At 37.7% G+C, this 144,179-nt stretch overlaps 2 protein-coding genes across 2 annotated transcripts; both read right to left on the reverse strand.

Moving 5' to 3' along the window:
• Nucleotides 1–1,049: 1,049 nt before the first annotated feature.
• UHRF2 (ubiquitin like with PHD and ring finger domains 2) lies at nt 1,050–71,103 on the reverse strand. Its single transcript, XM_033122865.1, has 16 exons — nt 70,605–71,103; nt 64,527–64,760; nt 54,872–55,131; nt 37,392–37,610; nt 28,596–28,705; nt 26,016–26,202; nt 21,846–21,969; nt 21,425–21,532; nt 19,008–19,112; nt 14,752–14,858; nt 11,252–11,414; nt 10,435–10,575; nt 7,951–8,050; nt 7,470–7,627; nt 3,095–3,193; nt 1,050–2,081 (listed from the first exon to the last, which is right to left on the reverse strand). The coding sequence occupies exons 1-16, from the start codon at nt 70,755–70,757 to the stop codon at nt 1,935–1,937; spliced, it is 2,415 nt and encodes an 804-aa protein (XP_032978756.1). The 5' UTR covers nt 70,758–71,103; the 3' UTR covers nt 1,050–1,934.
• A 37,082-nt stretch (nt 71,104–108,185) lies between these two features.
• TPD52L3 (TPD52 like 3) lies at nt 108,186–108,961 on the reverse strand. Its single transcript, XM_033122010.1, is given in 2 exon segments — nt 108,186–108,704; nt 108,707–108,961. Coding segments are annotated over 2 exon segments (774 nt in total).
• Nucleotides 108,962–144,179: the final 35,218 nt, after the last annotated feature.

Below are 144,179 nucleotides of genomic sequence, written 5' to 3' on the forward strand. Positions count from 1 at the left end.
AGTAAAGTTAAGACAATAGATAATGTAACTGTGGGAATCACTTATTTTACTTATAAAAGTGGTAGAACTAAACCAGTTCAAGTCGCTGAAACTGGGAAATATTCCCTATCCTTCATGCAGAGATACGGCCGATGTAGGAGGGAATTACAACACCAGATGACACAATTTAATGATTCATTGTCAATCTAAGAAGGTCCTATTTAAATCTGATTCTTCAAAATAAAAATGATTCCAACATTTATAACCCTAAGTGACATACAGCTCCAATCAGTATGCTGTAAATGTTTCCCTGAACATGATTTCTAATATAATTGAATACAGGAAAAGCAATGAAACTAGTCTGGCTTATATTCAAATGTGAGAGCCTATATAGCCCAGAAGTAAAATTTGGTCTGCACTCAGATTGCCTCAATTTATAGCACAGTTCTGCTATTTCCTTGGCATATGAACTCTGGCAAGTTTCTTAACCTTTCTATACCTTTGACAATCATCCATAAGATGAGGATAATAGCACCTCCCTCTTAGGATTGATGTAGTATTTAATGAATACATATAAAAACATACAAATGACTAGTACAAAGCAAATATTCAATAAAGATTGGCTATATATATGGCTCTGAATTCAGGGGTAGGAAAAATGGTTTGATCAAATTAAAACTTTTCTCTGGTGATAATATAACAATATAGTTTCAGAGACTAGAACTATGTTTTGGAATATTCTTGCGTCTGTGAAATAAAAAGTAGCACTGACTCTGCTAAAGCTGAAAGTAAGATTGAGGTTGTTATAGATGAAAGAACAGTCACTAGATTCTTCTATTGAAAAATTTTCCCATTTAGTGGGGTGGGGGGTGGGGCGTCAGACCCAGGGTGAAACCTGTCCTTAGAGCTTAAGATTTCATAGTAGTTCTCATTACCAAAAATCAAGAGTAAAACATTGTGCAAAATGTCTGTTTCAATAAAAATGTATAATGAAATACTCGGGAAATGATTGATTCTTAAAAATACATACTATAAGACAGACAAATATAAAACAGTGAAGCAAGATGAGCTATTTTGCTGGTCATAAAATATTTATTAAGGTATACTTTAGGGAGTATAGTGAATATAAAATTTAGGATCACAATATGAAGCAATTTCAGTCCTCTCAAAAGTCAGCCCAGTCCGCAATGCTCTGCAGATGTAAAACCACTGGAAGGATTCACTAAAAGCAGTTTGACGAGTACAGAAGAGGCTTTTCATAAACATTTACAAGGAGAGCATCTGAATACCTCTGTTTAAGTGCAAAACCACACCACATTACACTAATGCAACAACGCATTCATATTGTTCTCATTAGTCATTAGTAGTCAACTTGCATAAAACACCAGAAAAAAGCACAATGGAGCTCACAAAAATGGGCTAAAAAATGAACCTGTTCTTTGCAAAACACACATCGTAATGGAAGAAGACATTAAAAATGTATTATGCACACTACAGAAGCTGCGTTCATTCCAACGATCGCAAGTGTCACTTCCTTTTCTGTAAAATCAAATTACATGAACCAGGCACAACTAATATTTGGGAGGCAGTGTGTAGCTAAAATTTCATTTAACTAATTATTCAATGATTTAAAAAATCCCCATAAATCTTTTCTGTCCTGAGGTAGTTGCAAAATAAATCATAACTTGGATTATCAACTAGAGCTGTGGCTTTGACTTTTACTCATTACAACTAGTTGTTACTTACAGGAACTACCTTTTGATATTTAAAAGACAGCTGAGAAATGGGCCTCTTACCACACACACAAGATGATGGCTATGTAGGAAAGAGGATTAGCTGCTTCAGAACATGAGAATTATGGTCCACCGTTGCTTCCACCCCCACCCACCCCCAACCATTTTAGATTCTTTATTGTCCAAAAAATCACCAGGAGCAACACAGTAGAAGTAGACAGATCACCGTCCTTTGCTGTAGCCAGGGAAGAAAAGGTCAAGTAGAGTCTGCAGAGTCTCATTGGGAATCATGATGTAATTCTGGCCAAGATCATGCCGACAAGCAGGGCAGGAGAAAACTTGAGCCTTAAAAGAGCGCTGTAAGCAATCCTAAGGCAAAACACAACAAAACAAAAAACCCAGAAAACACACCCAACTTCATCTGAGGGTAAAGCAACACAGAAAAGCACTCAACGACTTATGCTTTCAAATAGGAACTAGAAACTCACTGTTTGGCAACAAGAAAAACATAAAAGATGAGTAACTGTAAAGGCCTGAATCTTGCTATGAAAACTAGTCTACAGACATGGCGTTAATGCCACGTCTAGCACATACTGTGAGACTTCAGGTAAACGACTTAACTTTTGTATGCTTTAATTTCCTCATCCAGTAAAATGAGGGTGTTAGATTATGTATGATTCCCACTAGCCTCATTTTCTAGGTAGGATTTTAATCCTGTGGTTTCCTGATAAAGCACTAAAGAAAAACAATTCAGGATTCCCCTGCTTAGAACTAAGTTATATATATTTTATTAAATCACTTAACATACAACGTGTCTTCAAAAAGTAAATAAAGAAGTACTAAATATATTACAGAGTTAACTAACACCTATGTGGAAGGTTTGATTCCATTTTACAAAAGAAACAAATTCAGAAGTTAGGTCAGGGCACATGATCACAAAACAGTAAAGCAAGATTCCAACCTTGTATTTACTAAAACTCAAATTTTCCTTTCACACCACACTGGTAACACATATTCAACAATGCTGGGCATACTGCCAGATAAAATCTGTTTTAGATTCCACTAAGTGCATGGAACTACTGCAGTTTGCATTATACTGCATGAAACATATAAAAACTAAAAGAGAAAACCTTACTTTCTCTTCTCCATTTCAACCCCTCCTCAACAATGCCAAACATGATAGAATACCTCAACTATATATATTTGAACTGCTATTACTATCGAATTAAAGTGTGCATTTAATTAAATGCTTCTAAACTGTCAAGATTCCATTAACTATTCTGTTTTAGGAAAAATTCTTCTTCACATGCTGAAAACAGGTTTAGAGGTTAGTGTGCCTTCTGGCCTAATAAGAGAAAATAACAAAAAAAAATTCTACTTACTTTACACACATTGTGGAGGCAATCTGTTGTCACAGGCTGGTAAACTAGCTCCTGGCAGCAGACACACATAAAAGACTGTTCCAATTTTTTCAGAAAATTCTAGATGGTACCCAAAAGGAAGGAAAAAAAGGTTAGCATTTCACATTTCATAATATATTAATAAAATTCAAAGTGATTTTAAAAAGTGTCTAAGTAATATTTAATATGTTTTCTATTAAGAAAAAAAATCAAGGAGTAATTGTAATGACTAACAAACATATAATAGAAATTGAAATAAAAACTAATTCTGTAAGATATACACATTAGTTTTTCTTTTTTTTTTTTTTTAAATGATTTCTTCCTCCTTTCCCTCCCTCCCTCCCTCTCTTCCTCCTTTCCTCCCTCCCTCCCTCCTTCCTTCTTTCTTTCTTTATATTTAAGAGGGTGCAACTCACACGGGCCCATGTGGGGAACATACCGGCAACCTTGGTGTTATCAGCACCACACTCTAACCAACTGAGCTAACCAGCCATCCCCATTACACAATAGTTTTTAATATGAGGATTGGGTTGAAAAGGTTGCAAAGTCAAAAATATATGGCATTAAAAAGTAAATGTCCCTTTAAACCTCACATTCTAGAGATTATTTTCCACTGCTAAAAAATCACAGACAGTTTATCTCAAGGTCTTTACATATATTTTTCAAAAAGCTGCACAGCATTCTAGTATATGAACATGCATTATTTATTCAATCTTTTGCTACAAAACATGAATATTTATTTTTTAAGCTTAAAAAAAAAAGCAATGGGCAATAATACTCTGTAGTACATAAGATCACAAAAACAAATCAATACATTTATTTTCCTAGGATTATCTTCTGTGATACTTTTGCCTCAATCCAAAAATCCCCTGTTTTCCTGATGCTAAATTTTACTCAAATTGGGACTAAATTATAAAAAGTAAAGCCATCTAAAGCAAACATGATCAAATGGGTAGTCTATACTCTTTAGAACCATTACTGATTCCATTTTACACAAGCTGTTTGTACTATTAAACTAGAAAGATAAGTAGATTTTTGAATAGTCACAAGGATAATCCTTCATTCATTTATTTTTGGTAGTAGGGGAGTGTATTTTGTGTTTTCTTTATATTAATATAAAAAGTAGAATTTATAAGAATTTCAAGTAAAAATAAAAAAAATTAAAGATCTCAAAGTGTAAGACAAACACAGTATGATCTCACTTATATGTGGAAACTAAACAGACCATCAAATAACCCATCCCAACCTCACAGATACAGAGAAGATATTGGTGGTTGATGTGGGTGGGGATGGAGGGGCAAAATGGATAAAGGGGAATCAAAAGTACAAACTTCCAGTTATAAAATAAGGAAATCCTGGTGATGTAATGTACAGCATGATGACTATAGTTACTACTGTATTGCATATTTGAAAGTTGCTAATAGAGTAAATCTTAAAAGTTCTCATCACAAAAAACAATATTTTTGTAGCTATGTATGGTGACGGATGTTAACTAGACTTATTGTAGTGATCATTTTGCAATATATACAAATATCGAATCATTATGTTGTACACCTAAAATGAATATAATGTAGTTTGTTAATTATACCTCAATTAGAGAAAAATCAAAGATCCCATTTCAAAGTTGTGTCTCGATACTAACTTATTTATAAACATGGATTATGAAAGTCGAGTATATTATCAATAAAGTATTAATTAAAAGCAACACATTAAAAAAATGTACTAGTTGGGGGGAGGGATGTGGAAAAAAACTATAAACTTAGTATCAGGTACCCTATTCCTGCAATTCCTTTGTCGATGACTGATATTTCCCTGGTACCTCCACAGTGCCTGTAATATGTGTATAGGTATTTTGAGTTGGTACAACATGCTAGGCACTCATCCACATAGTGGTGATAAAAAGGCAAAGTCTCTGCTCTCCTGAAACTTTATATTCCTTTAGGAGAGGAGACGGATAAAAAAATCAATTTCAGATAGTAATGACTGAGGAAACACAGTAAATTAAAGCAACAGAGCACAGAGTGGCTGTTTTAGGAAGCGTAGTCTGGGAAGGCCTCCCTGAGGAGTGTAATACTGTTGCAGAAACTTACAGGATATAGAGTGAGCCAAATGAAGATGCAGAGAAAAGAATTCCAGTGAGAGAAATAGTATGTGTAAAGGCCAGCAGTGGGAATGAGTTGAGTGTGTTAAATAACACAGAGATCACTGTAGCCAAAGCAGTTCTGGCCTGACAGTAGCAAGAGGAAACTACAGAGGCAGACAGGGATGACAGGTCAAGTAGAATCTTGAAGGGAAGGCATTTGGACATAAATGCAAATATTACATGTGTGTATATTTATTTAAAAGTCACCATTGGCCAATACCTGATTTTTCTGGCTTAATAAATGTGTTCCTGCTTTATGTGACGAGAATGGGCATGAAACCCGCCCAGAGCAGTAACAGTACATAAACATCCAGGGTAATCACTTGCAGCAACATCACGTCATCAGACCCAGGCACGTTCAGATCCTGCCACCAGCAGACAGGATTTTTTTTGGTCTTTTTTTTCCTGGTTTGATAATTGCCAATTGGTGACTTGATTTCATATGAAAATCGCATTGAAAGAAGAGGTTGAAAGGTAGAAAAGTCAAGTATAGGGATTTGTACATCCTTGCCAAATCTCACAGGATTCAACCATTTTGATAATTTTTTTATTGATAAACAGGATATACATATTAAAAGCCTCACGTGAAGCCCAGTACACATGTCCGATGCAGACAAGAGATGTGCAAAAGAACTTGTGTGTGTGCTCCGGTGGCCTTTTCTTCACCCCTATCTGCTACTTCATCCTCTGCCCACCCACAGCTACAACTCCCCCGAGTTATCACTAACCAGCTGTATCCTCTCCAACCAAATAATGTAAGACCATGATCAACAACTGCTTGCCGTGTGTTACTTGCTCTAATGAGTCTGACCTACCAGTCAGATTCTCCTTCTGCCTGGGCCTCATGGCTAAAAATCATGTAACACTTCTCACAGAGCTAAATCACTTTACTTCCATCTTTCAAACGTGTAAGCCTCATTCTACCAAGGATAACCCAACATATCACATTTGTAGGCAAAGGAACAAATGTGGTTTATCCAACATAAAACCAAAGGGTATTTGACAAACCTTACCCATTTCTAAAAGTTTAAAAATTGTATCAGGAAGGTTCTTCCTTAATATCATAATGATGACTAGTTCTCAAACAAGAAGCAACACAAAAACTCTATGAGAGTTCCCTTTAAATACAGATAGATAGAAAGCACATATAGATATTCACTAACCCCATTTCAAACACAAGAGAAGTTCCAGCTTATGTAGAGAAAAAGAAAAGGAACAGAAGAAATTACTAAAAGATGACAAGATGGAATTTCAAGAAAGAACACTACAGCTCACCCACAACAGCAGCACATCGTAATACTTTGGAGGCAAAGAAAACAGAAGAGTAACTATATTACACATGACAAGGGGTGAATGTCTAATAAAACAGAAGATTCAAATACATAAGCAAAATTTAAGACAATAAAAGCAAATGAGCAAGGAATGAACAGACAATCCATATTTGAAACCTTTAGCTTTGGGGATCTGATAAGAAAGCTTCGTTTGCCAAATACAGCTTAATACAAAATCCACACATCTGTTAACTTTGTGATTCTTTTCACTTTGAAATTTTACGATTACCAAAAAATGGGAAAAAATCCAAAACATATGAAATATTTAAATAAATCAATGCTGGTTTATTTACCCCTAGGTTGAACATGTAGACATTGAAAATTGTGCTAAATTGCTTAAGACTTATGCTATCAGGTAACTTTGAAGTATAACAACTTTCCTGATGAGTTTCTGATTAGGTTGTGTTCCACAACTTCTGATTAAGTGTGTTCCACAACTAAAAATTCCTCCCAAGAACAGTACCTCAACATAAATTACTAAATTTAGGCACAGAGAGATCAAAAACCAACATCTAAGAGGTCTAAAATAAATTTAAAAGCATTTAAAAACTGCCTCAGATTGTTTCTGAAAGCTGGCAGCATGGCATGAGATTAGATAAAAGGATAGTTTTGACTGACTTGTGAAAATGATACTTCATAGAGAAATTATTTTTCCTCATTTGTTAATATCAGAACATTATTTAAAAAAATCTTATAATAACTATGTATAGTGACACATACTTAGTAGATTTATCGTGGTGATCACTTCCATAAGGCATATAAATGTCTAATCACTATGTTGTACATACATCTGAAACTAATACAATAATTTAAAAATAAATTTAAAAAATAAATGAAAGAGCATGTAATTATTATAATAATAATAAAAAAAATCATTACATACTGGTCCTTCCACAAGAGATGCAAGCACTTCATCCCACAGCTTCTGGTTTTGATGATCTTCTCTGATTAGATGTTGTTGTTGAGGGGTTAGTTGGAAAGCCTCAACTGGTTCTGCTGAATCTGATGCTTTGAACACTTTGGAGGCACTTGGACAATCATCTAGATTTATTTAAAAATATATCAGCAGACTTACAAGTGGTTCTAAGCAGAACTATGAAACAAAAGAGTTAACTGGCACCAGTAATGTTTAACATGAAGATAACCTGCAGAAAGCAGCATCTCAAGTCCCTTGGAGTTATATTTGCTGCTGTTTGGGTTCCAACACTATGAAAATTCTAAAAAAAAAAAAAAGCTCCCCTCCCACCAAAACACCCCCTTCACTTTGCTTTTAATTTCTTATGAATTTCTCAATTTATTCTCTTAATTTTTCTCTTTATTAGAAACTACGTTATTAGGATTTCTTTTTTGTAATCATTACGTACCATCATCTGGAGTCGGCCTTTTTGAGGCCCCACTGGCCTGCTTCTTTGACTGTCCTTTAGTCTTCTTCCCTTCCTTATCTGAAGGGTAACCTACTGGATACTGATGGGGGGGAAAAAGTACAATGTACACTTAAGCTTCACAGAGAAGGGGAATTCTAGATCCTGGTGAGAAATTTTAAAAGGGGAGTGAGGAGGAGTCTATACTTTCCCTGAACTGAGTTTCTATAAAGGAAACAGACATTTAAAGAAACAAAATTCAAAGGACAGAAGGCTATTAAAATCCCAAATTCAGTGTAAAACCATGTAGTTTTGATTGTTAAGATATTCTGTTTTATAATACAATGACCTTAGTTTCAGACCTCAAACAGGAAAGATAAGTTTTCAGGAATTGTGACTAGGTGGCTTGAAAATTTTGAGGAAGGAAAGTGGAATTAGATACGAAGATAAGTGGACGTCAACCACAGAGCACAACAGATGGTACTCATGTAGATGGAATTACACTAAATTGTGGAGCCAATCTAAAAAAACAAAACAAAAAAACCACCAAAACATTAAGGGTCAAATTTATTATCTCTCAAAATTAGGGGGTAAAATAAAAGCTTTTGGAAGATGTAAAGCCACTAAATTACTGAATTCTTTATCAGCCAAAGGTTAGACTTTAAGGAATAAATTCTACCTATTATTCTTGTGTTTTACTTGTTGCCCTTTTTTTTTTGACATGCTCTGCAGTAACCCTCATGTTTTAAAGCTCAATATGTTTCAGGTCTCATCAGTGATACATTAACTTACTATAGTAGATGGGCTTACATGCTTCTGCTCAGTTTCATATCGAACTTATCTAGAACATGCTCTGATGAACAGATTTGGAAAAAAATCTTTCAAAAATGGGTTTAACAATGGGTTTTTTAAAAACATCAGTTACAAAAAGAATTATAGTTGATCCTTGAAAAACACGGGTTTGAACTATGTGGTCCACTTACATGTGAATTTTTTTCAATAAATATATTGAAAAAATTTTTGGAGATTTCCTTATTACTGCGAAGCAATATCTATTACACTAAGCTACCATAAGGCAATCATATTGCTGCTTCTTCGTTGTCAATGAATAAATCATTATACCTAAAAATATTTTTTCACATTATCTTTTCATTTTTCATGCCTAATGTTAGTACCACATATAACATCTACAGTGTTTTATATCATAAGACAATATTGATGCAGGTGTTGACAGATGATTCATCCTATAAACAGATTAACGTAAACTTACAGTATCAATACAGTACAGTACTGTAAATGTATTTACTCTTAGATTTTCTTAATATTTTCTTTTCTCTAGTTTACTTTATTGTAAGAATACAGTATATAATACATATAACATACAAAATATGTGCAATTGACTATTTATGTTATCAGTAAGGCTTCCGGTCAACAATAGGTTATTAGTTAAGTTTTTGCTGAGTCAAAAGTTATGTGTGGATTTTCTTTTTTCCTTTTTAAATGAAAGTTCATGGGGGGGGGGTGACAATACGTGGATTTTTTGACTGCATTGGGGTGAACATCCCTAAACCCCTGCATTGTTCAAGGGTCAACTGTATTTTGGCAGTTATTTCAGCAGCTGATGGGTCTCATTTAAACAATCAGTTCTTATGAGTTTAAAGAGAAAACAACAACAGAAACAGACTTGCACTAGAAGACACACACTCACCTGCCTGGGTGGTCAGACACTTGCCCACAGTTCAGCCCCTACACATGCAGTGTGGGCAGAGCCAGGGGAAATGACAAAGCTGGTAGTCTTTACAGGAAGCACAACAATGGGGAATGATGAAGGATAAACTCAAACCATGCTCTGAAGTCAGTGTCAGGGACAAAGTCCGGGGTGGACAGGAGTGGAGGGGGAATGCAGCCATACCATCCACCATGCACACAAAACCAGCAAAGTCTTTTATGGGTTAACAGCTAAGCATGGGCAAAAGGGGGAAAAAAAAAAGGCACAGCACTCAAGGTGGTGACAGGACAGGGAAGCAGCTTTGAGGGGGAAGAGAGAAAAGGGGTGAGGAAAAGTGAGAAGGGTAGGAAGCAGACCACTCTTATAAGCCACCTCCCCCCTTCCCCTACCAGAGACACACCCCCTATGCCCTCTAGGATAAACTTCCCTTCTCAAGGCCTCCTATACCTAAATTTTATGTATCCTTTCCCCTTCATACTTCAAGTAATTTCCAAATTGAATTGGAAATATTTTGCTTTTCACTGACAGCCTAACTTTTCCCAAGCCCAATTCTTGGTCTTAGGGCGGTTTGACACCTAGAATGCTATCATTTTACTTCTTTTCCTTCTGTATACGTGCATGATTTCATTCCTCACCCCTTACAGTCCACTCATCAATTGCTGTGGGTTATATCTAGTGTTAATAGTACAGTCATGTTGATAGTACAGAGGTGTATGTTTTTATGAATATACAAGTATCCTAGATAAATGTAATCTAACCTGTAAACGTAGGCATAATCTCCTTGACCGTTCTATTCCTTCTGAGGTCCAAGGAGCAGGTTCAACATCATCTCTTCTTAAAAGATAGCGCCAAACCAAGAATCCATGGCTTGATGAAATCTCTGGCCAGTATTTCACCACCTAAATCATAATATTTCAGTACTAGTTTGAGATTTAAAGTTTAAACTCAGTCATAATGCCATCATATTAGTGGTTTAAACTTGCCAAAACTAAGTGGTTTTTGTTTTGCTGTAACAGTAAATTAAGAATATTCACTAAAATATTATTTTGACCTTATTTCCTATTAAGATACTTCCCATATAAGTATAGATTGCTATAAATTTGAAATACCAACAAGATTATGCTCACTAATTAATAGAATTTTGCATAATGGTAGATAAAAAGTGGTGGCAGTAGATGCCTGTTTTTTAAACAAAGAATACAACCTATTTTAACAATTATAATGTGCTCTGCTTTGAAAATTGACTACAATTAAAATCACTTTGAAAGATATATAAGAATAGAAATCTACAATGGCCAAGTCATTTGAATGGTTTTATCACAGAGAACAAACATACTTATAAAAAGCTTAACTGAAAATATAACACTGCCCTTACAGACTTAAAATTAGCCTTAAAAGTATCAAAATTAAGAGCTCACTGTGTGCATCTGTTGTATTTCCAGAAAAAGTGGAAATATCAACTAAGATGGTCTAATGTTTCCTCCAGCCCACCCACAACAGAGTAGTTCCCTGTGGTAACCCTGTCCTGAAAGCCCAGGAAGAATGACTAACAAGAGGTCATGCCAGATAGAGCACCTTATAAATGCCATCATATCTGTTGCCTTCTTCGGGAGCATATTTGCTGATCTTCCTCCCTTTAAAACTGCGTATCACTCTGACTGGCTTACCAGCTCTCCAATTCCGAGACTCTGCTCCAATTTTATCATCCAATGGAGCATCACAGTTTAGGGCCAATGCCCTAAAAAAATAAAACAAAGTCTTTATACCAAGTAATCTTTCCTCCAATATATAATCGCATCATTAGCTCAATTAAAAGGTGAATTATGCCTTACCTGATGGTTAAGATTCTATGATTCTTTCCATATTATTCCAGATAATAGGATTATGCTTTCCCCCACCAGCAGAGAAGACAAATCAGTTTTCTGATGTCACCCCCAAGCCAGGGGATTGGTTCTCAGATAGCCTGTAGGGTTCTTCTGAAAGTAATAACATCTGTGCCACGTATAATAGAAAACAACTAGAAATACATGGAATTTTCTTTAAATAACGTTCGTTGAGGGAAGGGAGAAAGTTGGAAAACTAAAGCAAGTGATTGTTGTATAATAGTTAATTTTTTGATAAGGGAGCAAGGTAAATTGCTGGAATAATGTAGAAAGAAATCCAGAAAAATAAATTTGTCAGCAAGGTAGCAAGGTACAAAGGACCTTTCTAGGTCCGCTTTCCACATTCCAGACAACAGAGATTCCTTAATGTTTAGAAGACATAAAGAACAAGTTCAATATGAGAATATCCTTTAAAGGCCTCCAGTAAAAAGATAAGTTTAAATAAAACTGAAGCATTCAAATGTCTCTGCTAAATCATGACAATAAAGATTTTTGGCTGCTTGAGATCACTACATTTTACTGATGACACAGGAATAAGGAGGAACACTGAGCTGGAAGCAGCACCTGATTTAGCTGAAGCTTCCTTAATATGTGTACTCACTTAGTAGGAATTAATCAGTAAGGTTATTAGATGTTAGAAGACCTTTCTTGGGAGAACTTAGTCCTGCCAAAAAAAAAAAAACCAAACTAGAATCTATTTAAAATTAGTATTTTTCCTCTAAGTCACCTACTTCCTAACTTAAGTGAAAAGAAACCACTGAGAACATGTAAGGTCAAAAATACACACACACACACACACACGCCAACATACCCCCAATCTGGTGAAATCAGATAGGATATAAAATACTTGTTCAAGGTATAACTGTTTTTATAAGTAGGCTCAAATTAAAAAAATAGACCTTCAGAGTAAATGAATAATCTACTAAAATATCTTGATCATAGTTAGTTATATTGTTTAAGTAAGTAAATTTAAGAAAGTGTTTCTTAAAAAAAAAACTTGTATAAACGTGGTCAAAGAGTTAAAGCTTACCAAGTTATCTTTTTTTTTAATCTCAAAGGGAGATGCGCACAAATTCTGAGAGGTAGAAGGAAATATAGTCATCAACTCTAGGGCTAGTATTACATCTTATTTACAGAATACCAATTGAGCTATCCATGCCTCATCTTCTTAAAGAGAAAGAATAAGGGCAAATACTATCTTCATGTTAATGAGTGGAATGCTGTGGTGCTCACAGGTACCTTCAGTCACAATGTCTGCCACCACTAACTGGCATTAACTCACTTCTAGCTTCATATAAGTATTCAGGCTGTTCAAGCATGTGAACAGAGTCCAAGAGGATGAAACTAGCCAAAACAACAAGGCTCTTCCATAACTCCCCCCACAGTTCAGTCGGTTGCCTCGAACTACCCTGATACAGGAGTGCCAGGTTACCCTGCTGCCCTCTTCAGTTTCATAAAGTGGAAGAGCTGAGAAGAAATAAGAACAAACTTCTCAAAAGCAAGAAGCAGGTGTCAAACTACTTCTTAGCAGAGAAGCAAAAATGAATTGGACCATGTACTAGTCAGGAAAGAGTATACTGTAGGTCAGAGCTAAGGGCCTTTCACTTCAGTTTTCGTGTTTAGCAAACACAGAGGTAGGTACCTTTGCCCAAGAGTTCTTTATAATCAATCACAAGGCATACTCACAGCTTATTGTATAAATTACCTGAATGGATGTTAGAGTCTCTATGACACGTCAATCCTAAATTATTTTGAGTTAATATTTCATTGTCACTACCTTCCTTTTAATACATTCTTACTACTTGTCAATTATCTTCTAACGAGATTATAACATATAGTAAACAGGGTATACTTATTAGATTCTTCAAAAACTTGAAAAGAATCTATCATGTACAAGTGCAGGTAGTTATAAAAGAAGTTTCATTTAAGCAAAATAATCTATTATTATTAAAGGAAAAAATACAATTTTCAGATTTGACAACTTGAAAAAGCCTTTTGCAAATTCAGTATACATTTTCATTGACAAAAACACATCAAAATATTTCTAACTCCTTTTAAGAACATTTCTCCTAAAGAACTGCTATCTTGCTAGAAAAAGACTAGCTAGGGACTGGACTCCTGCCTCAGGAATGTTTTCACCAGCAAATCTGACCTGTCTCCTCTGCTGGTTCAGTAAAATAATCCTACTGTCAGAAATAATATAGAAGGAAGACATAAAAACAGATTCTGTATAACTTGGTATGCAACAAAATTTTGTAACCATACTGGCATATTCGTTACCTCACATGGCAATCAGAAATTAAGGGCACACTAATTAAAACCAAGTGATAATAGACTCAAGAAAGCGAAAAATATTGACTTTTCCTCAATAACCCACAAAACATCCTTATTAGAATAAAAAAATTTCAACTTTATGAAACGATAATAAAATTATCAGTATAACAAGTTATAAAGCGGTCATTGCTACCGATGGTTTGAGTTACTTAATTTATTATTGATATTAGAATGCATTTATGAAATAAAACATTTTGATCACATTTTCTGTTCCCAGGGAAGCTAGAATGCCATTAATACTTCTATGGAAAAAAGGTCAACACAAGGTGGCTCTTTTGTAATGCCTTATAAGCATTTAGTTAGAAAAGGTCACTTTTGTAACTAAATAAACATTCTCTAACATTTGAAGACATCTTGTTATAAATCCTAAAAATGCCTTGAGTGTACTTCTGTTTTAAGTTATCTGATGTTTCACTTATGCGCATAAATGTGGCTGCCAAACACAAGCCTATTTCACATTAATGAGTCTCCTCTAAAAAGAAGTTTGTCACTTTAAAAGATAAATCTATGCTGAGTAGAACATAACTTTGACCAATGGGGTAGTAGATAAGCCACCTTGTCCTCAATTTCACTTAAATTATATAGGCTTCTTTCTTTCAAAGGTTTCAACATGTTTTCAAATGCAAAGCACATGTATTAAAACTGGGAATTATGTCATTTTAAAAATAATAATTTGAAAAAATAAGTTAGGATGCTACAATTATATAATCAGGTAATGGGATTTTAATTTTAGATCTTTTACTTTCAATTTAAGATTCTCCTCTACAGTCTTAGTTATAAATTACAGTCCTCTAATCAAGCATTTATACAAAGCCCAAATTCGAAATAGTCTTTACAAACTCTAACAATAAAGAGTACCTGTTCATGTTTGTTAATGTTTGATCAGCCGATGGTGCACCAATTCTTTTATTACCAGCAAGGTTTTTACCACCACTCCCAGTGTATGTGAATTCATCACCTCGGTCCTGCAGGAGAAGATTTTTGTCATTAAGATACCTAAACCCAAGTATAATTTCATCAATTTTTGTTTTAGAGTCAGAACACTTGGTTAGGATGTTATGAATTGACATGTTCTCTTAAGGCATCTACCAAAATAAGACAAAATTCAAATGCAATCTTGTGTGTAATATACTTTCAAGTTATGTCACTTGATCTAAAGATTTCACTTTAAAATTATATAGCTTCCAACACCTCCAAAAGTGGCTATTCTCATGTGAACATATATAATCAATTAATCTATAGAATGTTACAAAATAAAATCTTATGATTTGGGAATGTTGCTTCATTTAATGTAGTGTTATTAAAATAAACATCAATACTATATTAGTAAATACTCCAAAACTGATTTCCCGACAGCAATCTATACCATAACCAAGTTTGCTGCTAAATTAAAAATTTTAAATCCTAACAGCATGGCAAGTTCCCCACATTTTACTCAAATTATATTCAGGTTAAATAATCACCTATCACTAATTGTATAAAGTGTCTACTAAATGTAAAAAATAAAAAAATGCCAAAAGACAGTACGTACACTAGCTTCACAAATATTTCTGTGGTAGCTATAAAATTATATTGGTATTAAGTCTCTACCTCAAAATAAATTGAGAATAGTTAACTATCAGTATACAAATTAATTCTACTAAAACTATCTAATAGTGGTTCTTTGATGCAAGATTCTTTTAATTAATTAGTTCAATTATTTTGCATCTTGTTTCTCCTTTGGCTTAAAAGTCATAGCTAAAAATCTCAGGTTTCAAAAGTCTGTCCAAAGACCTTGAATTCCCTTTTTGTTAATCTAATGTTGAGGTCTGCATTTTAAAGATTAGGCATTAAGGACTTTCATCTTTAGTGTATATTCCATTTGAAGAAATTCTAATAAATAAGTCCATCTAGAACACTCCAGAACACTTCTTAAATTGATCAGAAATAGTCTTCCAAATGGTATCTGGACTGACTTCACAATCTTCATATTCATAACCCTGTCAACTTTTAAAGTTATAATTGTGGTAGTGATAGAAAGGAAAAAGTAGTGGGAACTTGGACAGCCCAAGAGGGGCAACCTAAGCCAAAACAGTGTTTAAAACAGAAGAACAAAAACATTTCTAATTATTCTTCAAGCAGCAAATAATCAAGTAAAAATAGTTAAAATTCTATGTTATTAACTCATCTATACTTTAATCTTTACACCAACAAAATTATCATTGGGAGGAAAAATTGCCAGACTGTAAGAACTCAGTTAATATTATATCAGGCTATTTTTCCTAAGGAAAATAATCAGCCTAAACTTGTTGCATTTTCTAATCCAGGCTCTCCTAAATTGTACCCGTGAGGCAGGAGCTTAAACGAGATTGCTGCCTGGGAATAGTGTACATAAAGAAGTCATCAGTTGCTCCAGAGTGACTCAATTTCCCATGACTTTCCAATTTCTACTCTTCTTAGAGGCTGTAAAACAGCTGCCTAACACAATAAGCTGGGTGCTCCAGCTCCTGCCATCACCCTTATCAAGCAAAAGACCTTCATCCCAATCTTCTCACCCCAAAAAAGACTATCAGATACACATCGTAAAGCACAATTAAAATCATTCAACTTTTCCCAGACACCTTGAATGATTCCTTAATTCATGGCTGTCTAGAAAACAGGCTCCATTTTTGCCAGTTTCTCTCAGAACACCCCTTACATGCCCACAAAACTGGGTACTAGCACTACTACTGTGAATACCTAACACACACTTACTGTGTGTGTATGAAGGTTAGGCTAAGCATTTTACATATTTTAATTCATTTAACCCTCACATCAACCCTAGGACATAGGTATTGTAAGCCCTATTTTATAGATGAGGCAGAGGAGTTCAGTAACTTGCCTAAGGTCCACAGCTATAAGAGATGGCACCGGGACACAAACCCAAACAGCTTGGCTCCAGAGTCTGTTTCTGATCACTGAGCAAACTACTTCGCAGGACAACTGTAAGAGGCAGATCATCTTGGGGGGTCCTCATTTCTCAGGTGAGGTCACCAAACATGAGACACTAAACTAGCATTTGATTAATTCTGAAGTTACGAGACTAAAATGTTAACTACTTTATCAGCAGGTATTCAATAGTTTCATGTCCATTCATCCAAACAGAACAAAGATCATTGGCTCCATGAATGTTATACCAAATTAAAGGTTTCAGAACAATTTTTTTCTTGAATGTGAAAAGCTGATTATTCAGGTTTCCTCCACCTATTTCTGTAGATTTGACTTGCCTACAATAAAAGATCAAAAGATTGAAAATGCTTACAAAATATAACACATCCAGATACATCTTAGTTGGCAATCTAAGCCTATGTGTTTTAGTCCTAAAATATTCTTTACATTATTTAATACTTAGAATTAACTGCTTGACATACGTAATTAACAGCTCATCAGCACTTTTCTCCACAAACGGTTTTTTTCTTTCCCAATTAAAGCTTATTGGGGTGACAATTGTTAGTAAAGTTACGTAGATTTCAGGTGTACAATTCTGTAATACATCATCTATAAATCACATTGTGTGTTCACCACCCAGAGTCAGTCCTCCTTCCATCACCATATATTTGATCCCCTTTACCCTCATCTACCACCCCCTTCCCCCAACCACAAATGTTTAATGTTTAGCTAGTAACTATATTCAAAAGATGGGGAAAAAAAGGAAGCAACACCCATCCCACTTCAACTTGGTACTCATTGTTAGCTTTATAATTACATGTTTATATGTTTCATATACTAAGATCAGCTTTTGAGCCAGACCACAGAACTGTCTGAATCCTTGTTATATGCCCAGAACTACATAAATTACCTCATTTAATATCAATGACTTTCTGATATAAAATTATGATACTATTTTTTCTATTTTACACATGGGGAAACTGAGGTTTAGTGGAGTTAAATAATTTGACTAAGGTCTCACACAGAAATGTCAGAGCCCAGATCCAATACAACTGGTTGGTTGCTAAAAACAAGTTAGAGACTCCACTTTTAGTTTGTTTTGTTATAGACCTGTAAAAAAAGTTCTAAGTGCTGACTGTAACAAGTTATATAACATTCTTCATATTCCTGAAAAATACTTAAAGGTATAGTTTCAATATACACATGTCAACTACTATACAACCTAGCAATTGTACTTTTGGGCATTTATACCAGAGAAATGGAGACTTGTGTTTACAAAACCTTGTACACAAATGTTCATTGCAACTTTACGTATAATAGACAAAAATGGGAAATAACCCAGATGTTCTTCCATGGGTGAATAAACAAACTGCGGTACACCTATGTCATGGACTACTACTCAGCAATAAAAAGGAATAAACTACTGATACAAGCCATAATTTGAGAATTATGCTGAGTGAAAAAACTCAGTCCCAAAGGTTACATACCGTGTTTCCCCCAAAATAAGACTGGGTCTTATATTAAGTTTGGCTCCAAAAGATGCATTAGGTCTTATGTTCAGGGGATGTCATCCTGAAAAATCATGCTAGGGCTTATTTTCCTGTTAGGTCTTATTTTCGGGGAAACACAGTACTATATGATTCCACTTATAAAGAATGTTGAAGTGATAAAATTTTAGAAATGGAGAACAGATTAGTGGATGTCAGGGGTTAAGGAGGGGTTGGAGGAATAGATACAGGCCTGGCTATAAAAGGGTTACAGGAGGAGGGATCCTGGTAAGGGAAATGTTCAGTGTCCTAAATGTATCAATGTCAGTATCATGGCTGGGATACTATACCACAGTTTTGCAAAATATGACCATTGAGGGAAACTGGGTAAAGGGCACCAATATCTCTATAGTATTTCTAATGTTACGTCAATCTACAATTATCCCCAAAATAGTAAGTTTAATTTTTTAGAAATGAGCACTGTAGAGAATGTATTTTCATTGCAAAAATCAGTTACCACATGTATATATAAATCAAACCAATACACACAAAGATTAAAGACTGCCAACTGATTTACCTTGTAACTTGTATAGAATTGACCACTTCAACATAAAAGTCATGCTAAAAAGAGATAAGATTTGATACATCCTAGACAAAACTTCTGTATTTTACTGAATGATCAAGATGGATTCTAAAGAACGAGGTTGTATTATGACTTACTACTTCATCTGCAAATCCACCAGCCAGGACAAGAGAATAAGCCCCATCATTACTTCGACCATGAATTCCACCAACATGGGGCCTATGCACACCTGCTTCGCTCACCTATAAAACAGATAAAGTCTCAAAATACCTTTGAACGGTTAGCTAAGTTACAATTACAAAATACTTTCACATATATTGTCGGACCCTAAAAGCTTCCAACTAAGAACTGCATGTCACCCAGAGTTCTACCTTCGGCTCACTGACATTACTTCTCCCCAGCTATATAGCTCTTAGTTTTAAGCTGATGATGCTTAAAACTGTTCAGGCCCAACATTCTGGATTTCAAAATAACTTTTATGTAATCATCAAATTATGTCTATTGGTAATTCCAGCTCAACTCGGGTAAAAAAGAATTTACTATCAGCGTTCCAGATCTCCTCCCGTATTTCTCATCTTTGATTATGGCACTGTTCCCTAGCCAGCTCAGAAAGGCAAGAGTCATTGTAGCCTCAATCTTTTCCTTTATTCTTCAAACCCATTTGTTCATAAATACTGCTGATTTGATCTCCCAAATCTCTCAAATCCATCTTTTTCTCCTTCCACTGCAATAATCTAAGTTTGACTCATTAATGTTTAAAAGACCTTTCTTCACTGCCTCCAGTTTTGTTCCTTCAAATCCATTCTACCTATTACAAACAGAATGATCCTTCTAAGAACAAATCTGCTATTAATTTTCTACTGCTTAAAATATATTAAATGGACTTATATCAAGCCCAAGTTAAGTATTACACACTGTCCTCTCAATCTGGCTCCTACCTACTATCGCCTTATCTCCAGCTTCTCCCTCATGGAGTCTCTATGTTTGAACCCAAACTACTCAATGTTACCCAAACATGCTACCCATTTTCTTAGTTTACTCATGCTATTCTGCTACTTCAATGGCCTACTATTTTTCCCATATACCTTTCAATTTGAAATAAGTGTCACTTCTTTGTGTACATCAAACTCCTTGAGAGAAGTATTTTAATTCATCTGTTTAACATACAATTATTCTTAGCAGAGAAGAAGGAGCTGAAACCCAAGCCTGCATCTGGGCTAGAGAAAGGGGCACATGAGAAGCTGATAAGGGCAACAGAACCCGGATTTAGGCCTTAGAAGCACCAGGTACTTCAGAGGTTGATTCCCAATCTCACCAACCCTGATAAAAATAAATCTGTTCTAAATCTTCACGTTTTCTAAGTAGCAAATCCACTCTTCCAGTTGCTCAGGCCAACAACCTCAAAATCACCTTAGACTGTACTAACGGGGCTTTTACAGTTCGGGAATGAATTAGTGACAGGTATACAAAAAAAAAAAAAATGAGGCAAACAAAAAAAAAGAAGACAATTAAAAACAAAGTGTATTTTTTATTGTATTTATATTTTATTGTATTTGTTTATAATATTTTGCTTATTTATAGATCAAAAGTCATAACAAGACAAACATTGAGTACTGATTTAGCCAAAATTATTTATAACCATTGCAAGGAAGGGAGGACAGTGTGTCTTAAACTAAATCTTCATCTTCCATAGAAGAAAATAAAATATATAAAGACAAAAGCAGTATAATCATGTCTTTTAGAAATAAGGAGGTAAATCCAGAAGAAATTACTAAAATGTTAAAGTGGTGATCTCTGAGAAACAGAAAATGGGGACCAAAAAGGGTGGGTTTTTAAAATATAAATCACATATTAGTATTTAACTTTTCAAGCTATGTATATGGATTACACTATTTTAATTTTAAAATGTTATCAATGGTCTAAACACCAGGACCACTCTATTCTTTTTAAAGTAAAGTTCAAACTCCTGAGTGTCTCTAACTGGAAACGGCTCTACCTTTTTTTTTTCCCCTCATTAAGTTTTTCATAATGATACAATTACCCTTCCAAAGAAGAAATCAGGAATAAATACAATAGAGACTTCTTCAAGGGGAAAACAGAAGTAATTTTATTTTTGGATTATCTGGCAGTTTCTCTGACCAGTATCAAAACAATCATTCAGGAGGATAAGCCCCAAAGAAAACACCTTGAGCTTTCTTAGAGTTCAATGACATTAAGTGAGAACTTACCACATTACTTCAAGAAAAAAATTAAGTATTTCAAACATTAAATTCTTGGCAAGAAAAATTCTTTAGAAAGCTTAACAATAATGTTAACTACAATAACTGAAACAGAAGAGTAAAAGGCATAGCTGATACGTAATTCCATAATGCACAGTCCTTTGTTCATTAAGCTATGGGGAAGAATCTACCCATCCTACAGAAAATCTTTCATTCTTGCAACTGAATGCCACCTTATACTAGATAGTCCATTTACAATCAATACACAGTGATATTTGTTACAATTTGATCTATACTCAATTTTATTCTTTTAACTAAGCCAATTTAAAACATACCTGAACTCTAAATCTCCAAGTAGATCCAACAGGAATCCCAGGAATAGGTCCATAATGATTAGAAGGAACAATGGTACATTCTCTAGTTCGACCAACACAAGCCATTCCCTACAAGTCACAGAACAAGCTGTTTGAGAAATCAGTTATGTTAAAATTTTAATTCTCATAAAACGTGAATAGAAACCCGACTATTTAGATGATTAACAATATGTAACAATTTATACGATTAAACAATTATAACATAAATTAACAATTTATATCAATAATATAGTTACTGTATTATATAGTTACCATGTTAAATAGTTAATATTTCTGATACTTAAAGTATCATTTATACCATTACTACAATTGTTATTCAAACATTGCATTAGAGTTATTATGAACATTATAACTAAGAAGGAAAGGAGACTTTCTTCTTTACCCTGCCCCAGTCTCTCCGGCTTTCTGTACTAGCTGATGGCATCTTTGCTTTCTTTTTACTCATCTTCAGTCTTTCACCAGCCTTAACAACTTCATTGGAATCAGTTTTACAGGAAGGACAATACCTTTAAGAGAAAGAAAGAAGAACTTTGATAATACTATATTAAAGCCAATAACAGAATAATGGCCTTTCTAGGTTAGAACGAGTTTTAAGATGTTATAATTAGTATATATTATAGAGCTTCAGCTGGCATTTAAGTATTAAACTCTTCAAGTAGTTCCATGGCTAGGTTTGTCAAAACAAACAAAAAAAACTTGTCGTTCATTTAGAGAACTGGAAAGATTTTAGCATCGCAAATTCTCAAATTCAGTTCAAAAGCCAGACACATATAGCCATCCCAATCAAATGGCATCATGATTTCTGATCTCATCACTAATCCTGAGAATGGAAATTATGCATTTGAAGTTCTTATCATTGAAACAAAAGTAGCAAGAATAGATGATTTGAGACTGATGAGAATAGATGATGTATGCAACTGATACATCTCCCCATCTAAGTTGGTTATTAGAATTCTCAAAGTGAAAAATGTATAGTCTAAGTATTCAAATATGTTTTATTAGCCTTATCACTAGCTCAATTTTAATTCCCTATACTTGTTTGTCCTTTAGCCTATTTATAGTTGGTCACCTACTATAACTTACACAGTCATACCTTGGAGATATCTCAGGTATGCTTTCAGACCATCACAACAAAATGAGTGTCACAATGAAGTAAGTCATAACCTTTTTGCTGGTGGAGGGCCTTGCCTTCAATTTGTTAAAAAAAAAAAAAAATCTATGAAGTATAATAAAATGAGGTATGCCTGTACATCATTGTAAGCTGCCTTAAATAATTTCTAAAAAGCAAAGTATAAGCATGTTTATAGAATGAAATGGGCTATTATTGTGTCCCCAAGGAATGGAAACTCTGGGAATATCCCAACAAAGATCAGCTTGCCGTTCCCCCCACCTTAGTCTTAAATTCCTTTTGTCCGTATTTTCCATTTTACAGGCCCATTCCATATGGCCTATAGAGGAAAGAAGAAGACACCTATACCCAACTAGTTAATTTTAACTGTCTAATTAAGAGATGTTTTTTGTTTAGTGCTATGGGATAGAAAACTGTAAATAATTCAGTACCTGATTCTGAGAAAATTAGTTAGGCAGTGAAATACAGACACAAATTCAAGGTAAAATTATGTATAAGAAAGCAATAAATACTACCAAGTGAAACCTCTAATTAGGAAATCAGGAAGGCTTCCAAAAATTAATTGGTTAAGAATATATTTTACCTGATGTGCTAACCTTTAAAACTGAAATTTTATCAAAGAGCTTATGGTTGTTAAATAGGTACGATCTCTGTTTGATGAGAAAATAAGTTCAGAGGTTAAATATCCATACAACATGATTTATAGAAGTAGGAAAGATTTAAGGTCAAGGAATTCCAGGTGAAGGACCTCAGTATGAATGTAGACATATTCCATAGAGTAATCTGAGACAGTCTTCTAATTATATGATCCTAAAGTCATCCCTGGAATTCATTCCTTCATCAGGTTTGTTCAGAACCTCTTATGTGACAGGCACTATTTTGATGCTGGGAATAAAGGTTTGTGACCAAAATGTTTGTACACAGTAGTTAAGGAAAACTAGCACATATAAAGGAAATACATCAGACTTGTGGAGGTGGGAAGAGTGATCAGAAACGCTATGTGTTTTTAGATAGTTAAAGCTTCTGAAGTGGTATTCCAGGGGGAACAAGAGGAATCAGTCATACGAAGAAGTGAGGGAAGGCATTCCAGGCAGAGAGACACGAAGTGGAACGGTTCTGAGAAAAGGAAGAAGGGTATGCTATGAAGAACATAAAGATGGGCAGAGCTGAAGTTTAGTAAATAAAACGGACAGTGATAAGTGATGAGGTATGCGCAGGCCAGGTCATAGATAGCAAGGGCTGAGATTTTATTCTAAGTACAATAGCAAGACATTACGGGGTTTTCAACAGGTGAGTAACCTGATTCAGGACTTAGTAAGATCATTTTGCTGCTATGGGAGAAAGGAAGCTGGTAGACAATGTGAAAGAAAGGAGACTAATTAGGCATTTATTACAGCAATTCAGGGAAGAGATGGTGGTTTGGTCTGGGCAGGGGGCTAAGATGAGAGAAAGATTATGGAGAAGTGACAAACCCTGCTCATATATTACAGGATGGCGAGTATGTAAGGCAGGTGGTAAACAGGGAATCAAAGATGAAGGTATTATAGACTGAATATTGGGGAGGAGCAGGATTTTAGGGGGTGTTAGTAGAATCAAGACCACCTTTCAGACTAATTTTGTGATGCCATGCAAGTAAGTTGAATAAAGGTTAGGGGAGATTAGATCTGGAGGTGTAAGTTCAGAACCATTAGTTTGGTATTTAGTCTCATGATGAGATGAGGTCATCTAGAGAACACGCATGAAGACAGAAAACAAGTGAATAGTGCTTTGGGAAACTTTGAAATCTTGTAGGTGAAAGAAACCCAACAAGACACTAAGAAAGAAAGGCCAGTGAAGTAGGAGGAAATTAGATCATATGATATTGTGCAATTTATAAAAACAGAGTTAGCAGCTGAGCAGTACAGTAAGAAGAGGACTGAGAAGTCACCAGTGAGTTTGCAACATGGGATCCCGTCTGTGAGCCTGACGTAAGCAGACATAGCAGAGTAGTGGAAATGAAAGTCAGACTGGAGTGCTGAGGTATGAATGGGAGGAGAGGAAATGGAAATAGTCAGTAGAAATAGCTCTTGAGAAGCTTTGCCTTGAAGGGAGCAGAGAGATAGAATAGGCAACTGGTGGGAAAAATGGGATCAAGAGGGGTGTGTGTGTGTGTGTACACATACGTATGTATACACATGCTCATACACATTTTGAAAACAGAGATTCTAGAGTACTAATGAGAATGACCCAGTAATGGCACTTTGGGAGAGGAATTCACTGCAGGAGTGAAAAATGATAAGGAACTGTGAGAGCAGGTAGAAGGGCTTGCATTTTAGAGAAGTAGGAACATATCACTTCTAGAAATAAAAAAAAAAATTCAGGGAGTTACCATGGGGGGTAGTGATAGGGGATGAAAGGAAGAAGTTACATCCCTTCCTTTTTCTGTCACTCCTGCAGTGTTGTAATATAATAAAACCCTCCCAAGGTGTGTGTGTGTGTTGGGGCGGGAAAGGGGGGAAAGGCACACAAAGGAATGGAGAACAATCTATTGTTTACAATATCAGCTACCCCACTATGACGCTAGTGTTTCTGAGTATGTCATCCTTCCAACTTGAACACCCTCCACGCTACAATATGACCTATAGTTTAAAAAGAAAAAAAACTTAATATGTTAAAAAGTTCATTATAACTTCGCCTGGGCACATTTTCCCCAGTCTCCTTTCTAATCATTTCTTTTTGTAGCTAACACTACTCAATAGAGGAAATACAGATTCTGTTAAGTATATCTGACCTTAATGCCTGGTTCTAGAGAGCACTTAATAATTATTAAGTACTATTATCTAAAATAATAGGTGCATGTAAAATAACTGGGGTTAAAGGGAACCATCCACAAAGGCTTCCCAGATAGTCATATTTAAGTGAAAACCTAAAGAATAAATATCATCCTGAAGTCAAGCAAAGAGGACAATGTTTCCAAGAAGAAAATGTGTCAAGTGTAAAAGCCCAGAGAAGAGAAAGAACATGACTTACTCAAAGAGATGAAAGATACTTAATCTGGCTAGAGAATAGAAAATTTGTGGAAATGGAAGAGGAAAGGGATAACAAATATAGCTGGAGAAATCAACTAAAAAATATTGTGCAGGGTCCTGTAAGGCAACATAATGCCTCTAAAGCAAATGAGTAACACAATCAGATTTGCATTTTTGAAAGAACATAGACTCTGTGTGAGAAGCGACCAGAGGGATTAAATACGGAGCTAAAGACTGGTTCAGAAGCTGTTGTAAAGATCGAATAAAGGTATCAATGCTAAATAACTACTGGCTCTACAATGGTAAGCACTTCCATGTACATTACGTATCTTCAGAAATCTTTTTTCAGTGGTTCAAATACCTATTTCACATTCAGTTTTCAACACAGTAACAACAAAACCCTGGAAAATCATACCAGTACTCCTCTTCGGGGACCTTATCCAAAGGTGGATTCAGGCAGTAAATGTGATAGGCCATGTTACATTCATCACAGAGAAGCTGCATGCTGGGTTCCTGTTTTCCACCACACACACGACAGGAGCAAGAATGGCAGTTCTTATCTGGGTCTCCGCCACAAAAGTCACATTCAGGGTCATTTTTCCCTATTAAGAACAAAAGTATAGCAAGCCCAGTCTTAAAATCATATTTTATAGCTATGAATCGTATAAAGAAAAACTTACAAAAATGACATACAGATTTTTAAATGAAGGGAACCATAAGGAATAATCAAGTATGGGACTTTATGAATAAATACCAGAGCTTCATTCTAGGCTTATGAATGAAATGTCCAGGGAGGGGCCCAGGCATGTGCCAGCAATAAATCTAATTACCCTCAACCACGAGGATATTGTACTTCAGCCTTAGAAGTCTGCACTGACTAGACTCACAGTTCCCCATATCAGCACCAAGATACCCAAAGACAATGCAGTGAACTCACTGGGAATCCACATCTTAAAATTACGCAGGAAATGCAACACCCTATTGAATAAAGTTGTTTGGACCTATCTATTTAATAAATGGAACTATTAGGTACCATCTTTTCTACAGATCCGAACCTTTCCTTGGGTAGGCTGAACCAGGAGGGAGAGGGCTGTTAGGAGTTAGCAAGCCCATTTCAGTTCCCATACAAGCTATGCCCCCAACGTTCTCTTTATTAAAACAGAAGTGGCATTTCCAACTCAGTTGATTTTTATCTTACTTGTCAATTAGTTCAGGACTCTGGCAAATAAGAGGTACCATTTATTGCCCCCTCCTCATCTAAATCCAAACACCTTTTAACAAAGTGTTCCCTTTAAAATTTATGTATGTACAAAAAAAAGTCTTATAGTAATGTTCTAAACACCAAAAGTTAAACTTAAATGTCAATCAAAAGAGGAACAGTTGGATAAATTTTATGAAAAAACACAGAGGTAGCCAGGTATATTAAATTAAAAAATGAAATAGAATAACATTTTTAAACAAAATTGTTTAAATACACAAAGATAAATTATATAGCTACAGGAAGATGTCTAGAATGACATACATTGTTAGAGTGATTACCTCCTGGGAGTTCTATATTATTTGAATGTATATAGTTCTATACTATGAATGTCTTACAAATGTACACATTTGTGAGGAAATTTGCCATATCGTGGCTGATCTAGCAATATAAGAAAAATGGGGAAAAATTTGACAAATGAGAGGAGGAGGAAGGAAAAGGCTACCGATTTTAGTACTAACTTTCTGACTGATGATTGCCTATTCTTACTAAGGAAGATTACAATTTTGTTTCATTTCCACTAAGGTAGCTGTGACAACATGTAAGTAATGAAAATATAACATCTAAAATGTCACAGGCATGTTGTTGTTTTTTTAATTTTACTGTTTTATTTTAATTTTATTTTTTATTAGTTTCAAGGCATGTTTAGATTTTGGTTTGGATCAATGGAAATCTGGCTGTGGCTCTGAAATGGTTTCTTTACATACAAAGTCGTAACTATAATGTGATTAAGCATTAGAGAACAAAAAGATATATGCAGGTATACTGAGTAAGAGAAAACAGAAAAACACAGGAATAACCTAGAAAATCTTGGTTTTCTACTGTGTTTTACTGAGAAAGACTAAGTCACATTAAATAGGTTTACTCATCAAGTTATCTTTATTCCTAATACATAACCATACAAGTAGTCATACAGAATGTGCCTTAAGGTTCTTAATTCAAATCTAGCTATATTAACATTGCAGCCTCAAAAAACTGGAATGGCCTAGACTGGTAATGTGGAAGTCTATTTATCGATCTGTTCAGGTTCTTGTCTTGTAATCTTGCACAACTGTGGTAAGAAGAGGTTAGGCAGGACCCATTTCGTCTTGAGTATTTCTTTTCCAGCATATACCAGACATTGACATGTAGCCTAAACTTAATGGACTGCTCAACACAAAAACTTGAGAATTAAGAAAGTATGAGACACTATAAACTATTTGGAAAGACTGGAAGTGAATCATGAATGAAAAAACCCAGAATCTAGTGCCACCTCTGTGACCAAATAGCTGTATGATATTAAGCAACTAAAATATGTACAATCAAGAGGTAGGGCTATATTCTAAGGATTATATAAATCTCATTTACCACCTCCCAGAAGTTCAAGTATCTATCGGCACTATTATTCTCAGGCTCTACTAGTATAACAAAAAGTCTTATTATTAAAAATTAATTTTGTATGGCCACAAAAATACTGAAGTGGGATTTTTATATTATAGTGGGAAACTATAATAGAGGAAACAGCAAGAAAAATGGCAACAAAATGCCAACATGAGAAAATATTTCTTTGAAAACAAATTTTATCATCTGAGAAAAATCCATTAGACTAAAAAGGATCTTAGATCAAAACTGCTGTCTTGAAAATAAATTTGTATAGTCTATAGTTTTACATTTCCTCAAAAGTTATTCCCTGGCCCATTAAAATGACAATCACGTACAACATATGTAGACTAAGCCCACACACAAAAAAAATCATACTTAAAAACTTTCCATCTGCCAATGAAAGAGGATGGGCTCCAGGTTTCTCAATCTTGAAGATTTCATTTACGAATGTTATCTGGCAGTCATTTAATTTTCCTTCAGAACCCCTATTTAAAAAAAAAAAAAAAAAAGAAAGAAAGGAAGTAAGGTTAACTTCTGCCAGCAAAATCTTATGCAAATAATAACTAAAAGTCAATTTAGAAACTCACTGAACTTTGTTTACAAATTGTGATTTATACCGTGTTTCCCCGAAAATAAGACCTAGCCAATCAGCTCTAATGCGTCTTTTGGAGCAAAAATTAATATAAGATCCAGTCTTATTTTACTATAATATAAGACTGGGTCTTTAATATAATTATAGTATAATTATACTACGCTATAATAAATTATACTATACCATACTATACTAATAATATAATACCAGGTCTTATTTTGGTCCAAAAGACGCATTAGAGCTGACTGTCTGGCTAGGTATTATTTTCGGGGAAATACAGTAGTTATTCCAATTACTCTGAGTTATTGTTTCCAATAGGGAAAAAAAATACAATAGTAATTAGTTAATATTCGAAGTTCAGTGTAATTTAGTGTAGTATTAGGAAAAATATTTAAAGACATCACTTAGATTACGTGGTAAGAAGACAGCTACTTTGTAAATTTAAGTTAAAGACTAGAAAGAATGATACTTTCAATTAAAATAAAAAAATTAAACACATCTCCAATAAATATACTAAATTTCTAGGTAAAAAAATGAAATCATTAAAAAGAAAAACCTGTTTGCATATGCTTCTTCAAAGTCTCCTGCTATGACTATGGATATGTACATTTCTCCTTTTAATGTCAACTTTTGCTTTATATTTTTAAAGCTATGTTATTGGGTACATACAGATTTAGGATTCTTAAACCTTTTTATGAAATGTCTCTACTTCTACTAATGAGTTCTGTTTCAATAGTATACCTTGTTTTGGTCAGCATTTGCTTGATGGCTTCACATCCTTTCACCTTCTCTTTTAAAATTGTTAATGTCAAATATACACAAATGCAGAAAACTCCATAGACAAATATATAGTTTAACAAAATATAAGGTACATATCCTTGTAATCACCAACCATGACAGGAGATAGAACTGCCAACTACTTCAGTCCTTGACATGCTCCCTCCCAACAGTTACATTTACCTTAATTTTCTTCCATCTTAACACCTGTCTGCCTCCCTAAGCATATGATGTAGTTTTGCCCATGATTTTCAGGAACAAGACAGGGATGCCCACTCTCACCGCTGTTATTCAACATAGTATTGGAAGTCCTAGCCAGAGCAATCAGGCAAGAGAAAGATATAAAAGGCATCCAAATTGGGAATGAAGTCAAACTGTCACTTTTTGCAGATGACATAATTCTTTATGTAGAAAACCCTAAATACTCCACCAAAAAACTGTTAGAAACAATAAACAAATACAATACAAAGGCAGAATACAAAATCAATGTACAAAAATCCGTTGTAGTCTTATATACTAACAAGGAAATTTCAGAAAAAGAAATGAAAAAAAACAATTCCATTTGCAATTGCAACAAAAAGAATACCTAGGAATAAACTTAACAAAGGGTATAAAGGACCTTTACACTGAAAACTGAAGACATTATTACAAGAAATTGAAGACAAAACAAAGAAATGGAAAGATACTCTGAGTTCCTGATTGGAAGAATCAACATAACTGAAACGGCCATATTACCCAAAGCAATATACAAATCTAACGCAATCCTCATCAAAATTCCAATGGCATTTTTAAAATAAGTAAAACAAACAGAAATCATCAGATTTGTACGGAATCAAGAAGACCCCGACTAGCCAAAGCAATCCTAAGAAGAAAGAACAAGGCTCGATGTGTCACACTCCCCGACTTCAATTTATATTACAAAATGACAATAATCAAAACACTATGGTATTGGCAGAAAAACAGACAAACGGACAAATGGAATAGAAATTGAGAACACAGAAATAAACCCACATATATATAGGCAGGTAATTTTTGACAAAGGAGCCAAAAAACATACAATGGAGAAAAGAAAGCCTTTTTAATAAATGGTGCTGGAAAAACTGGAAAGCCACGTGGAAAAGAAATAAAACTAGAATTTTATCTGTCACCACCTACCAAAATTATCTCAAAATGGATCAGAGACCTCAATATAAGACTTGAAACAATAAAATACATAGAAGAAAACATAGGTACTAAACTTATGGACCTTGAGTTGAGAGAGGATTTTATAAATTTGACCTCAAAGACAAGGGAAATAAAAGCAAAAATAAATGAATGGGACTATATCAAACTAAAAAGCTTCTGTACAGCAAAAGAAACTGTCCACAAAACAGAGGCAACCAAGTAAATGGGAGAAGATATTTGCAAACGATGCCTCTGTTAAGGGGCTAATATCCAAAATATATAAAGAATTTGTATAACTCAACAACAACAAAACAAACAATCCAATTAAAAAATGGGCAGAGTACCTGAACAGATACTTCTCTCAAGAAGACATACAAATGGCCAATAGACATATGAAAAACTGTTCGACTTCACTAGCTATTAGGGAAATGCAAATTACAACCACAATGAGATACCACCTCACAGCTGTTAGAATGGCTATCATTAACAAGACAAGTAGTAACAAGTGCTGGAGAGGTTGTGGAGAAATAGGAACCCTCATACACTGTTGGTGGGAATGCAGACTGGTACAGTCACTATGGAAAACAGTATGGAGGTTCCTCAAAAAATTAATAGGTACCAAACAACCCAGCCATCCCTCTTCTGGGCATTTGCCCAAAAAATCTGAAAACATTTATCTGTAAAGCTCATTGCAGCATTAGTCACAGTGGCCAAGACATGGAAACAATCAAAGTGTCCTTCGATAGATGACTAGAGAAAGAAGATGTGGTACATGTATACAATGGAGTATTACTCAGCTACAAGAAAAGATGAAGCACTGCCATTTGTGACAACATGGATGGATCTTGAGATTATCATGCGAAGTGGAATAAGTCAGAAAGAAAAAGTCAAGAACCATGTGATTTCACTCACATGTGGGATATTAAACTGAAAGCAACAGAAGAACAAGACAAAAACTCATAGACACAGACAACAGTTTAGTGGTTACCAGAGAGTAAGGGGATAGAAGGGTGGTAGAAGAGTGTAAAGGGCGTCAAATGTATGGTGATGGAAGGAGAACTACCTGCCTCTGGGTGGTGAACAGACAATGCAATATATAAATGATGTATTGTAGATTTATACACTTGAAACCTATATAATTTTACCAACCAATGTCACCCCAATAAATACATAAAATATATAAAGAATAATCTATAAATTCCCATACTATAGCTTTCTTCATTGCACTTTGTTGAACTGCAAAAAAGTGTTTGCAATTCATTTGTCCTATAGAGTTCCCCACAGTCTTGATTTTGATATTTGCATTCCCAAAACATACTTTAAATAGTGTTTTCTGGTATTTGTATTTCCAGTAAATTGATAGTTGGATCCATAGTAGAAGTAAAAAATCCTTGGCCCACTGCCTGTTTTGTAAATAAAATTTTACTGGAACAAGCTATGCCTACTCGTTTATGTATTCTCTATGGCTGGCTTCCTGCTACAATGGCAGAGTTGAGTAGTTTTGACAGAGACCATCTGGCCACTGAAGGTTAAACTATTTACTATTCTGGCCTTTTACAAAAAAATTTTGTCAAACCTTGCTATAACTGCTTAATCAAATCCAAGTTCATTTTTTTGTAAAACAATTTATAGGTCTATTTCCATCAGGAAGCATCTAGTTATGTAGTGGTCTTTTCCTATGATGACAGCAGCCACAGATGCGCAATGCCTAGATTCACCGGGGATTAGAAAATGTTGATATTCCAGTTCTGTCATTTCCTTCTCATTTATTTACTGGAATAATTCCACAAAGAGAAACTTGACTTCATGAACTATTTGCTGATTCGGTGGTATAGCTCATTTAACAAATATAGATTAAATGCTTTCTTTAGCAGTTTTTAAGGGTAATAAATAGTTCCTCTAACATCCTATATAGGTGACCAATGATTTTCTATATTACTAGGAATTCACATATTTGAGGTGTTTCAATCCACTGTAGTTATTTATTTTCCTTATTAATGTTCAAATTGTCTCATCTTTGGCCGATGGGATCATCCAGTTGACTCCCAAATTTTTCTGACAAGACTTAGCACTTTGTGGGCTTCCTTGTTATCCATGAGACAAGATGTTCCAAGTTCACCTGGTACATTTTCTTCCCCCAGCCTGGAGTCCCATCTCCAAAGAAGCTTGGTTTCTTTTAGATGGACATGGTATTTCAAGACCACAACCTAGCACTAGAAAAGCTTATTGCAACTGGACTGATCACTGTTTCTAGGCTTTTCCAGTGGACAGTACTAGAATTGAAACATACACATTAACACATTGTAGCAAATACCTCATGAGTTCATATAAACACTTTCTGAAAATTCAGGACTACAAGGTAAACTTATTTTTTAAAAACAATTATGTATCTGTTTCTCCTTTTTTCCACAATCAGAAATTCCTTGTTCTCAAAGACACCAGTGATGCCTAAATTAGAAAGCTACAAATACTTCTTTGTTTTATCTCACATTACACACATTTCTCACCAGTTGTCATTATGATTGCTGAAAATGCTTCAAAATTTCTCCATATATTTCTCCCATATCTTAGTTATATTTACAGCATCAGGTCATATAACCATTACGTGTTATACTTTCTCCTTTACATATCTCCTTTAGTCTTAGTTCTAAAGGTAGCAATATTTTTAATGTTTACAATTACTCTTTGTCAAATTCTCTTCGATCTTCTCGATGGTCTGAATCTAGTTCTCTAAACAATCCCCCAGGCAAGGTTCAGGAGTCCAATGTCTCTCCCAGTTCTTCCAAGTTAATGAGTGTTGTCTCCAGCCTTTCTACTGAAGGCCAGTTGGGCTAGACCTCAAATCTTTGGCTCACCTTTGCTTGACTGATGCATGTCTTTCTGGGATGCTTTCCCTCTAAGGGTGTTATCCTAGTTCCTTCTTTTTTCTTTTTCTTCTAATTTTGTTTGGAATTTGACATCAATGCTTTTCTTTCTCTTGTTTTCATAAAATTGATTTTCTGAAAACTTTAGATGGTATAATTTTACTTAGCTTTGCTAGTTCTCACAGCCAGAGAGTTCCATAGGGCTCACTTTTTTGTTGCTTTCTGGAGAAGCATTCAATACTACGGCAATTAATCTGATTGGACAGAAATAATATCAGTAGTTGTCTGGGGCCAAAGCTGAGTGTGGTGGTGGTGGTCTCACCACCACCTATGTTCCTATGGGCCCCCCACACTTTAATGGGGGCCCATAGGAACTTTTGGGGATGATGAAAATACTCTATATCTGGACTTGTCAATATTCACTTGATATGTACTACATATTACTGGATTAAATTATGCTTCAAAAATTATTTTTTTTAAAAAAGACACTATGGAAGCTTACTTTCTGAAATCTCCTGTCTCTGTTCACCTTCCGTTTTTAACTGGACCCTTTTCCCCTTTCCTGTCCCTGTCCTACTTCATTTGGATTGCATTCACAGTAGTTTCTCTTAGCATGGGGCTTTGTCCTGAAATGGAGCTTTAGCTGACTAATTTTGAGAGTTCATAGGGTTCTAATCCCCTTAGACCTCACTGCAAACCGCTTGTACTCATCCAAACTGGGGGGCCTACCCCTTCTAGCTTCAGCTGTCGTGTGTATTACATAACAAATCACCCTAAAACTAGCAGCATTACAGTTTCTGTGGATCAGAAATTTAGAAGGAGCTTAGCTAGGTAATTCTGGCTAAAGATCTTTCACGAGACTTCAGTCAAGCTGCTGGCCAGTTACATTCTCATCTCAAGGTTCAACTGGGGAAAGACTGACATGACAGGCTGTCTGAATTCTTATAACACAGCAGCTGGCTTCCCCCAGAGGAAGTACTATCTGAGAGAGCCCCAAATGGAAGTGTCAGTGTTGTTAAAACCAAATCTCAGAAGTGGTATACAATCACTTCTGCCATATTCTGGTGGCCACACACAGCAACCCTCGTAAAATATGAGAGGGAACTATGCAAGGAACTATGAGTACCAAGAAGCAGGAATTACTGGGGATCATTCTGAAAGGTGGCCATCATAGCTGCTATTCTTAAAACAGCTTGCTGAGCTAATTGATTATTTTGGAGTTACTTGGTCCACCATATACCCTGTAGTACCCTCTCCTACCTCGTGCACAGACACCGACACCACAAAGGTCTTGTAGCTTTCAGTTGTTTATCCAACCAGCTATTTTGGTGTTTGTGGGGACCACCACGTCACTGTAAACAGTTGCAGATGTTGCCCAGGAGTTTTTGGATATTTTAGTTGCTCTAGATGTTTTCATAAGGACATCTAGGGAGATTAAAAATCTATGCTGTTGTCATCTACCTAGACTCCGTCCATTCTTGTATTTTCACCTTCTGTGACTTCATATTTAATTAAGGAGTCTTTCTTACAAGCAGTATATGGGTTTTTTGTTTCAATCTAGTCTGTTGATCTTTTATCTTTCATTGTAATATTTAGTTCAAATACAGTTAATATAATGACTGATATATTTGGGTTTCTATCATTTTACTATGTTTTCTATTTTTATCCTCCTTTTTTTTTGTGTGTTACTTTTAATTGCCTTCTTTTGGATTATTCTAATATTTATTATTCCATTTCTACTCTATTCACTTGCAAACAGTTTATTTTTAGTGGTACTTAGGGGTTGCATCATGCAAACTTGCAAATCAAACTATTTTAAGTTTTACTTTCTCTGCTTCACTGATAATGCCAGAATCTCACAGCTTCACTTACCAACCCCATGTTTCGCATGGTTGTCATGCATTTTATTCTACACATACTTTAAACTTCACTATTATTGTTTTGAATAATCTATTTGTACTTACTCATATAGTTATTCTTCCTCTGTTCTTAATTCCTTCCTGTATTTCCATGTTTTGATCTGAGATCTCCTTCCTTTTGTTTAAAGAACTCCCTTTAAGTATTTCTCTTAGTGCAGGTCTGTTGGTGTTGAATTCTCTCATATTTGCTTTAAGAATGTCTTTATTTTGGCTTCATTTTTGTACGATATTTTCATTAGAAATGTATTTTTAAGTTGAGAATTTTTTATCAGTGTTTTCAGATGCCATTCCATTGTCTTCTAGTTTACATTATGTCTGATGAAAACTCACTCATCTTCCCTTCGTTTTAATCTTGAGTTTTCAACAGCCTTATGCCACTGTGTTTTCTTTACATTTATCCTGCTTAGGGCTCACAAAATTTCTTCAATCTAGGCAGATATCTTTTATCAATTTGGAAAATTCTAGCTACTACATTTTCAAATATTGTTTTCATCATACTTTGTCTTTTTGGGAACTGTAAATAAATCCAACACATATCTTTTCACTAAGTCCCATATGTCTATGTCTATTCTGTGTTGTTTTAAATATTGCAGTTTAAAATATTTTCATTGACTTGCCTTTTAGTTCACTAATACTATCTTCCGCTGTATCTTATCTGCTATTAAGCCAATCTAATGAGGTGTTATTTTCAGATACTGTATTTTTTAGTTCTTGAATCTCCATATGATTATTTTAAAGATTCCAATTTTCAGTTGAAATTCTCCATCTTTTCATTATAACAAAGACTGTACACACTAAAAGATGAGGCTACCCAATAAACTATGACAGTAAATTAACATTTAGATAAAATAAACACTCCTAGGAAATCTGAATAGTCCTATGATCATTACAGAAATTCAATCAATCAAAAACTTTCCCACAAAGAAAACTCAGAGACAGAGGACTTTACTGACAAGTTCTACCAAACATTCAAGAAAAGGACACAAAACTACCATAAGCTAGAAAAATAATATTCCACCAAATTAATTTATAAAACCAGCATAATTTGTGAAGGACAGCTAGACAAGAAACTTTAACATGCAAATTTTGCTCAACACACATTGAAAAATCTTAATACAAAATATCATCAAATCAAACCCAGGAAAGCATATCCACAAAATACCTATATCAAACATTAACTGACTTTTTAAAAAATTAATTATTGACTATTCATACAATAAACTTTATTCAGAAGAATTGGACTAAAAAGATGGTGATAATATTTTCCCAAGTGTAAAAGGGTAGTTGTGAAACAATGCATACATAGTACTATATCACTTGAGGGAAGTATCTAAAAGTTTTTCTTAAAAGATTAATGATGAAAATACGTGAGTGATTTGGTATTTTGATGATTTTACCGTTTGAATTTTCTTCATTAAGCTTGTCAAATTCTGTAGCTTGAAGAAAATTACTATAAAGGAAAATTTCAGATAGTCTTGCGAGTCCAATAAATAGCTGGTTAAGTAGATATTCACAGCTATTACATCAACACAGATCCTCATAGCAACCTGGCCATTGCAATGCTCTTGTATATTATTTGGCTTAATCTATAAGAATCCTGTGAGGTAAGCAAGGACTTCTCTTAAAAAACACTCAGTTATCTCCAAGATCCTTTCAAATATACCTCCAGCATTAAAGTAGCTATGGAAATTTAAGGGCCATTCTTAATAAAAAATTCTCAAGAATGTAGAAAAAAAATTTTTCCATCTTTCATAGATTCCTCTGTTTTTAAACTAAGGAACGTGTGCTTAATACCTAAAAATTACATCCCTTGATTAATTCAGTAATTAAATGGCATCCATGAAGAAACTCTTACCCCAAGAAAATGTTTGCACGAAGTTCTTTTTTGGTCCTGGAGATTGTCTTCAATGCAGTAATTTCTGCATCAAACCAAAATCCTCTATTACTAGGACTTTCTACATTGTAGTTAACCATTACCACATCACCAATATTTAGTTCATTCCATTTCAAAGTGGTTCTAGCTCGTGGTCGAAGATCCTTCACATTTATTTCTACAGTACCACTTTCTGGATATCTGAGGAGAGAGAAAGAGAACAATCACAGAACACTGCTTAGGATAACTGCTAAAGAAGACTACAATTACATGTAACATATATAAAAACTTAATATTATTCTTAATGGCACTTATTTATTCATGACTTTAACTGCCAGAATAAATTATTCTTGATAAAATCTTAGTGAGACATTCTTTGCTAGCTTGGTGGGTGGGGGTGGGAGTACAATTAAGTAAAAGAAACACAAGTGTTTTTTTTCCCACATTGTCTTAACTCAAGTTTAAGAATTAGTTTTTAAAAATTATTTTTTACTATTCAATTACAGTTGACATTCAGTATTATTTTATATTAGTTTCAGGTGCACAGCATAGTGGTTATAGACATTTATATAATTTACGAAGCGACCCCCCTGACTAGTCTAGTACCCACCTGGCACTATACATAGTTATTACAATATTAAGAATTTCTTTAATAGGAGTAGATGCTAAGCTCTTCCTGAATTTGGAACCAGTTCCAGCTGCCATTTGCTTTATGAATACTAAGAACATGAACCCAGTACGTTTCAATAGACTCAGTTTTTCCAGGAAGAAAAATAAAAGTCTAGTTCTTACTTGTAGCCAGCAACGGCAAACAAAAACAGAAACAAAAAAACTCCAGAATTTTTTATCTATCAGAAAGTAGAACCATGTAAAAGAATTCTAGCAGAATCTTGATTTTGTGTTTCTAAAGGTAAACTTAAACCTACATCTGACCTGAACTTAAAGCTTCCAATTTTAGGCCTAATTTCTAGTATCAGCAGACAAAAGACTGCAGTGTAACAGTCCACAATGTTTTTTATAAGATTAAGACCTGTCACCTTTATGTATTGCTTGGTATTAGCAGGACAAAGAAATGAGTAACATCTGGTCTGTGCTCTTGGAAAGCTCAATCTATTGGGGCAGGCTAAACTACCACAGCAGAGGTTCTCAAAGTGTGGTCCCCAGACCAGCAAGCAGCATCATCTGGGAACATGTTAGAAATGCAAACTCATGGGCTCTACTTTGGATCTACTGAGTCAGAAACGCTGGGAATGAGGCCCGGCAATCTATCTTCACAAATCCTCTCAGAAATCCTAAAGCATGCTCAAGTTTGATAACCTATTATGCTATCGGAACACAATAATGAAATACCATAGCCCAGTGTGACAGCATTAACAAGGTAATAGAAACTAAGGGAAGAGACCACCAACCCTTAACCTACTTAGTGGCCTGCTCAAAATGTAAGTCGGCCTGAAGGTGGAAACAGCTCTAGCAACTAGCCTTGGTTCTTCCGAATCAAACAAGAACTACCGTGTTTCCCCGAAAATAAGACCTTACATTAATTCTTGCTCCAAAAGACGCATTAGAGCTGATGGTCCGGATAGGTCTTATTTTTGGGGAAACATGGTATGCAAGCCTAGAACTCACACAGAAATCTAATTCATTTAGAATAAATGGATATGAATCCTTGGTGGGATCTTTAGTTAATTAACTCATTAATCAAGTCACTTCAATTTTCAGTTAATTGAAAATCTCAGGATTAGCCAAGGGGTCCACGTTATCCTCTCAGTGCCCTAATTCCCTTCTACCATAAGCCTTTCAAATAACCACGCCACGACTTTTGCTCAGACAGCAAATGGTGAGGGGGCAGGTTTAACCCTAAAAAAAAGCCATTCTGTCTTCACATAGCTTTGACATAGGGAACAGAAGACACTTAATACTGGATCAAAACAAGCTTTGGAACTCATCCTATGCACTTCTTCATGGAAATGCAAGAAGAAAGAAACTTGTTTCTTCATTTCCATGAAGAAATTTATACGCTGTCTCAAACGAAAGACCTAATACTTGACCGTCTAAGTGTCCCTGCCATCCTCAATCTTCTCTCCCAAACAAAAACATTTTACATGACAAGATTTTGAATCTTATCATCCTGGTGTCTTCACTCAAAACATGTTCTATTTTTCAGCCTGCCTGGGTTTAAATTCTCTTTTTAGCTTGTTACTACTTACTGTGTATCCTTGGGAAAGTTACTAAACCTCTCTGTGACTGTCTCTCACATGTAAAATGTACCTAATGGTAAGTAACTGTATCTCATATGGTTGTTCTGTGAACTAAAATGAGTAGACTTGTAAAGTGCTTAAAACAGTAGATGATGGCTTGGTAAGTAAATGCCAGTTGTTGATATTTTGTTATCACAGAAATAAACCTAAAGAAAATCTGACAAGTACAAAGTCATGTCTATGGTTCTACTCTTTTCCCATTTCAATTCCATTTTTAATGGTCAAACCTAAATTTACAGGTCCTTTTCATGTTGTTTTACATTGGTCTGTCAGAAAATAACCTATACAACAAAAAATTTAATCTAGATCTTTCAGGGTTTTTCTAATTCTAAAGTTGTGAATTTGTTTCCTGCCTCAATATTCTTAAGGCCACATAGGACAGAAAGCTATTCTTTTAGATGAGATTCCTTCCTCAACTGTAACGTGAAAATTATATTTTGATGTCTATTATCATATATTTCTGTATACTTAATGCAGTGAAAAAACATATTTCAACGGCAAAATATTCTACATTTGCTTACGTTTGCCAAAATTAGACACCAAGAATGGAAATATTTTGAACAAAGTAGAAAACTTAAAAGTTTTAAAATTACATATAAAATCATGTTTATTGGAGATAAGGCAAAATAAATCATCCCATACATCAGAGCAAGGGAATGTAAGCTCTGTTTTCCCTGGAACAAAATTTTAGCACTTTAGAACACAATTATATTGTACGATTATATTTAGCAAGATTTCAGAATTATATTGTAGAGAATATGTACATATACTCTATATGTGTTTAGTAATTCTGTAAATGATAAGTCATGAAAATAAAACATTTTTCTCATGCTAGCCAAAGAGATGTTGAGTCAATTGCTATGTAAAACATGGAAGGGGCACATAAACCACACTTACTAAAGTCCAACTACATTTCTAACACAGATATCTCAGAGGACCTGAAATTCAAAGTATCCAAGATGGAATTCCCCCATCCCATAATCTGCTGATGCTCAATATTCTCTAGAGGAAACTTTGCATAGTCCCAGAAACTTAGGAGTTATCCCCAATTCCTCATAATATCCCCACCCAGTTACTAAGTCCTTTTTATGCTATACCTGTAACATTTCTTTAATGTAACTATACCCCGTTAAGTGAAGACTTGCATTTCTCTGATTTTACTGTTAAGGCCCAATACTTTTTAGGATCATACCTCACAGTACGTATCATACTTTTGCCAAAGATTCTACACCACAGATGTACCTAAAATATTTTGTGAAGTTCAATAATGGTATGTTCATAGGCTATGGGAAACAGGTATTCTCGTACATTACTGATGGGACTAAAAGTGGTACTGTACCCTTGTAGAGAGGAATTAGACAACAGCTAGAAAAATTGCGTATATATTTACCTTCTAATTCAGGAATTCCACTTCTAGCAATCCACCCCAATATTAATAACAAAATCCCCATAAAAAGACACTACACAAGGCTGTTCATAGCTGCACTATCTGTAATATAACTAGAAACAACCAAATGTCCACAACAGGAAACCACTTAAAATAACATGATACAATTATATAATGGAATATTATGCTTGTATAAAAAAGGAATATGCTTATCTGCTATGGAATGCTATATATGGATAGATACGTTAACTCAAAAAAAGCAATATGCAAACATTTACAGTGTGCTTTTTACCTAATGTGTACAGAAATACAAATATTGAGTATACTGTATTTTGCCCTATATAATGCACTCCCATGTGTAATACACACCACGTTTTTGGCCCAAACTTTCAGGGAAATGGAATTAATACTACCCATGTAGAATGCACACCCTTATTTTTCCCTAACAAATTTGGGTAAAAGTGTGCACATTATACACAGCAAAATACGGTACATATACACTTGCATATGTACACATACAAATATATGTGAGTATATATATAATTATACACACACCATTATATTTTGAAACAGAAAGGTAAACCAAAACTAATAAATATGGTTACTATTAACAAATAGGGTAGGAGGAACCAGGATGGACAGAGTTTCTTTTAATGTACCTTGATTTGGAGATTTATCTGTAGAATGGAGATTTACCTATAGAATCATGTAGTGTTTCATATAATTATAAAACATAATTAACAAAATGTGACAAATCCCAAAAAATTAAAAGCAAAATGAAACAAAAGTACACACCTGATGGCTTAACTATAGAGACAGGAAATATTACAAGTGACTTGAAAATACACTAAATTAACTATATATTCCCAATGGAGTTACTTCCTTAGGACATAAAGTAAACAAAACAAAAAACTCACTTTTCAGTAATCATATTGTTTGCAATATTAGCACTGCTCATCTAAAACCACCATGAGTAGGATAAAGCAAATCAATGGTATTAGGAACCATGATTTTCAAGATAAGGTAAAAAAAGTAAATAGAAGATTAAATTATAACCCTTTAACTCCATATTTAATTGGACATAACAACATACACCTATGGTGTATTTAAGTATTTCCTAGCTGTGTCCAATGAGAAGACCTAGAAACACGATCCAACAAGTATCAATGAGCAGCCCAGATTATGTGCTCTAAGTAGCGTCTCTAACTAAAAAGTACTAGGGCTCCTTGAAGAAATGGCTGAATCCAAACGTGGGTAGGAAGCAAAAAAATAGCTTGGGACATCCTTTTGCACCTGAATGCAAAGCAGCTCTTAAAAACCATTATGTCATGTTCAACTTGAAGGAGTTTTCACAGGCCAGAGATGGGACAATTTCTGAGTTAGATTACAAGTGTTAAAATCTAACAGTTCATAATGATATTTAAAAGTAAAAATCTCACTGGCCAACCTCTGAAGGATGCTAGGGAACTTATTCACTTTGAACACCGAAAAAGTTCAAGAATGAATCGTTTATCTGACTTTTCATATATGAACCAACTGGTTATTTATGAAAGAATAATAGTTAATCAATGAAGACAATGATGTATCACAATTTTTGCAACACTTAATGAAAACAGTGGACCTACGTAAAGATTAATGGCTGCTAAAACCATTAAAAGCTGGTAGCAAATTTCGTAATAGATGGATTGGTCCAACAACTCCTGAAATCTTACCACAAAAGAGAAGTAGGCAGTATGTGCCTCCCAGTGCCATACAATTGGTAAGTAAACACTATCTCTTAACTAGTCTTATTAAATAATATAATCTGAATCCAATCAAACCTCTAGATATAAGCTTTTAGGAAACTTAACATTAACAGAGGAACATTTTAATACCATTAAAGGAATGTAATCAGTGAAGTCCAGACGATGAGAAAACTGAATAAACTGTCACTTGCCTTGTACAAATAAATAGCAAGGGGGAAAAAAAAAGTAGGGGGAATCTGTAGGTTGCGACTTAACCTATCAACTAAATGTAATGGATGGATCTTGTTTTTGATCCTTACTTGAACCACCTAAGTATGTTTTTTAAAAAGACAATTAAGAAAGTCTGAACATTAACTGGCTATTTGATATTAAGGAATCATTATGAATTTCATGTTAGATTTTTTTTTTTTTTAATGTGTTAGTGTCCCCACGCCTATCCTCAGGTTCAGTGATTTGCCAGGAGAACTTACAGGACTCATTTTCACAGGACAGCATGTAGTTGGTCCAATGCCTACAATTTACTATAGTGACAGGATACAAAGCAAAATCAGCAAAGGAAAAAGACACACGAGATGAAGTCCAGAGGAAACTAGGTGCAAACTCAAAGAATCCTCCCAGTGGAGTCACACAAAACATGCTTAATTCCTCCAGCAACAAATTATAACATATGTAAATATTATCTACTACAGATGTAAAGAAGACCCAAGATTTTTATCAGGGGCTGGTCACATAAGCACTCGCTGCCTAGCACATACCAAAATTCCAGACTCCCAGAAGCAGGTGTTCAGCATAAACCATACTGTTTACACAAACAGTTTAGGCACAGTGAGCCATTCTTGTCAGGGAATGATGCAAATCCTCCTGAAAGAGGAATTCCCAAACACCAGCCAAAGGTCAACCACACAAACAGACCTTTTAAAACATAGCAGTTTCAGGTCTGACATGTTAGCTCTTTTCTACACTTGAAGAAGGATCCTTTTAGATCTTTTGTTAGTTGAACGCTCTGAGAAGATATCAAGATGAAGATGAGCCTACGAAAGACAGGGAGAAAAACACAGGACTCTGTAGCAAAAGCCCTTAGACCATAATGCTGTCACTTTGAAAGGAAAGAGAGGATTGGGCATGAAAAGCATGACAAAGCATGACAAAGTCTGACCAAGTCTTGGTGAGTCCACTGGTGAGCTTTGGTGCAGACGTACCACAGGGGTCCTACACTGGGCAGAAATCGCCAGGCCCTAGAACGTAAACTGCCATACCGAGTCACTGGCTGCACGGTGGGATGCCAGGAAGAGAGTATGGCCTTGGCTCAAACACTGGCAGATCTCAAAAGTGCTGTAACTAAAAGTTGTCAGCTGAACTGCATTCACTTCTTGCAGCTGCTAAGCAAGTTCTTGAAGGGAGTTCTGAGCAGTGTACCCACCAGAACTCCTAAGGCCATTTCTGATTGAAATGGTATACGGTTTGGGACTGGCTTCAAAATAATCCGGAGGTGCTTGGGGATGCTGCTATAGATTAAACAAGATTGGCCAGGGGTTCACAGTGGCTGAAGCTAGGTGATGGGTTCACCATACTGTCCTCTGCATAAATTTAAAGATTTTTACAAAAATAAAATGCTTTGTAGTCCAAGTTAAAACCCAAACAAAAGGCTCTTTCTACTTTTTGAAGTTTTCCTGTTATGTGTATAAAATTCAAAAAGTTAACAATCAAAGCTTATAACGAGGACAAGCAGCCTCCTGCCCCGGCCTGCTACACTGACTCGTTTCCTAGATGCAATCATTTTCAATGCTTAGCTATTTCTCTTATTTACCGCCGTATTTTTAAGGAGCACACTTAGACTTTGCGTTTTACTTTCAACTGTTATTCTACCCATCCCTCCGTACAGTTCATTTGCCTCTACCTTCGTCTCCCTCATAATTGCTAACACAAGGCACAGCTCTAAGTGTTCAACAACTCTAAGTAGAGGTAGTTGCTATTCTATCCCTATTATACAGATGAGGCACAGAAGCAAAATGAGTTTAGACAGCTGTAAGCAGAGGCATGATTCAAACTGATCATCTGGCTCTAGACCCATACACTTATATTGACCAACTTTTTCTTCCTCTTAAACACATTATACAAACCAAACTGCTTGTGAAAATCAGTCTTTTTTCACAAAATATTTTACATGTGGACTAAATATTCACAGCTAAATAATAAAGTATGCTTTGTCTTCTTCCACAGTTTTGTTTTCCATAGAGTACTTAGTGCTTTTTAGTTCCTATTTGCTTAGTTTTCTATATATCTAGTATTATTATCTCCATTCTGCCACAGTTGTAAAACTCTTCTCTGTGTTCAGACATTTCAGGAACTCATCTTTTGGGCTTCATGACATCTCTTTTAGAGACCTCTGTCCTATCCTAACCTGAACAGCTTGCTCTATAGGCCCAGACCTGTTTCACAGCTGTCATGCTGGGATCTCCTTTCATTACATCCTATGTTGAATCCTAGTTCCCAAATACTATTCCCTCCTCTTTCTTGGTTTAAATCTTGAGTAGGGTGGGAGTAGTTTAAATGCTCTTTCATATAAATTAACCAATCCTCTTGTTCTGGTTTATTCCAGGTGCTACCTCCAAGGCACGTGGTGAGCCCAAGGCCTGAGCCTCCCAAAGATTCAATGCCATTTTACTTGCTTGTTGTTGGCTTCCCATCCTTAGGTTTCAGCTTTCTCTGGCCTGCTAAATTAGGTGTCATTTACCCATTAGTTTCTTACCTTCCAAAATTTTGTTGTTTTCTCTTCTGTGTCTTTTATTTCTATCCCATTTTTTTGTCCTTGGGAGTTTATGCATTTATTCTTTTACTGTCTTCTAGGAGGGTTTAAGAAAAAGTGGAAACAAACATCCAACTTATTCTGACATGTTTAACTGGAAATCTTCGTTCACCTTTAGTTTCATCTTACTACTCACCGTATACCTCCTACACTCCAGCCATACGAACCTCCACTCAGGTAACCCCTCATCTCCTACGACTTTATCCTTGGTATCCTGTTCTCCTTCAGGAATACAGAAGTATCTCTTCTATCTTGTACACTCAGAGCTTTAGGCACTCTAAATGGAAGGTGTGCACATTTCTATCACAGTACTTACACTGTAAAACACCCAGTTTTCATTGAGGAGCACCTGTGTTCAAACTTCAGTGTGTTTAGAATATACCAAGCCGACAAATATTTGGAAACAACCAACTCATTAAATAGAACAGTCTGCTTTTAAATAACTAAAGCTCTTCATCAACTATAATAAACTGTGACCACTGTATTTCAAAAAGATCCCCTTGATTCTGCTGTGTCTCCTCTTCTTCCTTGAGAAACCTTGATCTAGACAGTTCCAGATGTATGGGACCACAGAATTCTATGCAGAATAAGAAAAAAGCTTTTTAATGTTCTTGGTGTTCTTAAAAATGAAAAACGTGTAGTCAGCTGAACTGCTAATCATAACAGTACTCAAGAGAAAGTCTTTTCAAATATAGGGAATTCCCAACACAGCATTTCCCCCCTCCCGTGAGGTTTAATGTATGGTTGAAGATAACCAGTGCATGCTGGTCCAAGCAGCTGATTTCTCTCAGCATTTGCACTGAAGAAAACTGTGCAGGAGACTGTATGAAATATTTTGGAAGTGTTGGAAGCCTGAACAACTTCTAAAACAGGTCTCAAGATATCCCCAAAGACCTGAAGCACAGAGAGGTGGGAATGTACGAAGGCCAATTTTATCTACACTGTGCTGAGAGCAAAGCCAATACCTATAGAAGAATGAAAATAGGGTCCTTTTTCTCTTGTGTTACATGACCTCTTGTTCTTAGAACCTGAAGTCAAGGTATTATTCTAATATAGGTATAAGATAAATTATTCTAGTTAGCTACTTTGCATCCCTAAGTTTAGAAACCACTTTGGTGTTATAAAGTCTGTATTATCAAATAATCCTTACATATCCCTAATCTTAAGTTTTCCCAGTAACACTTTTATTGCTTCAAATACTCTTTGGATGTCTTTTAGAGCTATCCTTCAGAGGAGCGGTTTTTGGTTATCTTTAACTATGTAACATCTTAGCCTAAACTCACTTTGTTTTCAACTGACAAAACAAACATTAAGTCTGGAGAATTAAATTTCATGGAAATTGATTAAGCACTATTTAAAAAGATAGGTTTATTATAAAATAGTAAAACTACATACATTTTCTTAGGTGGCTTGTAAGCTAATAATTTTAGAAGACTAAAACTGTATTAAGCAAGTAGTATCAATTGAAACCTTCTTTTAAAACATGGCTTCCTGGTACTAATATACTTAAATAAGGACACCATTCATCTGGAGGCATGTTCTAGTTTAGCAAATCTTTAATGACACACCACATGCAAAAAGAAAGCATTTCTTAATCTAATAGATAACATCACTAAGTTTCACACCTTAAATGTAAAGCTTACTCACAGACAACTTACTTAAAACTGCTTACAGTAACACTTTACATATTACATGGAAATAAATCTCATTTGTAGAACACATTAACAATGGTGGATAACTGTTTTGATAATGGTGAAAACAATATTAGGTTAAAAAATACCTATGCCAAAGATAAATCTGTATTATTTAAGAGTACTTACCAAAATAACCTGGCTTTATCAATAAATAAATGAAAACCAGAAAGTCTGATTCTATTATTACTGGGTACTTTTCAAGATTATTAGGAAAAAAGAACGTTAAGTCTGGCAGATATTTACAGATGAAGAAATTAAGGCTGAAAGAATTCCAACTAAACAAAAAACTTACCAATAAACTAAAGACCTAGAATTCAAACCAAATTCTGATTCTAATGCCCGAACAATACAGCCTGAAAGAGAACCACTGCTGTGAATACTTAATAGGCCCCTGGGGTACCTGTTTGAAAAGCAGATTCCTGGGCCTTACCTCAAACCCATCCCATGTAGGAAGTTTGGTGTCCCTCAGGAACCTGCATTTTAAACACCTTACCTCGGTGAATCTGGAGTGTTGCTGACCATCTTTTTGAGAAACACTGATGTAAAGAGATGACGTATAAATTTGAAAAGGTGAAATCAACTGTTACCTGTAAAGTCATTTTTCTAAGTACCAAGTGATCTTATAACACAATAAGAGAGAAATGGTAAGGTCACAGACCTGTCTAACATCTTCCGTCCTCCTTTTGATTGTTATCCATTCAGAACGCTGCCAAGTGATAGAAAGTTAGAGGAAATATGTCTTTGGTAGATAAGTATGTTAGTACAACCAAGAAGCAAACTGGTCACTGCACCAGGGTTCTGGAACTAAACCTTTCATTCCAGGTCCCTGTACTCAAGATCAACATGACACTTTGGCTTGATTAAAGACAAATCTCCTACTCCTATTCTACCATTAAACCTAAAAATCATTACATTTTGATATTGCACAAAACATTTTTGGGACTCCTTTAGCAATAGATCGCTGTATCAATCTTCAAGAAAATCAGTTTTGTTATTTTATAGAAAAACTGCTCAAAATAACACTTGATTTTACTCAGAATCGGCTCCCTAACTTCTATTTGCAGTAGCCATAATTAAAGCTACTCTATAGCACGCATCACAGGCTGAGAATAGCTTGAAAAATCTTAAAAGATGCTGTGAGCAATGACATTATCTTAAGACATTAGCTTGTAGTTACAGCCTAAGTTATCCTCCAAATCCTAAGTGATGTTATGACATTTCCATTTGATTTCAATACCATGGTAGAGCCTTGATACTGTTTTAAAAGCAGTTTAACCTATTTGGTTTAAAAATCTTTCTAATACTAATGAGCTATGGCTTCTCCCCACAGAAAAAAAAGCACACAGGCGTTTAAAGACAGTTAGAGAACCTGTGGTTAAAGGTATCAGTTCTGCAAAAGCATCATAACTGGAGAGATTTACAGAAAATTTCTAAATTATGTTAACAATCCTATATGCTGTATATTAACATTTTATTTTAAAAGCACGCTTCTCTTAAATGAGAGATAGTACGATAGAGTGGTTGCAAGTATGTGCTTTTCTGAATCCAGATCTACCACTTATTAGCTGTCCAACGTTGAGCAAATTACTTAATCTCTCTAAATTCCAGTTATTCTTACTTCACACATAAAAAGTATCTATTTCACTGAGTTTTTAATGAGGATTACATGAGGTAATTTAGGTAAGGTACTTGTACAATACCTGGTACACAGTGTTATTTTAATAAGAGAATTACTGGCTTAAGCTACTATACTTTAAAAGGATACTTGGGAATAATTTACTAAAAAGTCAAAACAAAAGAATTTTTGTTTCTGAGGTAAACTGACAATTCTATTTTAATGTGAACACTATAGAGCATGGAAGATCATACAGCAATTTTTGTGTCATTATGAAAACTCTTAGCAATCATTTACTCATGTTTAAAGATTTCAATTTTGCTTAGCTACAATTATTCATTCTTAAGATAGGATTGAGAAATAAAATAAGTTACATAAGCATTTTCCTTCTTTAAATATATACTCCTTGTTCAGACTACTAGGTGTTTCCTAACTTGCTTTTTCTCTTTATAGAAATCAGCTAAAATTTATAAATCAAGATCTCTAAATTAAACCACTAAATTTAATAAAGTAATTACAGAAAGCAAATCACTAACAAGAATAGTATTTCCAAATTCACTTTTTTAACTGACCTGTAATACTATAAAGGTACATGTTGAATCCTTAGAAACAAGAAGGTATCGGGAGATTTTGAGATCTTGTTCCACACTAGGTCAAGTTCAGAAAGCTTGCCTTACAATGACTGACTGGTATACTCAAGAGCCTAATTAAATAGGAAAACCAGGACTAGATCTCAGAACAAAACTTCAACTATTACAGAGTATTTTCTCCCATTCAAGAATTTTACCAACAGATCATAATAGATAAATTCCGCACAAACACATTATGGTCATTGCTTTCTATGCAAAGTTAATACAGATTAAAAACTACATAGTGGAAAATAGTCCCTCATTTAAAGTTACATACAGATCATTTAGCTTGAATGAAATATAATTTCTTTTAGAAAGACTTAATTCTAATAATTTTGTCTACAGGGAAACAAAATGGAAAAAGTCAGCAAGCCATAAACCCATAGACATGCAGTAAAATAAGGATGAACACTCAGATTCATCAGGTCTTTGGCCTTTAATAAAATATATTTACTATATTTAGTTAAACTGTCATTATCAACCCCTTTTCCCCTGTTGCTCTTAGTAGCAGGTACCTGATAACAATTGATAAGGCTGGGCCAAAAGCAATCTATCAATGAGTGGTTCTCAAACTCGAGTGTGTGTCACAATCACCCCGATGACTGATTAAAACACAGATTTCTGGGCCACCCCAAAGATTGAATTCATTATGTCTGGAGTGAGCCCGAGAACTTGCATTTCTAGTAAGTGATGCTGATGTTGATATTCCTGGCCAAAGACTACACTTGAGCACCACTGGTCTGAGTTAGTAGTTCTCAGCCATGGCTGCATATTAGAAGCGCAGGGAAACTTTTGAAAACACCAATGCCTGGAGGTCCCTCAGACCAATCACACGAGAAGTTCTTGGGGTAGGTCCCAGGCACCGGTATTTTTTTAAAGCTTCCTGGACAAGTAATGTGTAGCTAGGGTTGAGAAACACTAGCCTAGTTAATTAAAATGAATCTAAACCAAATCCACTAAGATGTTTCTTAGGACAAAAGGATTTTAGCCTTTATCTGCTGATAAAGCAGCCAAAGTGATAACTAAAGATTAAGTTCAATAGGGAGGCTGCAGTTGCTTACATACAGTGTTTCCCTGAAAATAAGACCTAGCCGGACAATCAGCTCTAATGCATCATTTGGAGCAAAAATTAATATAAGACCCCATCTAATTTTACTATAAGACGGGGTCTTATAAAATAAGACACATTAGAGCTGATGGTCCGGCTAGGTCTTATTTTCAGGGATACAGGGTAACTAGGGTTTAATTCAACAGAAGTTGTATGTTTGTTGCCTCCTTTAAATCCCAAAGTCTAAAACAAGTCTTTAGAAGTCATACAAAATGGTCGACCATTGAAGGCAATAGAAGTGTAAGTGTAAGTGTACCAATTCCACATATACCATGTTTAGGCTGAGCGGCAATATTGCATATTATTGCCAGACTATACACTCTGGAGTCAGATCATGTAATAGGTGTGACCTTTCACAACTTAAAGATAATTAAGTCTTGGTCTCTTCATATGGTAGTTAATGTAACTAACATTATATTCATGCTAAAGATTACATGAGCATCCATATAAAACGTTAGCTCAGAGTTTGACACACAAATCTAAACCGCTGTAAGCTATGCCTCAGACATATTAGCCTACTAGAAATACGAAGAAAATGATTGTCCTTTTCCAAGTCTACTACACTTCCTTCAGTTAACATCATGTGTCTTCGTCACAATGGTTCAGGGTCTCTACAAGATCAGTCACAGCTTTGTGAATTGAGATGTTCAAGGCCCTCAAAATTTTAAACTCTAAGTACCTTACCTGCAGAGAGGATAATTTATGGGAATAAACACAACTTGTAGAAAGCTATGAAGTATACAGTACAAGCTTACTATAAGGTAAAATTCAATGTTCCCTCCCTTTATTTCTTTACCACTTAACCACTGCATGATTTATAATTGCCTGTATTACCCTGACATTTGCTCGTTGCTGAATCCCCTTTCCCTTTTTTTTTCTGTCCAAAATACCACTTAAAATAGAGGTTTCGACCACGCATAGTCTCCCCCCTGTAATGATGACTTTGAGGAAAAAAACGCAGCTCTCACATCCAAGTTGTGTATGCTTGCTAACAGGGTGCTTTTAAAAACCTTAAGGAGTATTTAAAAATCGTTTAGAAACTAAATCTCTGAAGTCTAAATTTAATATTCCTACTGCCAACTCTTTCTCCCCAAGCACTTACTAGGCTGGCTAAGTTCTAAAAATACAAGACCTTTGCTAAGACCAAGGTGACAACAGATGAGTAGTACAGCATAGCAATCAGGAAGAAAACACCACAAATATCTACTTTGTACCAGGCACTTTGATGTTAACTCCATGTTTGTTTTATACTATTTGCATAAGATGTGAATCAAAGCTGACAAGCCTAACCTAGGCCTTATGACTGACAAACTACAAAATCTTCACAAGATGCCCTCAACAATTTAGTCTATGTTCATTAAGAATCTACAGAAAAGGGACCCTTACAAACAGTAAAATTCAACTTTGAAACATTTCAAACCAATCTGTTAATATAATCTGCTTTTTATGAACTTACAATGTTTGTATCTGTAATTCTGAGGAAAAACAAAGAAACATTAGGAAATAAATGATGTCCACTACTGGATCTTATTTGGCCTTCCGGAGGTTAAGAAACCCCTCTACCTATTACGTACTATAAATCTGTAATACCTATCATTCCTCAGAGATGAGAAAGTATGTTTTTAACTGCTCTGGCTAGAGGGGATTGAACATGCAAGCCTATGTAACTATTTCTTGTTCTGAACCAGCAATTGTTTTAACAAAGTTCATTTCAATGACTGAGAATTCATCTAGCCTGTTAGATGTGTAAGGTCACTATAAAAATAGCTTTTAACTAGTGCCATTTTAAACTAACAAACACTGAATATCCCAAAAGAATTCTTCACGCAGGTTCCCTGGGGTCCCATGTATGACACCTCCCTGCCTTGGCTAAATGACAGCTTGCTCAAATTGCACTGTTATACTCAGAGGTTTGGAGATATGATTATTAATGAAGCAGATTAATTTTCAATTTACTTTCATTTTATTTTCAAAGATTACTTTCAATTTACTCTAGGTAGGAGAAAAATGAAGTTATTTTATTGAGGAAAATAATACTACTTAATCAGTGTCATAAATGACATGGGATATAGCCTATAAATACTTAAAGCTTATTTACTAAGCTAAAGTACAAAAACGTTACCTGAGAAATACTGTCTTGGAAGTAAAAGTTGTACAGAAGTTAGAGGCCATCTAATCCAATCAGTCTAACTTCATAAATTCTCTTTGCAATGTAACGTTTCTACTGATTTTCCCAGTCTAGGGTTGAAGATGGCCAATGCTTGTTTATTGGCTACTTTTCAGGGCAGACCTTTCTCTATCTTCAGAGATGTGGCTGGTAAGAAGTTTACATTGTCCTGAAACTTCTATGTTTTACAGAACTTCCTTCTAGACAGAGCTTTAAAATATGAAAGCTAGCATGATCCAAGTCTTTTCAAGCTAAATATCTAGTTCCTTCAGCTACTCTTGATGATTTTACATTTTGGGTTCTACTCTGAAGACGGGCCAGGTAATGCTGGTATTGTTCTTAAAGCACAGGGGATGGAAAACAATATTCTAAGTAGGGAACCAGCCCAGTACAACAGCAGCACCACCTGGCCTTGTTCTAGATATCTTACTTCTAGAAAACATCCTTACGATATAGCTCTTTGATCGCCACATTCTACTGACTTGGAACTGACTACTCAAAAATTTCCATTTCTACTGCGTAAGCCATACACTCCAAAAGCTCTCTCCAATGCATCATCCATCCAAGTAAGAGCTTGTTTAGTAACTTACTGAAATCAACAAGTACTTTATCATAGTTTTAAACTTACTTTTCTAATTACCATGAAGAATTAAACTTTAATAGGATTTGTTACCACATCCATACTGGGTGCTTACACTAGTCTTTTGTTATTTGGTACTCTTATCTAGAAGCTCATCTATTTATCTTCTACTCAATTTTATATAGTCCTTTTCTCTTTTAAAAGATGTGAATGACATTTCTCTACCACTAAGCTTCTGCTACCTTTTATTTCTCAAAGAAAGTTCAGGTTTCATATCTTTAAGTTGCTAGCACTGAAATACTTAATTCGGTCATGTAAAATTATTTAGGAAAGATAATTTTAGTCTTCTCACGCATGTTGGATTTACTAACATTCATTCTAATCAAGACAAATTTCTCTTCTATCAAAAAAAAAAAAAGTCAAACACTAAGGAACTGTGATTTGTGCTCTAATATTATATCAGGCCTATCCCTTGGAAGGTTTTACTCCCAAACTAACAGCCCCTAAAACTGTAAAAATTGAATAAACCTTAGTTCATTTTGTGTTTAAAGCTTCATACCCTATTTCTATGCTGTGCCACGTACAATATTTTTTGCCAAACAATAACTCCTTTATTGACCAGTATAAAATCAGGTCCCAGGTAGCAGTTTTCCTAGTTGTTTCTTCCATTCTCCGAGAAATAAAACTCAAAGTAAATCAAGAATTCTAATTGCTGACAGCAGATATACAGATAGCGAAAGGCCCCCCTACTACAGTATCTTGCCTCTTTGCCATGGCGTTAAGAAACCCAGACACTGATTATTATCAACACATCGATTTAACACCAGCGTCAGTCATGGCCAATCCCAGATCTTAACACTCATTCTAATTGTTGGTTCTACAAACCAGGATGGTGCAAGTTAGTCACAACAATTTAAGAAGTATCAAAAAAGTAAAGATTAAAGGCATCTACTTTTGACCCTTTCCAAGCATCCTGAAAATCTAGGTTGACACCAAAATGTTTTATACCACTTTGTAGTAGGATTAAAAAAACCAACCCATAACCACTTTAGGATCTTGAATTCTTCCACTCAGTAAAGTTTTGGCAGCATATTTTTCATTCATATTGAAGTATCACTTGAGTGAGAACTAAGGTTCATTTAGTGTGTTGAGTAAATACTAAGTCTGCCCCAATAGTAACTTGTATAGTGAGATTTTGAAAACAGGTAAAGAAAATGATAATTCAGTATTAGAATCAAGTTCTTAATACAACAAACCACTTAGAAGCCAGAGATGACTGAGCGTTAAGGAACCCTTATCATATTACAACTGCTAAACAAACAAACGAAACAAACAAATAAATGGTAATAGACTGAACAGACCCCTAAACGATTTCTTCAGAAAGACTAGTATTTGAAAACACTCTTGAAATAGAAGGCTTTGCTTCTAACAAACACACACACGAACGAAGTCCTCAATAGCACGAGCACTTACTCATCATACTCGATATGATAAATAACGTCTTCATCAGCAGCAACAGAATCTGAATTAGATGTAGAGGGTACATTGTCCAATTTATTTGTGTTCTCTTTGGAATTATGATTTACATTTCCATTAGTCCTTTTACAAGAACTGCCGTTCTTCAGTGGAGTTTTGCCACGTGAATGTCCATCAGAAGCTCTAGTAACACTATGTATACGTGCTTCAAACCAAGCACCAAGGCCGACATCTCTGGCATCCACCAATTCATTTACCTAAAAAAAGTTGAAAATTAGTTAATGAAGCTTAATTTCATCTATTGCTTCAAAAACCTCACTACAACTCAAGTTATCTTTATGGTTGTGGTTAACAATATTTACAGCCACTCACGCTTAATTTCAAAGATTACATCAAAACTATTCTATTTGAATTGTACCGTCAAACCTGTTATTTACTAGTATGAAAATTAACTTTCCTCAAAATTTACTCTAGTGAAAGAGGTGTAAGTGCTCCCATATCTACATTAGACTTATAAAAATATAATTCTTATGTACTTAAGAGTGTTCTTGCAAGTCGTTCAATAAGGTCACTAACAAAAAGCCAGGACTTTAAAGTGTTATGACTGTTATTAATTTGTTCCATTAATTTCTTCAGAATCCTAAAGAGAATTTACACAATCAGTCCAACCAGAAAACAGTAAAGCATTAAAAAGAAAACGCAAAAATAAAGGAATTATGCAAACATACAAAGGGAAGAATCTAGTGAACCCATCTATACAAAATGGGGTAAGTTCTACCACCAATTAGTAACTCACTAGCAAATGCATTATTAAGTACCTCAAAGAACAAAGGTGAACTATAAAAAGAACAGAGCTATAAGATGCAAAACAGATGTAGTCCAGTCTAGTGGATGATCCAGAACTAAACCGTGCAATTTAACAAAAGGAAAACAGAGTGTACCAAGAGTTATAACATAGAAGCTGGTTTATTTAAAAAAAAAAAAAAAATCCTCTCCTAAAAAAATCTGAGGAAATTAGTCTAAAGGTCAAGACCTTTACTTAGACAAGGTTCCTTTACTTAACTCTTAACAACCTTAATAATTAATAATTCCTATTTTATAAGGAAACAAAGGCTGACAAGTTAACTTGCTCCAAGTGAAAGCTAATGAAATGTAAAGCCAGAATTTGAAGACATCTTGACCTCGAAGTTTATGTTCTTGCCACTATATCATGAAGCTTGGTAACAAGATGACAAGATAGTTAAATAGGCTCTTCAAAGGCTAAGTGAACAAACTTAGAAATAAGGTATCAAAAACATAAAAAGGTTTCAGACCACCAAGCTAATAAAGGTAGAGGGAATACAGACAAAACCAAAAATTAACTATCAGTATCAGAAGAGGTATGATATTCTACCAAAGGAGCTATATGTAATGAACATTATAGCAATGAAACATCTTGAAAGACATGAAAGGTTCAATGTAACATAAGAATGAAGAGTCTATGTGAAAAGGAAAAGAACTAAGGGCCAACAAGGCTAGACATAACAAAGAATCAGAGATGGAACATGGTATACTCGTACATTTCACAAATTAACTCTGTCTATTAAATGGACACGGGGCTCTTCCATAATAATCATTGACAAGTTTGGAGACTTCGTGTGTCCTAGAGGCATAATAGCTAAAACCAAAAGCAATCAGTATTAATTAAGGTCTATCATACTTCGGAGAATAAACTGAGGCTACTACTCTTTCACAGCAAATCAAAATGTAAGAGGTTTTATATAGCACAACAAATTTATTCTAGTAGAGAATAGAGTATATAGTTGATACTAAAACCGTAACAGCAAAAATACATTTAGCAATATAAACCTTATTATGGAACAGTAAGAGGTGCAAATGAAATACTTAATTTGCATATAAGAAACCAGCAAGCAGATCTAGTGTCTGAATACCTTAGTATTTGGCAATACAATTAGAGTTAACAGAAACCTAAGTCAGTCTAAAAATACTGCCATTGCTTAAACATCACACATAAAAGAGAACTTACTAGCTCATAAACGTATGGCATTCTTTGATTAACCCTAGATGTATAACTGGAAACAAGTTATAAAGTACAAATTTTCCTATTACATATAATTAACCACTCATGATAAAGCACATAAACTGTGGGAAAAAAGTTTTTAAATTCAAAAGTAAAGTTTCTGCACATTACATATACATACTAAGTTAGGCAAAATTTGAATGGGTCAAACTGCATGTAAGAGGTTAAAGCTCTTTTGTATAGCCTGGGTTTTGAAGATGGTTCTTAAACTTGTATGATTAATATGAAAACAGAGGACACTTCTGAAATTAAGAACTGAAAAATATGCCCTAAGCCACAGAACGTACACCACCAAGAGTGAACCCTAATGTAAACGATGGACTTTGGGTGACGCTGTGTCTACGTAGGTACCTCAAGTCTAACAAATGTACCCCCTGGTGGGGATGAGGCTAGTGAGGGAGGCTATGCATGTGTACGGGTACTCAATTTTGCTGTGAACCTAGAACTGTTCTAAAAAGTAAAGTCTATTTAAAAAAAAAAAAAGGAACTGAAAATTAGTCATAAGAGAGCAATAAAAAAAGCACAGGATGGCAAGAGGAAAATAGAATATGTGTGTTGGGGGATGGCGGGGGGAGTGTCTCACTGCACCCACAGACTTTCATTTATGGAGGTGACTGACAACATAGAGAGGCTAATGTCACATGAAGAATTACTTACATTTCCCAAGAGAAGGGGGCACTCCATGCAGGACCAAAAGGGGGAAGCATCAGGTTTGGTCAGAACTCAGAAGAAGTAAGGGGAAAGCACGGCCCAGAGACTATTGCGTTTTCCACGTAAAAGGCAAGGCAGGGCAAGGGAAGCAGTTTCCATTTGGCTAATCTGAATAACAGTGGCAGGCTCCGGGCTCTAAGGGTGGTCTCTAGTCTTCTGGTACCTGACCCTGGGAGGTTAGAGCATAGGAATACTGGGTGGTATGTAAATTAGATGAATGAGTTGGCTGGGGTTGTGGACTCCGGATTGGTTGGTTTGTATATAAAAGGCAGGCTCACTAACAAGTTGTTTATTGTCTCTTCCTAGCTACCCCTGAAAGAGGGAGTCTATCCTCAGGCAGCAAGCCCCACCACCCCAAAGATGACAAAACATCATAAAAGAGAAAAAAACATGCTTAATGCGGAAGGGTGTTTAAACTGAAAATTCGTAAGTTGAAATAAAAAACCCAATCACATAAATCTAAGCTTAAAAGCTGGATTTATTCATGTCACAATATAGCCACATTTAAGGAGTCTTCCATGTCCAAGTATTTGACATATACAGCGAAGGCGCCAAAAAAATGTATACACATTTTAAGAAAGGAAAAAACTGTATTAAAATTGTAATATTCAACATGTACCAATAACAAGACGAATACAAATCATGTGTATACATTTTTTTGGCACCCTCAGTATATATATACATATACATATCTATAAAAACCCTGAAGTATGGAATGCAAGGAGAAATCATTAAAAATAAAACAATACCAACAGCAGATATTTGTGGATGCACTACATGCCGGGTATGCTTCTAAACACTTCATATACTATGTGGGAAACACACCAGCTCTGCAGATGTTTACGTCCAGGTTTACGTCCTTGCCTATCACCTACTAGGTGTGAACTTGAATGAGTTACTTAACCTGTCCTAGCCTCAGCTTCTTTATAAAACAACATACTTTGTCGTGTATTAAGAGATCAGGTGACAAAATCCTTATGAAGTGTCAACCTAGCTAGCATGTAGTAGACACACATAAAATAATTGTCTCCTTCCATTAAGTATCAATAAGTTCAATGCTAAGACTCATTAAAACTCAGAGTATGGTCTCATTACCATACTCTGCATAGTAAACTATTAGCAGTTTACTGTTATGTACATTACCTCCTTTAAAAATTACAATACAAAGTCACTCTCATTTTCCAATGAAGCTCAGAAGTGAAATACACTTGCCCTCAGGAGATAACACAGCTGAAAGTAGGAGCTAAGCTGATAAAGGTGTCTCCAACTCTGAACATGATTCTCTCCTTACACCATTTTCTTCAGAGAATTACAAATCAAAATGCAATATGGTTCCATTTCCATGAAGTTCAGAAAGAAGAAAAACCGGGATGTACACACAGGTTAAAAGTGTACTTAAGAGGTTGTTAAAGGGTAGTAATAGGACAAAGTTAATAGAAAACAAAGAAATGATTAGCACAGAAGTTTGGGTAGGTAGGTATAACTAGGGAGAAGGGAGTTATAATCATTATAATTAAGAGAGAGCACATGGTAAGTTCCCGGGGGTACTGCTTTATTGTCTCAATTTGGCTGGTATTTACAGATATTGACTTCATAATATTTCTTTAAGCTCTATTCTTTTTTGTATTTTCTATTAAGTTTTGTAATCAAAAAGGTTAAATATCAGAGTTGTACTGTAGACAAAAGACAGGAATTACTAAAATATCCATGATTTTTTACTTTGTAATCATTATTTTCATCTTTCCTTTATCTCCTACAATAAGAAAAGATGTAAGTTTAACTGCGCCACACACAGAGCCAGACCCTAAAGGTTACTATCATCATTCTAAACAGGTATTACTTAGGCCAGGATGCTAGTCATTTCAAAGTAGGATCTTACATGAGTCACACAAAACTCCATATCCAAAAACAAGAATTAAAATAAATTCAGGTTTCAAAAGTCCACCTTGTTTCAGAAAATAAATTACTTCCTAGAGTAATTTATTTTACTGGTTCAATTTGTGTTATACAATGGGAAAACATCTGCACAATCTTCAACAGGCTCTCCAAATGTGGTAGTGATATTTGGTTCCTTACGACATATGAAAAGATATCTGAAACTGACTAAATGTTGCTAAAAGTTATCAAATTTGGCAAAGGAAGGATACTGTATAACTTCAGATTACACTTTCATTTTAATGTATTAAGTTTAAATACCTAGGTCAGTTCTGAGTAAGCTAATTTAAAATTTTACTTTTTGTATCTGCTTATGAGATCCAAAGAAAATTTTATGCAAAAGAGAGGAAAAGCCCCAAAATTTGTTTGCTCATCCATAAAGAAATTTTAATTATAGAAAGCTCTGTCTAAAAGGAAAATCTTTACAAAAAGTGACATACGTAAGAATTCAAGATAAAGGCAAAAAACAAAAACAAAAATCCTCCCATTTTTTAAGTGTTCCAGAAACAACTTAATGGAATTTTGATATACTTCCTATTAAAGACTTGCACTAAGGAAAACAGGCAGAATTCAAAGCAAATTCAAAACAAATCAATTAAAAAATAGCAGCTTCTAGATTTAAAAAAAAATTTTTAAAGTAACAAAAAAGAAAACAAAAAGTAGCAGCTTCTAAGCGTTTTCAGGTTAGCCAAAAAGAATATCTAATAATATTCCATGAAGGCAGTGGGCAATATCATTTGCTTACCCCTAATTCTAGTATCTAGTACAAACATATACTAGAGAGTCAAATATTCATTCAATGAATAAATTATCCAGAAATAAGCACTTCTATATGAAAATAAGTTACCAGTCAAAATTTCAAATAACTATGACAATTACTGAACTTCATCAAAATAGGAAATAAATCTGTGTTAGACACTTCAGCCTTAAGGTTAAATGCACCTTTGATTAAACATGTTACTTTACAAAAACTGTAGCCTTTGGAGAATTTGAGGGCCAGGTTCCAAATCTGTTTCTAAATGAAGACAGACAATGCCAAATTTGTACATCTCAGAATCAGCTGAATTGGAATTTGAAACCAAGTCTGATGACATCACTGAAGTCCTGAACATCTATGCTACTTATTAATATGAAATGTATGAGATTTGAAAAAGACAAAAGTTAGGTACTAGAAGGAGTTGACAGCCAAAGCACTAACACTGAAAATGAAAAGCAAAGTTGTGGTGAGGGAAGTAGTTTCTCAGGATGCTCAGTTTCTGTGGCAGGACCTGTGCTAAACAGAAAGAATGTAAACTGACCAGAACTGTTTAACCTTAATGAAGCTCAGACCCGCAGATACATAAATTGACCTTCCCACGAAAACAAATTCATACCTTTACTGTTCAAATCAAGTCAAAAGTAGCAGCTTCTAAACTGTTGCCCTTAACCAAAAAGTTAAAAACAATGTAAGATTAATATAAATGCAGATGGTTACATAAATACTTATGGACATACAGATATACAGGAGTCAGTACATGTATATATTTCCTCGCTCTGTCAGCTGAGGGACCTAAAAGCAATGACACTCCAGTAGCAAGGAACACACCTAGAGTCCAGCTTGGTTTCTAACACCATTCTCCAATTAAAGGAACCAAGGCTCCTTGGAGAAATGGTTGATTCCAGAACTGGAGCAGGAAATATACACGATGAGCCTGGAGCTCCTTCTAGTGCTAGAAAGAAAGTGCTTTAACAAAAAACAAACAACAATAAACCTCACAATAATGAGGGTTACGTCGAAGGGACACAGGAGAAAAAATATCCATACTGATGAAAATAAATGTAGAAGAGACAGAAGTCTCCGACGTACGAGAATTCCCAATAATTTTTGTAGACAATCGGACCTCAGGAAAGTGAAGTACTTAACTCCCCACTCAAGTGTGGGCTGAAGTACTTAACTCCCCACTCAAGTGTGGGCTGCAAATTGGCTCTTCATCTCAAAGAATACAGTATGGGAAAGGGTCTAGGGGGTAAGGGGGAGTAACTTCGCAGTGAAGAAACCTGACAAACACTACCTCAGCCAGGTGACTATGCTTCACATCAACAGTGATAAGTTACTATTGATGTAAAACCTGTTATAATTAGCAAATAGAATGTTGATAGTATGTGCCCCTAGATATATGATGAAAACTGAATTTTACCTCTGTAATCTTCCTCCCCAAAATACATAAATCCAGTCTAATGATGAGGAAAACAAATGAATCCTAACCGGACATTTTACAAAACACCTGACCAGTACACCTCAAAATTGTCAAGGTCATCAAAAACAATGAGTCTGAGAAACTGTCACAGCCCAGAGGTGCCAAAGAGATGTGACAATTATTTAGTATAACACTAATGTAAAAGTAATGTGGTATCCTAGAAGGGATTCTGAACAGAAAGAGAACATTAGATAAAAGCTAAGGCGACACTGCTTATTAATTGTAACAAATGTATCATACTAATGTAAGATGTTAATAACAGGGCAGGTGTAGGATAGTGTACATGCAAACTCTATAGTATCTTCCAAATTATGCTATAAATCTAAAACTGTTTGAAAATACGTAACAAGTTTATTTAAAAAGTAACAATGTGAAAAAGTATCAACTTAGAAAGCACTGGTAAATGAAAGAGGGATGAAATCAATAAACGGGTGATGCAGACAACAGTATGCCCAGTGGGTTTTCAATATTAACATTTCTGTCTGAATTGTGAGAACTATATAAAGCACTATTTTAAGTTATATAAGTCTTGCCCGTATCATTTAAGTTTATGCCCAGACTATTTTGTTTTGTTATTGCAATTTTCTCTTTTACTAAATGATTGTAGCAAGGAAAGCTACTGAATTTAAATAGCCACTCTACTGATTGCTCATGACGCTGTTTATTTTCTCAGCTTTTCCAGGTATTCAAAATAACTTTGCCTTCTCCAATATTTACACTTTGTTGTTCTCCTATCTGTATTATCTAATACGTCTAGAAAGATGTTAAATAACAACAGCATTACCTGGCTTCTTTGGCTGCCATCTTTAATGGGAATGCTTCTGGCTTTTCCCCACCATTAAGCATGATGCTGGGTGTGTGGTTTAAATATATTCTTTATACCAGATTTTTTTTAAAAATCAGAAATGGATTCAAATTTGTATTTAGATGTAGAAAACATTTTAGATCAGATCATTTTTCTTTGGATTAATATGATGAATTATATTAAAACACTTCCTAATAATAAACTATCCTGCTTCCTTCCTGACAAACCATACTTGATAAAGTATTGCATTCTTTTTATAGTCATAATTTTATTTGCTAAATGTAACTTAGGTTTTACATCAATATGTATTGATACTGGTGTGATTTTTGTCATGTTTTGGTACCAATGTTATACTAAATTTATAAAGCAATGGGAGGCTTTCCTTTTTTTATGTTGTAGATCAATTTAGGTAACATTGTAACTATTCTTTATAGGTTTAAAGCAATTCATCAGCTCTTTGCTAGTTTTCTTGATTCTTTCTATATTTATGGATCTGTTTGCATCTTTCCACATATCCAAAGTCATTTCTATTTGCATCTTCTTAAATAATTCATTCCATCTACCAATGTTTAATTTTTAACCTTGAAAATGCTCTCTAAAATTGAGTATGGGTTCCAATTTATCCCAACAGATAAAAACTAAGAAAAAAACAGTTATAAAGATAGGAAACGATGAAGCAAAACCGTCATTCAATTATTTCCACAAATTTTATTAGAATAGAATTTGAAAAAGTTGCTGGATACAGAGGTCAATAAATAACTCAATTGAATTTCTATATATTAGCAAACAAATTGCAATTTTAAAAGATAATCATTTATAACAGCATCAAAAACAAAGCTCATAGAGATAAATCAAGATATGTAGAGACAAGTAATTAAGACGTCAGAAATCTAGATTAACGGAGATGACTATCACGTCCATGAATGAAGGACTACACATTGTAAAGATGGCAATTCTCCACGCTGACCTACAGATACAACCCCCCATCAAAATCCCAGCAGATTATTTACCTGTCGAGTTTTGACAAGCTAATTCTAAAAATATTACATGCAAATGTTAAAACCCAAAAACCAAGACACCCTTGAAGAGAATTAAATATGGGAGATGGAGGAAAGGGAGGTATCAAAACAGCGCTACAGTACTTATAACAGGATGGGCACAGGGAGAGACAGACCAATGGAACCAAGCAGAGAGCAGTTTGGCAGTATCCTGTGAGTGAACAACCAGCACTTCTATTTCTAGGTAAAGAAACTCCTAGAGAAATTCTTGAACATGTGCACCAAGATACACATAGAAGGTTCAAAGCAGAACTGTTTAAAACAGCAGAAAATGGAAACAGCCTAATTATCTAATAATCACAGATTAAATATATTGTGGCATGTTAATAAAATGGAGTAACATTAAAGTGAAACATAAATTCCAACTCTATGCATGAGACTCTCTCAAAGTTGAGAAAAAGTAGAATTCCAAAATCCAAATACAGGCAAAACAAAACATACTGTTTAGAGATACATACATTGATAACACCACATACGTTTAGTAACACTAAAGAAAAACAAGAAAATGATCCTTAGATGTCACAACTAGTAATTTACTTCTTAGGGAGAGAGAGGGAGACGTGTACTGGTAGGTGCACACAGGCTTTAAAAGGGAACGGGCATCATTCTACTTAACACTGGTGGAATTACACAGGTGTTTGTTTTACTATTCTGTAAACTGTACATATACATTGTACACATCCACCTATGTATTTTATAATTTTTAAAAGACTACTTTTCAAAGTATTAACAGCCCAAACTTTACTTTCAAATGGCAATCAGGTATTATGAAAAAGAACAGACATCTGCATTCTCACAACTGAAATATTCAAAGAAGACAACTTACCTTATATAGTCCAATGCCAGGATCAATAAGAAAATCACGAGTTGATGTAGACGGCTGACTGGAAGGTCCCCCTCTTGGGGTTTTCTTCCCTTTAGGCGGATTATTAGAACAGGGTTTGGCCTGTACATCCGTCTGTTTAGATGTGCTGGGAAGATCAGGGTCTGGGCGAACTAGTAGCTGAATTATATCATTCAGTCCAACATCATAATCAAATAAAGTATATCCATTTTCCAACTAGAAAGAAAAAGGCAGAAAAAGATTAAAACATTTCTCTCAAAGCATGATCTTTCTACATCTTTAGTTACCCAAAAGCCCTAGCCAAATTAAAATTCACAGCACTGCAATCAGTGATCTTGAAATCATTCCTATTATTTTATGGTCTCTGATGTCAGCATCTACTCAGGACTTCAGTAAATTAAGAATAATTCCATATTAGGTGAAGGGTACACTGATAGCCACTGAAATTAAAAATGTATCATTGCTGGGGTGGCTGGTTAGCTCAGTTGGTTAGAGGACGGTGCTAATAATACCAAAGTCGGTTCGATCCCCACTTGGGCCACTGTGAGCTGTGCCCTCCTTAAAAAAAAAAAAAAAAAGTATCATTGCTGTAATGACTTCATCATGTAGGTAGAAAAACTCTAGATTTCTCACCAAGTTTTATTTCAGTGAATAGTAACTAAATCCACTGCAAGAAAGACGTGAATTTTGAAAATGAGTTGTTTTATGACCTGTGTTCATAAAGAGATTAAGTTAACCATTTTATCTTTCTGAAGATTGTCAGCAATTTAAAAAAGAAATCAAACAAGAAAAAAAAAACACAATTCAAACAGGAATCATTATAATTCTTCCTCATACTATTCCACTTGCCTAAAGTTCACTAATTTTATCCATTTGTAAAAGTTATCAAGTAGGATCATGAAAAGTCTTCCAAGATGAATAGTGAATAAATTATCTTGTAACTTACCCATATTTTGGCAAGGTCTCTGTAATACACTGAATTGTGTCAATCCACCCCCAAACCCCTGTCCCCCCAATATTTGATGTCCTAATCCCAGGTATCTCAGAATGTGACATTTGGAAACAGGGTCTTTACAGAGGGAATCAAGTTAAACCTAGGTCACATGGGTGGACCCTAATCCACTGTGATTGGCATTCTTATAAAAAGTTAAAAATTTGGATCAAGACAGACACACAGAGGGAAGATAAAAAGGCACACAAGTAAGAGACAGCCACGTGATAGGAGTGATGCATTTATAAGCCAAGGAACACCAAAGATTGCAAGTAAATACTAGAAGCTAAAAGAAGCAAGGAAGGATTCTTCCCTAGAGTCGTCAGAGAGAACACTGCCCTGCCTGTACCTTGATTTCAGACTTATAGCCTCCAGAACCCAGAGACAACAAATTTCTGTTGTTTTAAGCCACCTAGGCTTTGGTACTTTGTTACAGAAGCCCTAGGAAACTAAGTCTCCGTTTTGTTTCTTTATAAAATTCAGTTGACTATTTCACTATGATACAATAGGAAAACTAAACTCCTTCAATACCAAAACTATCATTTCCCCAGAAACATTACCAATTTAATTGTTCCTTTTCCCTTTGTTGTATGTAATACCTGTCACCACCTACAACTCTCTACCAGAGTAAGACCATGCTTGAGAAGTCAACCAAAGGGAAAGAATTAAAGTCTACCCTTGAATGATACACTTACTAATGTACTAGATAAGTTAATTTTAATTCAAGTGGTCCAAGAACACACCTAGACAATCCTGCACGTTACAGGTGTTCACAATTGTTCAACAGAACAAGGAATCAAGAAATTCACAAATTTCTCAGTGGGGGAATTAAAGTAGATACTATCTATCTCACAGGTTAGTTAATATGCTGATTCCAAATAAGTCGAAGGAGTCTCCCAAAATTCAGCAAGCAGAGATAAGCTCTTACAAGGATGGCAATGTTAATATTGCTTACCTTATTAAAAACAAACAAACAAGAACTCCAATTCTGAACTCTTGGGGGAAAAAAAACAACTCAAGGAACAAAAAAAACCCTATACATTTACACTTTCATTTTGACATTCTCCAAGAGCGCCCCACCCTACCCAAGACAGAACGCACTAATTCAGGAACAGCTGAAAAAGCACAACTTGATTAAACATACAATTGTTGCATATTATGACAAGTATAAAACAATGGAATTGTTTAAAGTAGAAAATAAACTCTAACAGCCTAGACCACGCAAATTAAATGGTAGGGCATTCCCCAAAATGAAGATAGCTGTTAAGGTAGTGAAACAATTGAAAATCCAAAGTGTTTCCATAAACATTTTTCCGTGGAACTTTAAGGCACAAGAGTCAGAGGGACCTCGGGGCATTCTTATACTCAACCCCTTTGATTAGTTTCTATCAAGTGATCAATCAGAGTAAATACAAGCTGCTTCAAGGGGTACTTGGTTTGAAGGAAAAGCAATGTCTGAGAGAAAGTCAGAAACACTAAGCATTATCAAGGCATGAGACCATACAATAGAAGTTAAACTCGCATTAACATGTAACCACTTTTCCTCCAATTATTCATGCTTACTATGATGGCCACTTTTACTCAGATTATCCACTTCCATCCCTAATTCATAGATACCCATCCAGTTTTCCAAAAACAGTTATTATCCATTGCATACCAAGTTCCACACAGCTAACTCACTGTGAAGAGTTGTGAAGAATGTTGGAATGATTTGTTACTTGAAAAGTACTGAAGTTCTCCCAAATCTAATGAAAGTACACACTGAAAGTTAGTTGTCGCTTAAATTATGCTCTGAGTGGGGAGAAAGGGATTGAGTCACTCAGAAATTAAAATATCCATGAGTTTTAGGCATGTAACCAAAATCCATTAATGTCTCATAGCAGAAAATGTTTTGAGAATTTATCCTAGAAGATGAGGGTTGCAGGATCTGTAATACTAGAGAGGCAGGAACGGTTCTACAATTTTGTTTTGCCAGACTGCACTCTTGAACTTTTACTGGGTTGAATGAAGAAATTCTGGGTAACAGGAAGAACTGTTAACAGTGATGCGAGGGAAAACTAGGAAGCAAACCAAGTGAGAAGGCAGCGGGGAAGTCATTCCCAAGAAGCTAGTGGTAAGCATGTAGGTGGCAGGCATTAAGTTAGTAACTTTCATGTATCTTTGCATAACATATATAATATGTAACTCTTTCTCCCTCTCCTAAGTAGGCAAACACTTTTTTTTTTTACTTTGTATCCAGTGTGAAAACCAAGAGTCCAGAGGCAAAAGGCAACTATTCCCTTTTCATTCTGCTCTGGTTCATGCCATACATCCACCATCAATTCTAAGGTTATCTCTATGTGGTAAAAGGCAAAGAATGAAATGAGGGAAGAGAACCCTTCTAAAGTAGGAAATGCTCTGGATTCTCAAAGATTTGGAGATCCACCAATATTACTTTCTTGAAAAAACCCAATCCCCAGGGTGCATCAAATGCAACACCCCAGAGAAGACTATCCAAATGAGGTTACCCTACTCTAACCAGAATTTATAGCCCTGAATTGCTGCTCTCCATTTTGACCCTCAAAAGTGGAGTCAATTACACTGCTTCTCAAATTTAATTTGCATACAGATCACCTGGGGACCTTGTTAAAATAGATTCTACTTCAGTAGGTCTGGCCTGAGGCTCCCAGGTGAAGCTAATGCTGCTGGTCCTGCTGATCCAGGGACCACACTTTGAATAGTAAGAAACTAGTAGGAGACTTGACTATCCTTCAACTTTCATTTTCAAACTGTTGTTCATCAGAATCTCCTGTGGGGTCTTGTTAAATTCAACTACTTGCAATTCTGGGGTGAGTTGAGCATCTATACTAAACATCCACAGGTGATTCTCATATACACAGAAGATTAAAAGCAGCAGACCTAATGTACAGAGGGGGGGGAGGAGGAAAGGTTACCATTTATATCATAGATACTGTCAACTTATTTTTATTTCTGACATTTTTCACTATGTGGCAGTAAAGCATCTTGAGGAAAGGGTGCCTTTTTCTAATAAGCATGAAGGAGGCAACTGACAGGATAGGGGCAGTCCTGTTGACACCAATCCAGTAGTTGCCTGGTTTGGACACACTACCCTGTCCACCAGCTGTGCACTGCAAAGAGGAAAGGATAATGGAGATAATAATCACCCCCCATGGCTACTTTGAAGCTTATAAAGAAACAAACACAGCTGGAGCACAGTCTTCCATCTCTGTCTCCAACTCAATGGGGCACCAAACGTCCATTCCTCATCCCTATTGGTTAATCACTGAGCTGAAGAAATCAAACAAGTAAGTAATTAACTGTCTTGGGGGAAGAAGTACAAATGATTGTCATCCTCAACAATTTTCCCCTGAACGTGGAACCAGCTTCCTGGCTTACTGGAAGTTAACTTCTTTGCTCTGAATTTAACCCAATCCCTATCTTTCCCTCAAGACATTCCCGTGCATCCTTTCTTTTAGCATATATGATAACCAGACTTCAGGGGTGTTGCCCAGGAATACATCTTCATACTTCATTTCTATCACTGGTGCTGAAGCCACCCAAGTATCCCAGGAATTCATATACTATTACTGTCCCTCGCTAGAAAATAAAATTCAGAAGACCTGATTACATGCTTTTCATCTCTGACCAAAATATAGAAAAGTATCAGCCACTGGTGGCACAGCAATCTAAATCTACATAGTGTTTAATACACATACAATTATTTCCACAGCAAAGTTTACAACTAAATTGAACACCTGTTTTTGTTACAAGTCAAACACTAAAGGATCAATAGAAACTGGCTGCAAGCACATATCAAAGATGCCATCACATTGATTTAAAAACAATTAAAACATCCCCAGGCTCACTCTATCTCAGAGTGTAATCGTGTCACTCTGAAATTTCTGGGCAGTTTTAGAAGGGTATGCATATCAAAGGTAGAAAAAGATTCCTTTCAAATCCTTTGTGGCTGTAGAAAAACAACTAGTACCAAAGATAGCTACATTTATTTCAAACCACATGATTGGAGCCAAATTGTGGTCTATCAACTGGAGGATGCCAACTTTTTTGGTGGATTAACACTTTTTTTTTTTTTTTTTTTGAAATATAGGATGAATCTGGGTCTCTAGGTATAGGCCACGAGAGACCTATGAAATAGGAAAACTGTTCAATGGGCCAGACCCGGGCCGTACCATACAACTATCAGAGACCTCCACAGACACCTTCACCATCAAAAATACCGTCAGCCTTCAAATATGTGCCGCTGGCTTACTCTAGTTGCTATATTAAAAACTTGGGTGAAGGGTCTATTAGAAGGTGAGAAGTAAGAAGAGCAAAACAGTCTTTTATACTCCTTTCCCTTCGGGGGATAACCCTTCTCTGGCCTACACTAGGCAATTTAAACACGGCCCGCGTTACATCAATAGCTCCTTCAGTCCAGGTCTCTAATCTCCCCCAAAGACAGATTCCAATTCTAGAAGAGGAGATGAGGGAAGGGAGCCCTAAGTTCTGGAAACTCTGCGAATCTTCAGTGTCTACATATCCTTTCCACAATGAGGAGACAGAGTTAGGGTTCTTAAGCCCAGACCAGCAATACGTAAGTTTCCCCCTCTCCTCTTCGGGAGCGGGGAAGCGCGGAAGCGAGGAGAGCTGTTAGCTGGGGAAGCTCCGCCGGGAGCCGGGGCCGCTGGCCCTCCTCGCCCGCACTGTGCCATGGCCTCCACAGCCCGCTGCCCTCCCCGCCCTCCTGACCCCATTGAACGCGGGAAGCAAGGGAACCCAGGCGCTCTGGCGGGCTGTGCCTGCGATTGCTGCCCTGCTGAGAAAGAGGTTACCCTGCCTACGGCCTCGCCGGGCGCACCTGCACTCGAGGCTGGCGGGGGACCCCGGTGCGCCCCCTCGGCGGGCCCAGGTCCGCGTTGAGGTTCGCGGGCTGCACACCCGACGGGGAACCAGGTGCGCTCCGCGCGCGCGGCGCACCAAGCCTTCGGGCCTGCCCAGCCCACGCGTCCTGGAGGCGCTCCGCTGCCCTCGCCCCGAGCTTCCCGAGGGATGCGGTGGGCGCGTCTCACCTGTTTGCCCCGGTAGAAGAGGCGCTGGCACTCGGGCCGCACGTCGAACAGCGCCCACACCCGCTCGCGCAGCTCCTCAATTGTGGCTTTGCGAGACACGTCCTCAATGGTGCGCGTCTGGGAGCCGTCGATGGTGCGAACCTGGATCCACATCTTGGCGCCGGGAGAGGGGGCCGGCTCCGCTTTGTCTCCCCCTGAGCTCAGGGCGCCGCGCCCCGCCCGGCCCGCGCCGCTTCCCCGGTGGCTCCGGCTCTCCGCGGCCGGCGGGCGAGTGCGCGCACAAGCGAGGAAGACCGACCAGACGCCGGGCCGGAGAAGCGGCCGCAACTCCTAGACCGCGTACCCGCCCAGCCGAGCAGAGGAGGAAAGGAAACCGGAACTAGTCGGAGGCGCCGCCGCCGCTGCAGCCCCCACCTCACAAATAGGAAGAAGCCTTGTCTGCGCGGCGCGGAGTGTTTACTTATAGAGCTCTAGCTCCCACATGGAGGTCACGGCGCGAACCCGGATCTCGCGAGATCCACGCCGGGCTCCGCCTTAAAGAGGAAGCGGCCCGGGAAGTGGCTGTAGACCAGAGGGAACTAAAATGGGCGGGGCGGAGGGGCGGGGCGGCTCAGAGCCGTTAGTCGCTGCTCCGCCTGCACCTGAGGACTGGACACTTCCTCTAGCTTTCGGGTTTGCAGTAGTCACGAGGGCCCCTACACTGGTCGCCGTTTTGGTCCTGCTGTCAGGACCCGGGGGGCGAGCGACACCTCAGGCCTTAGTGGACACGGTTCTGTGGTCTCAAAAACACCAAAAATAAGAAACTCTGACGTCCACTTGTATGCTCATGGAAAGCGGGGTCCGGGCGGGCGCGGTCTAAATTTCTTGAGGAAGCACAGAAGGAAATGAGCCCGCTCTACCGCGCTCACTGGGGCACCGTCCGTCACGCGGCCTGGTGGGGCCGGCCGCCCTGGAAAGGCTCTGGGGCCCCTTGTGCTTCGCGAACTCCTTTCCCGCGCGTCCCAACTGCTTCCTTCGCGCGGGAACCTTTACTGGGGTTTCCCGCCGCTGAAGGTTTCCCGCCTCTGGGCTGAGGTGGCGGCCCCAGTCCCGAAGGCCGCGGGGTTCTGCTGGGATCGCCCTCTCGGGCCCGCCGCGCTTACAGCCCGACCTCTGGCCACGGTGTTGCGCGTGCCGCCACCCAGAGGGCCGCTCGTCAGAACCGGACGTTTCCGTTTGTGGATCTCTTGTGTTAGTGTTTTTGGACTACGGGATTGCGGAGTCATGGAAAACACTTTTAAATGATGCAAAACTACACACCTCTGAAGAAAGAACTCCAGAGATCCTGCTGGGAATAAGTTCTCAGAAATAGGCCCAACGCAGCATTACCTAACTGAGCTTATTTAACATGAAAATACGTCTTCCTAAGTAGGAAGCGAGAATATGAAAGTAGAAAATATACATAGGTATATAACTTGGACTTTATCTTTGCCAAAATCCATCACTTGAATATTGAGACCGGAGCTAATTATTTCCATAAATGTAGAGAAACATTGTTGTAGTAACCAGTTAAAGTAATTACAAGTACAGAGAAGTCCATAAACAAACATGGCCAGCACAAGAGGGACAGAAGTAGATATACATATTTTTGGTCTTTGCGCTTGCCTGAAATTTTTACATTCGCTTATATCCTCTATAGTTCATTTTGTCTGCTCCTGATTTAAGTAAAGCAAATATTGACTATTCATTACATGTGTAACTGTGATGATAGAGATATAGTATACAGCATGCTTATAACCTGCCCCAATAAGAAATGGCTATTTGCCATTCATTGTAAGGATATGCTATGCCCTTGTAGAGGCCTATTAAAAAATTATTTTAATTCTCTGTTCACAATGAATTTGCAATGTAGTTCAGGTAAGATTCAGGAAAAAATAAAAATATTAAAGAATAGTTTAGTACTGTTCAGTCTACTGTTGGTTAAAACAGCAATCAGAGAGAAGGGGGACTAGAATGATCTGGGAGTTTAAGGATAAACGTACAACTTGACCTGAATTCAATGGCATATTGTAATGGGGATAGCATTTAAATGTTCGTTCATGGGTTGAGATAGATCTCAACTGTAATCCCAGTTTTGCTGTTTACTGAAATTGTGATCTTGGACAAATTATTTGCTTCGATTTCCTCAATGTAAAATGGTGCTTATAACATATAATGAATGTAAAGCTTTAGCATAGTGTACTATGGTAGCTTATCCCTTGTTGGTACACAATTATTTTTGTGCTATTATTATGGAGACGATTTAGATAAACAGAGAATGCCCAAACAGGAGAGAGTGCTTAAGCAAAGACAGAAGGTATGCATTTTTACAGGTCAGAAGAGATTTCTTATAAGAGGAAGGCTGACTAAATAGAAAAGGGCAGAGTATGAAGATTGGCTTTCAAAGCAGGAGATTTTGCGGGCCCCAAGGAGAAACTAAGAAATCCACTGATATGATTAAAGACCCTGTTTCCCTGAAAATAAGACCTAGCCGGACAATCAGCTCTAATGAGTCTTTTGGAGCAAAAATTAATATAAGACCCAGTATTATATTATATTATATTATATTATATTATATTATATTATATTATATTATATTATATTATATTATAACCAGTATTATATTAAAAACCCCGTCTTATAGTAAAATAAGACCTGGTCTTATATTAGTTTTTGCTCCAAAAGACGCATTAGAGCTTATGGTCTGGCTAGGTCTTATTTTCGGGGAAATGCGGTATGCACTTGGAAAGACAGGAATAGAAGCAATGTGGAAGGATACCTTCGGGGAAAACTAGGGGGCTGGGGGAGGCAGGAGAGATGTCAGGAAGCATCGCGGAGAGGCAATTTTATCAGTTTTGGTGAAATTTGTGGCAATAGGTAAGAGAAAAAAGGGTAGATTCCAGAGTATTATAGAAAATCAGGCCTATCAGACTTGTAGAACGTGTGGATACGAGGGATGAGGAAAATGGAATGTTGAGAATAATTCCCAAGTTTCTAGTTTGGGAGACTTAAATGAATGGCTTAGGTAGCCGATGATGCTCGTAACTGAACTAGAAGAGGAAGAAAGTTGGGAAACTGCATTTGATTTCCATTAGAGCTGTATTACATTTGAAATGCATCCAAAATATACCTTGATGGAGATATCTAACTGACAGCGTATAAAAATAAATGAAGCGAAATAGAAAAGTTCTGAAAGAGGAACTAGTCAAGACCTCCTGTACTCACTCTCAAGAGGCAATTTATCCTTCTCAATGTGGTGGGTCTTTAAGGGAGAACCCTTTGCAGGAGAGGCAGGAAACCACTGTCAAAATTAGGTATCTACAAGGACTGTATAGGGTCTGTGTTATTTTAGTCAATATAGATCCCAAAGGATTGGCAGGCCAGAGTTTAGAGATGTGGGACTCAGAAAAGGCATATTTGTCCTGTACAGAACAAATTAATTTCATCTGGAGACATAAGCTCATGAGTGTAGTAAGTTATTTAAGATATAAATAAGTAATTGTAAATAGTGATTCTATATCTAACAAAATACATCCTTCTGTGTTTCTCCATACAGTACATATTGTACTAAGGTTTTATCTCTTTCCATACAATGCTTTTGCTGTCTCCTTAGGAAGTTTCCCAGTTGTAAAAACAAGATAGAACTTCTCTGACAAAAAACACAATATCAGACAGTTTTGACATACCATGCCTTATTACCAGATGTGTAGCTGAAACAACTTGGATGTGAACAAAGAAAGAAAAATCCATGTAAATTACTCATAGGGATGAAGAGCAAATACTAAAGTTTAGGCCATCAGTCATGATTCAGTATTTGTCCAAGTCAAAAGAGGCAAAATAGGAAGACAAAAGATTGATTGTAGAATTAATTATTCTAGAATCTTAACATACCCAGAATATCTCCAGTTTTCTCAACTAATGTCCCAAACTCAAGAACTTTTATATATATTTTAAAAATGAATTTCAGTTGGCTCTCTGAAGCTATGATTACCACCTTTTCATCCACACCTCTATGCTGTCTTCCTTTTGCTCCTCCAGAGCCATTCTCTACCTGCTCTCCTAAGGGCAGGAGTACACCGATGGGGTCTGTGCTCTCAGCCTTTGGCCAGTGATGAGGAAGCACGGACAGGAAACTGCAGGATGGGAAGAGAATGAGGTCAGTATATTTATTTCCTTGGCTTTCTCCCCGAAAGTTTACCTGGGGCTGTCTGTTGCCTTCCTGGGAAGTTACTACTCCTCTTCAAATGGCCTGTTCTCCATGACTCACTCTTCCATGTTCTGGGAACCTCTTCCTCCTCTTGTTGCTTTGGATATAAGAATTGTAACAGCTTTATAGTCCTAGATCATGCATATTCCTTCAGTTCCCTATACCTTGGCCGACACCCTTTTAATTGGTCCCTTGAGGTGGGGGAAAGAAGAAACATTAAACTACCTTAACTGGAGATTTCCTGTTATAATTTCTAATGTTTTTTTAAAAAGAATTACATATTATAAGAAAACTAGAATTTCCATTGACTGAAAAACACTTCATATTGGGGCTCACTACTTAAACTTGCCATATTTTAAAGCACGTGTTTTCTTTTTAGTGGAATCACTGATTTCTATTGTGGAAATCTTTAGAGATTTTAGAGATCATTCTGGTCTAACCTTTTCTTTAAATGAGAAAATGATTGGACAAGGACATGTAATCAATGAGTAACAGTGTAAGAGCTTAACTCCCCAGTATCCTTCCAGGGTTCTTTACCCTTCAGCTCTCCCTCTTTTGTTTCTCTAGAGGCTTCTCCATTCATTTGGTCCAGAGAACAATCCTTATCCTTCCTGCGGTGAGTACCTCTGGTTTTTTTGGAATACCTGACGGCTCAGGTAGGACTGGGGCCTGGGATTCTCACTAAAGCCTTGCAATTTATTCCTGTTTTTAGTTGCATGCCTTCTTCTGTCTTCTGAGATTAGTTCTTCCTATTGCTGAATCTTTCTAAGGGTCTTTGGATCAATTCAGCTCATTTCCCCATGAAGGCAGTTAGGATTCAAATTCCTAATGATGGGATCAACTTAGGCTTCAACTTCAACTTGCTCTGCAAAATAAATTTTAGAGTTTTAAAACAACAGCCATCGCTTTCCTATCCCTCACAGTTTCTGTGGAACAGGAATTTTGAAATGACTCAATTGGAAAGCCTGAGTCTGGCTCAGAATCTGTCATTCCACTGCAGTCAGATGCGGTTAAAATGGAAAGAATGGGCACTAGGGCAGTTGGGAACTAGCTGGGACTCTCTCCCCAAGAAGTCTCAGGACTTCTCTACATGGTGTCTCTCTGTGTGCTACTTTGGGCTTTCTCACAGCAGGGCTGCCTGAGAGCAGTCAGGCTACACAGAGGGTGATTGAAGACTTAAGGGTGAGAATTCCACTGAACAAGTGTAGCTGTGTCACTTTTTATGGCCTAATTTGAAAGTCACATCGTGTCACTTCTGCCATATTCTTTTGACCAAAATATTGACAAAAGCCCACTCAGTTTCAGGAGGAGAGGATAGAAACCCCACCTCATGATGGGAGGGGTGTCAAAGTCACGTTGTAAGAAATGCATATTACGCATTGGCTTAGGGGTTGGAATGCCATGCTGCGTTGTTTTGAGGTGTGTAGTAGTGGGATAGCAGCTAGGATAAGGATGGAAGATATTGTTGTACCATTTTGGGGAAATAGAATCTGCAGCACAACTACTCCATCTAATTTTTTCAATGCAATTTTTTTATGACCAAACAGTTCTTAAATTAAGAAATATATCAGTTATACAAAAAAGATAATGAATAATATGATAAACACTATTTTATTCACCACCTTGCTTTAAAAATAAAACATTTCATTTAGTTAAAACCTGTCTTTGCTTACATTTCTCTTTCTTGCCTTTTTCCAAAGAGATAAACCTGTCCTACATTGGACGTTTGTTATTGTCATGCCTGTCTTTGTACTTTTAATATGTGTACAATAAATGTACGTGTATCTCTAAATAGTAAATTTGGGGTCTTTTTAAGCTTTATATAACATGATTCTTTATAACATTGAAAGTTATTTTTTAAACTTAATGTTATTTTTCTGAGATTTATTCATGTTGATATGTAGCTTAATACTAACTTAAAAGCTCAGATGGTTAAATATGTTAGGTTTTTGTGTTCAGACCATCTCTGTTGCAACTACTCATTCTGCAGTTGAAGTACAGAAGTAGCTCTACTTGGTATCTAAATGAATGGGTGTGTCTGTATTTTATTATTATTGTTATTATTATTATTATTAGTAGTAGTAGTATCAGGGATTATTGGGGAACAGTGTGTTTTTCCAGGATGTCAAGTCATTGTTTTCAACCTAGTTGTGGAGGGCGTAGTTCACTGGCCCATGTGGGACTTCAATCGGTGAGCTTGGTGTTATGAGCAATGCGCTCCAACCACTGAGCCAACCAGTCACCCACCAGCGGCTCAGCTCCAATCTCAAGCTGTTGTTTTCAATCTAGTTGTGGAGGGTGCAGTTCACTGGCCCATGTGGGAATCGAACCGTTAACTTTGTTGTTAAGAGCTCACGCTCTAACCAACTGAGCCATCCAACCGCTGCACCGCCACCCCCCCCCCGCCCCAATCCCTTTTATTGTGCTCCTCTGCCTTAAGAAATCTTGAGAAACATTGATTTAGGAGTAAAATTGACAGATTTGCTAGATTTTGATTTGTGGAAAGCTTCGTTGGACTCCAGTTTTCATCTTTTATTCTTGAGGTAAGGGTCACTAAGCTCCCGCCTTTAGTCCCCTCTAGATACCATCTTTTGAACTCGGCCTGGCCCTTTTTTACTTTGCCTTCTCAGCCTAGAAAACTTCGACTCATATCTCAAGATTTCCCTCACATGCCACCTCTTACAGGATGTGTTTCCTGACACCTCACAGGTGAAGGGAATGCTTTCCCATACTGTATTCCCATACTTAGTCCATATCTCTAACATTTAACTTAGAGCTATAATTATTTGTTTGCATGACTGTCTTCTCCATTAAATTTTTGATTCCCTAGGGGACAAGGATGCATTCTATTTATCTTTGTTTCCAACACAAAACTCAGAGCTTGGTACCTAGAAATACTTAATAACTTGTTGAAAAATGGAAGGGAGGGAGGCAGAGAGGGAGGAACTAGAGTGTATTCAGATGTCTTCTTGGAACAAGAAACAAATTTGTATAATCCACAGGCCTCTAAAAGTGGAGATAATTCTCTGCTCGTCATTCTATACCACTTTACCTTAGAGCATTTCTTTGTACCCTCCTACCTCCTTTTTGAAAGAAGGCAGATAAATTATGTCTTCTTTTATACAGATAACCATAATTTTTGCATAGAAAACACTTTGTTGTGCATTTTCTTATAATCTAAACTCACAGGTTCTAAGAGTTTGAACATACTCGAAACTATTACTATTTATGAAGAAGGATAAGAAAATTGAGGTAATTAAAAATAGATCTTTTTCCTAGACTAGTTTAGAGGGAAAACTACAGTGTCTCAATCTGTTGACTTTAAACAAACAGACAGATATTTCTCCAAAAAATTGGTATATTTGGGAAAAACAAAGAATTGCAATTCAGGGCATGCAGTCTAATGATGAACCACACACAAGTCCAAAGAACAAAGGAGAGGAACAATCTTTTATAGAGGAAAGGGGGAGTTCAGAGAGGCTGTTGTAAACAAAGAGTCCATTGGAGGAAACTGGGAGTTTGAAGTGTAGTGGCTTTTCCTTGGCTGAGTTGTAACAGTCTTTCCTTGGTTGAAAGTGGTTGCTGGGTGAGGATAAGATTCTCATTCTTCATGCTGGAGTAGTGGAGTAGAAAAACATCTTGCTGCGGTGGACCATTCGTCTCTTCCTGTTTGGGATAATTGACAGTGAATGATAGGGCATGAAAGCTCCCCCTGCAGGCCCTCCAAACTTAAATGAGGTTTCTATTTATTAATTTTCCAATCTCACAAATATATTTAGCTTGCTATTAAGATTATTGCCTATGAAGGGAAAAGTTTATTGACATTAAAATACTTTCTATAGAAAGGTCTTTACCCCAGTTTTCCAGCTGAAAACACATGTTGACATTACTTTGCTGATTTGCATAACCAAGAAATCCTATATAACTTCTCTATATTCATTTAGTAATTGGTTAGTTTAATGTAGATTTAATGAAGGTGTGTAGCATAATGGAAAGAACATGGGCTCTAGAGTCAGATAGAAAATCTGGGATCTGATAATTACCAGCATTATGGCTTTGAACAATTTATTTAATTTCTCTGGGCCTTGATTTTTGTATTTGAAATGGGTATAATGCCTCTCACAGTATCATAAGAACCAAATGAGACAAAGTTTCATTGCATAGGCACTCAATAATGGTTACTTTCCTCTGTTTTCGTTACAATATCTGAGTGCATTCAGTCAATAGAATTTATTCTGGTTTTCAAATGATTCTATTGGTGATTTGAGACAATAAAGAATTTGGAATGGGAAACATTGTTGTCATTTTACAAAGCATCTTATGGCTTTGGGTTTATGAGTTGTAGGGAGTTCTTTCCTATGGGATCCATTCAATTCAAGATGAAGATAAATTATAAATTCCTAACTTCTGCTTGGCAAATTTACATACCTAAATTATTTTGATGTTTTATTAGTTCAACAAGCAAATCATGTTTTTAAGGCAATTTAAACAACTTTCTGTCCTTTTATGAAATCCCAGATTTCCAAAACTCAAAAAGATCACCTGTCAGCCTTCTCTCTGCCCACTCCCAGACCCCAATGTTAAAACCTAAAACTTTGTAAAGCCAAAAAAGAAAAAAATCACAATGCAATTGCAAAAAATATTTACAACATAATAGTCTAATTTTCTCTTTGGTACCTGAAATGCTATTTACACAATGAAAATAAACCAAATACATCTAATGTGCTCCTTCCAAAATTGTACTATTAAAATTGCATTTTATAAAATTTCTGTACAGTGAGGAAATTTTGTTATCCCTTCTAGAATGTTGAAAGAGAATTTTCTAGGATATTTAGCCTACATATTTTCTTTTACAAACTCCCAGGAAGATTTTTTTTATCATGAGCATGAATGTAATTTATAGACTACAAAGAATTTTAGCCAAAGATTACATTAGACTGGGAATTAGAAAGGGCTGCTTTGGACAAATTGTAGCTTTTCTTGGCTATTAATTTCCTATCTGTAAATTAAGATGAGCAGGAAAGGTGGTACAGGTATACCTTAGAGATATTACTAGTTCAGTTCCAGACCACAAGAATAAAGCGAGTCATAATCTTTTTGCTGGTGGAGGGTCTTGCCTTCACTTTATAAAAAACACAACATCTGTGAAGTGCAATAAAAGCAAAGCACAATAAAATGATGTATGGCTGTATTGGATTAGAGTAAACCACTAGCTGGTGATGCAGTGATTGAGAGCTTAAGTTTTAGAGTCAGCTTTAGAGTCAACTGTGTGAGGCAAACCTCAGTTTCCTTGATTATAATCTATTAGGTACCTAACAGATTTGTGGTAAGAATTAATGAGATATCACATGTAATTACTTAATATACCATTTGGTGTATGTTGACTGCCATATCAGCAGCAGCTATTGGCAAAACTCAGAAGCAATGTATGTGTGAGTTTTTCATAATGATAATTAAGAATTCCTTCTCCGTCAAGTACTTGAGATGTATTTCTTGTATTTGTTAGTTTTTGCTGCAAAATAAGCCACCTCAAAACTTGGAGGTTTAAAACAATAGCCATTTATTTAACTCATTGTTTTATATGTTAACAATGTGGGCTAGTCTCAGCTGAGCAGTTCTTCAGGTCTCTGCATGGTCTAGAACAGTCTAGGTGGGCTGTCCCTGAGCCATGTGGATCTTGCTCACATGGTGGGTTGGGCTTGCTCACATGGTGGATGTACAGGTTCTAAGAGAGCCAGTGGAGCCTACAAGGCCTCTTGAGGCCGAGGCTTGGAATTGGCACAAATCACCTTGTTTTATTGACCAAAACCACAAGTCTAACCCAAATTCAAGTAGAGGGAAAATCAACTCCCCTTAACAGGAGGAGTTGCAAAGAGGTAGAGAAGGAAATAATTATGGGCATTTTTTGAAATTAATCTAAAACACCAATTCCTATTAACTAGTTGTGATAGATTTCTCATTGGTAGCTTTATATGGCTTTAGTAATTTTGTTACTATTTCTTATAATCTTCTAATTTCTCAGTTTACCACATATTATTGCTGTAAGTGTGCTTCACATATTTTCTGGTTCAGGCTGAATATTTTTGTTACATTACCAGTTGATGCTGGTAAACTTTGATCTGCCTCAAACTTGTGATCCAGTATTATTTTATCTAATCCCAGCTAAGGCAAAATTGTATACTTTCTTGAGTCACCCCTCAGAATATATCACAGTGCAATCCAAAGACATTGGGAATTATTTTTTTGTTTGTTTTAATACATAGTAATAAAAATTGCTTTTAAGAGTATCACATTAAAATTTAGTTTCTTAAAACTTATCACAAGTTTCAGTAGAATGGAGTAAAGATAAAAAGACTGATAATATTGAGTGTTAGCAAGAATACAGAGCAACGGGAACTTTCATATGTTGCTGGTGGGAGTTCAAATTGATTCAATCAAAGTCGAAACCCGGGGAGTTTCTACATAACTACTACTCTAGGAGCAATTCCACTCACAGGTATAGATGCAATAGAAATTAGTGCATATGTCCAACTAAATATGTACAATAATGTTTATAGCTATAATAGCTCCAAATTGGAAACCACCTAAATGTCTATAAATAGGAGAATGGATGAACAAATTGTAGTATATTCATACAATGGAATACTATACAGCAATATAAAAGAGTGACCTACTGATATATGCCACAAGATGAGTGAATCTCAAAATAATTATGTTGAGTAAATGAAGCCAAGCACAAAAAGCACGTACTGTATAAATCCCTTCATATAAAGTTCAAGAAGATGCAAATTTAATCCATAGTGTTAGAAGTCAAAACTTTGGGGAGTGGAGAAATTGGTGGTGTTGACTGGGGAGAGCACAAAAGAAACTTCTGATAATAATATTCTATATTGTGATCAGACAGTGGCCACAAGAGGGTTTATATATGTAAAATTTTACTGAACTACAATTATGATGTGTTCACTTTACTGTGTGAAAATTAAATATTTATGTACAGGTGTGATCAAAAAATATGGTGAATGTTTTAAAAAATGTATTACAGTAAAAGACACATTGCCATTAACCCCTTTAAAACAACCCCTCTTACTTTGAACACACTTATCCCACCATTCTTGCCACTTTCTGAAGCAGTTCTGGAAGTCCTCTTTTGTGAGTGTCTTTAATTGTGCTCTCATGGCTGCCTTGATGTCCTGAATCATTTTGACTTTGGGGAAGAGCCAGAAGTTACACGGTGTCAGATCCAGTGAATAAGGTGGATGAGGACACACCGTAATATTTTTATTTGACAGAAATTGACATACCAGAAGCAAAGTGTGACATGGAACCTTTCCATTGTGATCACAAAATAAGGTGAATGCTGCTGCCGAATGCCATCCAACGGAAAGGCAGGGATCTGCAATACAGGAAGCAGCTCATCAAACCTTAGTAACCGTGTGTGACAAGTTTCAACTTCTTTGGTGCAGTCAGTCGGGTGTGAGCTACAGTTGAGAGAAGGTGTGTTTTAAAGTGTGCCGTAAATCATCCTCCATCATGACAGTGCTCCGTGTCACACATCGCATCTGGTATATGGCAATTTCTGTCAAATAAAAACATTATGGTGTGTCCTTATCCACGTATTCACTGGATCTGGCACCATTCGACTTCTGGCTCTTCCCCAAAGTCAAAATGATTCAGGACATGGAGGCAGCCACGACAGTGCAACTAACGATACTCACAAAAGAGGACTTCCAGAACTGCTTCAGAAAGAGGCAAGAATGGTGGGATAAGTGTGTTCTAAGTGAAGGGAGTATTTTGAGAGGGATTAATGGCAATGGGTCTTTTACTTTAATAAATTTTTTATTTATTTAAACATTCACTGTGCTGTTTGATCACACCTCGTATATCTATACTCACATAATTATACAGATACCCTTCTTAGGAAAAGTAGATTTTTAAAAATATCTATCTATTGGTGGTATAAATGAAAATGTAAATCCTATCCCCAGCCTCAGGGTTGATGTATACAGAAAAATTAAAAAGCTTTCTGCTCTTCCTTCTTCTTTTTCAGAGATTAATTAGTGAGAAAGTCCAGTGTAAGAATTTGATCTTGTTGAAAGTAAAGAAAAGCTAAATGTACAAGGTTCTGCAGGTTCTGCCATTAAGGATATTGATGAAAGGTTGGCTGTTTTATTTTTTTTGGAAAGGTATGCTAGTGTGTGTACATGCACACACATGTGTGAATACGTATGCATGTGTATGCATATGCTCTGTGCACATGTGGTGCATGTATGAGTATGTGTGCACATGAGTGTGTATGTGTACACATGTATGTTTCCTACTAGATTTTCATAGGAAGAGTGAGAAGGCATAGCTTTCCTCTAAGATAGCAAAGGTTTCTGAAAGGGTGTATTGCTTTGAGTCCCAAAATTTTGCTGAAGATCTCGAGTGCTATTATTGTACATTTAAATGCAGATTTGGGGAAATGTCAGCTTCAGATGAATTGCTCTAGGTGGAGCGCAGAGCCCTGTGTTAGGGAGTGGGATATTTCTAAAGTAGGGTCGGAATCTTGTGTGAAGGGAGAAGGAGGAGCTCTCTGGGGCAAAGTGAACTTTTAAGGAGGGCGGTAGAAACAAGTCTAGGAACTGTGGTGCTTGCCAAAGGGGACCCTTATTTCTGTTCCTTTGGATTTTTAGCATCCAGTTCTATGTTTTTTTCCTACGTTGTAATTCACTCTCTCTTTCCCCCAATTCTTCAGAATAGCATAGTACCCATTCTGCAGCCTTATGTTAGTGGTCTTGTGGGGACAGTGGGTAGGGAATTAAGGGACACGTTGGTAAACAAAAGAGCAGCCTTACCACCTCACCTCTCCGAGGCCAATATAACTGGAACCACAGTGTGTACAGAAGGAATATGGTGATCCTAGAATTCAGGAGGCCATTAGGAGTGAAGTGAACCAAACCCCACTGTGGTAGTGGTGGTTAGAAGCTGTGTAGCAGCACAGAAGCTGCTGTAGCATGGACAGATACAGGAGGGGACGGGACACCAACCCCCGAGGGGAGGCAGGGGTGGGAAAGGTGAGGGAGAGTGAGCAGACATTTGGCTCACAGTGTGGTTTAGGATCTTTGATGAGGAGACTAGAATGACACGTGAATGAGAAGACAGGAAAAAATGAGACCTGTTGGATTTTTCTCATTTGTTGAAATACTTCTTGTATATAATTTTTAAAAGGCAAAATAAAGAACCAAAATGCATTTACATTTAGCTTCCTGATATCATGAGATTATGGGGACAAATTGAACCAAAGTAGAAATAATAATAATAAAAGTATGGTTATACTCAAAATATATTCCTTGAGAATTTCATTTATTCTGAATTATTCATAGATCAGTGGGGGCAAAGCATAGATTAGAAATGAATGTGGTTAAAATTGGTGTATACCTTCAGCAACTTTATCCGAAGTCAGCAAATATGCTAAATGAATTTTAATTGCCAAAAAGTTCAAAAGAAACTCAAGGAGCGTGAATGTAATTGAGGCAGGCACATGCCCTTGTCAGATATTGTATTCAGTAGCTTAGCAAAGCAATTTTCAAAATATTGCTGGAAGACTTTTATATGTTCCTGTCTTGGAATGTAAATAGAAATAGAATAGATGCCCCTCCATGTCTCCTTTGAAGCAGAAAGTCCAATCAGGTCAATTCTAGAGGGAGTGTGGTTCACAGAGGAAGTATGATTTCCCTGTGTCTTTTCTGGGCTCAGTCCCAATCCATATACTTGTATAGTGATTAAGATGGTAACTCTGAACAAGGCCCAGTTTTGGAGCCTTCAATTCACCATGGTGTAGTCATTAAAGTATCTAGACCTACATGGTCATTCTATTTGCTACTGTTTACAAAACCAGTTTATAATTTTCTAGTAAATAATTGGCAAGATTCCCGAAGTGATTTATTTTTTTCTATTCTCATTGGTAGGCATTTATCTGTGGCTTAAAAATACTTGGTGATTTAAATACTTCAGATGTTGTATTAGTTTGCTAGGGTTTCCATAACAAAATACCACACACTGGGTGGCTTAAACAAGAGAAATTTATTTCTCACAGTTTGGAGACTAGAAGTCCAAGATCAAGGTGTTGGCAGGTTTGGTTTCTCCTGAGGCCTCTCTCCTTGGCCTGCATGTGGCTGCCTTGTTGCTGTGTCCTCATGTGATCTTTGTGTGCATGTGCGTCTTTGGTGCCTCTCCCGCTTCTTGTAAGGATATTAGTTATATTGGATCAGAGTCTCACCCTTATGACCTATTTAACCTTAATTACCTCTTTAAAGGCCTTATCTCCAAATACAATCACATTGGGGGTTAGGACTTGTTGACCTTAAAAATTAAAGTTATTTTACCAGAAAAAATTAACTTATTCAAGAATAGCAGAACGCTGCAACTCAGGACACACAAGCTATGGCAAAACCATTGGCAAGTCCAGAGAACAAATGAGAGGAATGGGGAAGTTGGCAGGAGTTGTGTTAAACAGAGTCCGTTGGAGAAAACTGGAAGTTTGAAATGTAGTGGCTTTTCATTCGCTGGGCTGTTGTTCAAGGGGAGGTGAAAATCTTCCTTCCTACTGCTGGGGTAGAATAGAAAACATCTACCTGTTGGACATGCAAGGCACCTCTCTTTTTGTTTGGGACAACCCTTCTGGCCATCCCGATTCCAATGTTTGTTGAAATCTCTTTTATTAATTTTTACAGACTTCAACATATGAATTTTGGGGATGGGGACACAATTCAGTCCATGGGATATTGCTCATGAACTTGAAATTCTATTACCCACTTTCCTTTTAAGATTACAAGTTATTACTAATTATAAACAGCAAAATACCTCAAATAATAGGATAAATTACTGTTAGAAAATCCCCTGGAAATAATTTTGAAATTTAAATTTTACTTCAGCAAGGTAGAACCTCAGATTGTTAAAAGCTAAATAAATTATAACCACATGTTAAATATTAATCTTAAAAAAAATCAGTTATCTAAAATGTTAGTAAGATCACTGACGAGTAAATAACAAAAAACAACTGCATAGAAAAATGACACTGAGAAAGAATACAATGATCGTATCTTTTTCACTTTGCAAATTAAAAAGTTGGCAAAGTAAAAAAAAATCTCAGTGCTCTTCTCCCTTTTAACGAATCATATTAATACTAAAATAGCCAAAGTAAAAATTTTTCTTTCTAAATCTAGTTAAGAAGAAATGCTTTCCTTAAAATAACAAAGAACTCAATAATTCATATTAATAAGTTCTAAAAATATGTAGTGAGAAAAGAAAGAGCTTTGTATATACAACCCAAAGAGATAGAAACTATATGTACATTTTGTCTTAAGGAGTACAGCATAGGGAATAGAGTCAATGGTACAGTAACAGCTATATACGTACGATGTCAGAGGGGTAGTAGACTGGGGGGCGGTTATCACCGTGTGAGGGGTGTAAATGTTTAACTATTACATTGCTTTGTACACCTGAAATTAATAATTAAAAAAAGATAGCTATTCTATTCATTTTGGGAAAAGAGGAAAGAGTGTACTGAGGTGAATAATTTGGAAAGATGATTGTTGTTCTGATTTGGCTCTCCTACTTTTTAAATAAACATGGTGTGGACGCACAAGAAGAAGTCTGTGGTTGCTGATTTCGTTTGTCTGCCAGTCTGGAGTCGCTCTTGAGTGCTGGCAAGTTTCGGTGTGCTTGTTCTCAGAGAAATTCTCCCTATTTTGAAAGTCCAAAACCTTCATTAAGGCTTAAAATATGACATTATGGTCATATAAAGTTATAGAAATAAAAGACATTTTTAATTGACTTCAAAATTCAAATTAGAAAAATTTATAATCTATTTCTTTTCTCCAGACTATAACCACAGATTTTATCCACTGTAAATATCTTGATTTTGAAAATACAGGTAAGATATTTTTGTTGTTGCTGCTCAATGATCTTTTCTGAGAGAAAATAAATGTGTATATACCTGTATGTCTCACTTTAACAGTTGCTAGAATGGCTTATGAAAATCAAAAGAGAAAGTCTTTCCCCTTTCTTTTTTCCCCCCTCTGACAGTGGTATATAAATGCACTTCAAAACCCTATAAAGCAATGATAAAAATCTATTGTAATATCCACAGAAACTCCATTACAATGACAAATTGCTTTCTAAAGATTCTGATACCTTGCTTTTAGAAAATTTAGAGAACAATGTGGTAATTCACATTGAGTTCCACAAAGGTAAACATGTTTTTAGTCAAAAAATCAGAATTGGTCTATTTTAAAGCAACAAAAATTATTATCTTTCTGAGTGCCAAACTGTTTTCATTTCACTTTATTATAATAATCTTTAATACCTAGGCAATATATATTCATTGTAGAAAATAGAGATAAACAGACTGGGGGAAAAATCACTTGAATTTCTACCATCTTCTAGAGAAAACCACTATGAATTTTTTAATATAAATACGTCTAGAGATTTCTCTATGTATATGTAATTTACAGTTAACACTGAACGGAATAACCTGAACACTGTTCCCTTGTCACTATGTATAGGGCTATTTTGATGTGTTTGATGGTTGTGTATAATATTCAACTGAATGGATAATAGTTAACAAACCCCCATTGATGAACATTTGAGAAGCTTCTATAATAGTTTTGCTACTATAATCAATGCTGACATGAACACGTACATACAGATGTACGAGTGTCTATATGTCTATGTATTTATATATACCTATCTATCTTTACACACATAAATGATTATTTCCTTAGAATAAGTTCCTGCATGTATAATTACTGGATTAAAGAACATACATATTTTGATACATAGAAGCCCTCTTTACCAAATAGACAAATGCTGGTAAATTAATCAAAATAGATGCTTAAAGAGAAGAATCATAAAATGTTTTACATATACATATAAATTATATGAACATATACCTTAAGCATTTTATTTTAACTTAAAAATATAAATGCATATTCATTCACTAACTTAGATTTCATTTTAAAATTTCTTTTTAAGACAAAGGAATTTGTTGTTGACAATGGAACCCTTGATTAAAGTTCTATGTAATCTTTCTTAGATAAATGACATCTATAATGAATTGCTATACAATTTTATAGTTTTCTTTTTTTTAAAGGTGGAGCAAGAATTGAAAATAACTTATACACCTCCTCCAATATTTTTGCTCCTACTTTGACATTTGTATGTGTGTGACGTACTTTTAGAATCTATCCAAAGCATTCAAATTAGTTTTCCCTGAAACAACTTTTTTAAAACATAGTATTGATCAAATAACATAATTACAAAACAAGTACAATTGCTTTAAAAGTTTTTTTAAGAAACACTGACTTTTGGTAAGCAGATATTCAAAATGGCAAGAACAGATCAAACACTAGCCTATTGGTATCAAGGACTCAATGGATCCCAGCCAGCAGTGTGTTCTACAGAAGGAATAATGTCAGTTTATCTAATAACTTAATCCTGGGTTGGTTGAGAGAGTTTCTACTAAATTGCCTTCCAATAAAGTACCATTGACTTGCCCTCTTATCAGCAATGTATGCGAGTCCTCATCTTCTTTCAACCTAGTTCTCAAACTTTAGTGGCCAAAAGAATCACTTGGAGAGCTTGTCAAAAATGCAGATTCTTGACAAACCATTCTAATAGATTCTGATTTGGGGCTCGTCCCATGAATCTGTATAATGTCAACCAAGCATTTCTTAGGCAGGTGATCAGTCAAAATATTTAACTCAAGGATGAGATTCTATGACTCTCATTTGACCACAGTCTTCCAACAAAATTTGGTTAAGATAACAAAATAATCTATCTAGATCATTTCCCCTCTTTGATCCAATCTATTATTTCTCGAGAAATGACGTTTAGAAAAGAATTCTTTTGGTCTAGTTTTTCTATGATAGAGATTTTAATAATCTAATATTCAGATTTCTTTTTTAAACAATTGAAGCTAGATCTTTGAAAAGTCCAAATGCGGTAGGGGGTAAAATCCTCTAAAGCACACCAGGCAGGTTTTTCATAGAGTTGGGTTACAATTCGGAGATAATTCAGATTCTTGACTATATATGAAGCAATTTCCAAGGGGCAACCTCTCCTTAGTTTTTACACAAGTCACTTTGCTACTAAGCTGAATTTAAATAAACGTACAGCCAGGTAAATGAAGGAATTTGTTCTCTAAAATTTGTGTCTCTAACAAGTCAGTGACACTAAAACCTGGATTTATACTAAGTAGGAACCGATGCTCATTATCCCCTAAAAGATCAGCAGCAACAGGAAAATACCCATTTGTTCTGGACAATAAAAAACCAGAGTTAATGTACTAACACCTGTAGAGGTTTAGGGGCTTAATCTTGACTAAATTGCAGTGTAGCCAACCAGTGTCTTGCAGAGAAGAGTGGGGAGTGAGAGGGTATTTATCGGGTTTTCTTGCTGTTTTGTCAGTATTGAGGGCTTGGTACTCAGCTGCAAAGGAAGGTGATTTTCTTACTGGGGTGATGTTTCTGAACTTTCCTTGCCCACTTGGGGCCCTAGGACACTGAGTCAGCCTTGAGAGCCAATGGATGTCAGGAAGAGAATGCCGAGAGGTGAGGGCAAAGTTGAACTGAACACTGTGTGTTACTCTATGAGGTATAAGATCCAGTCTTATTTTTGGGGAAACACGGTAGGAGGTTGAACCAGGGATCTTATTTTAAGGTGCCTGCGGCTTCCATCTCTGAGACAGGCAGGAACTGCTAAAGACCACAGCCTTCTCAGAGAAATGGGGGACTAAATATACATGAGCATCAGTCTGAAAGTCCAGGGCTCCACTGAAGAGTACGTTCGGTGAGGGAATCACCCTTAGGAACAAAGAGTTAGTATCAGAGTATCTCTCAGTGAAGTTTAACAGGTAAGGGCACTAACATTTATTGAATGCTTTCTTATATACATCTTCTCATTTAACATTATCATCATCCCCCCAAAAAGTTAAAAAATGGTTGAAATAAAAGACAAAAGTATTGCAGTAAAAGGGACCAGTTTTACAAGGCTTGCTTGTGTATCAGCAGTATGAGTGTGGGATGTTCTAAACAATTGGCTGATGTCGGATAGTGATACGTATCAGATAGTCCTTAGTTCATGGATGTGTTCACAAAGACTCTTGCCGTAACAAACACAGGCTCCTCTGAGCCCTCTTTTCAACTAGGTCTCAGCGTTGGCCTATAAAGACTTCAGACTCTCAAGACAAACAATGTCACTACCCCCCTACCCCCCCCCATACACACTAAGAGACTTGAACACACTCTAGCATGGTTTCTAACCGTGCTCAAGGCCACATACCTGGGAAGGTCAAGCATCCCTGAAGTTCCTGCCTAGGAAATCACCAGTCTGCCAAAATAATTTACTGCTTGTTTCAGTCCCAACACCTGTCTCCTAGTCTCTGTGGGAGGGCAGGAGCCTAACTTTGATAAGTACCAGTTAGTAAATTCAGAAGGTCTAATCACATTGACCAACATACCTACCTGCTTTTTCACTTCCATAACTCTGCTGAGCTCCCACTTATTCTCTCTTCCTACTCCCTCATTCTCACTTTAAGATGCCCAGTCACCTCTGCCAGATCAAAGTTTAACTTGTTTTACACTGGACTCTCTTCCTTACTGCAGTAGTTGCTCAGTAAATGTCTTTACTGCCCTTAACTAGTGTCCAGCTTGAACTTTAGTGTCAAAGTTCTCCTTGACAGTTTTCATACTGTCTGAAGGGCTCTGATTGTGAGATTCCCACCCCCACCCGAGCCCCATACCGGACCTAGCTTACATGCCTTCTGAGATCCATTCAACCCCACAGATTCTCAGCTATTTATCACAGTACCTCTAGGGCATTGTCTATTCCACCTGTAACCAGTGGATGTTCAGAGGGAATGTGGAAGGGCAGGGGCATCAATACTGTGTGGGACAAACTTGACTGGAGGGAGATAGGAAACAAGAAGGAATCAGCAGATAAATTGCCCACCCTGCTTCTCCCCAACAGATGATTTCAAGACATAGTGTCTTCATAGGGCGTTTCTAGAGAGGTCCCATGACACTGAGCAATTAATTCATTGTGTGTCTTAGGAAACTGTGGTCAGCTTAGTATTTGCCTTCTCTCCCTCCTGACTGACTTCTCTTTTTTCCTCACCCTTGCTTCCCTCACATTGCACCCCCTAATAAAACATTAGCACAAAAGTTTTGCCTAAAGCTCTGTTTTTTAGGGAACTGAGGCTATATAAATTGGTTCCAGGATTAGCCCTAAGAAGCCAACTCTCATGGAATTTTGGAGTTGGATTGCCTACTTGACTATAGGCAATAGAGATCCCATTGCTGGTGGTAAGTGGGTGATAATAACCCCTGACAGTGGGATCACAATTAGTGAAGTCTGGCCTGTGGTCAGGTGGGAGGAGATGTAAGGCAGAAGACAAGGTATTGTGAGATCATTATGTATAAAATGATTATAAGACTTACTGCTGTTTTTGGTGTCAGTGAAGTCTTATAAAAAGAAAATGATAGACCCAGGGCTTCTAATTGCTAACTTAAGGAATCATCTGAAAACCGGAGGTGTCAATGGCAGTCTTACCTCAGGGCAGAATGGGTTGAAAATCAGATCCAGAGTCTAATTATAAGGACAGTAGAGATGTAAAGGAAATTAAATTTGTAGCTTCCATAAATATACTATAGTAAAACCAGGACCCAGATGGGGAAGAGGTCACAAAGACCTGCAATAAAGATAGTTGAATGGATAAACCTAAAAACCTTGAACTGAAAAATTCTCTGGAATATTCCTGGGCCAGTGGAATCCACCTGCTTCCTTTGCTGGAGGAAATCAGCCTCCCTTTTCCTAGAGACTATGCAATGGCCTCACCCAAAGCAGGTGCCTAAAAAGATAATACTTGTTCTCAAAAGCTCCCTCCACCATACCTCATTGCCTCAGAGCCACTAACCAGGATCATATTTCAGCACAGCCTGAGAGGGAAGAATCAGTCCTTACTTAGGGTAGAAATAGACTACCTGTCAAACAAAAGACAGGATCTGGCTATTATGTACCAAGGTAACAAGGGAATGGATTTAGGGGGAATATAAGGCTGGAAAGGGAAGAATTCACTGGGATGGGGGTATTCCCCATGACTCAGGATTCAGTGCTCTAGGACCTAGAGTTGGTCTAAACACACTGTCAGGTTTGCTCTTTAAAAGTTGGTCATGACAATGGCCTAGAATATGTGAGGTGAAGTTGGCAGTCATGGCATTATATTGAGCAAAGAGGACATACCGATCAGGGAAGCAGGAAAGTTAGACTGAATTTACTACGTATGACCTGAGAACCTATTACTGACTATGTTTCCTGGAAGGACCCAGAGCTTGCTTCTACCTCTGAGGCAATAGAAAATATACTAGTGCTGGGTGCACCAGTTTCTTTAGGAAGCTTGGTGATGCTGGTTTTCTGCAGGCTATGCCTGCAGATGCGGCATGGAAATTAGATGATGATGGGATTCCAGAATGACAGAGGCCAGTGGCAGGACTTAATTCTCAGAGGCAAGATGGACATAATTACTACAATGGGCATCAAAATCAGAGTAGCAATTAGAGTGCCTTGGCCTATATGGATCTATGGTGATTATAGAGGCGAGATAAATGGAGAATTGACCAGAGTTTACTTTGATTTATATAATAGAAAATTGAGAGCTGGAAAACGGACATCAGTGCTGTCATGAATAAAACCCAGTTTCTAGACCTAAATGAGTATATAAACCCAGAGTTCATTGACTGAAGAGGGGACAGGTCCTCTTGAGGAAAAACCTGGAAATGCCACCATAGTATATATGATAAATATGTTTCTGGTCCTTCCCTAAGGAGACTTTTGGTCATTTATCAGAGTAACTGTGCCAGGGGAAAGGGCTATACCCTAGCTTTTCAAATGTCTTAGATATGAGCTCTGAGCTGGCGCTGGCACTGATTTTAGGAAACCCCAAATAGCATCCTTGTCTTCTGTAATAGGATGGGAGTTATGGTAGCCAGGCGATAAATGGATATTAGCTCAAATCCAATTTATAGTAGGACCAGTGAGTCAGCAGGCCTGCCCTCAAGTTATTTCCTTAGTCCTTGAATACATAAATGAATAGGTATCAGCTGGAATAGATATCAGAAGTCTTACATGGGCTCCCTGCACTGTGTGGATTAAGAGCCATTATTTTCAGAAAGGCCAAATGGAAATACCAGAAAATGACACAGGCACAACACCTCCCCCCACCCCCACACCATGGTCAAGAATGTAAATTAGAAACAGTGTCTCACCCCAGAAGGGATTGCAACAATTAGTATCGGTATCATACTTGAAGGATGGGGGCGGTTGGGGGTGGAGAGAGGGGAAGGTTCCCATCGTATTCCCTTTTAATTATCTCTGTTTTCTGAAAACCAGATGTATGATGGTGGGTCACCATACCTCCAGTCTAGTGACAGTCCTGGTCTTGGCTAGTGGGCAGCATATGGTTGTCTTTAAAGAAGCACATAATTTATTCTCTGGCATTTGCCATGCAGTTATCAGTTTAATGAATGCTTTTCTTCCAGTCCTCACCAGTAGAGTATCAAAATCTGTTTTGCCTGACATGGCAGGAACAGCATGGAGTTAATGTCCTATGGTGTAATCTTTTACCAATGGGAAAGAGGAGATGGAAAAAAAGCTGAAGGATAAATTGCTTGCCCTTCAAAGATTCCAAGATGCAGTAATTCCAAAATGCCTTTCTGGAGATATCCCACATTACCAAACAACACATTAAGCCTCTTTTAAAGGTATGGCCAGCTCAGTAAATATACAAAAGACTTGTGGGGACAGAGCCCCAAAAAGCAGTTTCCAGGCTCTCGGCCTCACATAGAAAGGTGCTGGCTCAGGTAGTAAATGGCCATCAACTGTGATCAAATGGCCAGCATCTGTGGCTAGTTGGCCGTCAGCTGTAACCAGTGAGCCATTGGCCACGAATATAACTGCTGTGGTTACGCTAGCAGAAGAAGGGGGAGCTAGCAAGAAGATGGTGGCTGAGTCTGCAAGCGGCACAGTGAGGGTTGAGAATTGTGTTGCTCCGGGTTCCTGTGTCTCCAACCCAGCCGCCAGCGAGAGTATAGAGATATGACTCCCCTACCTATGGCTCCGTGGGTGTTCCTTTTTGGCCTCACCATGTCCTGCGTTCTTATGTGGGGAGTGGGACCAGAGACCCCGCCGGACGCCCCGCACGACAGACTCTATTACCTTTTTCTCCTTCCTTGCCTCACTTGCTTTTCCCCTCATGCTTGCCTCCCTGGGATTGAGTCTCCAATAAAGAATTAGCACAAAGTTATGCTTCATGTTTTCTAAGAAATCTGAGCTAAAAAAAATGGCCTGCCACGCTCTCCATACCCAACACCAGGTGGCTGAATTTAGAAAGGAAAACATAAATCCATAGGTAAGTAGGTATAAGTTCTGAAAGATAGCTGCTCCCTACTATTTCTATGAATATTAATGGAGAAGATGAAGTAAAAGTCAAATAGATTGCTTTTAAAAGTTAACCACAGGTTGCATTTAAAAATATTTGTGCAACAGAAATCTAAGTTCTATTTACCTCTATAATTACCAGCTAGCTGTCTTAGACTATAAATTAACTCACTATTCCTTAAGAAAATTAATATTGTTTGGAGCTATAGACCTTCTGAATGGCCATATATCATCTGGTCATTTGTATTTACATTTATCATTTAGCTTGTGTGAGCAAGCCATTGTCCACGAGCAACTCTTAAGATTGCAAGTACTGAATATTCTAATCTCTGCACCAGAATCCAAGTAGGATTGACATTCTGACTTGGAAAATATTTTTATATTTTATATTAAGACAGTCTTGACCATCAATGACAAAAGATGTGTTGTAGTGTTAGTTCAGCAGTGGACTTGTGAAATGCTGGGTTTAATGCTCAAACCTCTGAGGCACTGAGTATATTGGAAGATTAAGAGGTTCCTGGCTTTTCATCAAAAGAGGCAAGAACTAAACATGTCTTGGGGGAAACGAGCTCTGAGATTCCCTGCTTTCTGGTTTAATGAAGTCTTAATGCATTGTATTTCAGGGCACATCAGAAGACATTGCTTTTAATTCAACATGCCCCCTCCCCCGTTTATTTTCTCAGCAGACCTAAGCAAACATGTTGAGTAATTTTATTTCTTCATTCAGTAATTATTTTCTGTATCACTGTGTCCTATGATGTGCTGTGTAACAGAGTCTACAGATGCACATACTAGTGGAGGTGGTCCCCTCAGGAGGACGGACCTGGAGAAGAAGTCCTTGCAGGCTCTAGGATCAGGCTTGAGGCTGTTTGGACAGAACCTTTTGTGGTCCCAGGAATCTCCAGTGTGGTCTAGAAGGGTGGGCAGTTCTGGGTCCTGGTAGGTATATTCCTTTGCCTGCGAACCTCATTCTATAGGGAGGGGAATGGATGAAGGAAGGGTAGATGGGACATAAAGTTCAGGACTTGGGGCAGGGCCTGGGTTTAGGGGTGATACGGGAGCTTGACATGGTCAAGAACCAAAAAGACTGGTGAGGCTGGAAGGTGGTTAACATGGGAGTCTGTGGTAATGAGATGAAATTGATGAACTAAGCCTTGACGACCATGACAAGGAGTTTGCACTTTGGTTTTATTGGTATGCTGGTTCGCCAGTCAGACTGCATTTAAAACTGCAGCGCCTTCAGTGGGAGCTGACCTGGGCTGAGGCTTATCTGAAAGCTTTGGGCAGGAGACCTTCTGAAAGGAGGGGCTTGAGATTTTAGCTACTGTGTGGTCAAGCAGAGGTCAAAGTAGACCGAAGTAGTTGGATGGAGCCAAGGTGCTATCACAGCCCTGAGAAAGGAGCTTTTCTATAATATGAGTTACTGAGTATGGGGACAGAACCCCAGAGAGCAGCTTCCAGGCTCTCGGCCTCGCGTGGAGGGGTGCTGGCCGAGTTAGTTGGTTGGCAGAAAAGCGGACAGCAGGTCTCACGTCGGGTGAATCCAGCCTCCAGTGAGACGATAGTGGTATGACTCCCCTACTTATGGCTCCGTGGGTGTTCCTTTTTGGACTCACCATGTCCTGCGTTCTTATGTGGGGAGCGGGAGCTGAGACCCCACAGGCCGCTCCGCACGACACTGAGGCACACATCCTTGGCCTGAAACTGGAGACAGGGCCTGTTCCAACTCACCCCAAACTGGGCAGGAGGCAGAAGACTGCATGCATGCTTTGGTATGAAGCTGACAAATCATACAAATCATACAAATCAGACAGGGTGACAAAAAGGCACCCTGTCGTGCGGGGTGGCCTGCGGGGTCTCTAGTCCTGCTCCCCACATGAGAACGCAGGAGATGGTGAGGCCAAAAAGGAACACCCACGGAGCCATAGATAGGGGAGTCACACCACTGTAGTCTTGCTGGCGGCTGGGTTGGAGACACAGGAAGCAGGAGCCACACGATCCGCAACCCGCCATCCACTTGTCTCTGCCAACCAACCTCACTTGCTAACTGCAATCCACCTCTCTGCAATCCGTAATCCACACTTAGCCCTTACCAGCCACCGTCTCCTTGGTAGCCCCCATTTGCTGCTAGCCTAGCCACAGCAGTTATATTCGTGGCCAATGGCTCACTGGTTACAGCTGATGGCCAACTAGCCACAGCTGATGGCCATCCAATCACAGTTGATGGCCATTTACTACCCGAGTGAGCACCTTTCCACATGAGGCCGAGAGCCTGGAAACTGCACTCCTGGCTCTGTCCCCACACTGCCCATGTATCCTTTTATGTTTCATGGTGTCTGGTTTCATGTACAAACACCTGAGGTACTTTACAGGAGTGCCCTTGGACACCTTTCTTTGCTCCTTACCATCTTGTAAACTGAACCCCAGTTTGCTTGATTCTCAAGTCCTCGTTCTGTAATCCCAACCTCTGGCCTTTGGGTTATGTATTAACTCTTTGTCTTGCCCGCTTTGCAATCTCAGCTGATTTAACTGGCTCCTCTGACCTCCTGATGCCGCATGGCAAACAGTTCCAGTTCTGGCCACTGGGAATCTAACTTCCGCCCTAGCTACAACAACGTCTCCCCCCAGCAAGAAGAAATGGAGCATTTGTTATGAACCTCTAGATTCAGAGCACCTGCTTGGTTGCCCTGGCAACAAGCAATGGCTCTGCTTTTCTTTAGTCCCTGGGCTTGGGGAATGTGATGCTACAGAAGGAAAATTCAGAGTCCTGAGTACAGTTCCTACGGGGTCCAGCCAGTCAGTGGAGGTTGGAATGCAGATACAGACCCTGCTTTCACAGATATTGGGGTTAGCAACTGCTGCGGGCAGCTAAGCCCATTCATTAATTCAGAGAAATTTAGAGGCAGTTCAGCACAACTCTCTGAAATTAAGCAGCCATAATGATTCATGAATACCCAGAGCTTTGGTTGAGAATTGGGGGCTGGGGGGAGTGCTGGTGGGTACACACTGATTGTATTTCTAACATACTACACTTTAGGAAATATGGCAGGTAATAGCTCTGCTCCTGAAGGCCGACAGCCATTTCCACAGGGAGAGCAACAAAAGTCCACCCACAGTTACTGATGGGACTCACCTGCCAGGAGGAAGGATTGACACCTCTACAGTTTTATGGTCTATCCTGCAGGAAATGAGGGGGAGCATCCAAACTTTCACCACAGTTTAGCCACAGCCTCAGGAGAAGATCATGCAATGAGCTAGCTCAGGTCCCCAGGCTTGAACATCCCAGTATTAAGCCTCTGTACAAGGCTAGAGATGGGACTGGCACACACTGCCTGTCTCTCTCTCTCTCTCTCTCTCTCTCTCTCTCTCTCTCTCTCTCTCTCTCTCTCAATCTCTCTCTCTCTCTCTCCCCCTCTCTCTCTGTAGCAGGACCACTCCCCAAGGTGCACGCATGTGTGTGCTCACATGTGTACATGTGTGCATGCCTGTTCCCTCTGCCAGCTCCCCAAGCAGGGCACCTATGTCTCTACAATACATGATGCCTGTTTTTATGCCAATCGCATTATTCATATTCTAATCCTAAAAGATACTTGCTTGAAAACCATTTATTGCACAAAAAGTATAGATTAATTTTAAGGATTTGTTACTGGCAGTAATACTCGTGATCACCTTTCTCTTGCAAATGCCCTCTTTCCTACAGAGGAAACCTTTGTGAATGTTTTGCCTATGATGCTTGCACTATAAAGATGCCCCTGGGCAATCCTTGGCAATAGTGACTAATGTTTAATAGTGGCAGCAGGACTTCTACCATTTAGGAGGCAGCAGGCAGCTGAGAGCCTGGCTCTGAGTCAGATGCACCTGGATTCAAACATCCACTCTGCCATTTGCAAGCCGCAAAGACTTGGGCAAATCCCATGATTTCTCTGCCTTAATTTCCTCATTTGTGAAATAGGAGTGTTAATTTATTCCCTGAAGAGCTTCAGTGAGGATTATAGCAGATAATAGATGTAAAATCCTTAGCACATAGCATGTGCTCAAATGCATGACACCAAGGTTGACAGGACTTGAGCAGCCCCCATGCTGATGAGTGCTCTTTAAATATTTGCAGGACATTTCTTGTATGTAAAAATGTTAATGATCAAATCATCATATAAAAAAGCCTGTTTTATCTCTTCCTGTTTTCAAATCATGCTTTTTTGTGTTTTGCCCTGGGGGGATGGGGGGACTTGCAGTGTGAAAATATTTCCATGTACTAGAAGTTGATTGCATTGTTTTGTTAAGAGTCCCCCAAAAGGGTAAATATGATTTGGTGCCTAGCTTGCATGTAAACAATGAGCTATAGCTCACTTAGTAATGGCATTTTTTCAGAGTTAACTAGACTTTCAGCTTCACTGAGAAGACTGTATGAGTCATCCCTGCTCCACATATACAATTATATTAAAGCAGCTAAAATACAGTTTAATAATCTGAATTTAAATAAACTTAATTCTCTGAGCTTTGGTAAAGAAGTGCAGTTTTATCAAATATGCTTTAGTAGTTTTGATGATCAAACTGCCCGAAAGGACCTAAAATTAAACTTCCTCTGACTTTTACTTGTTCACTTCTATTTCTAAGCAAGTGAGACACAGTATCTTTGCTTTGATTCTACAGGAATCAATGGATGTTTTGGTCAGTGACCTGAGAATCCTTTGAGACCTAGCCAAAAAGAAGGGAACATATTTCCATATCTCTAGAATAATCAAAAGGCAATATAAGAAAGCTCTCAAGCAAAAAGGACACACAATCTTTCCTTGTCCTTTGAACCTAACATTTGAGGGTTACAGTCCCCATACCAGAACGGCAGAATTCCAGTGGTTCATTTGTAGAAGTGAGTTATATGGAAATCAGAATGCATTCTCCATAGAAACCATATTACGCATGGTGGTTAGCTATGTTTAACCCATAATGCTCTGAAGTACAGTTGCAACAGAACTGTAGGATTTTGCCACTTGATGAACAATATTTTTGTGGGGAGATGTGTTCAGGGATCCAACTAAGGATGCCAAGAATGGGGGACTCTTCCCTCCTCCACTGCCCCCAAACTGGAGGCTTTTGGAGTTTGGGGACTGGGGAATGATGTGTTGTGAGAAGCTAAGAATTCTTTCTTGTTCATCTTCAGAGTAGCTCCTGGCATATTTCCTTTCTTTTCATCCACTAACCCCAATAACTAATCCTCTTCCTTCTCCCTCCACTGCCACAATCTCATCCTTCTGAGATGGCTTTCTCTCTTCTCATTTTGTATTAGAACAAGGAGTCCCCTCTGCTTGCCTGGTCCTGAAGTGAATACACAGATTTTGTCAGATACTTTATGGAGTTAACAATAAAATCTTCCTGATTCCTTTCTCAGTATCGCAAGTAAGTTCTACAAGTTAAAGTCAAAACCCTAGTTAACAGTAAGTCTTTTTCTACTTAAGAAACTGGTGCGAGGTTTACCCATATTTCATGGAGAATCATAAATTAAGGCTTTAATGATACACATTTCATAAAGAGATGTGACTGGTGGAAGTTTAGGGGTGAAAAGCATGACAATAGAGTTTGTGTGGCACAAAACCGGGTGAAATGACTGTGTGAGTAGCACCCCCTAATGTTGAGAAGAAGCTGTGAGTGGGAGGAGATGGCTGTAAGAAGTGGTGCTTTACAGTTTCTCTCTATTTCTTTGCTCTAAACCACCCCTAGAGGAGCAGGAGCCCCCAGATGCTGGGTTCAGGTGCTCAGAGACTGATGAGTAAAGTGCTTAAGGTAATTCAACAAGCAGCATCCAGGAATGAAACCACAACTACAATGCCATCAAAAGGGAATAGTGAGAGAGGTGAAATCCAAATGGCAGGCAAAGTGACAGTGGGGGAAGGTAGGCCATATCGAGAGATTCCTGGGGGAGCCTGGAGAGACTCCAGGTACTACATACATAGGGGAGCACTATGAGCATTTTCTCTTCTAGGACTCTCAAGCTCTAGGAGGGAAGGAAACTTTTTTTTTGAATAGCTATCAAATGGGTAACAATTTTATTTGTATTTTTAAAAGATTTTTATTACAAAATATACCTAATATACAACATTATATCAGTTTCAGATGTACACTGTAGTTGTTCAACATTTATATACTTAAACAAGTGATCACCATGATAAGTTCAGCAACCATTTCACACCATACTAAGCTATCACAATATTATTGACTATATCCCCCATGCTGTACATTATATCGCCATGACTTAGTTGTTTTATACTTGGAGCTTTGAACCTCATATTCTCCTTCACCATTTCCCCCATTCTTAATTTTTCAATTACAATTCAAATCCTATATTATTTTATATTAATTTCAAGTGTACAGCATAATAGTTAGACATTTACATAATTTAAGAAGTGATTCCTGACTAATTCCTGACTAATACCCACCTGGCACTATACATAGTTATTGCCATAATATTGACTATATTCCCTATGCTTTACTTTACATCTCCATGACTATTTTGTAACTACCAATTTCTACTTAATCCCTTCATCCTTTTCACCCTGTCCCCCAAACCCCTCCCCAATAAATCTAGTATCCATTCGACACACCATACACAGTTATTACAATATTATTCACTGTATTCCTGTGTTATACTCTATATCCCCATAATTACTTCATAGCAACCAATTTGTACTTCTTAATCCCTTCCCTTTTTTCACCCATATCCTCAACCCCACTCCCATCAGGAAACCATCACAATGTTCTCTATCTATTAGTTTGTTTCTGTTTTGTTTATTTTGTTCTTTAGATTCCACATATAAGCGAAATCATATTGCATCTATCTTTCTCTGTCTGACACTCCACTCAGCCCAATACCCTCAGGTCCATCCATCCATGCCTCTGCAGAGGGCAAGAACCCATTCCCTTCCATGGCTGAGCAATATTCCATTGTATATATATACCACCTCCTCTTTATCCATTCTTCCATAAATAGACACCCAGGCTGCCTCCACATCTTGGCCATTGTAAACAATGCTGCAATGAACATATGGGTATACATGTCCCCTCGAAGTAGTGTTTTGGGTTTCTTCAGACAAATACCCAGAAGTAGGATTATTTGGTCCTTTTTTGTCTCTTGTTATAGCCTTTGTTTTAAAGTCTATTTTGTCTGGTGTAAGTATAGCTTCCCCAGCTTGTTTTTTTTTTTTTTTTTTTCATTTTCGTGAAATACTTTTCCATCCCTTTACTTTCCATCTGTGTGTGTCTTTCAATCTGATGTGACTCACTTGTAGGAAGCATATAAGGATTCGTTTTCTTATCCATTCAGCCCTCCTATGTCTTTTGATTGGAACATTTAATCCATTTATATTGAAGGTAATTATTGATATGTAGCTATTGCTACTTTTTTATTCATAATTTTGATTTTTTTTTTTTAATCTGTCTTAAAGAAGTCCCTGTAAGATTCCTTATAATACTGGTTTGGTGGTGATGAATTTCTTTAGCTTTTTCTTGTCTGGGGAGCTCTTTGTCCTTTGATTTTAAATGATGGTCTTACTGGGTAGTGTAATCTTGGTTGTAAGTCCTTGCTTTTCATCATGTTGAATATTTGTGACAATCCATTTTAGTCTGCAAAGTTTCTGTTGAGAAATCAGCTGACAATCTTATGGGGGCTCCCTTGTAAGTTACTAGTTGCCTTTCTCTTGCTGCTTCTAGGATTATATCTTTGTCTTTAAACTTTGCCATTTTAGTTATAACATGTTTTGGTGTGGGCCTATTTGGGTTCATCTTGTTTGGGACTCTCTGTGCTTCTTGGGCTTGTATCTCTATTTCCTTCACCAGGTTAGGAAAGTTTTCAGTCATTAGTTCTTCAAATAGGTTCTCAATCCCTAGCTTTCTCTTTTCTCCTTCTGGTACTCCTATGATGCAAATCTCGTTATGCTTGATGTTGTTGTCCCAGAGGTCTCTTAAACTACCCTCATTTTTTTGGATTCTGTTTTTTTTTTGCTGTTCCAATTGGGTGTTTGCTGCTACCTTGCCTTCTAAATCACTGATTTGATCGTTATTCATCTAGTCTGCTGGTGTCTATGGCCATACCACCCTGAACACGCCGAATCTCATCTCATGTAGTCTGCTGGTGATTCCTTCTAGTGCATTCTTTATTATTGTATTCTTCACTTCTGACTGGTTCTTTTTTATGGTTTCTGTATGCTTGCATCTCTTTGTTGAAGTTCTCATTAAGTTCCTTGAGCATTCTTATAACCATTGGTTTGAACTCTTTATCTGGTAGGTTGCTTGCCACCAATTTGTTTAGTTCTTTTTCTGGAGTTTTCTCCTGTTCTTTCATTTGGGATGTAGTTCTTTATTTCCTTATTTTGGCTGCCTCTCTGTTTGTTTCTATGTATTAGGTAGACCTGCTATGTCTCCTAGTCTTGGCCGGGTGGCCTTATGTAGTAGGTACCCTGTGGGGCCCTGGTACAATCTCCCTGGTCCCTGGCTCTGGGTGCCCAGGCATGTCCCTTTTGTGGGTTGTGTGTGCCCTCCTGGTATAGTTGAGCTGTGGTTACTATTGCCATATCAGTGGGTGGCATTGGCCCTCAGGCTGACTGCCTGTGAAGTTTGGCCCCCTGCTTTGTGGGGGGCTTACTCCACTGAGTGGGATTTGCCCCAGCAGGCTCTGGTGCCTGTTGAGACTACCCTTTGTGTATTCCACTTGAGAGTTTAATTTGGTGGTGCTCTGCTGTGGTCTGAAGCCAGCCTCCAAGTATCTTGGTTCTGAGGCCTCTTGGGAAGAGCTCCAGTGAAGGCCAGGTCACACACTGCCTGTGACTGGCTCGGGACTACCTAGTAGAAGCTACAAAGCATTCCGCGTTGTTCACTGTCTGTGCTAAAGTTGGAGGTAAGTGGGAGAGGCCATGTTGAGAACCGAGGATGGCTGCCATCAGCCTGGGGTAGCTCAGCAGAAAGCCAGGATGCCCTGTGGCCTGCTATCACCTGCTGGTTTCCTTAAGATTCAACCACTGATAAAGCTCATACAGTACGAGAGTGGGGTGAGGCAGTTTCTCAGGGATTCACTAGAGTGGGAAGAGTTGTTGTGATTACCAGATTAATATAAACTCTGAAATGGTGCCAGCACTGAGCCTGGAGCTACTCAGCCAAAGTCTCAGAGCTCAATGAGGGCAGTTGCTGCCTGCCTGTAGCCCGCAGACTCCAATAGTCTTCCAAGAAAGAGTGCAGTTCAGGTGCAGCTGGCTGCTCTTGGAGAAAATCCCTCTGGCATTGGGGGAGTCAGCAGGACAGAGCAGCGGAACTCACCAGGCCAATCAGATTCAGATTTGGCCAGAGGGGGCGGGCTCAACGCAGGAAAGATATAGCCCACCTGCTGGCTGCAAGGGAGAAGGATCCCACACAGTGAAAATGGTGAATGTCCTGCAGTCCTTACCATGCAGCAACACACCTCAGTCTGTTACAGTATGCCTCCGACAACCCCTGAGTCACCATCCCTCCACCGGAGCCCAAGGTGAGTGCCTGCGAGGAAGTGAGTCTGTTCACGGGCTGTTTAAGAGGACTTTGGGTTTTCTCGGAGGTTTCTGTCCCACCTGGATGGTCGGAATTTCCACTGTTTTTCACAGAGATGTTGTGGGGACTCCTCTTCCTGGTACCAGTATTACAGGCTGGGGAGCCCGGTGAAGGCTAGGGTCCCTCACTCTTCTATGGAAACCTCTGCAGTTGAGATATCCTTCCTGATTCTCATTCACCACACACAGGTGTGAGGCCCATTCCATGTCTTAGGAGGGAAGGAAACTGGACGGCACTGAGTAGACTTGAGTATCATTCCTCAGATCTCTACCAGGCCTTCCTGGGCTAAGGACAGGAGTGCCAAAAGAGGAGTGGGAAACCTTTAAAGCCTTCTGGAGGCAGACATCTGAGCAGGTAGAAGCAAGCAGAAGTAAAAGCCACAGGGCTTAACAAGGTATATGGCAGAGTTAATTGTTGGCTGCCTACACACCCTTAAGTTGTCAGTGACTTCAGATGTCTCCTTGGTTTGGACCTCGTTTGCCTTTCTGACTCTGGCTACTCTGACCTTTTGTTGAAGTTGATATTTGTCATCACATTGACCCCATTCTAAGTACAACACAGTTTCACTTTTTGGCCCAGCACTGTCTCCTTCCTGTTCTATGGAGTTTGATGAGATGTAGGAGGACCCAGTCAGCTCCTGGACTTTCTTCCCTCACCTCATTTATTTATTGAGCACTTACTATGTACCAGACACTGCATTAGATGGTGGGGATATAATAGTGAATATAACTGACAAAAAAATTTCTGCCTCTATGAAGTTTATATTCTAGTGTTCTCAGACAATGAGAAAGATAAATAACAAAAATAAAACCCACGATATATAGTGCTAAAGCCAGAAATGGGGATATGGTGGTTAAAATTATATGTAGTGTGGCCAAAAGGGGTGACTTCTAAGTAAAAATTTAAAGGAGATTGTATTAGTCTGGTGGTTTATCATAAAAAGATACCACAGACTAAGAATGGCTCAAACAGCAGGCATTTATTTTCTCATAGTTCTGGAGGCTGGCACTCCAAGATCAAGGTGCTGGTAGGGTTAGTTTTTGCTGAGACCTCTTTTCCTGGTTTGCAGATAGCTCCGTCACTTACTAGCTGTGTATTTTTGGGCAAGTTACTTTACCTCTTTGATTTTGGGTTTCCTAATCTGTAAAATTGGAATAATAAAGAACCTAAGGAGCTATAGTGAGGATTAAAAGACTTAAAGTATGAAACATATTAGAATAGTTTCTGGTCCACAGTAAGTGACATATAAATATTAGCTCTTATTACCATAAATGTTTGCCCTTTTGGCAATATAAACACTGCAAACAAGCCAATCTTTAGTGACTCCAAATGTGTGAGTTGCCTGACTCCTTTCCTATAAGTTTCGGATGGACTTATTAAGCTTTCATAGACAGCAACACAGAGTCAGAGATCAAAATACAAACGAAATAAAAAAGAGTCCATTAGGGAAAAACAAGAGCCATTTGATGGGAACACTTGGTTTGAATCCCAGATCCACAGGCCCAGAGATAGGCTCAAAATTTGGAGTGTAGAGAGCCAAAGATTTGGAGTCAGACAGAGGTGGGGCAGAGTTTAGAGGAGGAAGGAGAGTCAGAGTGACAACAGGCCAGGGTGTCCAGGATGGCTAATGCAAAAGATCATCCCCCTTTCCTTAATCTCCCACCCAGCCCCATTAGGAGAGCTCGATGAAAGGCCCTGGCCAGGGCCTAGGATATGCTTGCTATAGGAGGGTGATTCCCACCCCCTTTTTCTGGCTCCATAACTTCTTCGTGGTATTAAATATAGAGAGAGCTGAGGTTTCAACCAGCAGGTGTCTAATACTTCTATGTGCTCTGGCTTCCCAGCCCAGGTTTTTGCGGCTGGGAGATAATATGTGAAGGTGGATCAAGTCTAGATGGACCAGGCTCAGCAAGGATAAATGGAGGGCAAGATGAATATGCAGGGATGGGAATAATTAGATATGAGCTTCCATAGGGTAGATAAAGATTTTGAATATGCTAAGGGAGAACTCTTCCAGTTTTGTGCAGGGTTGAGTGGAGTAGATGTTCCATCTCCATTGCTGCCTCAACCTAATGGTCGTTGGTGCATCTGAAGGTATTTTATATCCCTCCATTTGTAGTCTGGCTTTTTTCTGTGCCAACTACTATGGTGTTACTCATGACTAATGTTTGGGGAATTTGGAGTTAATAATGGTCTGGAAGCTATATGAGCTATTTTGGGTGGTAGAGCAATGCAGTGAATTATTATATAATATTTTTGTGGCGGTAAGGAATGTTGACCAGCTAAATTATAAGAAGTATATGGCGGTAGGGGACATGCAGGCATGTCGCGTCCTGCGCAATGAGAGTTGTGGGGAGTGAGGAGGGCGGCGTAGGGTTAAGAAAAGACAGTAGCCATGAATAGAGTTTAAATGCGGAGGCCAAGGGCCCAGCAGCCTCAAGGTCTGGGCTGTGGCACCTGGTCTGGCCTGTGCAATAACTTTTATTAGTTAGGTGGGGAAGCAAAGGAGATAAAGCTTGTCAATCTCAAGATCTGTGAATCCTATACATCATAATAGAAAACCGATTAGAGTCAATCACCCTTGCCTGCACGCAGCTGGACCGTAAGTCTCAACTTCCCCAAGGGACAAAACCTATATGCATATAAATAGATGGAGAGCACTTCATTGAATCACTTCCCTTGCAGGTTGTGGGAAGGAATGCAGCCACAGAGATTGAGTCTTTCCTTAGCCTGAGGAAGTTGGGGGCCTGTGCCCACCTCTGTGAACCCCGTGGATTCTCCTGTTGGTCCCCACGCGACTGTGCTTGGCTTGAGTTATTCCTTCCGTGAGGAATCTTACTTGTCATTGACTGTCCAGTCATCTTTCTGGGACCAAACAGGGAGGCATAAGGTGCAAACATAAAGGTTTAGCAAAGTCCCTGAAAGGATCCGTCTTGCAGACTCTCCTTTCTTTGGGGGCAGGTACAAGGAAAGAAACGGTTAGGCTGCTGCGTGGTGACACAGGCACAGTACCCTTTGCTTGTGTTTGTGCAGTTTGAGGGACCATTTTGTAGGGTAGCTTCCTATTGCCTGATTTTGTTGTACACGGAAGAATGTGGCTGGTCTTTGTCTCTGGTTCATTGGAGGGAGCCTCTAAATCCTTGGAAGTCCTGAGTGACAGAAGTGTCTTTGTTATTCATGGTGGGTCCCTGGGTAGTTTCAGGGTGGGACTGTCCATGCCAAAAAGACCCAGTCATGTGATTAGAGGTTTGGGGATTTGAGCCACATGATATCAACTTCACCTCCCAACTTCTGGGAGAGGAAAGAGGGACTGGAGATTAAGTTCAATCATGTGGCCAATGCTTCAATCAATCATACCTATGTAATAAAACTCCAATAAAAACTCTGGACACCTGAAGTATGAGTTAGTTTCCTAGGTTGCTAATCATACATCGATGTGCTGGGATAGTGATGTGTCCTGAGGACATTAAGCTTCAAGTTTCTTCCCAGATCTCATTCTATGTCTCTTCATTTGGCCAGTAAAATTTGTATCCTTTATAATGCTTGTGAAATGATAATCATTAGTATAGTGCTTTCCTGAGTTCTGTGAGTCTTTCCAGTGAATTACAGAATCTGAAGGAGTGGTAAGAACCTGCAAAGGTTTGTAGCCAGTTGGTCAGAATTATGGCAGCCTGGTTTACAATATAGGTTCTAAGTCAATATTAGGATATTTGAAAACATACTGTCAAGTTAAAATGTGACAAAATAAAAAGGAGAGGCTAAGCATGATGTGAAGACAAGCTACTTAGGAAGGAATCAGTTTCACCAGGAATTTTTACAAAGTGTTCATAGCTTCTGGAAAATAGCTACGCAGGGTCTTAAGTAGTGTGGTGGATGCATGGGTATTTGTGATATTATTTAACTTATGAATTAAGCTCCATGAAGGCAAGGATTTTTTTGTTTGTTTTGCTCACTGCTGAATCCTTAGCACCTAAGACTAGTTTTCCAAAAAAGAATTTGGGCTTTAGCCTTATACCCCTCTGGAGCCATTGTCTTGTCTATTTAAATGCAACCTCAGGAAGGCTAGGATAATGATGTATTTCATCAACAAACTTTAGTGTAAAATAACTGGGTACAAAATGTTGGGTTCTATATCTCAACATCAGCAAATATCTATGTACAAATGGGCATTACTTTTCTCAAATCTGAACTCTGTCCATCTTCTGAATTACTTTATCATTGTGGTTAGGTTGCTTGTTTTGATGGGCAGAGTTGCAATTGTGATGAGGGAAGGGAGTTCTTGCACTGGTCAGGTGGCCAGGCAAGGTTACCAGTGGGGCTTATTCCTGCTCCATAAAGGGAAGCAGGTCATCCCCACTTCCTGTAACCAGATCATTTCCACTCCCTGAAATTAGGAGTGGACCATACCTACTCCCTGAAACCAGGAGCAGATCATCCAAACACACCGCTGAAGAAAGAAGGCAGTCATTGCCAAGCTCTCTGCCACCTCCAACTCTGGACTTGATTGTCTCCACCAGACCTTCAAAGGATTTAAATGTGGCTGAGTTCTTCATGTCTCCAAGCTTCCTAGAGATGGTAGAGCCCATGGTGGACATGGCAGCTGATGTCTTTTGTTTCACGTAGGCGTTGGAGACCTGAACATCATGCCAGCTCTTGGATAGATTCTGCCTCAGCCCCACCAAGACTGTGAGGCCCAGATTCCTCTTGAGCTCCGCACAGCGTCTTTCTTTGGTTGCCAGCACATGGCGTAGGCTTACAATTTCTGCCTCCAATTTAGTGAGCTCGGATATGAGCATCTTTTGATCTGCCTCTGTGAGGTCCTGTGATTCGGCAGCCGAATCACAGGACATCACACATGGTGGGATTCATGTGTGCCCGTAGAGGTCACTGTTATGGCACCTGGTGTGGATTGAGAAAGAAAATCTTCGTTAAGAGAGTCCAGGTCCAATTCTTGGTAGAGAGAGTAGAACTCGTGGGCACTGTAGAAATAATCCTGGCCAAGAGAGTTGAAATCTAGGGCTGCAGGGTCAGACTCTTGGCCAGTGTGTTCGGATTCTAGGCTGGAAGGATCCATATCTTGGCTGGTGGAATCCATGCCATGGCCTGCGGGTCGATGTCCTGGCGTGTGGAGTGGACTGTCCAGCCCATGGGACCTGCTTCCGGGTGAAGGGTAAGTGATGTGAGGAGCAGTGGAGGGCTGGGCTGGGTCAGGATTGCATAGGCGGGACTTCCGTCTGGAAGATGGCAGTGGAACCAGGCTCAGTCCCCATGACCCCTGCACTCACAGTGGTGTTTCGACATCACAACGAGTCTGTGAGGTAGGCAGTGCTGAGATTATTATCAGAGAGGAGAAGCATTTTCCCTCCTGCCACATAGTAAGTGACAGGTCCTGGCTTTCTAACCAAGTCTGACTCTCCTTACAGACCTATCTTTACCATACCAGTCATTTTAAACCCATGAAAATCAATTGAACTCTTAGTACAGGCAGAAATGTATGAAAAAGCCCAATACATACAATAAATAAAACCTGCCCCAAAGTGGGGCAGGGAGTCTACAACTCCTGTCTTCATACCCTACCCATCTTCCCTTTCCAGGTTCCCAGAGGGACCCAGAGAAACTCCTAGCACCACTCATAAAGGGGATTTGAAGGTCCTTCTGAACTCTTGGTTCCCATAGTGACTAAAGTGTTCCCATGGCATGAAGTATCAACAGTGCCAGAGGCTTGGCATAGCGGAACTCAGAAAGTGAATCTGACCAGTCACGTTTGTCTGTTATTTTGGTGAGGAGAAGGAAGGAGAATGAATAAATCTATAATAGTTGTGTCAAATTTAAACTTAATAAATAAGGAAAGACTATTGTACTGTGAGAATTTAGGAGAGAAGCAATAAAACATATGTAAATGGATGGTGCATGGATTTGTAATATTGCAGTTGCTTCTTCTTTCCCAAACATTCACTCACATTTCTGAAAGGATGTCTGCCCACAAATGAGGTCTGACAATTAAGTTTGTGAACTTGCCACCGTGCGCTTACATTGGCAGCACTGTACAAACAGCTCAGTAAGATTTCATAACCTTGGTATAACAGTGTCTCACAGCTGTGTTTGTGGCGAAGTGTGGTGGTGTCTTGCTGAGTGGTGTTCATTATTGTTGTTGCATGTTTTTGTGTGCCATTGCGAGAACGTCTGAGTTTTAATTAGAGCAATGAACAAACATTAAATTTCTTGTTAAACTTGGCAAAAGTGGAAGTGAACTCAGACATGTTAGTCCGAGTTTATGGGGATAATACCAGGAAGAAAACAGCAGTGTACAAATGGATTAAACATTTTTCTGAGGAGGGAGAGAACGTGTCACTGATGAAGAGAGGTCAGGGTGGCCAGTAGCGAGTTGAACTGATGAAAATATTGCAGATTCATCGACTTGTGTGTCAAAATTGTCGGCTGACTTTGAGAAGCATAGCAGACCAAGTAAACGTTGAGAGAGAAACACTTCGGAAAATCTTAACTGAAAATCTTGGCATGAGAAAGGTGTGTGACATAATGGTCCCGAAGAAGCTCACTGATGAACAAAAGTAAAGGATAGTTGAAGTTTGCCAAGACCTTTTGGAGAGGCAAGATGATGTTTTGGGCCATGTTATCACTGGTAATAAAACATGGGTGTATCAGTACGACCCTGAAACAAAACGTCAAAGTGCACAGTGGAAGTCAGCCAATTCTCCATGACCAAAAATTCCGTTGGTCCAAATCAAGAGTCAAAACTATGTTGCCAAACTTTTTTGATGTCAGAGGGATTATTCATTATACATTTGTACCAACTGGACAGTTAACCAAATTTACTGTTTTGAAGTGCTGAGAAGGCTGCATGAAAAAGTTAGATGAAAACGAACTGAACTTTTCACCAACAATTCATGGCTCTTGCATCACGACTATGCACCAGCTCACATGGCACTGTCTGTGAGGGAGTTTTTAGCCAGTAAACAAATAACTGTATTGGAATACCCTCCCTACTCACCTGACCTGGCCCCCAATGACTTCTTTATTTACCTGAAGATAAAGGAAATATTGAAAGGAAGACATTTTGATGACATTCAGGACTCAAGGGTAATATGACAGCTCTGATGGCCATTCCAGAAAAAGAGTTCCAAAATTGCTTTGAAGGGTGGACTAGGTGCTGGCGTTGGTGCATAGCTTTCCAAGGGGAGTACTTCAAAGGTGACCGTAGTGATATTCAGCAATGAGGTATGTAGCACTTTTTCTAGGATGAGTTAGCCAACTTAACTGTTAGCTCTCATACATGATTATCAGTTATGGGAGGTGGTCTGCACAGTAAAGTAGAAGTAGTTGGATAGGGTCTGTCAGGATGTCAATCCACCATATCCACTATTTCTACTCAGAGCTTGTAATTTATACAGTGGAAACATCAGGACTACAATCTAGTGAGGGCAGGTGTTCAGGGATCCCATAGCTCATTTGCCTGGCTGCAGATTCCCAAGGAATGGCTTTGAGCAAGTCTTAGATTCTGGTGATTTTGTTGGATATTCTGGTAATTCCTGCAAGCATGATCTCGTGGAACATGATGCGATCATCAGCAAATTTCAGCAATTTGCCATAGCCATACCTGTGTATCTCCAATGAAGCATCTAGCGGGGCATCCAAACCAACTTCAGCCCTGCTTTGGGTTTATATTCAATAACCCTTTCACATAACTCAGTAGTGTTTATTGTCTTGCCCTGATTATCTCTCCTTAGATTAAAAAACTGAGTATTGTTCTTGGAACAATGCAAACACTGGAATTGGAAACATGAAAGGCTGATGATGGATTTGGCTACATGTCTAAAGGCCAGAAAAGGGCAACAAAGACTGCCTAAAAACTATTTTGTTCCAGAGGGTGAACTTTTCCTCCTTTACCTGCAGAAATATTAACGGTTTTAGGAATGCTATAACTCTGAACCAGATCTCCTCTTTCAAAACTAAGGATGAAGGGTAAATAACCCCCTGAATTAAGCTAAATAACATGGAACATACATTGTCCATTCAAAGTTGAGATTCCAAATCACCAGATTTGAACTTGCACTTCATTATCCTTCTCTGAATTGTTTTGGCCACCAACCTCACTGCCTAGTTTCTTGTTTCTATGCTTTCTCACCCTTCAAAGTATGAACTCCTTTGTTAAACTTTGATTCCTTTTAGTAGTGATTTCCCTCATAGCAAATTGACTTGACCTCTCTCAGCAACTAATGCCAAATCAAAACATGGTCTCTGGAAGAGGGCCTCCTATCTAGCAAAGTTCTGACCACCTGAGTAGACCTGGACACATAAGTAGCACAATGGAACAATTTATTTTATTAGGCTTATGCATAACCACATACAAAACAACAGTTATATTTTGAAAACATAGATCTATCAAATGAAATTTCATTTATTTATAGTGATTCTAACCAATTGTTTGAATAAACTATTCTTTTAGTTTATTAAATAGTAAAATTCCAAACTATTGCCCCATGATTTTAGTATTTTGCATCTCTAGATTAGATAGTGAAATAATCTATATTACATAGAAAGGCTCACAAAATTGGTCATGTAAAACTGAAAGATTTTTGATGCTATTTAGGCATTAAAAACAAAAAAATATGATTCAGCAATGTATGAAGAATGAGCTTGAGAATTGTTTTTAACTCTACCACAATGGTTTGCTATCTTTTGTTTCTAAGGAAGACATTATTGATCCATTTTTAGTAAAGAATGAATTTTGAATTATTTCTCTAGTAAGGTTGATGGATTCATACCAATCCTTTGTAAACATAAAGGTAAATGGTACAACAAAATGATGAGTTGTTTTCCTCTTAATATTTAGAGGCCTGTATGTTATGTTTTATAAATAAATTATTGAAACTTGAATGTAAAAACCAAAGCCACACCCTTCACTAGGTCTGGGTTGTTTGGGGATGGAAGAAGTGAGATTATAGTAATTGATACATGAGTCTAGAAATGATTAAGGACTTTTATCAGTGCCAGCAGGTTTAACCATTTGACTTCTTTTGTTATAAAATCAATATAGAACTTTCTGATTACACTGACTTATAAAATAACACACATTAGTGGTTCCGATTGCTTCTAAAGAACTGACAATTTACCCTGCAGTCCAGTCATTTGCACTGTTAGATTTACTGAGTTCTCTGGTTTTATATCTAGTATTACAGAACTACTGCCATGAACATTTTGTTCATTTTAGCTGAATACCAGGAAAAATGTTTAAATATTTAATTGAGCCTGAAAATAAGGCATATAGTTGAAACCCTAATCCAGTCAGAATGTTTCAAGAGTAGGAGGAGAAAATTAGTAGTTGGGCTTTTCTTGTGGAAAACCAGAATATTATATTTGATTTCAGTTTGCAAGTTATTTTCACCACAATCTCACATCATAGCCCAGCTCCATCAATAATATATGCAGTGAGTCACCCTCCCCATAGTTACTCTTCAGCACGAACTGGGATATTTGCAGCAGTTTACAGCGGCAAGTGTTATTGCTAGCAATTCTCATATTTCAATAGTTGAGTTGATCTTCATTTAGGACCAGGATAACATTTCCTTTTAGCATCCCTCATACATGGACAAATTAGTGTACAACATACTTAGGTATATTATAGAATAGGATTTTCCTCTCTGAAGCCAAAACATACTATCAGGATATCAAATTGGACCTTATTACTAACTGTTATTCACTCTCTTTGTTGGTGTATATAATTTTGGCAGGAGTCCCGGGGGAATCAATTTCCATTCTAAATATGGTTGAATCTGAAAAACTAGCATCCTTTCCCCCCAAGGGTCCATTTGCATAAATTGATATGTATAGGATGAAGGGGCTTGTTAGGAGGAATTTTGTATACAGATCCTCAGAGGTAGAAGAAGAGGAATGGCAGGGAGATGAAGGGATGGAGAAAAGGGAAAGGAAAATGATCAAAAGATGCAGGAACTTCCCTAGATTAAAAATGAAGATGCTTCTTATTGGAAATATGAAGGCTGTCTATATAAAGGCCTGCAAAGGGCTGCAAGGGCTCCTTAAACAGTGTATTTTTTTTCCAGATAATGTACTTTTCCTTTGATGCTTGCATGAACATTAGTGGTTCCAGAAATTCTCCCAGACTCTGAACCAGAAACTGCCTTCTTAATGCTGAAGATAAAGGGCAAGGAAGCCCATAAACTACATGTCAAAGCCCATTGCCCTCTATTTAGGGCAATATGGGCATTCTTTAGGGGAATTTCCCAATGGATGGCGTTCCCATTCTCTTTTTTCATTTTATTTTGGAGGATAGCAGGTTGGAAGATAGGTTCTAGGGGCAACAGTGGGGAGTCATCTAAGAGAAGAAAATAGACAGAGCTGGCACATGCGCCTGAAAAAACTTGGTCAGTTGGGTTGATAGATGCAGGTCATCTGTGCTCTGCCAAAGAACTTGTCTTGTTTCTTTAGTCAGGATCTAGAAATTCAGAGGCTGCCTTAAAAGGAAAAAGAGAAGATTGACAGTTGCTTCTCACTATCAGATTCCTCCCCAACAAACACACCTTCTGAATTATATGCAATTCCAACAAAGGCATAGGCTTCTGCTAAAATATCCGCAGGGGACCCAGATTCCTTGAGGGAACCTTTATCTGGAGGATGTTCAGATTTTGAGCACTGGGAGATACACGTTCCCTCAAGTGACTGGGGACAAAGCAGACGTCTACAGAGAGTTCAGAGCAGAAGCATGTGGAAGGGCTGGCCCTGAACACAGAAGACTCCCAGAAGTAACTGTGGGGACTGGCGGTGTGTGTGCTGAAGTCCTGAAGCTTGGCACTGAGGGTTTAGACCTAGCAACATGTGGGGCAAAGCAATCGGACTCACTTTTATCCACAGGCTGTAGAGGTCTGGGGACAATCAGGCTATTAACAGAAAGTTCATGATCTTTTAAAGGTTATCACCATTGTGGTTGATTTGCTGTAACATGAAAAACCTGAGGCCTGGACTCTATTTCCTAGTTGCATAGTTATTTTTGTCTAAAAACTGTCATGCCTGCTATGGCAACAGCATAATTACTTTATTTTCTTGATTCTGAGACACAATCAATTGTAAGACACATCATCGTTTTAATAAAAGGTTTCTAGGAGGAAAAGCCTACTATATTTTACATTGATTTTAAGACGGAATCCTAACTTTAGAAACATTCAAATGCCACAAAATACACATTTTAGAATTGAAGAAATACAGTAGTCATGCAGCAAACTACAATCATTAATGGCTGTGCTTGATTTTTCTACTGGAATTCATAATGGACCTTCATTTACGCTGTTTTCTCTTCCCTTTCTGAATGAAAGGACAGAGGGAAATTATCATTTTATTAAATATCTGCTATAACAATTAAAATAATGGAGATTTCTAATGTTTGTTGGCTGCTTAATCTGTGCCAGGAAATGTTCTGAGTACTTTCACATGTGTTATTTTATTTAATCCTCATAATAATATCATAAGGTAGGTATTACAAATACTGTTAATTTCTGTGAGACTCAGTTTCCCCAGTTTTGAAGACCAGGAAATCAAGGTACACAGAGAATAACTTGTCTGAAGTCACATAGTTATTAAGCAGCAAACTTGGATATTAATCTTAAACCCAGGATTGCTTAGGGTTTTTTTAAAACTCACTTTTTTTTTTTTACTTTTTACTCTCTTTCTTAAAAATTCTGAAATATATCATGCATACAAAAGTATATATAATATCTGTACCTTTAAAAATTATATATAATTGTATACTCAGCCACTCAAACGAAAAACAGTATTATGTTTTGAAGCTCGCTACATGTCCTCATTCTCTTTCCTTCCCCCCAGTTAACCTCTACTTCAAATTTTGGGGAGATCATTTCTTTTTTTCTTTGTAAGTTTTTAACACTTATTTATGTATGTATAAATAACGTATTATTTAGTTTTGCCTATTTTTGAACTTTTTAATTAATCTATTTTAGTTGAGGTATAATTGACATATAACTTTATATTAGTTTCAAGTGAACAACATAATGATTCAATATTTATATAGTGCAATGATCACCATAAGTCTAGTTAAGATCTGTCACCATTTTTGAACTTTATATAAATGGAATCATGCCTCTATTCTTCTGTGACTTGCCCATTGTTTTTGAGATTCATCCATGTTGGTGGTATTGCTAGTTTATTCATTTTCACTGCTGTATAGTAGTCCATGGTATGCGTATACCACAACATATTTATATATTCTATTTATGCAAGTTGTATATTGAGACAGTGACTTGAAGTTCAGATTCTCTGGTGGACCACTGCAGGCTCAGGCCTGTCTGAAGTCCATTCCTGCACATACACTTGATATTTTCTTGTACACATGACTTCATATTTATTTATAATGGACTTTTCCTTCCTATAATATATCCTGAAACATCTTCAGCCTTATTTCTTCTAGTTCCCACCATACACTTTATACTCCAGGCATATTAAATTACTGCAGTTCTGAATATGCAAGTTCACCTCTAGGCCTTTGCCCTTGTTGCTCTTTCTGCCTGGAATGCTTATTTCCTGGCTAACTCTTGTTCACCTATCAGCAGTTGTCTGGTTACAAAAGCCTTCCTCCACTATATTCTAGTTTGGGGCTTCTCCTTGAGCTAACCAAGGGGGCTTCCTGCTATTATCTCAGGGTTTAGTCAGAGTTGGTTTCCCCAAGTGTCTAATATATTATTAAATAAAACCCCATAGTTGCACTTGGTGCCTGGAAAGACTGTATAAAATGTCTGTTTTGCATAGTAGTAAAAAAGATATGGATAACTACATATTACTTTCATTTGCCTCAGGACTTTTGGCTAGATTCCGGAGGACTTTCTCCAAGAGCAACAAGATAAAATCCATCCTCTTTGCCTGGAATAAGTTCTCTGGCATGGGAAAGAAAGCTTCTCATTTGGTTCTCTCTTTGTGTTATTTTGACACCAGCTTCTTATCTGTTAGACATCTCACCAAGAAAAACCTCAAGAGATGGGGTTTGGGGTGGGGATGGGAAGTAAAATTTAAATTACTTTGTTATATACTTAAAACAACAACAACAACAAAGCTTTTGATTACTATGCTGTATTTGTCACATCTAAGAAACCAATGTTGGTATATTACTGTTAACTAAATTCTACAATTTGAATTTCCTGGTTTTTCCCTAATGTCCTTTTTCAATTGGAGAATCTCATCTGCAATACCACATTATATGTAGGCCTAGAGTCTTCTTACCCTTCTCTGGTCTGTGACAGTTTTTCAGACTTACCTTGTTTCTGATGACATAGACAGTTTTGAGTAGTATTAGTCGAGTATTTTGTAGAATGTCAATCAATTTGAGGTTGTCTGATGTTTTTCTCATGGTTAGACAGGGGTTATGGATTTGGGAGACAATGACCACAGAGGAGAATGCCATTCTCTTCACATTATTTCAAGGTTGTGTGCTATCAACATGACTCACCACTGAGTTTACATACTTTTTAATACCTTTAGTTAAATGGCTGGATGGTGAGAGCATAGATGTTGACATTGGAAGACTGAATTCAGATTGTAACTCTGTCATTTATTAATGTGTAACTTGGGAAAGTTACTTTATCTATTCCTTAGTTTTCTCATCTATAAAGTGAAGATAATAGCATCTACCTCATTAAATTAGTATTATAAATAACATAAAAAGCACTTGGAACAGGGTTTGGCACAGAGAAAGTAGGATATAAGCTTTGACTATTATTGCTATTATTGGCTGACATGAGATTTGTATATTTTTATCATGTATGTCTTCCTGTCTCTGTTTACCTCAGAAAATTAAACTGTTAGTGTTGAGTGATAAAAAGGAAACTACATGGGAAGATCTTTGAACATGGGAAGATCTTCGTCTTATTGTTTCTTGGAGTTTTGAATTATCCCTAAAATACTGTATTTTCCCTTAAAATTTGCATGGTCTGCCAATGAGAATCTTTTGTGGGAGATTCCTTAGTATTTTTCCTATTATTATTATTTTTTGTATAATTCAGTTATTAAACTTGTGCTATATTTACTTACAATTTGAAAATTCTCTTCAGAGTACTGGTTCTTTTAGCCATTGATCCACTGATATATTTCTGGTTCCCTAGCCAGGAATGCAATTTTGATTAATAATCTATGAAAAAGAGTTATTACTGTTTTCTTCCCGTTGGCCCAAGCAAAAGACTCCCAGGGTGTGTTTCAGTATTAATTAGTATTACAAATGAAGATTTAATATTGTTCACTGCATAGTTAATGGTTGGTCTTGACACCTCTAAAAGGGGAAGACAATTGTATTTACAAATCTATATGTCAGTGTTCTGATGCATTTTTCAGTTTTCTATTTGCAATTCTAAGTGATAATTTTGAATACTGATTCTGAATATTAAAATGTATTCTTTTGCAGTTGGGATTTCTGATAATTTCGTGGGAAACGTCACAAAATGTTTTATGCAAACCCAACTATGCATATTCTAAAATATTTTTGTCTAATGATGTGTTATTGTGGTTTTTTCCCCTCATGGAAATGGTATCACCCTGGCTGTTAGTCTCTCTCTCTCTCTCTCTCTCTCTCTCTCTCTCTCTCTCTCTCTCTCTCTCTCTCTCTCTCTCTGTGTTTCTTGGTAATTTGGGCCAGTAGAATAGAGGTATTTACAAATGAGAATCTGTGTGTATGTGTCTGTATATGTGTGCATGTTTGCGTGTGTGTGCAAGTGGGTGCCCATGTATGGGCAAGCTCTTGTGTTGGATCAACAAGGAGAACTTCTGCATTGACCTTTAGCAGCAGAAGAAATTTTTACTGAATACTTATTATGACCCACATACTCTTTTAAGCACTTCGCATTTGACTCTGACATTAACCTGTGAAGTCAGTACTATTATTGTTCTATTTTGACAGATGAGTAAACTGCGACAGAGACAGGTTAAGTAACTTGCCCAAATTCTCAAAGCTAGTAAGTGACAGAGCTGGAATTCAGACCTAGGTCTCTCTGACTCCAGAGTCCACTTTCTTTACCACTGTGTGTCCCCTGGAACATCCCCATTATGCTGTTTTTCTTTTGAGATATGGCATATATAACTCTCATAATATATTTGTGTGTATGTAGTAGGAATATATCCTTCTAGGGTTCATTTTTATAGTTGAGATAGAACATATATAAAGTGGCCAAATCTTGCATGTATAACTCAAGATACCTGCACATATGTACACCCCTATATAACCAACCCCCAGATCAAGACATGGAGTATTTCTAACACTCCAGGAGACTATCTCATGGCCCTTTCCAAGCATCCATCCCCCTCACACAGCTAGTTGCTAATCTGGCCTCTATAAACATAAATTTTGCCTGTTCTTGTACAACCTATAAATGTAATCATGTAATAAGCACTCTTTTCTGTGTGGCTTCTTTTACTGAAATTATATCTGAGATTTATTTATGTTGTTATGTGTTTATTTTGTTACTTTTTTTTATTGCTATGTATAACATCCATTTAAAGCTACCATTTCCTTCTATCTGCAAAAGTAATACATTTTCAAAGCAGAGAATTTGGAAAAAGCACAGAAAATAAAATAAAAATGACTGGTAGCTCCACTATCCAGAGGTAATTATTCTTAATGCTTTTGATTATAACTGCTAGGCTATTTTTCTATGCATATATGATTACTAGATTTGGATTATATATGCATTTCTATTTTATAACCTGTTATTTTCTCTTAACAGTTCATCATAAACATTTTCCATGTCATTAAACATACATTCTTTTACAATGGTTTAAAAATATTTTTTAAAAGATTGTCATTTAAAAAAATTTGTGTATGTGTGTGTGTGGTGATGGGGGAATATGTAAAGCATTCATAAGAACAAAATTCAAAAGACACAAAAAGCTGTGTAATGAAAAGTTTCTCTCCTGTCCTTGCCCTGGCTACCCCCTGACCGCACCCCCAGGACCCAGTGTTACCAGTTTTTAGTATATTCTTCTGGAGCTATTCTGTGCACATGTAAAATATATATATACACGTTATTTTTCCCTTTCCTTTTTTTTTTTTTTTTAACATTTATGTATTTAAGTGTGTTTTTCCAGGACCCATCAGTTCCAAGTCAAGTAGCTGTTTAAATCAAGTTGTGGAGGGCGCAGCTCACAGTGGCCCATGTGGGGATCGAACCGGCAACCTTGTTGTTAAGAGCACCACACTCTAACCAACTGAACTAACTGGCTGCCCCATTTTTCCCTTTCTTATGCAGAAATATTTTGTGTATTGTTTGCCACTTGCTTTATTTACTTAATAAGATTTCTTGGAGATTATTCCACATCAGTATTTCCACATCAGTATCAAGAGCTTTCTTGTCCTTTGACATATGATAAAATGCTTGCTTTACTCATATTAAGTGAAATAAAAATTATAGCTACACCAAGAGGCCATTTTTCACCTGATAGGCTAAAAGGAAATGGTATTCTTTATTGTCAAGAGCATAAAGAAGTAATAACAACAATAATAATAGTAAAGCACTATTCCAAATAGTTTACTTGTAATGTCATTTCATCCACAGCAAGTCTATGAAGTAGGTTCTATTTTTATATCCATTTTACAGAAGAGGAGACTGATGCACAGAGTTTAAATAACTTACCCAGTTCACTCTTATATAATGCTGGGGGTGAGGGGGCTGTAAACAGATAGCATCTGTATGAAGAGAAATTAGGCAATAGCTATCAAAAGTACGCATTTATTCTTTGACCAGAATTGCACTTCTAAGAATTTATTATATTCTCCCACATGTGAGAAATTATACATATGTAAGATTGATTTTTGTAACAATGTTTATAGTAAAAAAGTGTCAAGGGCTGATTGGAGAGAGCCGAGCTGCCAAAATGATAGTAACAGTCAAGCCTTTCATTCTTACTGCTGTAGTATAAGGCAAGAGACTAACCGTGGGAAAGTGTGGGCTCCCCTAGTGTTCCATTCTTCCCCCTGGAGCAGCACCCCGTGAGGGTCAGGTGAATCAGTACTGATGTGAGTATCTTCTCAAGGTCACCGGAACTGTGAGCAAAAGGCTCTTGACATTTTATGGACCCAGGGGCTGGGGGAAGGGAGAGGGAAAGGGGTAGGAATGGAAAAATAGCACTCACTGAGTCCTGAGCCAGAGTGGAGAAAAGTGTCTTCAAGGTTTCCTCTCATAAGGATATATTTTTGATATATATAACCTTCAGAAAAATTTTAACAATTTACCTTCTACCAGCAGAATGTGTTTGTTTTCCTACTTTCTCATAACACTAGATATACTGTGTTTCCCCGAAAATAAGACCTACCCTGAAAATAAGCCCCAGTTAAGATCGTCAGCCAGATGCACACATTTAGTATGTTATGATGATGTTCCAGAAGAAGATAACATGGCTGTTTTTGAAAAAATGTAGATTGTTGTACATGAAAAAAATAAGACATCCCCTGAAAATAAGCCCTAATGGAGCAAAAATTAATATAAGACCCAGTCTTATTTTCGGGAAACACAGTATCATTAGCCTTTATCAATTTAATAGGGAAAAGACTACATCTTACTGTTTTAGTTTATATTTCTTTCTTAAAAACACCTTACCATGTTTCCCTGAAAATAGGACCTAGCCCGGACAATCAGTTCTAATGCGTCTTTTGCAGCAAAAATTAATATAAGACCCAGTCTTATTTTACTATAAGACTGGGTATAATATAATATAATATAATATAATATAATATAATACTGGGTCTTATATTAATTTTTGCTCCAAAAGATGCATTAGAGCTGATGGTCCGGCTAGGTATTATTTGGGGGGAAACATGGTATATGTAGTTATTGCCATTTTACTATTCATATTTTTTATCTTGGTGTTCTTCTTCTTTTTCTTAAAGAAGTACCGTAATATTCCTTATAATACTGGTTTGGTGGTGATGAATTCCTTTAGCTTTTTCTTGTCTGGGAAGCTTTTTATGTGTCCTTCGATTCTAAATGATAGCTTTGCTGGGTAGAGTGATCTTGGTTGTAAGCCCTTACTTTTTATCATTGAATATTTTGTGCCAATCCCTTCTGGCCTGCAAAGTTTCTGTTGAGAAATCAGCTGATATATGGGAGCTCCCCTGAAGGTAACTAACTGCCTTTTTTTTTGCTGCTTTTAAGATTCTCTCTTTGTATTTGACTTTTAGCATTTTAACTATGATGTGTTTTGGTGTGGGCCTCTTTGGGTTTATCTTGTTTGGGACTCTCTGTGTTTCCTGGACTTGTATGTCTGTTTCCTTCACCAGGTTAGGGAAGTTTTCTGTCATTATTTCTTCAAATAGGTTTTCAATGCCTTGTGCTCTCTCTTCTCCTTCTGGTACTCCTGTAATGCGAATGTTGGTACACTTGATGTTATCCCAGAAGCCCCTTAAACTCTCCTCACTTTTTTGGAGTCTTTTTTCTTTTTGCTGGTTCTGATTGGGTCGGCTACCTTATCTTCTAAACCACTTATTTAGTCCTTTGTTTCATCTAACCTACTGTTGATACCCTCTAATATATTCTTCATTTCAGTTATTGTAAAATGTTTGTGTTTTTTTTTTTACATGGTTTTTATTTCCATTTTTATGTTTCCTATCTCTTTGTTGAAGTTCTCCCTGAGATACTGAGCATCCTAATTACCAGCGTTTGGAACTCTGTGTCTGGTAGATTGCATGTATCCATTTTGTTTGTTCTTTTTCTGGATCTTTGTTTTGTTCTTTCTTTTTTGGGACATGTTCCTTTATCTCCCCATTTTGGCTGCCTCCCTGTGTTTGTTTCTATGTATTAGGTAAGGCTGCTATTCCTCCTGGTCTTAGTAGAGTGACCTTATGTAGTAGGTGTCCTGTGGGGCCCAGTTGTGCAGTCTCCCTGATCATCAGAGCCAGGTGCTCCAGGTGTGTCCCTTGTGTGGGTTGTGTGTGCCCTCTGTTGTAGTTGAGCTTTGGTTGCCATTTGGTTGTCAGTGGGAGGGATTGGCCCTTAGGTTGATTAATTGTGAGGACTGGCTGTGACAACAGTGTAGGAGCTGTAGTGCAAGGGTAGGGTTTGCTTCAGTGTGGTTCCAGTGCCTTCTCAGTCTGCCCTTTGGGTGTGTCATCCTTGGAGGTGGCCAGGTGATGCTCTAGCTTGGTCTGAAGCTGGCTACCAGGTTTGCCAACCCTGGTGTCTTCTGCAAGGGAACCTGCTGCAGGCCAAGTTTAGCTGCAGCCTGTGCTTGCCCAGGGCAACCTGGTATGAGCCACAAAGCAATTGTAGAGTGGCACTGCCCACACTGGGCTTAGAGGTGCCTTGAGGGGCCAATCTGCAAACCAAGGCTGGTTGCCACTAGTGCTGGGCTTAGGGCTACTCAGCCAGAGGTATGGGACATGCTGAAGCCAGATGCTGCTTGTTTGAGTTATATGAACCTTTGAGAGATTTTATGAAATTCCAAAGAATGAGCAAAGATGGGTTGTTTGTACAGAAAAGTCATGGTACAAACGAGTGATTTGGGTGTGCCCGAAAGCTGGGTGGAGCGGGATCTCCAGGAATCAGTAAGGCACAGCAGATGAAAGGTGATAGCCAGTTTGATAGAGATTCAGATATGGTGTCTGCCTGTGTCTGCACGTAGGGAGATGGGGAAGGCTCAACAAAGAAATTATGGCTTCTGTGAGCTCCTCCATCTGGGGAGAAAGCTGCCACTGCCTCCCTCAGCCTAAGGCAAACAGTTCAGTTTTTCCTTGTATGTCCCTTGTACTTTTTAAGCTGCTGCCCTAGCACTTGATGTCAGTCAGTGAGTCCGTTAGCGAGTAAGTCTGTGTGCAGTCCCTTTAAAAGGAGCGCCTGGCACTCCAGCTGTCCTCCATCTCAGCCACAATCTCCACTGATTTTCACAACCAGAAGTTATGGAGACTGCTCTAACAGCCAGATAGAATATGTGGTCTGACTGGGCATTTATTGATATTTGGTTCTCATAGAGCTCATTTCTCCCTCTTAAGAAAGAAGTGACCTCTAATGTCAAGGATGTTACAATTATAGTTTTATTATCACTTGCCCTTTGGATCAAAAATATCAAGTCCTTAGGCCTTAAGTCTTAAAATTGTACCCTTTCTGTCTAGGTACCTCCCCCAAACAGACTCAGCTTTTCTAAAAATATTGTGACAGCAACCATGGGATTTGTGTAATATGTGACCACCCAGAAAATAATACTTCTTTTAGTGACTTTGGGTAATGGATCTACTGCAATTGTCAACTAAAGAAATACTACTATAGTTTTATTCTAGGATCTTACTGGTTTATGTTGGCTTTGACCTTTTTCTGTGTCAGATTCTCCTGGAGTTGATTTGCTCATTTACTTGTATCGGGGACTTCATACCGTTATCAGCTATTTCTCAGTCTCTCCACCTGCAACCACTTCATTTAGTGCAGAACCTTCAATAACTACATGGAGATTTGTGGTTCTCTTTAAAAAATTCTCTGTCAGTCTCTCTCTCTCTCTCTCTCTCTCTCTCTCTCTCTCTCTCTCTCTCTGTCTTTCCTTCCCTTCTTCCCTCCCTCCCTTCTTCTCTCTTACTCTCTCCTGTGTGTTGCTCTGAGCTTTCCTACGCAGGAATGAGGAGTGTTAGTAAAGAAAGAGAACATTCTAGTTTTGGAGAGACTCTTTAGTACATTGTCTTAGTTTGGGCTGCTATAACAAAATATCATAGACTAGGTGGCTTAAACAACAGCCATTATTTTCTCACAGTCGTGGAGGCTGGGAAGTCCAAGGTCAAGATCCCAGCAGATTTGATTCTTGGTGAGAAATCTCTTTCTGGCTTGTAGGGCTCTCTTCCTAGCTTACCGATGGCTACCTTCTCACTGTATCCTCACATGGTGAACAGAGAAAACTCTTGTATCTCTTTTTCTTATAAGGGTGCTAATTCTATCATGGGCCCCCACCCTCATGACCTCATCTAAAACTAATTACCTCCTAAAGACCCCACCTCCAAATACCATCACATTGGGGATTAGGGCTTCAACATAAGAATTTGTAAGAGACAAAAACACTCAGTCCATAACAATGTATAGAAGTCATTACTCTTTTTTTTTCCTGTGAGCTCCATCAAAAACCCTGGCTGTAACCACTTGTGCACTTATTGATTGACTAGTTCATGTTCACTATTTATAAAGCAGTGTTTCTTAAACTTTAGTGTACATACAGTTCCCTAGAATAATTTTCTTTTAATTCAGATTATTCAGATTCTGGGGTAGAGTTTGAGAGTGTATTTCTTTTTTTTTTTTTTTAATTTTTGTTGGGGAGTATTGGGGAATATCCAGGGCCCATCAGCTCCAAGTCGTTGTCCTTCAATCTAGTTGTGGAGGGCGCAGCTCAGCTCCAAGTACAGTTGCCATTTTCAGTCTTTAGTTGCAGGGCCACAGCCCACCATCCCATGTGGGAATCGAACCGGCAACCCTGTTGTTGAGAGCTCGTGCTCTAACCAACTGAGCCATCTGGACTCCCCAAGAGAGTCTATTTCTAGCAGTCTCCTAGGCAATGCTGACGTTGCTGGGAAAGGGACCACACTTTGAGCATTAAGGACATATATAACCACAGATATTTAGAAGTATTTATTTGGGAATTTGGGAGAGAAAGGATTTGGGCTTTGTTTAAAAGTATCGAGCACGGATATATGCAAATGAACAATTATGTCTAATATTTGTTCAGTCTATCCTAATATATTCAAAATCATATTCAGTCTCAGGTGCTATGTTAGATATTATAGGTCTTATATTTGGAAATTAGTAAGCTTCCATTGGCCTAATTCTCCATAGATATTAGAGATCTGTCCTCTTGAGACAGGAACAAGCAATGATCATCTCCTTTTGGAGGGGTAAATGGAGGAAAAGACAGAGATAGCACAGAGGATGTTAGGATAGACAGGGATCAATAAAATGACTTGCTAAGAGCATTCTCCTCAAAAATATCATTGCAAAATAAACTAGTATCGCTCAAGCTTTAGGGCACAAAAGAATCACCTAGGTTATTTGAGGAGAGTGCAGATTACTGGACTCTATTCCCTGAGGTTCTGATTCAGCAGGTCTGGCAGTGAAAAGGGGAAGCAACAATTTGTATTTTAAATAAGCACACCAGGTAAATCCAAGGCCCTGGACTGTAGGAGAAAGATTGGTAGGAGTCTCTGGAGAAAGAAAACAAAACAAAACATAGAACAAAACCAGGCAAATATTTTTATCTCTTTTGATTGGAGTTTTTTTGAGTTACTGTAAAAGAGAAACAAAGACATCTCTCAGGTTAGCAGATAGGTCTATAAGACATCTAACTGTAAAGTAGCAGGCTCAAACCCTGTCAATACTCTCTCTAAGCAGGATTGATGACCACAATATATAGGAATATATATATGAATTTAGAGCTAATAGGAATCTTAGAGGCTTTCCAACTTTTTGGGCTGTGGTCCATAGTAACAGACACATTTTATAGTGTTTCAGGAAACACACACATGTAATACATCTGCACATTTATTTGCTTCATCAAATAACCTGTGATGCACTCTGATATTTTTTGTTAAAGTTCAATTTTTTAAAATTCTGGTTATGACCCATTAAATTGATTGTATGACTACTGTGTTATAACTTGCCACTTGAGAAACACCAATCTAGTACAATCACTTTATTTTACAAATGGAGAGGTAAAAGCTTGGAGAGGTAAAACTTGTCCAAAATCATATAGCTATGAACAGTAGAACTTAGAGCTAGAACTCAGATCTCAGACTTTTAATCCAATGATCTGCCCGCCATGACCTACTCTATACCTAAATGTTTGTTTTATTGCTCATAACATCTTTTCTCCCAGGACAAAATGGTCCACTATTTGTATCTGTGTACTAGATTGCCTGCCTATCTAGTTGAAACATTTGAAGGTCACAAATGTCTTTTCCCTAAATGAACCGCTAGGTGGTAGTATAAACTCTTCTGATGGTGGACTATTCAAAGGAGCCAACGTGAATTAAGATTTGTGTACTTGGCACCCTTATTTTATAATGCTTTCTAGATTGACGTTTCTCTGTGGATAAGCTGAGCTCTATGCTCATCCTTAAGAAACTATTTTACATGATTTTACAAGGTGGATACATTTTGTTATTTGGTATTTCTTTTCTCATTTGTGTGGAAGAGAGATTTAGAAAAACAAATACATGTACATATGTGTTTCCAGTATCCCCAAAAGGGCCTTCTTCTTCTGTAGTCAATATATTTTGTTTTCCATATTCTTTTTTTTTAATTAAAATTTATTGGGGTGATAGTGGTCAACAAAACTAGACTGGTTTCAAGTGTACAATTCTATAATACATCATTTATATATTGGATTGTGTGTTCACCACCTAGAGTCAGTTCTCCTTCCATCATCATATATTTGATCCCCCTTACCCTCATCTACCACTCCCCTCCCCCCTTACCCTCTGGTAACCACTAAACTAAACTGTTGTCTGTGTCTATGAGTTTTTGTTTCTTTATTTGTTTATCTTGTTCCTGTGTTGCCTTCAGTTTTATATCTCACATAAGAGTGAAGTCATATGGTTCTCGACTTTTCTATCTGACTTATTTACTTAGCATAATAATCTCAAGATCCATCCATGTTGTTGCAAATGGCAGCATTTCATCTTTTCTTATGGCAGAGTAGTATTCCATTGTGTATATATACCAAATCTTCTTTATCCAGTCATCTATCGAAAGACACTTTGGTTGTTTCCATGTCTTGGAAACACCATAAATAATGCTGCAATGAACATCAGAAAGAAAACATGGGCCAATGGGCTCTCAACCACAAGGTTGCCAGTTCGACTCCTCGACTCCCACAAGGGATGGTGGGCTCTGCCCCCTGCAACTAATATTGAACACGGCACCTTGAGCTGAGCTGCCACTGAGCTCCCGGATGGCTCAGTTTGTTGGAGCGCATCCTCTCAACCACAAGGTTGTCTGTTTGATTCCCACAAGGGATGGTGGACTGTGCCCCCTGCAACTAACAATGGCAACTGTATCTGGAGCTAAGCTGTGCCCTCCACAACTAAGACTGAAAGGACAACAACTTGACTTGGAAAAAATCCTGGAAGTACACACTGTTCCCCAATAAAGTCCTGTTCCCCTTCCCCAATAAAATCTTAAAAAAAAAAAAAAAAGAAAGAAAAGAAAGAAATACCAAGTTCTAGGGCAAAACCTAACAAGAAGTGTCCAAATACTGGCAGAAATTATGGCAGAAATTAAAAAACTTTATTGAAAGACATTAGAAAAGACCTACATAGAAAAATATACCACATTCATGGATTAAAAGACATATTAATGTTATGATTTTACTTATCCCAAGTGATCTATAGATTCAATGAAATTCCAATTAAGATCCCAATCATATATTTAAACCTAGTGAGGCAATTCTAAAATTCATGTGGAAATACAAAGGACTAAAAATAGATAAACCAGTCCTGAGGAAGAATAAGATTAGGAGATTTGCTTTACCAGAATACTAGATGTCAAAACTCATAAAGCTGTTAGTTCAAAGATAGACAAAAATGGAACAGAATAGGGAGATAAGAAATAGATCCTGGGGCAGCCTGTTAGCTCAGTTGGTTAGAGAGCGGTGCTCTTAACAACAAGGTTGCTGGTTCGATCCCCACATGGGCCACTGTGAGCTGCGCCCCTTACAACTAGATTGAAACAACTGCTTGCCTTGGAGCTGATGGGTCCTGAATAACACACTTAAACAAATAAAAGTTTAAAAAAAAAAAAAAGAAAAAGAAATAGATCTATATATGGTATATGGAAACTTAAAGCATATCAGTGGGGCAAAGAATGAAAGTTTGAATAAATGATGCTAGGAAAACTGATTATCCATGTGATAAAAATAAACTCTAGATGCATTAATATTTAAACATGAAAAGTAAAATTATGAAATTATGAGAAACAATATAGAGAAAAACACCTTCATTACTTGGAGTTGGGAAGGGTTTCTTAAATAAGATATAAAAAAAATAAACAATAAAGGAAAAGATTTATAAATTTAGCTATATTAAAATTTGTCTTTACTAGTAGACAGCATAAAGTGTGAAAATACAAGGCACAAATTGGGGGAACCTATTTGCAACTGATAAAACTGACAAAAGGTCAGAATCTAGGATATTTGTAAGTTCTCACATCAGTTAGGGAAAAAAAATAAATAGAAAAATGGGCAAGAACTTAAATAGGCACTTCATAGAAAAAGAAAGCTGAATAGCCAATTAACTTCCTAAGAAATGTCCTACCTCGTTAGTAGTTTAGGAAATACAAATTAAAACCATTACATAATACTATGTCACCCCACCCATGAGACTGGCAAAAATTCAAAACTCTAACAATAAATAGTGTTGGAGAGAATATGAAGCAAGAGTAACACATACACTGTGGGTAGGAATGTAAACACTTTGGAATAAAAAAATACAAAAACATCTTATGATTCATCAGTTCCACTCCTAGAGAAATTCTCTCAAATGTATACTGGGAAACGTGTGAAGGAAATATAGGAATGTTTATAGCTGTGTAGTTTGTAATAGCAAAAACCAGAAAACACTCAAATGTCCTCTGACAACTATAAATCTTACAGTTCATGAACAAAGAGGAGGATGGCATGACTATCCCAAGTGTCGTATGGTTCATACGTAATATGGTTCAAAGTAATACTCTGTGTGTGTGTGTGTGTGTGTGTGTGAGCACACAGCCATGCATGCACACATGTGCTAACGCTAGAATGTAACTACTGTGTTTCCCCGAAAATAAGACCTAACCAGAAAATAAGCCCTAGCATGATTTTTCAGGATCCCCTGAATATAAGCCTTAATGCGTCTTTTGGAGTGTCTGCCATACTAGCAAGGAAGATTCAAAATAACTCAAATTATTTCAAGAAATATTAGCATGGTCCATTATGTTCTTTCTTTTTTCCTTTCCCTTTAAGAATAACTCGTCAGTCTTTAGAGATAAAGAGTGTGTCGTCAATAGTTGGCTAAAGAGAGGAATAGTGTACTGCATTGAACTCCTGCATTCTGGAAAGTCTGGAGTGGGTGTATACAAGAGAATACTTTAAAAACAACTTCGAGACCAACTTTGAAATCAAATTGGCAGTCTCTCTGACTTTCACACCTGCTTGGTATTAATTATGAAGCTGACTTACACCCTAATGAAATGATATCACAAGGTCAAATGGGGTGTGGTCATTCATTTTTGCAATAGTAACAGGCTAAGTGAATGAGCAGACTGCCTTTTCCTCATAGCTGAGCTTACTGGCGTAATTAATGAATACAACAGCTGCTGTAGGAGTTGTTCATTCCCCACCCATTAAATCATAATGGTTTTCTAGTGAATGCCATAGTGCCAAGATAAATGTTTTCTCTCTGCATCTCACAGTTACAAGCATATTTAATAGTACCTTAAGAAAGCCCAATTTTACCAGTGTCATTGGAATATTTGAATCTTACCTGTCTTTCCTCCCCTATCAGGAAAGAGCTACTTTTCTGTTTTTCATTTTTTCCAAGAGAAAGAAAGGAAATCCTGTGGGGGGAAGGAGACTTGGGGTGATGAGGGGAGTTGTATTGCATAGTCTAGGGGAAAAAATACTGCTGACAGTTTCAGTTGTCATGTTATGGAAAGCAATAACCCCAAGAAAACAGTGAAAGGTTGAAGGGCTCAGACACACTTGGAATTTCCGGCTCCATCACTTAGTACTAACTAGGATATGATGCTGTATTATTTAGCATTGAGAAAGCTGCTTAATCTTTCTAAGCCTTGGTTTCTTCATTTGTAAACTAGGCAGAGTAATAGAGCCACCTTGTTATGAGAATATGGTAATGCATGTAAAGCATGTAGCCTAGCACATGGTGGGTGCATGGTACACCTTAGGTTGGGGGTCCCTGGGTTCTGAGTTCAGCAATCCATTTCATTTGTCAAAGGTTGCTCTGAAAGTGTGTGTATGTGTTTTGCACAGTTTTCAAAAACAGTCTCTATACTGCCTTGTTTATGCTAACATGTAAGCTGCAACTTTGTGGTGACTAGTCTGGAAGGTACAATGGTGAAATTGGTACAACAGTTTCTCATTGAAAATGGATAACAGCAAAAACACTTATGGTGCAGATTTTATCTCTGCAAATAATGCCTCTGAGCTCCAGAGTACCATATACAGGGACTTGTTTGACATCAGCACGTGGATAAGGGATGTCAAACCCAGCTTATCCCAAATGGAACTCTTGCTTGTCCATCCATGAATCTGTTCCTCTTCAGACTTCCCAATCTTAGTAAACAGTGCCTTTGGGCATCCAGCTGCTGAAGCCAAAAATGTGAGTCATTCCCAAATCCTTTAATCCCTTACTTCTTAATCCAGTTCATTTCCAAGTGCTATTTAAATCTCCTTCAAATATATCTTCAATCTGTCTATTCACCCCCTCATCTCTACCACCATCACTCTAATCCAAATCATTTTTCAAAACCTGGATTGCTACACTAGCTCTCCAACTATTGTCTCCGTTTCTATGTTTTTATTTCCCTTCCAATCCATTGGGTTTGTTATCTTCCTGCTCCAAAGCTTTGGTGGATTCCCTCTGCACATAGGATAAATCTAAAATCTTTAATATAACTTTTAAAACCCTAAATGATATGTCCTGTGCCTGCTTTTCAGCCTTCTGCATCACTAGTCCCTCTCTTAATCACCCCATTAGATTAATATGGGAACTCAATTTTTCTAATTTCTCAACTGTGAGAATTTAGCCTCAATAATCTGGTATGCTTATAAAGACTTTATCCAGATCTCAAGCATTAATGCAGTTATTATCCTCACTGTTTAAGAGTAGAATGACAGACCAAGAATGTTGAGTTTTGGCATAGAATCAGAAAGACGTTTTGACAAAATTTGTTGCAATCCTGCGATGAATCTATGAATAAGAACAGTACGAAATTTAACTTGTCCTAGTTATAGATAAGATTTAAACACACACACACACACACACACACACACACACAACCCAAACAAGTTGAACACATGCCCTCAAAGTACTTACACCCTTGTGTATTAAATCATAGGTAGATAAATCATACACACATACAATGCTAGGCAGAATACAGTCAACTTTTTCACCACAATTAGCTAGAGTCACCCATAAAGTCTTCAAAAGATAATGGAGACAGCTGGATTTTGAAGGAAGCATAGTAATAACATTGATAGAAAAGAAGCAAGGGGATATTTCAAGTGTGTGAAAAAATAGACTGGTAGGAATGAATGTTCCAAATAGAGGAACAGTGAGGAATCACGATATAAAGAGAGAAAAATAAAAGTTTCAAAGTAAGGAGACCTGTGCTCCAGGCCCAGCTCTGTTTCTAGCCAGCTGTATGTCTTTAAGCAAGAACCTTAGCTTCTTTGGTTTGTTTCCTCGTGTTTAATAATAATGATAAAAGGAATAGCTAACATTCACCGAGTGCTTAATGTATTTAAGCATAGTGCTAAGCATTATTTCATTTAATTGGTACAAATAGATTGCTACTTTTAATATTTCCATATTGCTGATGAAGAAAGTGAAACTTTGAGAAGTTAAATAACTTGCTCAAGCTCATATTACTAGGGAAATAGGGAAGTAGGTTTTGAACCCATGTATTCTGATTTCAAAGCCAATGTCTTTTTACCCTCTTCCTATATTGTGTCCTGAAAAGTTGGGGAGGTAGGAATAGACAATCTTGCCTTAAAAATTCTATCGTTTCAAGTGATTTCTTAAATTTCAAATGATTCCATCATTTCTGTTCTGATAGAGGAGTACAAAAGAGAATTGGGTACGCGGGTAGGATGGGTAGGGCCCTATAATGTAATTCTGATATTACCCTGAGTTAGTTCAAACTTCACAGATTAAGGGCACAGACCTCCACAAGTCTGCCCTCACTTCAGACACCAGCCACGTTCTCCAGGGTTCCCAGGACATCTGCACTTCTGACCAACTGGCTACAAATTTGGGGGTTTCCACTTTCCCCTCAGTTTCAGTAACTTGCCAGAACAACTCATAAAGCTCAGGAAGATGCTATATTTATGATAACAATTTTGTTATAGCACAAAACAGAAAACACACAAATAAGGACACCCAAAAAGAGACCACAGAGAGAAGTCTGGGAGGGTCTCAAGTGCAAAGCTTTCATGTCCCTCCCCAAGAAGTCAGCTCATTGATGTGTAACAATTCCCACAGAGTACAATAGTCCCCTCTTATCTGTGATTTAGCTTTCTGTGGTTTCCCTTACCCGTAGTTAACTGTGGTTCAAAACCATTAAATGGAAAATTCTAGAAATAACAATTCATAAGTTTTAAATCGCACACTGTTCTGAGTAGGGTGACGAAATCTCGATGTCCCTCTCCATACCCTGCCAAGATGTGTATCATCCCTTTGTCCACGCTGCAAACACTTCATGCTTTTTAGGCACTTAGTAGCCTTCTTGGTTATGAGATTTTTTTATCAGAGATTTTGAAAAACCACATTCACATAACTTTTATTATAGTATATTGTTATAATTGTTCTATTTTATTATTAGTTATTGTAAATATCTTACTATGCCTAATTTATAAATTAAACTTTATCATAACTATGTATGTATAGGAAAAAATAACGTATATATAGGATTCAAAAGTATCATCAGTTTCAGAGATCCACTGGGGGGGGGTGGGTGTTGGAACGTATTCCCCCGGGGTAAGGGGGAAATATTGTGCTGTTAGCCAGGGAAGTTCACCTGAACTTTGGTGTCCAAAAGTTATTGGGGTTACATTACATAAGCATGATTAATTGAATCATTGGCCAGCAGATTGAACTCATTTACCAGTTTTCTCCTTTTCTGGAGGTCATGGTGGTATGGCGGTATCACTGGTATGGTGGTATCGTGTTGGCTCCAAGCCCCAACCCCCTAATCACATTGTTGGTCTTTCTGGTGTGGCCAGCTCCCAGTCTGAGTCATCACCTCATTATCATAAACTATTAAGTGTTGTTTGAGGTTTATTATATCATGAATAACAAAGACACCCTTATCACTCAGGACATTTCCAAGGATTTGGAGGGTGCCTCCCAGGAACTAGGGACAAAGGTCAGCCAAATCTCCCATTACATTTTTATATTAATATGATAAAAATGTATTATACAAATATATAACACAACCATATTACATAAACAATATTATTATATAATACATAGTTTAATATAAATATATAAATTTATATAAATATTTTATATCTTTCATTCACATTTTAACCACCTGAAATAAAATCATATTTTCAAAAATTTTAATAAGTTATTAATCTGCTGCTCTGCATTCCAAAGCACAGTAGTTTTCAGAAAACATTTACAGCTAGGTAGAGTTAGCTAGTGACTCTTAGTTTTAAAACGAAAGTGAGATAAATAGGCTAAAGGTGCTATTTCAAAATAGCAATATCAAGGTGGTATATAAGTAAAAGGAAACATAATAGAAGAGCTTCCTTCTAATAGAATTGTTTGGTGAAATTGAATGATTTCCTGGAAACCAAATATGAAACCCTGTCCTTTATATAATATTTTCACAAAACACTTTATACAGTTAGCCAAGCACTTACACATTGTGAAAAGTTGACATAAATGGAGCAACTTCAAAATAGAACTAGAGCATCTGTTTCAGAGGAATTGTCTTGCATGTCTTACTCCTTGAACCTTAGGAATGTTTGAACTGGGCAAAATAACCTTTGGACTGGACCAAATCAATATTGTTTTACAAACAAGCTGACAGGAAAGCACACATCCTGAGCCCAAGGACTAACGGCATATGAACATGCTGTAGGATCAGTAACAAGCCATGTATAGCTAAAGAGTAACTTTGCTTATTAACACCAATAGAAATTCCTTTTTTTCTATTCATGTAATTCCTTTTTCTTATCTCATAAGCCCCCCTAGCCTGCACTCTGAAATTGGAACACTATTTGGGTTTCTGCCTGAATCAGTGCTTTCTGGATTGCAGTCCTTTGATCTCAAATAAATGCTTGTTGCTTCTCACTGTGGCTTTTTATTTTTAGGTTAACAACAGGTATTTTTTGATTTGAGACATATAAACAAATGATAAGGTAAAATGGGGTATCTCTCATTGTACAAACCAGGTAAGAGCAAAGCTCAGAGTTGTTAATGATTTGCTCCTGGGTCTTAGTAGGTCGAGGAGTGATCACTGTTTTTCAGGTCCTAAAACTGCTTTTATACTGTTACTGCACTTTTTGTAAATAGAGATCATGCTACGGCCCTCTCAATGTGTCTTTTGTATGTTTTTTCAAATTTTAATGATGAATTGCTGAAATGTATCTATTCTGATCATTAGATCAGCCCCTGAGGCCAAGAGTTAGCCTAGATAGGCGTGACTGTGGCAGGGGTTAGGGTGCTGTGACATAATAAAAAAATATCTGGTCTTTAGTAGCAGTTCCTGGCACACAACTCCTGAAACCCTTGGAATGTTTGGAGTGCTAAGAGTGTCTGTTAATGAATGACTGGTGTCTGAGGGCCCCTAAATGGCTTTAGATAAACTATGAAAGACAGTATTAAAGGATTAGGATGTGCAGTCCCACGCCCCCCTCTGTGGCAGGGAGAAGGGCTGGAGATTGAGTTAATTACCAATGGCCAGTGATTTACTCAATTGTGGCTACATAACAAAACCGTCATTAAAACCTGTAAATGATAGGGTTTGAGGGATTTCTGGGTTGGTGAACACACACAGGTGCTGGGAGGGTGGTGTGCCCAGAGAGGATAAGTGTGGGGACAGAGTCCCAGAGTGCAGTTTCCAGGCTCTCGGCCTCACGAGGAAAGGTGCTGGCTCAGGTAGTAAATGGCCATCAACTGTGATTGCATGGCCATCAGATGTGGCTATTTGGTCGTCAGCTGTAACCAGTGAGCCATTGGCCACGAATATAACTGCTGTGGCTACGCTAGCAGCAAATGGGGGCTAGCAAGAAGATGGTGGCTGAGCTAGCAAGTGCGGACTGCAGCTAGCAAGTGAGGTTGGTTGGCAGACAAGTGGATGGCAGATTGAGGATCGTGTGGCTCCTGCCTCCTGTGTCTCCAACCCAGCCGCCATTGAGACTATAGTGGTGTGACTCCCCTATCTATGGCTCCGTCGGTGTTCCTTTTTGGCCTCACCACATCCTGCGTTCTTATGTGGGGAGCAGGAGCTGAGACCCCACAGGCCGCCCTGCACGACAAATGGCACAGCGAGCAGGGTCTCCTGCGGGACAATAAGGAAGCTCTGCCTTGCTTCCTCCAGGCCTGGCCCTATGCACCTCCTCCATTTGGCTGTTCCTGAGTTGTATCCTTTATAATAAACTGGCAGTAACGAGTAAAGTGTTTTTCCTGAGTTCCGTGAGTTGTTGTAATGAATTATGGAACCTGAGGCGGGGGTTGTGGGAACCCCCAAAACTATAGCCAGTCAGTCAAAAGTACCGGTAGCAACCTGGGACTCGTGAATAGCATCTGAAGTGGGAAGAGTCTTGTAGGACTGAGCCCTTAAACCTGTGCATCTGAAGCTAACTCTGGGGCGTTAGTGTCAGAATGGCAATGAATTACAGGACACCTACTTGGTATCCAGAGAGCTGGAGAATTAGTCTTTGAAAAACCGCACACCTTTAGAGTCATAAGTGTTGCTAGTACAGAGTTCAGGTGCAGTTTGTGCCCCCAGGGTAGAGAGAAGTTGTTTAGCGCACCTGAGCCTTTCGCCAGGAACCTCAGCCTCATTGGCGCCCGTTCATCAGAGCTGTCTGATGGTCCCCTTACAAGATAATAGCCCTCAATAATTGTAGGAAATCGTGAAGTAAGTGATCTAGGATGGTAAAGTTTCATATGCTGAAAAAAGAGGATCTTAAAGATGGACTAGGCATTTATCTTATTTCAGTGGAGTTTATTATGGAGCACTGCTTTCCTTTAATGAGAATATTGAAAAGTAATCATATTCTAATACTTTATTTATAAGCCTAGCATTCTAAAAATATGTGAGCCGTGGGTCCTGGGTGCTTCTGAGGAATGATTAGGACTATTGATTACAGGGACACTCCTCAAAGAAAGAAGGGACAGAAGAAAATGCACAGGGAGTCTTAGGAAGACAAGACGGGCTGGAGATCAGAGACCAATCCAGGATCATCCATGAGTGTCAGTCATCTACCCTGGACACACAGGCGTATATCTCTGCTCTAGGCCTGAGCGGGAGGGAGGCTGCTTTTGATGGAGGAATATTTTCCCTGTGAGTCCCCAAATGATGTAGATGAGGTAGGACCTGCGGGCAGTTTCTGAGTGTGGGCCGGGATCCTGTCTCGTGAAGCCGAAGATTGGAAACACGGACCCAGGAGAGGCAAAGAGTTTTAAAAAGAGGATAGTTTATTGAAAGCAGAGAGTCAGAGCTCCCAAGTGGGAGAGGGTCCCAAATGGGGGTGGCCCGTGACTGAGGCAAAAGCTCTTACATTTATACCTTTCCTTGCCTGTTTGGGGAAGGGGAGTTGTTTGAAGAAGGGAACTGTTTGAAGAAGGGAAGTGGCGCCTTCTAATGAAATCTGCCTACCACGTTTGTTCTGCTTGCCCATCCTAAAGGAATTAGCAAAGTAACCCACTCTTATCTATCAGATCTGCTCCACCATTTGTCAGGTCAAAGGGACTTTTATGATTAACCTCAAGTCCTTGTTACATTTTGTCCTGGAGTGAAGGAGTGATTTCAAAACCTGGAGTTTTAGGATATGGCTGTCTGTTTATTTATTCCACCAGGGACCTCCCTGTCTACCTAGGGACATGCTAACTCTCCTGTATCACTTTGAAGCTGTCTCAAGTGGATCCCTCTCCAAGAGAGATGCCTGCTGAGAAACTCAAAAGAATGTTACAACTATAATTATAGTGCATAGGTCCCTGGTCAGGGTGGCTAGGATTGAGAAACCCTTAGAGGTAAAGAAAGAAAACAGCAGTGCTGGTCTGAATGACGCTGAGGCTCTGGCATGCTTTATTGCTGGGGCCAGAGCTGGACCATTCTCACACATGAAACTCAATCCAACTGGTAATGCTTTCCTCATAGCTTTGAAAAGTAATAGAAAGAATGGTTCACCCCACAGGCTATTAGAAAATTGGTTATGTACTCTGGAGACAGTCTGACTTTCAGGGGAACTTTTCTAATTGGAATTTGGCTATATTTTTCTAATGCAGACTTAAATCCAATCCTTATTACAGAAAAGAATGATTCTAGGAAGTTGCTATATCATCCTCAGCTATAGTGATGATAGATATATTTTCTTCACTTATTATTCTATTATTCAATAAAAATTTCCCCAGGTTATTGAGATATAATTGACATATAACAGTGTGTAAATTTAAGGCATACAATGTGATGATTTGATACACATATAGTGTGAAATGATTACCACAATAAGGTTAGTCAACACACCATCACCTAAGTAATTACTTTTTTTTCTTTTTGTGCTGAGAACATTTAAGATCTCTCTGAGCAACTTTCAAGTATATATTACTAACTACAGTTACCATGCTGTATGTTAGATCCCCAAAACTCATCTTATAAGGAAGTTTGTACCCTTTGACCAATATTTCCTTTATTTACTCATCTGTCAGTGGCCATTTATGTTGTTCCAAGTTTTACCATAGTGAATAATACTACAGTGAACATGGGAGTGCATATATCTTTTCAAGATAGTGATTTCATTTTGTTTGGATATATACCCAGAAATAGGGTTGCTTGATCATATTGTAGTTCTATTTTTAACATTTTGAGGAACCTGCATACTGTTTCCTATAAGGGCAAGCACCAATTTGCATTTCCACCAATAGTGCGCAAGGGTTCCCTTTTCTTCATATTTTCGCCAACACTTATTTCTTGTCTTTTTGATGATCGCCATTCTAACAGGTGTGAGGTGATATTTCATTATGATTTTGATTTGCATTATGATTAGTGATGTTGAGCATCTTTTCATGTACCTGTGGGCCAGTTGTATATTTTCATGAGAATAATGTTTATTCAGTTTCTCTGCCCATGTTTTAATTGGATTATGTATTTAATTGCTATTGAGTTGTATGAGTTCCTTATATATTTTGAATGTTAACCCCTTATCTGATATATGGTTTGCAAAGATTTTCTTCCATTCCATAGTGTCAATGAAAAAACATCCAGCCTAAGAGAAAGGTTATAAGAGTTTATTTAAGCCAAACTGACGACAATTGCCAGGAAGCAATAGTCTCAGCGGATTGAGAAAATACTCTGTGGTTTACAGCTTATTTTATATGTAGAATCAAAAGAGAAGGGCTACATGAAATCCATTGGTGGTAGATTAAGCGGGTGGGAGAAAACAAAGCGGGGAGAGGGGGAATCTCTGGGATTGGGTAAGAGTAAATTGGAGAGACAGGTACTTTTTCACATAGGTGGGTACAAGATAGTTAATAGTTCACTTTTCATAGCACATAGAGATGGTAATCAGGGGAAAAGAATAATAATGAGGGTTTCTGTAGTTTCCTGCAGGTCTGGCAAAAGGGATTACTGACATTGCAAGGGCATGTTATCCTAGATGCAAAAAGACAATAGACAGGCTCATTTAAGGTAAAGACTGACCTTTGTCAAGGAAGCCACAGGTTAAAGAAATGACTTCCCACCATGGCCCACCTTAGTTAGGAATTTTTATGTTCACGCCACCTTATGTAGTTATTCTCAGTCTCCTGAGTGTGTCAGGTTTAACCTGTGGCCCCCTTTTCCATCCACAATAGGTTACCTCTTCATTTGTTGATAGTTTCTTTTGCTGTGCAGAAATGTTTCAGTTTGATGTAATTAGTCCCATTTGTTTATTTTTCTTTAGTTGCTTGTGCTTTTGGTGTCATATCCGAAAAAAATCATTGCCAAGACCAATGTCATGAAGCTTTTTCCTTGTTTTCTTCTAAGAGTTATATAGTTTCAGGTCTTACATTTAAGTCCTTAATCTATTTAGAGTTAATTTTTGTGAGTGGTGCAAGGTAGGCATCTAATTTCATTCTTTTGCATATGAATGTCCAGTTTTTCCAGCAACATTTATTGAAAAGACTGTCTTTTTCCCATTGAGTACTATTGGCTCCCTTTCAAATATTAATTGACACATGAGTTTATTTCTGGGCTTTCAGTTTTATTCCATTGGCCTACGTGTGTATTTTTATGCCAATACCACACTGTTTTGATTACTATAGCTTTGTAATGTAGTTTGAAACCAAGAAGTGTGATGTCCTCAACTTTATCCTTCTCAAGATTGCTTTGGATATTCCAAATCTTTTGTAGTTCCACACAAATTTTAGGATTGCTTTTTCTATTTCTGTGAAAAATGCCATTGGATTTTTGATAGGGATTGCATTGCCTCTATAGATGGCTTTGGGTAGTGTGGACATTTCAACATTATTAATTTTTCTTATCTATGAACTCAGAATATTTTTCCATTTGTGTTTTCATTAACTTTTTTTTTTAATTAATGTCATATAGTTTTCAACATATATATATCTTTCACTTCCTTGGATACATTTATTCCTAAGTATTTTATTGTTTTTGAAGCACATATCTTTACAGATAAATGTTTTCAGTTTTGGGGGGAGATATCCAAGAGAGGGATTGCTAGGTCATATGGTAGTTCTAGTGACTTTTCTTTAACCAGACATTCTTTTTGCATGGGGGTTGTACCTAATATAACAATGTTTATCTTAGTCATTCTCTTTTCTTGAAAGTTCTCGTAACCAAAAATGAAAATTTTGAATTGATTTAATAGAGGCTTTTTCATAAAACTTTGGAATCTGCTCATTATTTGTCAAAAAAGTTGTTTTTAAAACTTCTAAATATTAGAGTCTATTATCTTAGAGACATTATAATGAATTGTTTTCACTAGCCATTACTCGTTCCTCTTCTTTTCTCCCCTTTCTCACAGTGTCTAATGAAGACACCAAAAACTAGTTAAAACAATAGGAGGGAAAAAAAATACATAGTATTGGATTTCTTCCCTTGAATTGGAGAAAATTAAGAGGAATTTTTCTCTGGGAAACGTAATATCCTCCTCATACCTATGAGGCCTTTGGAAAATGTTAGTCATGGCCAGAGGAATGAGTCCTGGGAGACCAAGATTGGTCTATTATAATTTATTTGGCGTGTTTGAGCTGTGGGAAGTCAGGCTAGAGCAGAGGGAAAAGACCATAGCCTCTTCCAGCAAAGAAGGGTATGGAGTTTTATAGGATGGGGTAAACGAGGCTGTTCCCCCTTCAATAACACAGGGTTTCAGGGATGAGCAAGCCTGCCAGCTCCACACCCTGGCCCCAGGTCACCATCCAGACCACCCAGGTCCGTCCAGACACCCATCCGTCCAGACACCCATCCGTCCAGACACCCAGGTTTGCTGATCACAGGCCCCTAGGAGATAAAGCAAGACAGGAGGATCAAGACAAGATGGCTTTTTTTTTTTCTCCCCTTCTTCCACTTCCCTCCCACTCCGGTTCAAGCCATTGTTTCTCAGTCTAGTTGTATAGATTCGTCAGTGGCTCGGCCGCTCACAGCAGCTCACAGCAGTTCTCACCGGCTTGCCACTGGCCACTCCTGGCAGCACACGGTAGCTCACGCTCACAGCAGCCCAGCTCCAAGGCGAGCCATTGTTCACAATCTTAGCTATAGAAGGTACAGCTCACTGGCCCATGTGGGAATTAAACCGGTGACCTTGGCGTTAGGAGCACGGTGCTCCAACCACCTGATCCACTGGGCCAACTGCACAATGGCTTTTAAGATAAGGTTTCTGCTCCTGGCCTAAATATGGCTTAACAGAAAATACCTGTAAGATCCCTTTTGAAACATTAGGCCTTATTCTATATATGAGAGGTTAGACAAAGGATTTTAAAAATTGCCTTTTAGATAGATTTATTGGAAAGGAATCTGGAGGATTCCTCTAAAGTTGTGGTTTCTACATAGAGCAAGGAGAAAGGACTTAAAGTTACCCTCATCAAGAACTGATTGTCTTGGGGCCGGCCCAGTGGCTCAGATGGTTGGAGCACAGGCTCTCAACCACAAGGTTGCCAGTTTGATTCCAAGGAATGGTGGGCAGCGCCCCTGCAACTAGCAACAGCAACTGAACCTGGAGCTGAGCTGTGCCCTCCACAACTAAGACTGAAAGGACAACTTGACTTGGAAAAAAGTCCTGGAAGTACACATTGTTCCCCAATAAAGTCCGGTTCCCCTTCCCCAATAAAAATCTTTAAAAAAAAAAAAAAACGTCCTTTCTGGTATGTATGATGTGGTATCTCATTGTGGTTTTGTTAATATTCTTTTCAAGTAATTAATTTTATTTTTAAAATGGAAGTAACTATTATGTTCTATCTTTGCTCATTGTAATGCATTCAGATAATGCAAACAGCAATCAAGATGAAAATGAAAATTGAAAGTTTCTCATACCTCCATCCACCCCAGTGATAGCTACGGTTAACTTTTGGAGGGAAACTCTTGGAAAATGCCTACCGTTTTCACTTTCTATCTCTTATTTACACAATCTTCAGATAATTGCTTAGAAACAGTTTTATTTAGTCGAATGCTTCTGCGATCCAGACGATGCCTTAGGAGAAAAGCAATAACCATTGACTGAGTGCCTATGAAATGCCAGGCACAGTATTACCTTATTTAATTCAAAACAGCTTTTTGAGGATGCTCTTATTATCATTCTACTGCATAGACTGAAATGGAAGCTGAAAGATGTTAAAAGTAACTTACTAATAAAACTAAAGTCATGATTTGCCAACCCAAGTCTGGCAACTGAAAAACTGTTTAATTTTTTTTAATTTCAACATGCAACATCACTTGGTGAATTGTGTCTACTACAGTTTTTATTAATTCAGTTAATCACTTACTTTAAGCAATTTGTGGTGAATAACTATAAGGACAATTCAATAAGGAAGTGAATAAGAGAAAACACATTTCAAAAATGTGGTTATTAACTATTGATACTGTGGATCTGTTAAATATCTTTAAAAATTCTAACAGTTTTATTGAAATATAATGGACAGCCAATAAACTGCATAAATTTAAGATGGACTATTTGATAAGTTTTGAAATATAAATACACCCGAGAAACCATAATGGTAGTCAAGACAGTGAACAAATGAATCATGCTCAGACGTTTCCTCATGCTTCTTTGTAATTACTTCTTTCTTCCCCACCCCTACACACTCCCATCTGGGGGTTGGCTGAGTGAGGTGGCAGGTGAGCAGGCCCTCCCAGCGCAGATTGGGCGCCAGCGGCTGTGTCCGGAGTTGCTTATCTCACCAGCGGTCTGCTGCCTTTTCTGGGAAACGCCAGGGGCCTCAGTCTCTGTCATGCGGGGAGGGATCTGACTTGGCAGAGGGGTATTTTTGGCTCCTGGCCGCTTTGACTATGCCCATAGCTGACCTAACAATTTTGAGAGTCGTCCATGTTGTAGTGGATCTTAATAGTTTGTTCTTTTTTATTGGTGAGGAGTAATTTCATTGTATAAATATACTATAATATGTTCATCTATTCACCAGTGGATCGACGTTTGGGTTGTTTCTAGTTTTGGGCTATTCCAAGCAAAACAGGTATAAACATTCATGCACAAATCTTTGCACAGAGACACAAAGGTAATATGGTAAATAACTAAGAGTGAAAAGGCTAGATTATATCATAGATATATGTTTAGTTAATTTTAAAATATTTTTTAAACAGTGTTATTGAGATATAATTCACATACCTTATAATCCATACAATTCAATGAATTTCAGTTAATTTGCAGAGTTGTATAACCATAAACCAGTTTTAGAAATTTTTTTGTTTGTTTTAAGATTTTATTGGGGAAGGGGAACAGGACTTTATTGGGGAATAGTATATAGTTCCAGGATTTTTTCTTCCAAGTCAAGTTGTCCTTTCAGTCTTAGTTGTGGAGGGTGCAGCTCAGCTCCAGGTCCAGTCGCCGTTGCTAGTTGTAGGGGGTGCAGCCCACCATCCTTTGTGGGAGTCCAGCAGGCAACCTTGTGGTTGAGAGGACGCGCTCCAACCAAATGAGCCATCCTGGAGCTCAGCGGCAGCTCAGCTCAAGGTGCGGTGTTCAATCTTAGTTGCAGGGGGCACTGGCCACCATCCCTTTCGGGACTCGAGGAGTTGAACTGGCAACCTTGTGGTTGAGAGCCCACTGGCCCATGTGGTAATCAAACCGGCAGCCTTTGGCGTTAGGAGCACGGAGCTCCACTGCCTGAGCCACCGGGCCAGCCCCAATTTAAAAAAATTGTTGTCACCTCACAAAGA

The sequence above is a fragment of the Rhinolophus ferrumequinum genome, chromosome 12 (genome assembly GCF_004115265.2).
Source record: "Rhinolophus ferrumequinum isolate MPI-CBG mRhiFer1 chromosome 12, mRhiFer1_v1.p, whole genome shotgun sequence".
NCBI classification, from domain to species: domain Eukaryota; kingdom Metazoa; phylum Chordata; class Mammalia; order Chiroptera; family Rhinolophidae; genus Rhinolophus; species Rhinolophus ferrumequinum.

Coding starts and splice junctions, on each gene's coding strand:
- UHRF2 (XM_033122865.1), bottom strand. CDS start 70,757: ATGTGGATCCAGGTTCGCACCATCGACGGCTCCCAGACGCGCACCATT. Junction 55,132..64,526: donor CTGGCATTGGACTATATAAG/GTAAGTTGTCTT, acceptor AACTTTTTTTAG/GTAAATGAATTGGTGGATGC. Junction 26,203..28,595: donor GGCAGATGGAAAGTTTTTAA/GTATGATTTTTT, acceptor TGTTCTTAATAG/GGAAAAATGACCCTGAATGT.